Here is a 144179-nt window from a genome sequence, read left to right as displayed (position 1 = left end):
CTGTTTTTGATTCCCTCTCCCCTCTGTGCTCTGAAACTTACAAAGTGTGATTTTTCTTTTTTTTTGATGCAAAATGTTGCAAATGAACTGGAATTCATGGAATTCAAGGCAACAAGAAGCCTTAGAAGGTTTAATATGAGGTGATCACTTAACAGACTACTAAGTTTTACCCAGTCACCTCTGCTGTTGAGCCTAGTAATTTTGTTTTACCAGTTCGTCTTTCAAAAGATTACCTAATTTTGACTGAAATATCAAAAGATGGGACTCTTATTTTTCTTGGTGAACAGACCCCACTCCCATGATTAATCACTTGAAGATCTTGATTTACGTTTCTCTTTTTTCAGCTTCTGATTATTGCTTCTTGTTAGGCTATTCCTTTGGAATTAGGTAATTCTCTATTATTAGATTTTGTCCACATAAAGATACTTTGTATTACTCTGTGATGACTGAAGTCCAAACAGCTCCTCTGCGGCTGAGCTAGAGCAAAAAATAAGACACGCGTTTCAGTTGATCACTGATATCTGCAAAGCTAGAAATGCAAACCAGTATCAATATTTAGTTCCAAGGATTTCAGTATTTAATTCTATTCAAATATTGCCAGTCTATTTCTGGCAACTGTCTTATGTAATGTATTTCCTAATAAAAATGAAATGATGAATTTGGAAAAGATTAAGGAATTAATTCTGAATATTCATTTCTTTTAACTACTGCCCAAGAGAGTGAAACAGACAATTGTGGAAGGTGATAACGTATAGTCATGATTTGCTCTTTTAAAACAGTTATGTAGATGGGAAATTAAATATAGATTGAGTATTCTCTGAGTGTGTTGATCTTGATTTTTATTTGGGCCTTAACCTAGTTGCCAGTATTGAGAAGGAGTGTTTGTGTGTAGTTAAATACAAAGGTACCTATTTCATCATTCAGTTGAGTGTTCTAAGATCAAACCAATTTGGATCCTACCAGTTAATTTTTTTCTTTTTTCAGATGCAGTCTGCCAGCTGACATTGCTGAATGAAAATTAAGACCTGCTGGTTTCAGCCTTGTTTTATTTAGACATACAGCCATCTGAATTTTAAGAGAAAACTCTGTTATGGATGTTACCCAAACTAACAGCTGTTCAGAATTTCTCAGTTCACCTCTCATCAAGAAGGAGTAGGTCAAAGAAAAGGGAAAAAAAAAAAGATAAGCAGAAAAAAAGAAAAAGCTTTTTGGTTAATCTGCTCTGAGGGATAAAGGCCAAGAAATGATCAGTATTTCAAAGAGTATTTACAAGGGAGTGCTTTCTCTTGTTGTATCCCTCACGGCTATTGTAAGAAAAGAAAAGGCTGCTCTGCTGAATGTACATCAACTGTTAAATTTATTTCATTTTTGCTTTTTCCAGGAATCAGACTTTAGGGTCTTTTCTACGCCAAAATTCAGCATAGTCCTTTAGTGTTATTACTGCCCAGCAGTGTCTGGCTGTACCAAGGAAATAGTTTAGTCATGCTGTTTCAGGATGGATTTGCATTAACATTGAAGCAGGCTGCCCAGAGAACTTGGGCGGTCTCTGTCCCTGGAGGTTTTCAATATGTAAATGGATAAAGCCCTAAGGAATTTCATCTGATCTCAGAGCTGACCCTGCTTTGAGCAGGAAACTGCACCTAGAGACCTCCTTACATTTGTTCCACCTGAAAGCTGATCTTTGTGGGAGTGGTGTTAGTTGATTTGTCTTATATGATAGGGCTGTAACACTCAGCTGTATCTGTAAGTAAAGGGGTGCATCTTGAGATTGTTCCACCACTATGATCACACCTGAGTTAGCCTTATCATTTTCAACAGGGCAATAAGAGCTTGTAAGGGTTTGAAGGAGAGTGAATTGTGAATTGACCTAGAGGTGGTCACTGCAGAGCTGATGTTTTTGGTCAGCTAGTTCAATAGCTGATTGCTGCATGTCCTGAACTTTGTAGCTGAACAGTCAAATGTTGCCAGCTCAAAATTTTTCCCAAGTATTGCATTTAGCAAAATGAAAAAAGCAAAGGTGACTTGCCCTCTCTTTTATTTTTGAGCACATTACTTCCAAAGTGGAACAAAAGTATGGCATTTAATCCCTTCCCTTTTTGTAATTGTTATGTACAGGTTTGCTTAAAAATCCCACAGATTTATAACAAAAATAAATGTTTTCATATACCTTGAGTTATTACTTTTTTAATGGATGAAGATAAACAGCCAACTGTGGTAAGGTAAAATTGCTATTGCGATTGTGTTTTTAATTCATTTTTATCAAAGGTTATAAAGACTGTGATTATAGTGGGTATGTTATTGCTGAATTCTATAATCTCATAGGTGGTTATTTTATCATTTTTGGCATATTGTCTTTAAGGGGCTTAGTTATAATAGATTTGCCTTTATTACACCAAATAATGAATCAATTTAAGAAACTTGACGTTTAGCTCAGTCTTGTTTTTTCAATTAATCACAATATGGTAATCTTTTTCAGCTAAGTTTCTTCAATTATCATTAGAATGAAATAATTTTACATGCTGCTGAAGTCTGCTATTGAGAAATTCAAACTGTAAGCCTCAGATAATTTCCCAGTTGCAGCAAAGATCAGGATTGGAGGCATAGTTTGAGGATACAGTTACACTTCTTGACTGATATAATCTAACAGTTTGCTCTTGTGAGAATAAGTAAATTCTTCCTCAACTGTTCCTAGCTGCATGATCCCACCTTTTCCCTCACACCAGCTCTAGCACTTAACTGATTGTGTGATAAATTGATTCAAGTCTTTAAATCATAGACAAACTATTCACTCTCTTTTCTTTGTTAGATTAGTTTTCTTCTTGTTCAACAAGTTGAATTGACTCAGTGCAGGGTATGTGTGGGAGAGCCAGAACAAACAGAATGTGAAAGGAGAAAGAACAGTGTTTATAGTCAGAAGCAGGAGGAACAAGATCCCCCCCTTTTGGCAGTGACGAACTAGTAGATCAGTTCAAGACCTAATGTCTAACTTAATCCTGTGCTGTTATTTTTTGCAACAGCCCAACAGTTGCTTTCATTAAAAAAAAAAAAAAATTCTTAGTTATTAATTTTATTTCATTTCAAAGTTAAATACTGAATGCTCCTTTCTCCTGGACCAGTTCTGAGTAACACACTGATTTGAAAGCACCTGTCTGATCCCCTTTGCTAGCTCTGTCATGTTATAGAATTTGACAATAAAAATTCTCAGTATGAGCATGATTTCTACTTTCTACCCTTGCTTTGATTTCTGACCCTAGCAAATGGTTTATTAAAATGATAATTCAAAATGCACACTTTTCTATCACTTGAAGTCATCTCTTGCTTTAGATGTGACATTTAACTCAGTGGCTTACAAAACAGCATAACTTAGAATTGCTAGTGGTCCATCAACGTAGTTACTTTGACAATGATCCAGTGAATGCAAGAAGTCATAAATGTGCTCAACAGCGTAATCTGTGTATAATTAACAATGCCAAAATCTCCCTGATTTCAGAAGAAGCATTTTCTTCCAGTTTACTAGAGTGGTTAAAAATATGTATTTTGAATGTCTGACTGTAATATGGTAGAGTGTGTATTTATTAATAGTATCCAAATCTGAAGAGATTCCAGGAAGAATGGAAATCCACTTGTACGGAATATGATGCCTGAATTGCATTCTCTTCTTTCCAATTTACATAGTTAATATTATCAGAGGTTCATTTGCCTGATTGTATTGTTATAATGAGATTTATCTAGGACCAAAAAGCTGAAAATCTAAGAATGCAGCTCTCTAGGATTTTGGAGCTGATTAGTATTAAATGAGCTAGAACTGAGGTTGCTTCTGTACATGACAATAGGATTACCTTTGTGCTAAAGCATTACTTAATTTAAAAAATGTCAACATTCCACAGACTGTGTGCTTCACATATGTAGGCTAAACACTGCTAAAGTGATGCTGATGGGAACAGGTTCTTCAAGAAAGTGCATATATAATCTCTTCTGTGGCCTTGTTATTCACATCCCCATAACACAAACTTTAAAGCAGATCACATAGAGTTTGTTCAGCTGAGCTGAAGAAAGACTTGTCGAAAAGTTTTTCTGTGGCAGAAGTAGGGGAGATGCCAAGGAGAGACATCCAAAGAGTATAAAAACGTGCCCTAGAGGCCTGTAGCAGTACTTGGAGAAACATAAAGATCAACCTGTGAAGAAAAAGTTAATAGAGCTCACTGTGAGTGAACCCTCAGTGCTTGGTCTGTGATCCAGGCGCCTGTGATAAGATGTGGTGAAAGTCTGAAATGTTCCATGATAGAATTGTGTGGGAAGGCTTTTCATGTGCAGTTCAATTAGTAATTGAAACCAACTTTTAATATGGTTGACATCATAATGTCAAGTCTGAGATTCTTAGATACTGGTTTTGTTTTTTTGGGTTTGTATCTCTTTATGTTCAATGCATAAATTGATTTAAACTCAGGAGCCCTATGAATTGGATGACCATGCAAGGAAGTAAGATAATCTGTCAAAAAAAAAAACCCCAAATAACTTTAAATGCACATAACTACAGAAAATTGCTAAGTAGTTTAGTTTGCTACTTGGGAAGTAAAACCAGATGATTATAGAAACCATCTTTTCATATGAATCAAATTGTCAATTTGAGCTCTAGCAAATTCTTTACAAAGACTAATCTTGATTTAAAGATGCCAAATCACAGACAAATAATAAATGTTTCTAATAGGCAATTTACCTTCATGATTAAAATTGTGTGCCTTATTCTCGTTTGAACTTCAGCCTCCAGTAATATCTTAGGAGTCAGTTTTCACTCTTTAAGTGTTTTCTCACTTCATGGTCCCAAGTTGAGTAGGTAGGAGATTTGGAAAGCGAATACTTTTCAAAGAAAGATGGGACACTTTCTGTTCATTGAAAAGAGGAAGAGATTAGCTCCCTTGACCATATTTATTTTCATAATTTATATTAATATAAATAATTATGAATAATTTACTAACAACCACTGTAGTCATAAATAATATGGCCTGTTCAAGGGAAATTTGCCAGAAGAGAAGGAGCTGAATACATTATAAACTACTACTATGACTGAACAGTTTTCTTCTTAGGCAAGCATTTGGGTCTTCAAGAGCATGCTTATAGGGAAGACAGAAAAAATATTAACTTTCAAAACTGAATATATACATAATTGCATACCAGCATGGGGCATTACATTAGCAAGTAAATGAAGCATAGATTTTAGAATATGTCCTGCACCTTTCCAAATACATCTGATGCAATATAATTTCTAAATGCAAAATTTTGAAGATTGTCATTTATATCACTAGATGGCAGTAATAACCAAGTGAAATGAAATAGCTGTCTACAGCTTCTCAGGGTTTTATTTTGAATTTAATCTCTTAATATCGAATCTAGATATAAATGTTAGGCATGACATTATGCTATGTCAAAACCCAGATCAGATATAAATTATGACAATTCATAGGTCTGTTAACAGGATATAAAATACTACAAAAGGCCATTTGCAATGCTTTCTAGAGTTTTGAGGATCCTGTTAGAATCTCCAAATTGTTCTATCTGGTTGGTGGGGTTTTTTTCTAAAAAAAAAAATAGTAAACAGCCAGGAAGTTAGGTGCCCAATGTCCAGAGTGCCTGTTTCTGATGTAGTAAGACTCAGAGCCTAGAAGACAGGAAATGAACTAGTGAATATAAACTGTTATGAACAGGAGGCAGATGCTGTTCCAGAGTCTTACTGGATAATATGTAAATTGAAACATCTAAAATAGTGTCCATTTGTAGGATTCAAATAAGCTTAAAACAAGAAAATGTAGAAAAAGTTTTGATGACGTGTAGGAAACAAACACATTATGAAATCAAGATAATAATGTAAGTCATTAGCTGATTTAACAGCAAGTCTAGTTTTCTGTATATATTAATCAACAACTGTGACATGGCATGGATAGGCCATATAGCCACTGGAAAAGGAAATTAATCCATCACACATATGCCATATAGCTCCTTTGTGACACTGGAAACGGAGAAATAATTTGGCCACACCATCCTAACAAAGTTCCCCTGGGTTAGACAAACTACTGGTTGCATGTAGCTGCAGAAGCATAGCCAGTACCTCAAAGGAAGTGATTATCCCCCTCTACTCAGTAGACCACATCTAGAATATTGTGTCCAGTTTTTGGTCCCCTAGTACAAAAAAGACATTGATAAACTGGAGCAAGTTCAGTGGATGGCCACTAAGATGGTCAGAAATGCGTTGGAGCTCATTCCTTATGAGGACAGGCTGAGGGAACTCGGCTTCTTCACTTTGGAGAAGAGAAGGCTTCATGGGGACCTAACAGCCCTTCACGGTGGTCCAGGTAGGTGGATGAGAGACAACGGACATGAGTTGAAAGAAAAGAGGTTCTGACTTGATACAAGAAAAAAACTTTTGACTATGAGGACTGTTGAGCACTGTGAGAATGTGCAGCTTTATCCTTGCAGGTTTTAACAGCCCAACTGCATAAAGCCCTGAGTAACCTGGTCTGACAATGTCAGCTGTTCAAAGCTTACCTTGCTTTGAACCGGCAGCTGGTCTAGAGACCGCTTGAGAAGCTTTCCAGCCTAAATCACCCTATAATCTGATATTAACCAGACAGATGCATGAACATGGAATGAAACAAGGTAAGAGAAGGCACACTGCCACACTATGACAATAAGATGAATAGCAGTTGACATCGTAAAATAGGATATATAAAATAGTTTAACAGTTATTGGAACTTAATATTGTTCAAAATTTGCCATGTTTAATTTATTTATTTATTTCAAACTTTTAGTAAATTAAATGATATCCCATACACATTCTGGGTATCTTTTCTAATGTTTCTTAATCTCTTCTGCTCTCCTTTTGTTCTCACTTAAACACCCCTCAAAAAGCTTTCCTTATCTTCCCCACTTTGTTCACTACACTGATTTTTCTTCCAGTGAGAAGAGATGATATCACCTGTACAGGAAAATGGAAAAGCTACATATCTATTTGGAAAGGAAAAAAAATTCTAGATTATTTTAGCTGTTCTGAGGCAGCCGAGAAGATACTGAATCTAAATCAACATCCTGATTTGTAACAAACTTTTAATTGGATAGCCTACAGGCTTTGAGAGTTTTTAAGGCAAATGCTTAATTTCATTTCTTCATTTCCAGTCTCCTATAGAATAGGCTCAGCCACAGGCAACATCTCACTTTTTGTATTATTTGCAATGAATTATCACTGACATAGCACCTTTCTTCCCAGATCTCAGGTGCTATGCACTGTATCTCCCTGTGTGTGAGGGACAAAATAATTTTACCACTACCCTTTTCCTATATACTTTTATAGCAGTAAAGATTAGGTAAGACTCAGCTTTGGTCTCCCTTGCTTGTACCTGAAAAGTGCTTTCTTCCACAAGCAGAAGTTTGAAAGCAATTAATCAGCCTGAGTAGAGGTAGTAAAATCAGTCTCTGAATTTAAGCACATGACTCTTTGCTGCCTCCAATGACTGCACCAGGAGCAGATAAGTAAGAGCTGTTGTAACAGCCAAGCAGGGCAGGGCTGAGATTCAGTCCCAAGTAAACCTAGAATCAACAAAGACAAATTCGGGGCTTTCTTCTATGTCCTGTTAATGTGCAGAGAACTGAGGGATCTACTGGGTTTTGGTTTGGTGTGTGGGTGTTTTTTTTTTTCTTCCCCCCCTTCTTAAAAGAAGTCAGAAATACACTAACTAGTTCTGCTGAAAACATCCTACTGACATTAAACTAAATTTCAGATTGTTCTACTGTTGTTCTTTGCTTGAATAAATTTAGTGGGAGGATGCAAGAACTGTTCATAATTACATTTGTCAGTTTAGTTGTTCACATTCTGAGAATTTTGTAATCAAACCAGATATGTCTTTTGTATTTTATGTCCATATTTAAAGATCATTATGGACATGAAAGCCAAAGAACACATGCTTCCTGGCATATAGAGGAATCAATTTATTTAGACCATCTGAGTATCTGTCCCATTCAAATATTACAATATTTATGATTCAAAAGACAGCTTAATTGGATTTCCTCCTTAAACATGTTTTACATTAATGTTAGAGTCTACAAAGTTTTTCTGTTTACCATAGGGTCTTTAGAAAATTAAGCTGATTTTTTTAAAAATACTTCTGTTGTTAGATGTCTGCTTTATGTACATTCCCAGATCCAAACTGAACTTCTTGAGAAGAGCTGAACTCAGGCAATGAATCTGCTTTCGTACAAGCATAATGACATTAACAAAAATGAAAGTGCAGCAAAGCAAACCTTTGAGTGGACTTTTAACAGCAGAAAGGCATTCTGCCAAGTTTAGGTAAGAAAGCTCTATGCAGGCATTCCTTCCCTTCCCCTATAAAAAACAGTATGTAATTATCAGCACCGAATCTAGCAGCAGGAAGTAACATTTCACAGAGTTTCAAAATGCAACTTGATTAGCCTTTCAATGTTAAAATTAAAGCTGTGAGAGCTCAGGAAGATCTGCCAGCTCAGCAGACTCCTAGGATTGTTTGCTTAAAAAAAAGTTTTTGCTATTCTTTTTGCTATCATTAAGGTGAACTTGGTTAAAACAATGAAAAAATAGAACAAATTTGGGATAGCTTGAGGTCCCTATAAATTAGAGCATCAAGAGATTAGTGAGAATAAAAAACAGACTAGAGGGAGAGGTTCACTTGTTTTTAATATTTAGCATGTATAAACAAAACACTTCTTACACAAGAAGCTGGTTGTCTGAGCCCTAGAAACTGTACTGTAATCCTGATTTGCATTGACACTTCAATTTACTTTGAGGACAAGATAATTTTGTTTATATTTAAATATTATGAACGGTTTTTATGCTTAAATATTATAATCTTGCCATGCAGCTGTCACCATAGGGTCTTAATTTCTTTTGCTTTTTACCACAATCTTTGCTGTAAATTTTAAGGTTCACACTTAAAGATGAATGGTCTGTTTCATGTTTTAACTAATCTGAGCTATATGTTGCACTATCTTTTGCTTTCCCATGACAGGGGTATGAAGAGTTTTGCACTATTTATTCAACTGTTGCATTCCCCACTGGCATGGGTCTGATGCTGCAAACTGTAAGATGAAGCCATTCTGCATTACCTCTTATGCAGAAATTATCAGTGTAGATGTGCCTTAGTTCCAGAGAAGCTGTAGAAAAGATTATGACATGGCATATTTTCATGAATATTTGCACCATTAACACTGCCTGAGTGGTTCTAGTCCCTGACCTATTCCTATGATGAATTTGTATTTGTCTGAGAAGGACAGTGTATACACTGTCAGTGTATATTGTCCAGAGAGAGAGAAAGGAATATATTTTGTTATCTTTATGCTAGAGGCTACTTATATACAGTAGTAATTAGAAAAAATGAAAAAAGTATTGTTTTATTATAAGCACTGACTCTTAAACCTAAAGTAATAAACAAACCCAGTATCTAGCATATAGTCAGAAGAAATTTTTCATGTTGAGACTTGACTTTTTACATCCATTGATACAGGTTTTTTTGCAGCGCTCAAAGACCCAAAACCCTGAAGCAATGAACTTCAGGCTTCAAAAGACATGGGCTACTTAAGATTGGCTGGGTGCTGAATTTTAGAGTAGAAAACTCACCGTTTCCTCCAGAGGAGTTTCCTGGATACAGTCACACCTTTTACAGACATATAAAAGACAAACTAAAATAAACAAAAATGGCCATTCAAAATGTAAGTTACATTTGCAGTAAAATTAGACTGTACAATCTTTCCCGTAGCTCAGTCCTGTACAACATGTAATTGATGATGAATGATGGGGAAGAAGCAGAGAGATTGTAAAATCTCCCCATCCTTTGCCACTCAGCTGCAACCACAAACATACTTAACTGAGATATTAGTAGTTGTAATCATGCCATTTAATTTCCTTTTTTCTCCTCAGTCATTTCTGATATGTGTTCAACCAACCCAGTCATTTCTGATAGGTGTTCAACCAACCAATTCTCACTTATATTTTGGTCCAGTCAGCCTAGAAGACTGACCTTCATATTTTCATATAAATTCAGCTGTTTTCAAGTGTTGACATGGCACAATGCAGTACTGTGTACTTTCTTAGATCTCGAAAGGACTATAGCTTTAGAAGACCAAAGTTTTCTTAGGCTTGTTGCTTTGCTGATAAAGCAGAGTTCTGCCCAGGGCAGAACAATGCAGTAATTCATCTCTATCACATTTGGAACCTGAGTTACCATGAATATATCAGCACAGTCTTGCATTCTTCCATGTAGACTGACTCTCCTGATGTTGAAACAACTCCTGAAATTTTTCATATTATTCTGCCATGAATCAGTGAAATCCTGGCAACGAAGAAATCAATAGCTAAAATCCCTGGAGGTCATTGCTGTCAGGGTGTTGCCACTAGATGCCAATTTCATTTTGCTAGTGGGAAAGAATAAAGTGATGTTAGGTGCATGCCTTTGGAAGCAGAGGTAGGGTCAAAAGCACAGCTTTATGTTTTCTTTGCAGGGTAGCAAAAAGGAAATTAATGTTTGGGCATTATAGTCCAGGAAGCTTCTGTGTTTCTGCTTAGAAACTTGGTTTCTTAGTTTAGGGACCCAAAATAGGTGTTTCATGTTAGAGCATAAAATAACTCCTGTTAGTGTGGAAACTACAAACTAATTTTATGTCTGTTTAGCTTTTTCCTGGCCTGATGATTACACATACCAGCTATTTGTTATCTATTCTGTTTCTTTACACTGTCTTCTAGACTATGTAAAACGTTCTTTTCCCTTTATGAAAAGACCTTCACTTTTTCTGAGACTGAAATTTCTTCAAATCAATCTAGCTGAAGGATAGCCTTTTAGCTCTGGTTCAGCATCCTACAGGCTCTTCCTATAACTTTTAAATTTGAAGTCAAGTCCTTTATAACCCTGTTATCTTGGAATCTGCCTGCTGGGACTCATACTGTGCTTGCAGCAAATTTGCATGACAACTTTTTTCCTAGGGACTTTACCTTTTCTTTTGGTAATTTAAAGAAGGCCAAAAAAATTGAGAAGCCTTGTGCCAATTTTGTCCTCCCCCGAGAAAGCTTCCTTATTCCCTACAAATACTGGTGACTGGATGTTCCTGTAACACAGATTTCTTCTTGCTGTTATTTTCATCCATTGTTTGTGTACCTCACTTTCCTGGTCCAGGAAATGGGTTGCAGAAAGAAACCATTACACACTTGATGACAACCTCCTGCACTGCCTGTCACCTCACTGAGGTAATTGGGATGGACAGAACATAACCCACGGTGAAAATAAAGTAAGTTGAAACCCATGGTGAAAATAAAGTTGAGACTTTGCAAATGGGAGAGGGTAGGAGTTTGGCATGAGCTGAGCCTGGAGAAGGGGGAAAAAAGATGATTCCGTAAGTGTTTAAGTACCTATGCTTTTCCATACCTGAATCAGTGATTAGATGTTTGTGTTAATTGGCAATAAATAAATAAAAATAAATTTCGTGAATGTTAAGACTGCTTTGTCTGTGACAGTATTTAATTTCTTTAGATCTGGAGGCAAAGTCCACGAGGAAATGCGGGCTCACAAGTCCAGCTATACTTTGGTTTTGCTGCTTAGTTTGCCTAGGACTTCTCAGTGGTACAGAGTCGGAGACAGCTGGGAACAGCTATTTCTGGACACTCATCTGTGAATAACTCCTAGCTAGTTTACATCCCTGGGCTAAACCAAACCTCTGTCCTCTTGCTGGGTGACAGAACTGAGAGTTTTAAATAACTTCATGTGTACTTAGTTGTACTCTTAGGAGTTGCCTCATGTGAACTTTCATTCTGTAAGTGTATTATGAAATTCTAATCACCAGACAATAATTTTCTGCCTTGATTCCTAATTCTCTGTTGGTTTGCACCTCATGTATTAATTTGCACATATGCAGAGTGAAATTAGGTGTTAAATGAAACCAGTCCAGTTTGTTAACAAATTGCATACCTTTTGAACAGGTGTAAATTATTGTGATGAAATGTAAAGGAGTAGGGAATTGAACCCTTTGTGGCAAAATGACGTGATTTTGTCCAGTTGCTTTCCCATGATGTGGAAAATATAAAACTTTTGCCTGTCTTTGTAACTATTAAAACATCTATGTGTATCATCAGATGATACCAGCCAATGATCAATATTTAGGGTCTGAAATTGTCATCTTTCTTTTTCATAAGATATTAACAACCAGCACAGTAATATTTTTTCAAAGAATATATTTTCATTTAAATAATGACAGGTCAGTGTAGGCACCAAAATTTTTGTCAAAATAGACTTTTTTCTGAGATAACGACCATTGATTACTAAGTGGGAGTGGTATCCTGTGGCTTCCAAAACTAATATTGACTATATTCCAATGAGTAGACTGCACTAAACCCCAATTTTTATATGTACTATTTTTCATGTAACATTTAATATCAGTTTAGAAATCAATACTTAGTGAAAATAAGTATTCATAGAACCACAGAAATACTGGTTAGAAGAGACCAAGCTTAGATGGAGCTAAAGCTAGGTAAGGACATGACAAGTAGCCACAGGTGATGCTACAAGTATGCCAGTAATAAGAGGAAAATATAGGTCTGTCAATGAAAGGTCTAATTCTGCCTTATGCTATTTCTGAAGCTTTCCATTTGCCTACAGTTGACTAAGTAACAACATAAGCATTCTTGATGGCTAGATTCACAATGCAGGATTGCATTAATGAATCAAATACAACTACATTATTACATCTAGTTGTCTTACAACCTGTTTTTAATTTGCAGTATCAAGTGCTGTGTATGTCAGTAGGACCTGAAATGGTTCTTAAAAGTTTTTCTTTTCCCTCTTCCTCCTTTGTGACTAATTATACCTCAAGTTATAATTAGCACTCTGCATCAGAGAGGAAAAAGTAACTTGTTATCACTGTGGATGGTACTGCAGTTATAAAAGTTGCATGTTTCCTGTTGATAATATGCTATAGTTCATGAAACGTCAGCTGATTACAGCTAAGTCAGTGAAACTGTGAATTTCCATCAGGTAAGGATCTAACCCTCAAAAAAATAAACCTAAAACAAGCCTCAAGTTGCTATGTGATAATGCATTAATAGGTTTTTATTTAGACTTTTGGATATTTTCTCAGTAAAACAATCAAAAGAAAGTAATTCTGATGTTTACAAAGTACTTAGCATTCAATATTGCTTCAGTAACTTATTTTTTCTCCATTGTCTCAACTTCTCTAATGCATTTCTTCCTCTTCTCTCCCAGTAAAGGTCCTCCTTCCCCATCCTTAAAAAGAAAGGTAGCCAAACATCCTGTTTGGTACTCAGACCACAGTCCCAGTGTTTTCTGTGCCAAAAGAAAACAATGAAGCAAATTCTCAGGGAATTTGGAAAGAAAGCATCTCTTTCTGGCTTTATGCTGAATGCTGCATTACAATCCTTTTGTTCCTTTGCTCCTGTACTTGGAAAAGTTTGAATTTCCCAATGATGACAGTATTGGCAAACATGTTGAATTATTGTTCAAAAGGAACCCCAATAGAGATTCTTAAGTAGCTACAGTTTTTTGTTGTGAGATTGTTTCAATCATTACAGCTCAAGCCAATGGGAGATGTCTTTGAGCAGTTTTTGTGTGCACACGTGCTCTCGTGCTCTCTGTTCTTGTGCTTGCTCATGCTCTGTCTCTGACACACACTATTAGCTGTAATTTAGAGAAAAAACCTGAAAGCTTTAAAAAATAAATTATGGAAACTGGAACATGCATCTGACAACAGTAACAGGTTTCCTAATTGACTATATCCATCCTTTCTAAGAAATGATGTCCTGTCTATCTTTCAGGTTTCGTGGTGTGACTATTTAATGTTTATAGCTATTTATCAAATACTATTTGAAGTAATGTGTGTAAAGTGCTTTAGGTGAGTGCCCCATGTTTCCATTCTCCGACAGTGTTCTACAGCCAATGACTTACTGATGTCAGCTGGTTAGTGCTTAATTCTGTATTCTTTATTTTCAGTCTATGACTGAAATAGGGGCATGATTTCTTGTCTGTGCATCATGACAATCAAATATACTTTCAAAGCTTATAGTTCACTCTCTAGTTTGTCCTAGAAGTAAAATGCCAAAAATATTCTGAACAAAGAAAACCAAAGAAGTCATGAACGAACATCCTTTTGATCTTGCAGTGAGGAAAGAAAATTAATTGGTAGAGCTACCAAAGGTGATCATAAAAAGGGAATACCAGTAGAAAAAGCCAACTGAACTACTTCAGCTAAACACTTGGCCAGTTACTTGTAACACTAAGCTGCTAGCAATAGTTTGAAGTCATCAAAGGGATAATGGCCTGAACTTTACACATGCTTGAATTTGCAGTGTTTTACTATAAGGAAATATTTTTAAAATTAAAAAATAAAGTATTGAAAATGTTAGGACCACAAGTCTATTTCTGTTAAAACGCATGCATTTTGCTGTGACTTTCAGTGAAAACAGAATCAAGCATTTATGTTGCCTTTAGTGATTACTAAATTGCTAGTACCATAACACTGGTTAAATTAATCCTGATAATGCCTACAACGTTAGTGCTTATTTTGTTCTAAAACTACCTTCAATATGAATAAATGATTGGAGCAAAAAAAAATGCACAGATATTTAGATGTGTAGACATAATTTACTTTTAAAAATGTGTATTATACCCAGTACCATAAAATTACAGATCAAATGCAACAGGTTTTCTGTCTGTCATCTAAAAGAAGTTTTAGTTCCAGAGTCTGCCATGACTAAAAGCTGTCATTCCTCATCAAGTCCAGCTCTGAAACCCCAAAGCTCAGACAAGACAAGGTGGTTGTCTTGTTAGAAAAGTCCCTGAGGGCGTTTGGGAGATTATCAGACTCTGAAGGGCAGCCTAGTTCTTCTAGATGAGTAGCTTCCTTCAGGCCTGCTTTTCTAGGAATTAGCACAGATCTGCTTACTGTGGGCTTCATAGCAGATAAAAACATCTTTCCAAGAGTCAGTCCGAGTTTTTAAATACAAACATGACAACATAACTTAGAGAAACTCTTGGCAGAACCTGACAGCTTGGTGTCATTTGAGTATTTGAATAAAGCTATTAATTGTGCAAGCAGAGTAGAAACTGCTCCCGAGACAAGGTGTGGACAAAACTCCTGTAGGTATATTTTGCAAGACATCTTCAGATCGGTTAATATGTTCAAGTACATTTAGATTGGGGGAAAAAGAAAGAACAAAAGGAACGTGGAAGACTTAGCCTTCAATAAATTCATATAGGACATTGGGAGAGCAAGAGAAAGAATGGAAACAGACACCTTGAAAATTGGTATCTGTTTAGGCAATAATTAGCGGGCGGTTTGGGATTTGTTTTGGTTTGTTTTTTTTGTCCTAACTCCTTGAGGAAACGAGGCTTACTTGGTAATGCTGTCTCTCTTTGTTTCTCTCTATCTAGTCATTGCACCCATAATAATGTTTGAAATGATAGCTACTTTCAAACAAATTTGAAATCTACTTAAATCCCTATGAGATCTGTGGAAACCGACACTTAGATGCAGGAGATTTATTCAAAATAATGTCCCACTAAAGGAAAAGCAGGCAGAATACACCTGGTTCTTTGGAATAAGGTTGAGGTTCTTTTGATGAGTAAAGCTTGGCAGGGGGATCAAAGGATACAAATTCATAGGAAGATTCCATTACTCCTGATATTTATGAATTTTTTTTTTTTTTTTTCCTTTGGCAAGACTTCCTTAAATTCTGTGCAACAGCTAGGAAGGATATGTGTAAACTTTTAAGATCGCATTCTTCATGTTGGAAAGAGATTGTTTTATAAATACTCTTAGATATTTGGTGGTCTGCAAATTCAGTTTTGGACTATAATCCTTACTGCCAAGTTTGAGGATGGCCATTTCTTGGAATAAAATTTTGATAAATACAAACTGTAGTGAATCATATTATTAATAAAGAAGTCAAAAGGTGCTTAAAATGTTTGTCCATTAGCTAGTTCTAAACTGGTTATCATATTCTTATTGCCTTAATACAAGCTTATTAGAAGCTACAGATGTTATTTGTCTAGAATACAGAATCATAGAATAGCCCAGGTTTGAAGAGACCTTAAAAAAAGATCATCTGGTCCAACATTTCATGGGAAAGGGAGCGTAGATGAGACTATTTAGCACCCTGTCCAACCGCATATTGAAAACCTCCAGCGATGGGTAGTCTGCCATGTCACTGGGGAGGGTGTTCCAGTGAATGATTGCTCTCACTGTATTAAGCTGTGAAATTTCTTTCAATTATTAACAATCTGCCTTACACACCAAGAAGATCTTTCAAGGTATTAGATGAATTTCTTTCCCTCTAGTTAAAGTCTGACTACCTAAGTCTTATTACTCCAGTTACTACAAAGTTTAATAAACCTGTTAAATCCAAAGAAATTGTATTTCTGATTTTCTGAATTAGATGAAAAAGAGGTGTATTTCATGAGTTGGAAGGTTTCTAGGTTTATAATTTCTGGAGAGAGGCTTGAGGCAAGTATGGAGGACTTGAAATTAAGACATGCAAAAGCTGTATTTAAAATAGAGGCAGTTGTTGGTAATACAATTATGTTTACACAGTAGGAATAGCTTATTAAGGAGACTGTTCCTACCAAGTGTGGAGTAATTGGCCTGCGTAGCCACTTGATGTCATCCTGGTGCTACAAAATTTGTCTAAAAACCATTTAAAAACCTTTGATTCAAAGAGAATGATTGTTTCAGTGAACTTGGCTCATCTATATTCCTAAATTTTTTTTTACAGTTCTCTGCAAACCTTTGCTTCCCCCCACCCCGGTCATGCAGAATCAGTTTAAGAAGCTTTCTGACAGAATGCTTAGTCTCTTTTCTTTGACGTGAAATATGTCTTTGACTGCAAATTTTTCAAGAAAATGTGGCTCACACTTATCCCTCATGTAACGAGGTTGATAACGGTTACATTAATTTGGCCCAAATAGTTTATCAATACTATATGAAAAACGTGTAGGAAATCTTTCAAGAGTTTGAGTGATAGTTTTACTTCATTCAGCTGTGTTATGCCACCTCTGTCCTTTTTTCTGACCAACAATAAAACTTTACAAAGATGGTTAAATTTTTGTCCAGGGAAAGTTGTTCTTTAATGTTTTCTCCTTGGCATCCAACTTGTTATAAAGGAGTAAAAGGTCTCATTTGATCATTCTGCATTTCTCCGGCAGGGAGGAGAGAGGGTGGAAAGGATGTCTGTCTCTTAGACAAAATTCATAGGATTCAGAATAAAATTTTATATGGCCTTTCTGGGAATTAACTTTCTCTGACACTTTTGCCAGAGTAAAATATTCCTGATCTCTTGAAGTATCTTTCTTCTACCACTATTCCTCCTTCCAGTTTGGCAGTTTCCCTAGATCAACCAATTTTCTACTGTTTGTTTGTTTGTTTGGTTTTTTTTTTAATTTCCTACGACTTGTTCTTTTCTCTTAGCTCATTCTGTTCTTTACACTTGTTCTAAGTTCTGTGACTGTTAGGCCTGCATTTTCTGTCATACAATTAGCAGCATTTCGCCACAGTACTCCCCTGGAGTTGTAAAATATTTGCTTTGGCAGACAGCCACTTTGTTTTCATGACATTATCTTTACAAGAGATTACAAGTTTGTGTTGTCATTTAAAACCTTCACAAATTCCACCTCATATTGTGTAATCTAGAAGATCATTTACAGTATATAAACCAATACAGGAACATCTTGGTTTTTAAATTCAAGGAATGAACAAATAAGTGTGCAGGCTCACTGGTAATCTGAGAAACCTTATGTAAGAAACTGTTACTCGTATTTCTGTATGTTTGTGATCCCAGTGCTTTCTCTGACAGTTGCCTAAGAAAGATAAAGATGAGACTGAAAGAGTGCAAATAAGTGTTAAGAAAATACTTCTACAGGAACAAAGAGAGATTGAAAAGAACCAGGATAATTCAGTCTGAATAAGGTGAATAATAGGGATTTGATTGAGGTGAGAAGATTAGTAAGAAATGACTACTGTCTTTTTTTTAGCTCTATCTCAGAGTAACAAGTAAGGAGATAAAGTGAAATTAGAGGACAAAGAGACTTTTTTTTTTTCCTGGAGTATAAGCATTCATTGTCATTTGCGGTTTCAGGAGGTCATTGAGACAAGTCAGGACCTGATTGTAGCCGCCTTTTAAGGGTTCATTAACAGCAATTAAGTAGAAAATTTTTCCTTTGAGTACTTTGCATAACACTACTGAATAAATTAGATAAAGGTTCTAGAACAAGGACCTAGAGCACAACGACTTATAAAAAATAGGAGGTATATGAATTAAAGAGAATACCTCTACTTGAACTCCCACAATTTATGTCCACAACAGCTTTTTTGGTTTCCAAAGTGTGGATGAACATGGTTGTTTACATCCAGGTTTATAGAGAAACATTTTTCATTTGTTCTTCTCATTGACAGCAATTTGGGTAACATTCATCTGTTTGAACTTGAACACTTACGGTGTAAATATTTGCAAATGTTAACTCATTTGAAGATTTCAGTGATAGATACTAGAGATACTTTTAGGGCATAATTTGTATTATCTTGCATAGATGTCTAAAATAGGTCAGATTAACTGCATTCTAGAAGTGAATATTTCTTCCCCTGCTGCATAATACTTCTTATTGAACAAATCTAGACAATAAACTTACATGCAGGTAGCCTCAATGTAAGCATCTAAAGTTAGGTGAGATGAATCTTATAGTGATCATTGCCTACAGTTTCTCACAACTGTCTTTTATAGTTGCAGTATTGCAAAATGTTAAGAGAGATTATCTACAGCCTCTTCTGCTTCTACTTGGTGTCTCCATTCCACAAATTCTTCTATATTCAGTCCTGCAAAAATGCTATTACAAAATCATATAGCTTCTATTACCCTCGGTGATGGGTTTCATCAGATATTTATGGAATCAATCCTCTGTTTGTATTACAAAGTTTTAATATGGGACTATTTTGGATCTGCTAAAACCACTATGGACAAGAGTTGGCTTTTTTGTGTTCTTCAGAAGCCAGACAATAATATGTTTAACTGACACAAAGTCTTAGTGACTTTCCAGTTGCTGCTAATCCACATGGAGTTCTCATCTATCTAATGATAGTCTGCATACTGTAACTGAATTTTGTAAAATATACCTCTGCTCCTGCAGACAATATCTGGTGTCTTAAGACTGAATCTCATTTACGCAGTAGCTCCTTCTGTCACCCTAGCTATCAGGGGAAACTCAGAAAAGGTGTAGCTGCAATTTGATACTATGTATTTCTCCTGAATCTAAGTGCAGATGAGAACCTGGCTTCTAATGGAGGCAGATGGCCAGCTACTGAAAGCACTTTTAGTATCACTTTGATCATATTAGTTCAGACATGTGTGGTTACTCATCTGTCTACTTTCGGTTTTGTGTGCGCCTGATTGCCTTATAATCTTGAATGATTCATCTTCACTACGCTTCCATGAAATAGGAACACTGCATTTTCTAAGCAGGGGCAACCTGTAGCTGTTCTGTAGTGCCTTATGTACGCTGGAAGGAGAGTGATTTACTTAGGGCACTGTTCCATTCTTCTGATTGATGTCCTACAGGAAAGCTCTGGGATCCAGGGAGGCTTAAGCTACTTGTCCAAGGCCGCACAGAAAACAGAAGTTTTGCTCTATCAACACTGTTAATACTGTCACAGCTAAATGGTTCTTAGCTCTGTGTTAGATGGTTATTAACCATTATTAACGATTATTGCAAGATTTTGTCAGCACTGATGAGTCTTAAATTTAACGTTTTCTATACTTCAGTAGTTTAGAATATTTTTCCTCTATCAAGCAAAGAAAGTTTAAAAATTTGGCATGTGTAAACTTAGCTGATTTAAGCCTCTAGATGACTCCAAATAGTTAAAACTTGTATGTCCTGGATTAATAGAAATTTGAAATGAGATAAGATTTTCTTAGTTCATACAAAGGAGAATGAAAGCAGAGAAATGACAAATTGATGTATGAGAAGCAATATATAAGATGTGACTGATAAATTATCTTCTGATATGTTAATGAATTCCAGATAGAGAAGTTGGCAATATGATGATTTATTGAGATTTTAATAAAGTAAATTAAAAATTGAAAGGTGATCTGAGTGAAAGAATCCCCAGGAATCTTTTGAAAAAATAATTAGGAGTTTGAACATTTAAAGAGGCTTTTTATAGCCATAGACCCTGATTTTCACATATACACACATTTGCATTTTAAATAAATACATCTGAAAAATCTACTGAGCCTACAGCCAGCACCAGTTCCCCTTATATTTACATATAAATAACGAATTTAAAAATACTTATCTAGAAATATGTACTGCACCCTTGCATGCACTAAAAAACCCCATATTTAGTGCCAGACTCTTTTCGGCCACCTAGAAAATTCTGCATGCCTGTTTGACACTGATGAGTGAAGATAATACACAGACAGGCACAAGAATACTTGAACAAATTAGATATTTGTGACTAAAACTTAGCTCCAGTCAAAAGGAAACAATTAGGTAGGACTTCTTCAAGGAAAACTTAATTCTGAAGTGTTATTTCATTTCTGTTTTGCTTTCCCACAAGAAATACAAGCAACTAACTGTAGCAAAAATAAGAAACTATTGCTGTGGCAGGAAAAAAAGTAATTGTAGCTGTCAGCTCAGACTGCTAGTCATTCTAATTAACTGGGTGAAACTTACACAACTAAGATCTATCTTTAAAATTCAAGAACAGCCACCATGGCTTTAGTCTGTCTGAAAAATGTTCTCATTGGCTCAGCATCTGATTCAACATGTTTGATTGTTAATGTTCATAGTATCATTTTCTATCATTAGAAGCATGTTACATAAAATAAGTTTAATTGAGAGAGAATTTTTATAATACAGAATATTTCTAAACCCATCAGTATTCTAGTTACTCTACAGTGAGTATTCAAACAACATGGATTAATCTTGAGGAAAAAATAATCTGATATAGCTAAAAATAACAATGTAATGGATGAGACTCAACACACTCAAATGATGTTTACATAAAATATATGAAAAATGTTATTCCACTTAATTTTATCTAATATTCTTTTTATGATACATCATTTTTTCTTTACTGTTTAACTCGTTATTTCTTTTCTTTTATAATAAAGAACTATTTACATTTGTTGATTTTCCCCACCTCCCCCACCCCCAGCATCTAAGTAAATCTGCATCTTGCCACAATAAATTTTAACTTTTTCCACATGAAATATGGACACTGTTTTATATGACCCATGTATGACAGGAGTGTTTTTAATGTTGACTTCTACTGTGGGGTTTGAAATTCCTCTCAGTACAGGTCTGTTGAATATCTGCTTTTGGAGTAAATAAATGCATATCTTTTTATCTCTCCCTTCTCAGAGATTTCCATAGTCTGATGAATTCTTTTCCCCCTCCCTTTTATTGAAAGAGATGGATCCATTGCATTTAAGAATTTTGGAATAGAATTTATTGTCTGTCCCATTTTTCTTTGTCAAGGTTTATCAGTAGATCAGACTGATAAACCACCACTGATATACCACTACAGAGAACTGGCTACCTGTCCCAGGGGATGTTTTGCCCATAGCAGAGGTATAGGCACAGTATGTCTGTGTTGTCTGCACAGTTCAGGGAGCTGCTCAGGGAGTAATACAGTCTCTGTGACTTTGTATTGATTGGTGCAGAATTACGTACGTAAAGGATGCTAACAGTGGTTCACATCAATAGAGGCATTGTCTGCAAAGCGAGTGTGGCTTTTTAATTTTTATTTAAAATTCTGCAGCATCATGTAAAGAAATTGTCCCAACAGCACTTGCCTTTCCTTTTTGCAAAATTTTCCCTGGTAAAACACGCATCCAATTTAACTACTGCTGAAAGAAGTCACTGTAAGTTAACAGCTGGCTGGTATGCCTGGAGGTTTGAAGAGAAAACTGCTCCTTCCTCTTTACAAAAAGATTTGAAACAATTTAGTTTCTCTTCAGTTATTTGGTCACAGTGATTGAGGTATGGATAAACTGAAATAGATGTGAATTGGATGGAGGAGAGATTAGGATCTACCAGCATACACTGCTGTCTTCCAAAGAAGGAAATTTCATAAAGTGCCAGAGTATAGATATTTGGTTGAGGGTAAACTAAAAGATTAGTGTGAAATTGTTGCTTCCCAGCACTTTAAAAAAATTGATCTTTCATTCGTTAATGGGTTTATAAATGCAAACTCAATGTCATTCCCATCCATAACAGACTTGCTAACTTCGAGGTATTATCCATCAAGAAAACACAACTATGCTGGCTATCAAATCAGACAGTTACTAAATTATGTAATTTATACTTCATTCTCACAGACAGAGTGCTTGACAGTATTGGAGCATGAATATAGCTCTAATCTGATTTAACTCATTTCTTGCATAAACAAAGCTTCATGACTGAGTAATAGCAAAAGCTACATGAAATGTGGATAATCTAAATAATCTAAAGAACAATGTAGGGCAGAGACTGAAAATTTGAAGTTTCTGTTTAAAACATGTTGCACAGATCTTTTTAAAGAATATCATGTCTCATTATAAGGAAAAAAAGAATTTAAAGAATATGTATCACTTATTATCAACAAAAGAATATATCCCCTAGATTAAAGAAGTGGGTGTTCATAGAGTTTGATCTGAATGTTACAAGTTTCTACCATGAGTTCAATTCAGATTAAATTATACCATTTAGCATAAAATTAAATGAGGATTTGATGAGCAGAGGTTGGCCCCTGTGGTTTATAACTGTTTACCTTACCGCCTTTTTGCATTATGTCCTTTCTGATACTGCAGATCCAGATAGTTCTCCAGCTAATTAGAAAGAGGAAGTGTGTGATGAATCTCTCTCCAACTTTGCCAGCCTCCCATGTTTGAAGTTCAAGTGTCAAGGTAATTGGTCTTTTTTCCCCAAAAGTTTCAGCTATTGGAAATTTGGAAAATATTAGTGTAAGTATTTTGGCTTATTATTTTTTTAATTAAAGAAAATGCCTATGTTTTCTGCTTGTAGAGAAAGAAAAGCATGGATAAATGATGCTTAGAACATCCTGAAAACTTAAAAATGGAAGGTAAAATCAAACTGAAGAGTATAAAGAAACATGTGATTTCTTTTTTCAGTCTTGCATTCCTTTGGGACTGGCTTATTTTTCTAAACCACCTGGGACAGGAGATGGTGCCAGCATACTTTTGAACCTAGTTATTGTCTTGCCTTTTTTTTTGCCTAGCATTGTGTCTCACAAGGGTCTGGTTTGGTTCCTATACTTATGTGTAAAGCACAGTCTGACTTATCAGGAGTTTGAAAGCAAGATGATCTAAGTTATCATTAGCATAATCTATATCCAGTTGCAACTAAAGAAGACATGCAATTGTTTTCCATTTATATGACTGAAGTACGTGATAAAAAGATGAGATTAGCTAAAACAGAATCCCTGCAGATTTAATTTGTCATGATTGGTTCAGGCAGGAGGTCTGAAGAAACTGTTATTTCCCTAGGCCTTTTGAATTGTGATGAGGTACCGTTCCTGCAGGCCAGCAGGTTGTGCAGTCTACGTGCTGTTACTGACCAGAGGCTGCAATTCAAGGATCTGAAGCCACTGTTAACTTTACTGCGATGAAAATGAGATCAAGCTCTGTTTGAATTCCCTGATGATAATCACGGTGCATATCTTTGTGAAATGGCAGACAGATTAAAGAAATACATGCAGTACATTGGGCAACTTGCATAAATGATCTGTTGCCTGCAGCTGGTTCACTACATAGTTGTGTGTTATTGTTGCAAGGAGAGATTAGCAGAAGGAAGTGTGACTCTTCACAATGTTTTGCTATCTGTCTCAGCTGCCTGGTAGCTCAAGGTTTAACATTTTTCATGCTAATATTTAAAGCCCCAAGAGGATTGCATCCCAAGTGCATTTTTGAGCTTCTGATGCCCTGTATTCCATTTCAATCTTGATGGTTAGGAGAGAGAGATTTTGGGCCTGAGGGCTTTTTGAAATGGAATGAGAGTGTACAGTATCTTTCCCTGCAGAGTACTGGGTGTGCCGAATATTTTCCTTCCAGAGCTCAAATGTGTCACAAATTTAGTATATTTAAAAATATATTTTCTCCTATAAATGGAAAGCTTTGTGCAACAATAATTTTCCTTGTAACTACTCCACTGTTAGTAGTTATGGTTTAAAGTATCAGACTAAGGAGAAAAGACTGCGGGAATGTTCTAATCTTATTAAAGATCCATCACTCTTTGCCTTGGACATTGTGTATGAAAAATTATTAATTTGACTTTTTCAGCTTACTTCCGAGTATTTTTTTGAGAATCTTTGAGAGGCTGTTATGCTTGCTTATTTTAAATCATAAGATACTAAGTATATAAAGACAATAAGATTTTTACGCTCTTCACTTGTAAAATGCAGAAAGGACAAGCTACTAAACATGCTGATACTCTTTTGGTAAAGGTATTTTTATTACTCTATCTGTATTTCATCTGCCTGTCATGACTACAAGACAAGTCAATCCTAATTAATCCTCACATCCAATGAAATTCTGACAGGTTTACTTACCTTGACTAGGATATAACTGTATCTGAGGTACTACTAAAGACACAGGTAGTGTGAATAAAATACCAGAATACAGCACATTCAAACCAATGGTTCAGATCTGCAGCCTTAGTTCAAGTCTTATGTCTGATACAGGTAGGAGTTTCTTCTGGTCAAAGGCTACAGAATCAGTCTCCAATTTGTTTTATTTTTATTTTCCTAACAATAAGGTACTGTAAATACTAAAATGTTTATTCAAGCTTTTCTATTGCTTCTACTTTTGGCATTGTATTATACTATGTATAAATTGGTTAGATACGGTCTTAGAAAAATTTTCAACCAGTACTACACTTAAGTCAATTACATAAAGTTTGGGAGTTGTTCTTGCCCAGTCTATTACCACTTAAAAAATACTGCTGCACTGTCATTCTTTGATATTCAAAAATATCTAAATGATCATCAGTGAACAACAAAGAAATGGTCACTGAACACAACTCTGAATGAGCAGCAATAAAAAAAAACTTTTGCTAGTTCAGATAAAATGCTTTCTAAAGTAAAAAAAGCTATTTAAAATAATTTCTTTGTGCTACTATTAGCATTGAAAATACTATATTATATTTATTTTATGAACTGGTGGCTTAATCAGCACTGAAGGCATATTGTAAAGTGTTAGAATATATTCTGTCATTTGGCTTAGCTTTAGGCAATTATACATGTAAACATAATTACTATGGTACTCTTTTTTTAAACATATTGGTCTCAAGTTTGTGATGAATGAATCTGCAATGTGTTTTCCTGACACCTTTTTGAATTGAAGTAATCCAATATTAATTTATTTTAGATGTGCCAGAAGCATCATCCTATTACTAATAAGTTGAAATAGACAGCAGGAAATGCAGGTCCCTTCCTAGCATTGCCAGAATGCATCTCTGTGTGTATCCAGCAATCTGGGTGATATGTTGACAGAATGAGGCCAGTGATGCAAATAAAGGAATTTTTCCCCCTCTCTCCTCACGGTTTATTGCTTGTCTTTGACTAACTCACTGACTAGAATTTCTACAAAATCAAATTAAGAGAGAAATAGCTTCTATATTATCATTACTATCAAAAATTGTGATAAGAGTATTTATGTTTCAGAAAGTACAGTTATTTAATTTGGTTTATCAGCCACCTAAGACTGAAGTAGCATTCTCTACATGTATACATTTTGGGCTAGATCCTTAGCTACAAATTAGAGTAGTTTTACTGCAGTCACTGTAGCTGACTGAAGTCAGTGCCACTTTACATTAGTGGAGCACATGAATCTAAATGCTTCTGTTATATATCACATAAATATTTTTTAAAATGGAACCTGAATTGTTTTCCTATCCTTCAAAAAATATCCTCAGTCATTATGCTTGCTATGTGTGTTAGGATTAGCTATTTTGTCTTAATTGCTTGCAAGTTTGTAATCTGATTCCCTGACGTACTAACACAGCAGAGACAAAATTTGTTTTTGAAAGCCATAGAGTATGTTTCAGCTTCTACTTTTCTCAGCACATGAAATTTAAGATCAAAACTATTTATTCCATTAAAGAGAAAATCCAGAATTCATTAATAAATTAAAAAACCACAGAGTTTATAGATAGAGAAGAAAATCAAAGATAGTGGGTGACTGGCAGTGAAGTTGTGTTTGTGTGAAATAAACATTCTGGGCTTTAGTATTCAAGTGAGGTAACAATCCTGTTCTCTTTGATCATAATATACAGATGATCAGGATAAGGAGTCATACAAGCATATATAACTGGACCCACTACTTATTTGATAAAAAGGAGTCATGGACAAAGGACCCTAACAAGATAACAAGCTTCTGTATTTTCTGGCTCATTGTATCTAGTAGCTACAGAAAGCTGGATTAGTATATTTTATTCATACGTTTCTGGGTGGCTGTATTTGTCTAGAATAATTATCATCTGTGATGACTGGGTTTGGGGCAAAAATAATGGAGGACCCAGCACCTAGTAAAAGAAATTAAACAGGGCTTCCAAAGTTAGTTTGCTGTTACAAATGAAATACATACTACAATTTGGCAAAAATCTGTCCTACAGGTAATTTGAGGGGAAAAAAGGCACCTAACTACTCATTTCCACAGAAGCACCCTAAGAACTGGAAAAATGATTTTTCTAAGATTGAAGCCTGAATGTCTGATGAAAGGGGGAAACCACTCTTCCCAAACTCACAAAAGATGTTGCAAGCAGTCATGGATGACTGAAGTAGCTCTGAGGAGAACACAATTCAGCAGGTATCCATTTTAAGTGACCATAGTTTTATTTCATGTGCCATTTTTTCCACTCGTGGAAATGTAAGACTTACCTATCACCCTACTTAATCTTTGTATATTTAGTGCGGGTGATTAATATTGTGAAGTCTGTCCATATAATATTGAAATCAGCTGTCAAAAAGGGTATTTGCTATGAAAATATTTTTTCAAGGGAGAAGTGGGAGGGTGCGACATAAGGCATAGAAGAACTAAAAAGCAAGTGAATAGTTTTCTAATGCTACTAAAAATGAGGTAACTTTTGAATGGTAATTTCTTATTTAAGACACTGACACCAAAATATTTTTAACTTCTCAGATGAATTTGTATTTTAAAACTCCGAATTTGTTATTTAACAATGTAGAGGAGGCTTTCCCCTCTGCTAAATTAGAGGAAATGAAAACACACAGAAAGTTTGTTTTTGAGAAGTATGAAAGGCAGTTTACTTGAACCCTGTACTGCTGTGCTTACTGTAAACATAAACAGGCCCTAAGTATATGACCCATTAGCCATTTTTTTTCCAGTGAATCTGTTAATTTGTTTTATTCATTTTGTCCCATGTACACTTGACAAAGAACATAAACATAAACGTGGTTCATCTGGCAAACACATAATGGATGAAGCTTACTTTGAATCTGAGAATACAATGCCCATTGTCTGCAAGATGAAAATATTAAGAGCAGTATACGGTGCTAGTTTACAGAAGATGCCTAGTGCATAGCCTAAACAGACTTCAGTTCATTAATACAACAAATAATAAGTTACAGATAGCCCATACTGGAACTGTTGCCCCTGGTTCAGTATGCCTTCAACAGAATCACTTTTGTGCACAGTTGTAGATTCTGCTTGGTTTTGTTTTAAATTGAGTGTATTGCGCAAGCTGTGTATGATGCATGTGTGTGTAACTATAGCATATGTTGTTTATAAGCCTTTAATCTTTCTTCACTCAAGGCAGCAATGCACCCCCTGCAGTTTACAGTGTTCCATCTGCATCACTTGTCTTGAGTTGCAGATTTGTATCTTGGCAGAGTATAGAGAAGGTATCTTCAATCTTCTCATGACAGTTGCATAGCATTTTTCTAGGCTGACAGTCCTTGTCAAATCAACAACAAAACCACTGCATCTAGTGCAGCTAATTTTCCATAAGGAATTTAAAAATGCCCAACACTTAGTGCAGAGAAATGTCACTTCCCATCCAATCTGCCTTAGTAGCAATGCAGCATTTCACCCAGGGATAGAGATAATACATTCAGCCTGTTCTGCAGTATTGTAGTATTCTCTAAGATGAAATACAGTGTTTTGAAAATGTATATTCAGGTACGTCCCTAATAGCCTAATGTTCATAAAATTAATTCAGGCATGTAGAATACCTAGATAAATCACTGGAGTAGCATGTTACTTAGTCCTGTGCATTGTCTTATCAGGACAATCAATTTTCATTTGTAACTGTGCCATATTATATCAACAAATATTTAGCAGAAGAGGGCCTTCAGCTCAGGTTTTATTGCATTCTAGTTGCCCTTGCCTGATTTTTTCCAATTGCAAGTTTGGCTGATACATTCCTAATAGAAAGTTTACAATGGATCAAAATGTTCATGTCAAAAAGAGTTAAAAAAATAAGAAAATCTTAGCCAGTCTGAGTGGCAAAGGGAATGGATTCTTAATTACCTATGCTTCCCTTTTATTGCTGCCATCTGATTTAGATCTGTAAGTCAGTGCTTTAGAGCAGTAATGTAACAATTTAGAGTAACATTATTCAAAATAAGAAAAACTATAACATAGTTGTATTATCTAATGGAGAGAAAACACAAAAGAGATTGTTAAACTATTATCAGTCCCTATATAAAAATGTTCTTCACTGAGAACTGTAATAAACAGAAGTAATTGTCTTAATTCTGGTTTGATAACTATTTTTATTGTAGCGTGATTCAAACCACCTTTTTATCTCAGAGGAAATAATATAAAACCAGAGAAATGTCCTTTGAGAGAAAAACTGTACCATTGGTAAAGAGTTTACATTAAGATGTTTTTCTTTAAACACTTATGGAGAGATTTTTTTAATGGAACTAAAAAATAAACAACATAAAAGTGTAAGACCAGTTTGCATCAGAAAGTAGACTTCATAGTACTGGTTACATGGGCTAATACATCTATTTTACCAGGAAAGTATGATTTATGTCAGTCTGTTTTTAATCTGTTGTATTTTCCCTAAGTAGCAGATTCATGTTCAAATACTAATTTTTACTTTGCAGTTTTGTTAGTATCTCGGCTTCCAATAATTTTTCAGGAATTGTGGTAAGCTCATATCACTGTTAATTAACCTTAAAGACATGACAATTCCTCTATAATCACAGAATGATACTACAGAGTCTTTTTATCCACTGCTGGTTCTAACTTTTAAATTTGTTTTATAAAATAGCAGAACAATTTAGTAAGTCACATTGAAACTTGAAATAATTGAAGTGAAAATTATTTAGTCAGTAAGTAAATGTTGGCCATTAACTGCTGGTAATGATTAATATGCTGGGGAAATTATTACTGATTTTAATTCCAATGTGTCTGTTAATTTCTACAATAAAATTCAAGCTTTTGAAGGACATGAAGGATCAAATCCACAAGTATAGAAGATAATAACCTACAGGAGTATAATCTTAAATAATTTAAATGTTCCTTCCTCTGCAAGGAAATGTTACTGTGAATATTGTTATTTTGCAACTCTTACTATCAATCCAGGTATTGGGGGGTGTGTGTCTCTCTTTTTCTTTTGTTTATTAAACTGTGCTCCTATAAAGCAAAGTAATAACCCGTATTTATGTTTCTGACCACATAGATTAAACAAGAAATTATAGGGATTATGACAGTATTAAAAGTTTTGTCTGACTCATGAAAGCATCTGAATTGACAAAGGCAATAAGCAGTCAAACTTGCTGGAATCAACCTAATTTTTAAATTCTTTTTGATGCACTTCTGAAATGTGCATGAAGACTGAAGACTGAAAGTGCAGACGCACTTTCCTACGGTAGTCAATCTAATGTTTCTTCGATGCATTTTATAGGATTATCTACTGGCTTTGGATCAAAAGGATACTGAAGGAGTTGATGTGTAACAGCACAGAATGATTTGCACTAAGTGTATGCCCTCTGTAAAGTTCTCCACAATATTGCCTATGGACATTCCAAAAATGTCTTTGCTTTAACAGGTCTTTAAGAGAAACTGTAAATGCTCTATCACACCTAAGCTGTGAAAGAAAAGACCAGAAGTCAGACCAAGGCCTTTGAGCACCTAGAAACAGAGCACACAATGCAAAAATCCAACTCTCTTCCTGGTAAAATAATGGGGGTGAGTGCAACAGAGGAACCTCTTTGTTTTCTTCCTGTTAAGGAGCTTTTGGAGGCAAAAACCTAGCTCTTAAGTTTCCCAATACTTTTTCTTTATGTACTATAGGTAATATATATAGCCCATATAAAAAAAATACTAATATTAGACTCATCAAGGTGTTAAGTATGAGTGTGCTGCCTACTGTGGCAAAGGCTAAACTGATCCAGTTACAGCACCAGTTGCTTGATATTGCTAATTCTCAGTGATATTAGATCAAAGCAACTATAACTATGGCATTTTAACTAAAAAAGAAAAGGAACAGTATTTAAAGTGAAAGCTTAGTATTTGTGGAATGCAAAAAAAAGAGCTACTCAAATCATCATAAATTCAGCAGTAGTCTTACATATGTGACTATATCGTCTGTTTCAGATGGTTCCAGCAACCTTTGAAAAAAACTACATGATCTCTTTAAGCAACCTTCCCACATGAAATTTATTTCTGCAAACACCTCTTAAGTATCAGATAATGAGATGAAAGTCCTTTGATGATCAATTTTGAGAATAAAAGTTTATGGTTTTCTATCAATTGTGGAAATTCATAAGAGATATTTGTAATTTCTTGAATTGAGAACTGTCTTGTTAATAACTTCTTTGAACTGATTGTGAGTCTCCAGTTCTTTCCAAAATTTGGCTAGTTTTGAATTCCAAGTGGCAAAAACTGAGTACTTTTTATTTCAGTATTACTAAAGTATGGCTCAGTGGATCTTCTGTTAAGTTGATTTGATCCCCCTCCTCAGCATGACAGAAGGAGTGTTATCTCTTGAAGACGGTAAGAATGGAGAAGGTCAGGATGGCATGATATAATATTTTTCAGACCACAAAATGAGAAACCGATTGAAACAGTTTGTAATGTTATAGTCTACTATATTTATTGAATCCTGTTATGCAGAAGTTGCATCTTTGTAGACCATTTACCAAAGTAAAACTTCAGATTAGAATTTTGAATTACATAAAACCAAACCAAAACAACCAACCCCTCACCCAAATTATACTATGTATAATACATTTCTTCTGGTATTAGTAAACTCTAAAATGATAACTGAATTCATTCCATCAACTCTGTCCTTTCCAAAAATGCTGAGCAGGAATAAGAGTGCTAACAAATCAAGTAGATATACGCATCACTAATCCATACAGATCAGCTCTCCTTGAAATGTAAATTCCAGAAAGGGACCTGCACTTTCAAAGATGCATACAGCTTCTGCCAACTGGTGTTCCTGCATTCAATTCATTTAAATATTAGCTGTAAACTTCAGAGAAGAAAGAAAGACTTGATGCCTGCAAGCATAAATATAGAAAGACATTAGAATTTTTTTTTTCTTCTTGGAGTCCTATGAAATTGAATGTGACATACAGACATAGGAACTCTTCAATTACTGCTGGCAACTACCTGAAACCTTTGTTAAAGTGTAATTGTTTTCAAATTAGCTTCTTGTCAAAAAAAAAAAAAAAAAAAAAAGAAAACAACCTTATTCAATACTTTTAAATAGAACCATCATGGAAAAGAAACAAAACAAGAAGAATATGACAGTTTTGGAATGTATAAGAAACAAAGTAATGCTGAAAGAAAAACTACAATCTATGATAAACTGCTGGTACGTTGCTACCTTCAATACTGTATTTCTGAAATTAGTGGACTGGAATGAGTTTCCTTCATCAATGAGATTGCATTGGTCAGAAAGAACAGGCTATGTTAAACACTATAGGGAATCTGGACTGGGGGCTTCTGTTATCAGATAAAAATGTTGTGCCCACAAAATATAAAGTGTGGGTCCAATATAAAATCACCCTGCTTAATGCAGAGTTCAGAATTTTTCTGGGTTAACTTTACAAAGGTATTGTTAGACTACACAACTGTAATTATTGCAGTTGGCCTGTCCAATGTCCTTGTAAAGATGGTATAAGATCAGCATAAACATCCTGTTCTTTGGCTAATTTGAAAGAAATGAATTCATATTTCCACACCTGATTCAGATCAACTTTGTACTTCTGAGCAGTACCCAGTTCTGATCAATATTAATGATTAAGAAGCCACAATCTCAGAAAAGGTGGAAGAAGTAAATAACAATTTGGGCCATCTGTAGAAATTAGAGATGTAGTAAATAATCATACTTCAGAAAGAGAATTTCAGAGGTTAATTATATGCTAATGACAAATACAATTTTCTCTCATATATACACATGCAAGTAGCAGAAGATATAAAGAATAAGATTTATTATATGATTTTTTAACATTTTACATTTATTGAGGGAATATTTGATGAAGGTTATTTCCACGTAATCTGGCTGGGTCTGATTCTGTCCAGCTTCAGTGGAATACTGCTACCTGCCTAATATCCAAGTAGCCCCGTCATAAAGTATCAGAAGCCTACAAATTCGTGCTGCAATACATACCTTTTAGCCTGTGAAGTGGAAGACTGAATTCCATGTTGGGAACATATACTCCTATAGGCTGCACAGTGGCTTAGACAGCACACAGATTCTGGATCCTCACCAGGGTTCAGTGGAGTTTGATGCTGCGATGCTCGGAGTGGGCCCACACAACTACAGCTCACCAGTGTCCTGAGAAGCTTGAAGAAGAAAGTACCTAATGGATGCTTCTACTAGAGGGTGTGCCAGAGTTTCTGGATTGCAAGGTACAATTTCAAACACACATCTGCAGTTCTATCTGGCACCAGATTTAACATTTCAAGTTGATTTTCTTCTTTGGTATTGATATATAATCAAATGTTTATATGAAAAAGTAGAACAGACCAGCACAATAATGTCAAACAAAAAAATATTAAAAATAAAAATATTCCTAATGCAGGGGTATAAATGGATGTGGTTTTTATATATAATCTGAGTATGTCATACTTAGCATACTGAACACTGTGTCTGAGACATACAATATAACAAGATGTTATTTTAACTTTGAGAACATCCCATGATCTGCATTAGAAATTACAAAATGAAAATACTCCATGCTTTGGAAGGCAAACAAATAATTTTTTTTTTTTTAACAAGAATCAATGTGTCAATGGAGATATGTAAACTAAAGCCAGGAAAGCAAGAGAATAACTAGTCACAGAATACAAACATGATTAATATGGTAGTACTAATGAAAAGCTTTTCCATTCAAGAGCAAAGTGCTGTAGTTTATATAATCAAATATTTGTAGAGTTGCTGATTTTTTTTTTTTTTTTTGCATATGGAATAATAGTGTAAATTCATGTCTGGGATATTTTAATTTCTTTACATTCAGAACTCTCAGTTAAAGCTTCTTCAAACAGTTCATATTCCTACTTCAGTTTGAGATCTTTTTTTTTTTTGCAAACCTAAGATGGTAAGAGTATGGTTTAATACTAATGATATACAGACAGGGAGCTTCTAGTTCATGTATTCAATATCATAAGTGAAATAGATTCTTTTTATTATTAATTAAGAACTTCAGCATATTAACAGTATGAATTATGTATTGGAGCCACTATGTATACCCCTGTTTTAACACATGATTTAACTTATTGTATGAAAAATTCTAGAAATCAACACCACTATCATTGTGTGTGATATAAAAAATACTAACAACAAAATATACAGAACAGTTAGAATAATACCATTTCAAATATTTACATTTTTTACACTGTTAGAAGCAGTCATTTTTCCAAAACAGCACAAATCTTGTAACGGATACATATCTTAAATAAGTCCGCTGAAGTTAATGTATTTGCATGATCAGAGAAAGAAGATCAGAATATGACTCATGGTAATCATACAAATACATGAAACTTATTTTTCCCAACATAAAGGGTACCATTTCAATGAGTTAACAGATCTGTTATTCTAATGAAGCATATTTAAGTTCTCATAATACGAATCTCTACAGTTTAGAAAGATATAAAGAGTTTGTTTCAGGCCCTTTTTAAGAAATGTTGATTCCAAATGCATTAATGCCAGTCAAAGGAATGATTAACCATTTGGTAAAATTTTGCATTGTGCTCTCTGAAGTAAGAATACAGTTGCTCTAAAACAGTGTTGTTAACAAGAGGATGGGGGCGCCCTTTTGATTCATGTAAACATCTCTCCCTTCCATCACTTCTAATGCAGTAGAATCCCTTGGTTTGGTTAAAATAAAAATTAGAAGACATAATTCGTGAAGGAAGATTTAGAAATCTTTCAACTTTTTGTAACTCAGGAAGAGGGTCCTTGATTAAAGTATTGCCATCCACTATGTGAATCTGATCCAAACTGAAATGCTTAAGCCACTTTTCCATATGAACATCATATAGACTTCTTTGAATAGCTTTGTATTTGGTATTAAGTGCTCCATTCTTAATAACAATATCTTCAAAAAGCTGAACAGGCTTGTGGCTTTCAACTCTGTTGTAATATACTTGGGTATAGTCAGATATAACTCTCTCAGTAGGATCTCTTAGAATGAGCAGCAGTTTAATGGAGCTATTCATGTCATGAATTCTTTCTGGGGCCTGTGGTGATGTAAAATAGCCTGGTGTTTTCTCAATTGTAATTTGATTTCCGTAAGAAAATGGCATCAGACTTCTATACCAGTCTATTCCTTTCACATAGTTTTCATCCCAGTCAAAGAAGTGGACTTCTGTAGCTGCTACCACAATATTAGGATGAATATCCAACATTTCCAGCAAAGCCCTTGTCCCTCCTTTACGAACTCCTATGATGATTGTCTGAGGTATTTGTCGGCTTGTGCCAGGAGGTCTCACCTGTGCCGAATAGTGTTCACTTTTATTGCTGAATAATCCTACTTGTGACTTCAGTGTTTCCAACAGTGCCCCATTCTCAACAGGAGCACCCTGAGCATGAGTCAGCAGAAGATAAGCTGACACTAGTAGGAAGGCCATGTGGAGAGGAATAATTAGTTGAAGATAATGTTATGCTTGACTAATGAAAGAATAGGTAAGTCCCCTCTTGAGTTGGCTGGCAGAACCCGTGGTAAACACACAGCAAGTTTCTGAAGCATCTACAAAATAAAATAAGACAAATCAGTATTTCTAAGCTCATCACCAGCTGGAAATTCAACTCACAATTCACAAATCTACTCTGTGATCACAACAGAAAATTTATAACAAAGTTACTTCTTTTCTCTGACTTTATTTCAGAAGAACAAAAAAACCCCCATGAGGTTTTTTTTCCTTAATCATAGGTGACCAATGGTGGATACTGACACTTCAACAGCTTTTATTTCCTCTAAGTACCACATTAGAATTTTTTTTTCTTGATTTTAAATTCCTGACCATTACTTGCTTTCCTAGTTCCCTTCATATATGTCATATACTTCTCTTGCCATATATACCATACCCAATATGATATAATAATTCCAAAGCTTTTCTGAATGTCAATTCCTTTTCCCAAATTCCCTGCTAGAATAGTATATCCTAATCTAAATAACAGCACGGGATGGTGGTGCATCCTGTTGGCTTCCAGTGAGCTATGGATTATACCGAAAAAGTTCTGTTCACTTAGACAAAGAAAACAAAGTACAGATAAAGGCAAAATTTTGTAATCTGCGCCCTTTAGAGCAGAAAACTAATAGTGTGGCAAAGCAAGAGTGAAGTGTCTGAGTTGGATCAGTGTGGAAGAAATAAATGAGATGGGGTGGATTCTTTGCAACTATCCAGGTGTTATGAAGCATAGTCATTAAGTGTTGGGAAAATCTTGGCAAAATTAAATCTTCAGATAATACTCTGCAGTTCCTCCAAAGCTCTGTGTAATGGATACCTAGATGCTTTCTGGGCATCTAAAAACTTCTGCAAGGAATCAAGTCTGGTTGGAGCTGGATATCTTCATTTTCTTAATCCACACAGCATACAATCATATTAAGGGAGTGGTGAATGTTAAATCTCTTAAAAATTTGAAAAAAGATTTAGGCTTGCAGGTATGTGCATATGTAAGTGAAACAAAATGTCACTGTAACTGTGTTGTTAACATTTGAAATCTCTTGGGTAACTCTTGTATATATTATTTTAAACAGACGGGTAACAGATCTGCTATCACAATAAGAGTGATAAAAAAATTCAGCTCAATGTAACACCTGCACTGGAACCACTATGCTTGGATTGCCTGTTCTATGTCTGAAAATCTTACAGGACAAATCCTATTGAGAAGATTCTTGGACTTGCATCCGATTTCTGAGCAATTATATTTTAAGATTTGTAGGATAGATCTATGTCCTTAACTAGGCTTGTTTTCAATGTGGAGTGTGAAAACAAGCTATTTCATATAGTGAAGCAGCAATCATTTTAAAAACAATAACTGTTTTTAGAATCTATTTGAATTATGGTTCATATTTTAAAGTAGTCTCAGAAATACTAAAACTTCAGCTCCTTCTTCAGTTTCACTGTCAGTTAGTCTCTTTCTTTTTCTGAATATATTGGTCACAGTACTTTGCCTCCTAGAAACAACCTTAGAAAACACAGCCAATTCCCATTTGTCATGGCTCTGAGGAGCATTCAGTATTTCTATTTAAAAATTGTTTACTTTGTAAAGTAAACCTCAGACTTAAACATTTAACGTAAGAACATTTTTGATAGTAACAGTCTAGGCAACGTAGCAGATTCATTAAATCTATTTTCTAAATCTTGTTAAAACCCACTCCAGCTTCTTGGATATCTAGGGAATTACTCTTGTTAGCCTGAATGAGCTCTAAACTCACAGATAGATAGCAAATATTAACCCTAAAATTGTCATTTAAAAAATAAACTGGGACCTTTAGTGGGTAAATCTGTGGAGAGCATTCCCTGTTATGTCCAAGAAGGGCAACTACTTCTTCAAAAAGAGCAAGGAAAAGTCCAAGTACAAATTAGCTTTGTAATCAGAGAGACTGGAGAAAATACTGTTCTCCTTTAGAAACCTGAAAGGAAACTTCATTTCAAAGGTCACAAGCTTTTTACTAAGAACTTCACATGGAAGTCCTATTTAAAGCTCTCAAGAGCAGAGAATGCAAGCATTTCTATGGCAATTACAGGATGGCAGAACAGATATGTTTATACCAAAACCATTTCTAGTTATGTTTTTCAGAATGACTACTCTTTTGGATGGCAAGTCCGGGAAATGGTAAACATGCTGTTTAGTGCTGCTGAGGAATCCAAATCCATTCTGCTATAGTGGCAGCTAATGTTGGCTTTGAAAAGCTCTCCCAGAATGTACAACGCTGGCCACTCAATTTGAGGCATTGCACCCCAGATGACTCCTGAAATACTGGCCTTCAAATGTTAAGCATGTTTGTAAGCAGTGACTCTGCTTTAATAATTTCACGCCAAATTTCTGGTGATTCACAAGGTTCCTAAGCAGTCCACTCTGAGTAAGGATAGACCTATAAATAAGATGGTTTTGAAAACACTTCCTCTCTTCTCTGAAGTAGGAATATATGGCAGTACAGCTGCTTTCCAGAGTTGTGATGCCAGTAGGCTGGGATTTGGGAGGCGGGGCAAGGGACCAGTTAATCTTTCTTTTAACCTGTTCTGAAACCCTGATGTTAATTTACAATCTACTAATCTCCATTTTTAAATTAAAATTCTTTCAGGAAGCTTGAGAAATTGTTTTTGTAAATACCTTACAATTTTTTTCAATATACCTTTTTTGTATTGATACATACAGCACATTATACATTATAATGTGTATACACCTGTATACATTAGATTACAAACACTTTGAAACAGAGGCAAGACCAGCCAAGAAGAAATGCCTTGCAAATAACAAGGTGGAGACATTTAGTTCATTATCTAATTTAAATTCCAGAACTATCCCATCTTGAAACAGTTTTATGAACTGATTCTTGACAGATATTTTAGGAAACTTTATTTAACCAGAAAGAAAATTAGAGTTTTTGAGAAGAAGTATTTTTGATACTAACTAGGTTAATAACTTAAAGAAAAAAAAGAAGGGGAGAGAAGAAGGGAGGAATTTCTCTGAAATAAACTAAAAACAGTGTAAAAAAAGACACAAAAGTATTTGAGACTGGGGACTCTGCAGTAATATAGACAGAGGTGTGTTCTTCCTAGATCTGGTGACAGATTAAAAAATGTTCAAATTCACTTTTTAATTTTATTTAAAAACCCCAACACACTAATATTGTTTTATCCCTAATTAACTGATAGTTATCTGGTTTCAGGCACCTAAGAATCAGGTGCAAATACTGTCATTCAAAGAAGCCTGGAAGCTGAATAAGAAATTCATACTTAGAACTAAGGAAAGATTAGTTTTCCAAAATATTCTCAGGTTCACATGTGATGTGAGTGGGAGTCTTTAATTTACCATCTGAAATCAGCAGTTCTCTATAAAACACAGTTAGAAAGCAAGTAACAGAAGAGATTCCACATCTTCTGTGGCCCAAAGTATTAGTAACATTTTTGAAAACAATTATGTTAGTTTAACCAGTTTGCAATTAATTAGTTGTTTTATATAGTGGAAATTTCTTAGAGTCATTGGTAGAACAAAACCTTACCCAGGAAATACTACCAGAAATAATCGAATTCAGAATGTGCTGTAAAACTGGTGCCTAAATAGATCAAAATTGCCTTTGGGAGCAATTCCATCAGAAAAACATTCCAGCTTCAGCCTAAGGTATTTGACTGATTTTGATGAAGTTCTAAGATGTTAGATCCTGTGGTTAGGTTATAATTGCTACATAAATGTAAAGGTTTTAACGATGATTTATCAAATATAATTTGAATGTTATTTGAATAATTTTTCTGTTGCTTTTCTGCCTTTATGCAATTAAATGCACATTTTTAGAAGATATGAACTGCTTTTTATAATGAAAACAATATATTTTACATTGCTGCACTGCACACTCTTTGAATCTTGGAGTATTCCTAAGAAATTAACCCCATGATACATGACCAGAATTATAGTGTCTTATTACATGTTTTTTTTTCCTATTATTTGGTAGTGTTGGTGTTGCTTAGTAACATAACAACCATCAACAGATATGATACTTATTAAGCAGAAATGAAGTTCAGAAATAAATTCATACTGCAGAGAGGACTAATTAAGTAAATAATACCTTGGGCTTTTGTTTGCTTTACTTTTTTAAAATCTTAGACTAGACTGAAGAAGCTAATACACTGGCTGAAAAATTATTTTAATATTGCAGAAATGTTCTAAAGACCCTTAACTGCTGCACTCTATTGTAAAAAAACTTTTAAGCAGCTTATGATTTATCTTGCTTCAGGGTAAAGTACAACATCATGGGGTAAACCTAACTATATTATTATTACTGATTTATATTACTAATTCCTAATAATACTTTCCACTGGCTGTAATGCTTTTCATTGGAGAATTTCACAGCACTTTATGTTAAAGAGCTGTCTGCAGCCTATTAAGGCACCATTCTCACCTTACAGGAAATTGCAACTGACCAACTTATAGATCCAATTCAGGAGTGCAAATGCTTTGGAAAGTCAGGGTTAATGTGATCTGCTCAAGGTCATACAACAGGTTTATAGTGCAACCAAGAATAAAAACCCTAGGGCTTCCAGTTCCCCTTCCAATTCCAACTTTGTGCCATTTCATGGCAGCCACTCACATGTCTTATGGTAACTTATACTTGGGTTACATGCTGAACTAAAAAGCAAAGAGATTCCTCAGTGCTTCAGCATAAGAGTATTTTGTGGAATATGGCACTTTCTACTCACTTGGGCCCCCCCAAACTGAAACAAGTACAGACTCGGGATTTTGTTTGAAGATATTTGTGCAGAAATACTCCTGTTCACTACTGAAAACTATAACAAGGGGAGGTGGTCAGAACAAGTACAAAGCAGCACCAGTTTTTGTCTTGATTTTTAAAAATTTATTTGGATTAAAAAAGGTATACTGCTTTTCCTGTTTATTTCTATCAGACAACTCATCCCAACACAGAGATCAGCCACTGAGAAGAGTACAATTCAAACATTTTAAGGCTTACTGGCACAAAAATTTGTAACAGCTCGATATCTCTATAATTAAGAGCATCTCTAATGCTGACAATATAAAAAAGCTATAGCAGCCTAACTCTATTCACAACCAAAGGTCATATAAGGTGAACTGTTTCAGGAATTTTTAAAAACAAAATCATACTGTGACGACAGTTATGCCAGTGTAAAAGTATCCACATACAGACTGGCTTTATGTTATAAATAGTTCTAAATAACAACAACCACCATAATACAATTCCAAAAGTTTTCAAATATCTGAAATTAGGCTGGGTTTTTTCCTTTGGTAAAAGTAGGGCTAGTTACATAGCATAATAAATGCAAATCTGCTCTCAGTATGGCTTATACATTTTTGAAAAATACACAAATGAATAATCCAGTGCATATGGGATACACTGCTTAATACAATCCGATATCAATTTATTCAAATCCAATAAAGCAATGACTAATTCTAAGCACTGTTAGAAGTAATACAACCATCAAAAGTCCTCTTCGTAATACCTTAATTCTGCTTTATAGAATCGTTTGTGAAACAAAGCACATTTAAAAATACTTGGCACATGTCCAACGGTTGAGCAGAAATGTATCCTCTTTATTATGAAGTGAAAGGAAACAAAATTCAGCTACTTCTATCCACACAGGTCAGATATGCCTAGACTGAGTTCAGGAGAGACATAAGAGCACATTTCTGAGAGTGCAAAATGCTTAAAATCTTGAAGAAGTTTCCTATGTAGAAACAATTGTGAGTAGACCTTAATTTTATTACTTAATTGCAGTGCAATTACTTTAGGTTTATGTTAGAACGAGCTCAATTAGAAATAGGTGCAATTGAATATGTTTAGAGCTGTGTTCTAAAAGTTGCAGTGAAATCTGATTCAGAAGAATCCCAAATTGACTATTCCATGAAACTGAAGACTATGTGTGAAAGGACAGTTATCTTAGCACATGATAACCCTTCATCTTCAGATAGGGCATGAAACTATTCTGCTACACATTTACTCCATATGCCATTGTCAGATAAGTGTAATAACTAAGTAACATTCCCATGATGTTATTACTGGGCTTTATAAAAATCTGTGAGGAGAGGTTCGTTAGTCTCCATGAATTGGAGGTTGGACATGAAGAATACCTCCCACCTGTAATTGTGGAAAATGTCTGATGCAAAGTGGAGAAAGTGAGAAAGGTTGAGTGTGAGTAAAATATGACATAGGAGTTTTGTAACAAGCTTCAAATTGAGCTCCACTGGTCTCTGGTTATACAAGGAGTAGAGGACTAAGAAAGTAGAGAAAGGACCACAGATCCCCGAGTCAAACAAACATCGCAGCAGTTCATACTGCCAATAAAGAATGTTAACATTCTTCTATGCACTTAAGAATTTTGTTCACTTTCATTTTACTCAAACTATGGACATATTCTTAATAGGGAGATGTACTAAGAATTCTTAAATGAGGCGCTACCTAAAAAAACATGATCCCACAGACTGTCCCAAAATGCTGTCTTGCTGTCATAACAACTCTTCTGGAAATGAAAGAATCTAAAGACGTCTCTTTAAGTGTCAATATAAAAATATACGTTATCCCAAAGAAAGACAAAGACATTAACATTTTAAAGTCCTAATATCAGCAGTGAATTTATTTGGATGAATCTTTTCTAATGAGATTGTAGTTTTATAACAGCTAACAGTTACTACCTTACAGGAACAAAAAAAGAGGAATAAAAAAGAAAGTAGATATTTGGTGAGTAAAGATAGGAGCTGCAAAATAACAGCAATTGGCTGCAGGCTTCTCTTCTACCAGGTACACAGACTATAATGGATAAAAAGGAAAGCTAAGAAAGGTTAGCATAAACTATAAACACATTAAATCACTGGCAGGTGATATTAGCAGATAGGAGTTTTGAAAAAAGTTTGCTTCCCTAAGGCTAGCATTATATTTTCTAATTCTCTTTTCTGATAACTCAAGACAGAAAATTGCCTGATGATAATATGACTGCAAATATATAGAAATACCTTATATACGGTAATATATACAGTATAAATACACTAATGTATTTCTGAGTGACATAAACCTTCTACAGCTGTAGCCTACACATTTATATTTTATGGTATTTTTGAAAAAATATCATACTGAAACCATCCACATAAAAGTTAATGAATTACCATTTCATAAAGGCCCTTAATAATGTTTAGTCCAGAAAGCCAGGCACATTCTAAGCATAACTCTAAATAGACATAAAAAAAATTCTCTTCCTATTAAGATTTAAAGCATAGATAGTGGTCAGATTAATGCAGATGACAAGGCAAATTTTATATGTCTAATCAGCCTACATATCACATTAGCATATTTCAAATGGAATCGCATTATCATTTTGTTGAATTAAATTTACACCTCTTATTGTTAATTATGCATCAGAACCAATCTAAATTGATGTAACAAAGATGCCATGCCAGGTCTTCATCCAAATAAGCAGTAACTGTGTAATTATAAAGGTGTAAGATGTAACGATGTGTGGGTGATAACTAGCTTTTGTGTTTATTTCTACAGATCCTACTAAGGTAAAACTTCAACCTCTCTACCTCTGGTATAATGAATTGAATATTATTAATTTGCCCACACTCATTGTCACAAAGAACACCTTAATACTCACTGATGGTTAGGAATTAAAATCAGAATTTGCTGCAGAGGATTTATGGGAGATGTGTCTTTCAAAGAAAAACATTTCTTAGAGGGTCACAGGTGGCAACAGAAGCATTCAATAGGGACCAGGACAGGTTAGCTCTCTGTTGTATAAACCAGCAAATTCCTACAGGAATCCTTGTCAAACAGGTGACCCTAGAACCTCTTATGCTCTCTTGCAAAACACACAGCTTCCTGGCATTACAAAAACCCCAACCAAACATAAGCCCCTGCTAATCTAAACTGGTGGGGATTCTAAAGCATTACAACTTCAGGGACTCCAAAGAGGGAAGACTTTGTCTCACAGGAATGTTATTCTGGGCAGAACTTGTCAATATTATACCTTATGTTTGTCCACACCTTGAATGCTCTCCCACAGTTAAGCACTTCAATCAAGTCTGCTGAGCCAAGGTCAGTTTATAATACCTTTTTGGAGAACTTTTCCAAGGCTCTGGCATTAGTCTCTGGGAAGTAGTTGTATGATGCTGACTGATAAGAACTGCTGTATTGGGTCCTGTATAATTGCGGCATATACCCATTATACAAGGCATGAAATAAACTGATCCTTCCCTTGGTAATAAATCCTACTATCCAAGAATCAGCAGATTGGAGACCTTCTAATGTCAAATTCAGACACAAAGAAAGGAGCCAACTTCTTAGCTCAGGAATATACTGAGAAGCACAGGCATAAAGTGAGCTGAGAATTCATCCACAATAAAACAAAGCAGCTGAAAGGCCCATCAGAGTTGAAATGATCTGGCCTTGTAAAGGATGAGTGAACAAAGTTCAAGAAGTACTTAATTACTGCTTGCAACCAAAGGACATATTTATTTTTCTGAGTACAAGTACTTTTAAAGTACTTGATATTTTAAATAGTTTTTAGTTAACTCAGGATTGTGAAAAATACTGCAGAGAAAAATAAAAAACAACTCAGGAGCAATTATTTTTTTTTTAGAAGAGTGACTATAAAACAGAGGATGTGAGGGAATATAAAGAAGCTGAAAACATAAGTCATCTAGACAATTGATTTAAGGCTGAAAAATCTAATTTTGAAATTTTTGGTACTGGCATAGGCCCTGATAAGAGACAAGATCAAGATAAGGATCAGAGACAAAAGGTCTGAGTAAGCATGAACATTTGATGAAATAACAGGATTTGCAAAACTAAGAAACATACCCAGTCCACACTGAGTTTAGGTATGCTGAGAGACTTTGGGCATCAAAGAATCAAAAATTATACAAAAAAAGCCTCATAGTCTGCCTTTCCTCAAAGTAAATAAACATACAGAACTTGAACTCAAGAGACCACAGAAAGTAACTGCCTAGCAATTCTTAAAACTGATTAATACAGAAAGTAGTAAAAAGGCAAAACTCCATCTTACACTGGTAAGCAAATCCTCGCTAACAAAGAAGGTAAATATAATACCATAATACAGAACAGGCAAACACATTAGAAAAGAAACAAATAGATAATAGTCTCCTTGAATAAAAACTCAATTAATGCCTTCAACACATATCTATTATGAAGTTACGTGCATGTTCAACCCAGCAGGCAGCTGCAGACACAGAAATGAAAGCAACTGAAACATTCGAAAATGCCTAATAACCAGAGTACAACACCGAAAATAGCCTGGTGTGCCAAACTCATGCCTCTTTCACACTGCTCCTCAGGCTAAACAGAGAGTCAAAGATGACAGTCTGAAACCACAGAGTAAGTAAAAGTTTATATTCTGGCTATCATAGAAAAGCAGAAATCAGATTCTTTGCTCCTTACCAGACCTGCTCCCACTGTTGAAGTAATGTGTTAAAATACAGTAAAAGAATACTCACCACTCTGAAAAGCCTGAGAGCAGATAGCTAACACCAAACACTTCTCATGCTTATCTCCAGAATTTCTGAGATTTAGTAGGGGTCCTATCTGACTGTCTTTTGCGCTTCTTAGTTAGGAAAGACAGAACTTAGAAAAGCTTCTCTGCAGTCCTAATCTTTCAAACTCTGATGTACAACCTGAACCTGTAGGCATGTCAGTAGTCCAAACAAAGTCAAAGTATTAAAGACATACAAGCACATGTCAAAACCTCTTAAACTTCAGCGGAAGATAAAGCAACTCCCTCTCCTCTTTCCCCCAGCCCAGGCAATTATTATAACAATTTCCCTGCGTGAAATCAATCTCTGCATCTACAATTTTAAGCTCTCCCTACAAAAACACTTTCCATGGTTGTGCTCTAAACCTGAAAAGCCAGGGGAAAAATACCTGCAGTACCACTGCATCAAATAGCATGGTTAAGTCAGGCAGAACATGTTCCCCAGCATACAGCATCACTTCTCCCCCCCATAGCTCAGTGCTACTTTGCACCCACTGCACTTTGCCTTCTGCACTATTCATTTAATGCTGCTTCACTTCAAATCAGTTACAACTTCTCAGAAAGGCTCTTTGATGGCTGAGAGTGCCTACAGAAATTCTTTGAAGCTTTTAAGTTCTGTCTGTCAATTTTCACCCAGGTCTTTAAGGTAAAATCATATTTAGGAGCCATCACATTCATTCTGGATCTGGACTTGACTTCAAATTTGTAAGACTTGTGACAAATGGTAAGGGTTCATCACATTAGAAACTCTGACTAGGAGGAGCCACAATAGATGTGCTCAGAGACTGTATCGGAGCATGGTAAGATTCCCTCCCAGATTCAAATATTGTGTTTGCTGGACATGATGATAAAATTTATAATTGGTACTTTTTTATTTGAAATTGTAGTATCAATTTGGAACACATCTGTTGCACCTAGATATCTTATAACGACTTTTTAATATTTTTCTCCTTAAGTCTGAATGGTGTTATCAGTATGCCAGTAGTTAGCAAGGTGCTAGAAACCCCTGTAATAGAGGGGAAACAGGCAGAGGTAAGGCGTGGTTCTGGTATATTTTAATAATTAACTGCATATTGATTAGAGCGATAAAACATTAGAATGTTCAAAGTCATTGTCTTACCAGTGGGTAGGCTGTGCAGCACATGTACTTTAACTGATTGTAAAATCCCTGATTTTAGGTACTCAAAAAGATACAGTATGACAGCAGACTGGTCTTATATTGCCACAACAACTGGACATTTCCCCAAAGATCAAAATTTTAACATGGCATAAAGGCAAAAGGTACTCCCATTATCTTGCATGCTCCCCCTCTGTCTCCTTACCTCCCAAATAAGAGAGACAGAAAAACAGAGCACAAGCTTTGTTATTTCAGTTCCAGCCTGGCAAAAGATCTTTACTTTCTGTAGGAGGAGGTGATTGATTTTGTGATCTATCATTGCCATTGTCTAGACACAATTAAATTTTTTTTCTTACTATATAGCTTAAACCCACATATTCCATACTGTTCTAGCCCATTTAATTTTTCCTCAGGAAATTTAAAAAAGAAAAGTTGAGGATCAGCCCTCACTTCTCTTTTACGTGTTCTCCAGTACCACTGAAGCACTGGTATATAAAGCAAGGATGTAGGTGTTTGTATGTGACGGTTTTAAACATAAAATACACATCTTTTGCATTGTGATCCTTGTTTCTCTTGTCCCATAAGCACACTCAGCAGCCCCTATGCACAGTGCAATTTAAAAGAAAGTTAATTATCTCACTGTACATTTTACTTCTGATTATTTTATCCCTTTTCAATGCATTCTGAGTTTTTCCAGACTGTTAACAGAAGTATTTTCAGCAGTTTTTTTGTGGCATCCTTCATCAGTAGCTTAGCAGTTACTTTTTGAAGAACCTTTGAAGAACAAATGTCAACATCTGAATACCAGCTAATTTGAAAGTCCAGTGGGATTCCAAGAAAAAACAGAAAGTGAAGCACCAAACCAACACTTTCAAATCAAACTGTCTAAGAGCATACAAAATCAGAAAGACATTCTGCTGCCGTTACTCACAGTGAATAGTACTTTACTCCATTAACAGAATGAAGTTGGATAGTGCTGAATGTAAGACTAGAAAATCTTAATTCCCTAGGTAAATGGCGGTGTAATCTTTAAAGATGTTGAGCATCTGAAGCTTCTGTATCTCTAGGATGGCTGAGAACTCCACCGAAGGTCGCCTGTTCTCAGACACCGATACAACCATTTTCCAATTCTACAAGATGGAAGAAACACATTCAAGTATGTGTAACAACTTTCTGACAAACATTTGAAGACTACCTGTTTTCATCTGATGACATGTCCAAACCTTGCACCATTTCAAAGGAACTTCAATTTTTTTTAAAAAAACCTCACAAACACGCAGTAATATGTAAAGATTAACATGAACTTTAGTTAGCGAAAGAGGATCTCTGCTGAAATCCCAGAATTACTTATCACAACCTATCCGCCCTCCTGCTCTCAGCTTTTAGTATCTCACTGTTTGGTCATTGATACATAAAGTCGTTTGCAAAGCATAGTCATAATACTCTCTCCCCCCAGTCCAGTTGGTGAAGAACGTATACTTCCATTTAAAGTAACATCATGTTTAATTTTCTGGCAATAAAGGATTTTTTCTGCATTTTGATGATGAATGTTCAGTCTTCTTACCTTAAATATGTACCCACAGGGGAAAATAAATCTGGATTTTAAATTTAATTTGTAACTATAAAATACAGAATAGTTATTTCTGTTTATAGCATGCTAAAAAAGGTAATGCAAGTAAGCAGTGCAAGCTACCGGTTACTGATGCCAGCTCTGTTTTAAAGCAATGGTAATAGCTTTTCCTCTCAAGGGAGGACAGTATTTCTTCTAGAAACTATAAATTGTATATATTATTTTACATTTTTAATGCTGAATTTTCATCTTAGATTTGCAGTTTGACATTTCTTAACTAAAATATTTTCACACTCATATCCCACTTAGTCTTTATGGCATCTATCAATTTAAATAAGTTTCAAGCAAAAAGAACATTAATATTAAGAGCAGGTTAAATTTCTTCCAGAACCTTTCTGTCTGCTGGGGGAAAGTCTGACATGGATGTACTCAGAAAGCTGTCACACCCACTGATGCCTTAAAGAGAACTACAGTAAAAAGAAAATCACTTACTCTGAGTTTATAGATAATCAACAGTTCGGAGCAAATTTTTGAGATCAGAATCAAGATGTTACAATCAAGCAACAATGAAGTGTCAGTGTGTGAGAAATAAGAGGTTCAATTATTGAATGTGAAAAAGTCTTAATTCTTATACTATGGAGCTTACCAAAATCATATAATTAGTAGCACATCAAAAAATTTATGAAATGAAGCTATTTCCCCTGCATTTAAAGGGAATGACTGACATAATTGTCATTCACAGTCTGAGAATGTTTCAGAAACAAAATTTCAGTCAAATTTAAAAGTAGCAGGAGAAATAAATCATGAAGTCCAACCTAGTTCATAAAACATTATGGATCTGCTGTGTTCTTAAATATGCAAGAGAAATTGAAGTATTTTAAGTTACAACATGTAACCAACTTTGACTAAAAGCACCACAAAGCCAGTAGTGAAAGAGCAAAGGAGTGGAGAAAGCAATGGAAGTTACGAAAAGCAAAAAATTAAGCATCTGTAGGCAAAACCATGTTATTAATAATTTTAACAACCACAGTTAGGTTCTGTATTTGTGCAAATACACACAGACATATATAGCACACAGAGAAATAAAGAACAGGCAGTAATAGAAACTAATGTAGTCAGATTCATGAATTTAAATTACTTGGGTTCACAAGCAATGCAGCTGATGCTGATAAATGTAGATTATAAAAGTTTATTGCAAACAGATAGATGTGTATACACTGTAAACATGAACAGCTGTTCAAGCACAGAACTTAGCTTTGTTACAACATATCAAACCTTAGGAAAATTTAGATTCTACTATAGTGCAGGTATGTAGGAAGGCAAAAGTGGTAAGGATGGTATAACGGTTGTGATTGTAGTGGAGACTGAATCTGAGTTCAATTTCCACATTTTCCTGTGGAGGCTGGAGCAAACATGCCTTGGACAGTGATGCCATAACAAAGTGAGATGGAGTTTGAATTTACAGTTGATTACATGCTCTCCAAGTAGGGCAACCTCAAACTCTGGGATTATTCACATGGAGAGTTACAGCTCAGCTGCTAATGTGTATTAAAATTTATACCTCATCTTTCTTAATGTCCCCTTGAAGACAAGCCTTGAGGGTGAAATTTTTTAGAAGCATTTACACTGGTCTAATTTTAGTTCCACAGAAGTCAGTCATAGAATAATTTACTTAGTAGCAATGTTATGAAATTACAAAAGTTTTGAAATATTCTCCTCTCTTCCTCACCTTGTGCTCTTCAGAATTGTGTTACTCACCTTGCAGTGATATTACAAATGCAAATCCAAATACCTTGAATGGCCAGGTGATAGAAAGGTGGAAGCAAACATAAATTGGATTCCTTAAGATTGTAATGGTGAGTTGTGTTGCTACAGCTGAACAATAAAGAAAATGTTAAATTACCATGCACATTTAGAAATATATCCAGGTGTTCTGGAGGGATTTTAAATTACAGAGTTAAACTATCAAGCAGTATCAACCCACATGTTGAAAGATAACAAATTTAAAGCTATGAACAATACTAAAAAAAGTCACAGTCGTTGATATAAGTTGGGAGAAATTACATGGAAAAAATTAAGAAAATGGAAGGGAACCATGATATGCTAAAACTAAATCAATTTACTTAGATTACACCTTCCCCTCCTATATAATCCAACACAAATCCCTTTTTGCTGAGCAAAATTTTTACACGGCTTTTAGATTCCATTGACTATGCAAGCTAAATAGCATGGAGAAAAGAACAGGTTGACATAGTTTACTTGACCCTTCTGACGAAGTATTTCATTATTAGTTTCTGGGTAAAAAGCAAAGATTCAATGTGGATTAAAAAAATAGCTCTGAAACCAAAGTGCAGGAACTCACAGGAAATCTTCAGCATCCAGTTAATTCAGAACCTTGCACCATGCATCTCTTCAGAAAAAGATACAGGCTGAGAGTTTCAAAGGAGCCTAAGGGAGCTTCAGTTACTAATTCATTTGAAATTTCAATTTCAAATTAGAGGTGGACACTTAGATCCCTCAGACTTCCTGGAAAGCCCTACCTTTAGGATTCTTTGTGAAACACTAAAAAATCTCAGTGAAAACTTCAGCTTGATGCATAGTAGTGGACAAAGGCAAACACGCTATTAGTATGAAAAAGCAGTGAGAGAAAATGCCAGTACAATTATTTTGGTAAACTAATGGTTCAGAGTGACTAGGAACACTGCATTTCGTTCTGGTCAATCTCTCTCACAGAGGGAGTTCAGAGGTGGCTGTCAACTGAAGACTGCAAGCATAAATGATTTGTTAATACAGGGAGATAGTCAAAAGGTGTGTATTTTTCTTTCTCAGAAGTTTATACTTTGCTACATTAGATAAATGAACCAGGATAACCTTTGCTCATCCCCTTGCAAGTTCAGGAAAAACATCTTTCAGTGAAACAAAAAGGCAACAAAATTAAAACTGACAAAGTTACACACTCTGAACAATGTACAGCTAGGAATGTCATTGCCACTAAATATTACTGAAGACCTATGTAATGCAAATAAAAAATAAAGAACAGCCAACAAAGAAAAAGGACATTTTAAGCTATATTTCAAAATACAGTGTCTTAAATAAGCAATCTACTATGAAATATATTTTACAAGAGATCAGGGGGAAACAGAACTCAATTTGAGAAATCTGCACTTCTGGGATCATAATAACTAGGGGGTAGATCATATAAAATATATAACAACTTACTTATTTCAATATATTTTCCAAAGAAATTTAATATAAAGACTAAATAATTTTTAATAGGTTTGGATGCATTTGTTTACTTTATTGAGTTCTATGGAAAGAGTGGCAGTGAAAAATCTCCATTTCTGACTAAATGACCACTGTCATAACTCAAAGCAAAACTTTTCTTGTTTCACCAACTTTAGTGAAGACCAGGAACTTTACAATTAGAGCATACAGTTTGACGTCGATATTGACAGTAGAAGCAAAGTTGGATGACTTTTACACAAGACAAGAAAAAGGGCAGCAGCATGACAGACTAGAGTCACATGCCAGAGAAGAAGCTGTAAATACAAAAAATGAAACAAGCTAACAGAGAAAGTTAGGAACTCTACATATTATAGATGACAGGGTGCAAACTAACATGATTAAATGATGAATCCTAAACAGTTGTAACCGCTTTTAATGAATTTGAAGATGTTCTACTGTACAAAGAAAAACCTAAAAGGGTACATGGTAACAGTCACAGTTCATTTAATTTCAGCTTGTGAGTCATGTTTTCTAGACTTCTGACCATTCTCATCGATTTCTAGACAATTTCTGTTGCTTCATATCCACATCAGTCATGACACCGAATTCTAGGTCTCTCTCCTCAGATAAGAATTCCCTAACACAGAGAAAAACCAACCACTCCACTTGGCTTCCAGACTTTGGCACACATAAATAATCCTTACATTCTTCCTGCTTTTTTGTTTGGATAGCATTAATTCTGGGGCAATTTCTAATCCATCAAATCACATGAAATTCTTCTGTGTAGCATTCTTAGCTAGTCAATAACTTCACACCTGCTATTTGTACAATTAAACATTTCTGTTTATTTCTACTCATACTTGGCCCTATTAAGCTGCAGCCTATTTTATTCAAACCATTTCTTAAATATAGCAACATTTTGACACCCAGTCCTGTCCTCCAGTGTGCTTGCACCCTTCCTCGTTTAGTGTCCCCCTATGTCTCCTCCATCATCCAGGTCATTAATAAAAGATACTGCATACTGGTTTTCTTATGCTTAAAAATTGTGTAGTCCAATGTAGCTCTCTGCCAATAAACACTAAACTCTACAGCGCAACTCTCAGTCAAGATGTATTAAAAAGAAAATATAGGAATTAAATACAAGGCAACAGTTGATATGTGATTAAATGCAGAAAAAAAGATATGAATATATGCAGTGAGTAAATTAAAATATAATTAGCCATGAAAGGAACATACTTGCATGTAACAGTAACAACAAAGATGTAGAAATGCTATCCCATTCATCTTAATGGAGATGTTAATTTCAGATTAAGTCAAATTAAAACAAATACACAAAAGAAACAAAGTCAGCTCTCCATCTCTAAAGTTACATGCAAGTTGAAGCATGCTTGCATCCTGGCAGCAGTTTTAACTGAAACAGTTGTTAAATTTAACCTAAGAAAGGCTATATTTTGTTGGACCAAGCATTTCACTTGTCCTGTATCCCCTCTGGAGTAGTGGCCCATCATGGACATGTAAGGGAGTGTACAAAACCAAAGCAAACACACAGTGACTTTTCCAAGGATACTTTCCCAGCTCCAGTGATTCTGAGTTTCAGTGGCTCTCTGAGACGGAATTGTTAGCTTTGTAGTCCTTAACGGATAATATCAGTAACCAGTCTTATTGCTTTTCAAATCAATGTAAACTCAGCTTGTAGCAAGGAATTCTATGGCATAACTGTATGAAACATGAAAAAATACTTCCTTTGGTTTAACTTAAACATACCACCTACTAGTTTCCTGCAATGCCCAATGTTCTTGCAGTAGAAGAGTCAGTGAACAATCATTCATAATCTATTTACTTGCCACTCAGGAGTTGATAAACTTGTCATAGCCTCCTTCAATTTTCTTCTTCCCAGACTGAAAACTTGTTCCTTGTTTGAAAGATTTAATCATCCTTTACTCATCCTACTCATCCTCCTCTCTACAAGGTGCAGGTGCACCACTGTGACACTGCTTGTAACCATGATGTCTCTCCTTTGTTCTATTTCTTTCTAAAAATTTCTAATATTAAATTTGATTTTTTTGACTGATACTATTTTCATAGCTCACAGTGAATACACATCTCTCTCTGTGAATATATAATCTCACAGTGAAGTTCTTGAACAGTAATTATCAGTTTGAAGTCCATTCTTGGTCACAAAAAGACTTTTTTTTAACCCTTTGAGAACTACTTTACATTTATTTGCAATGAATTTCACTTGTCACTTTATCAGTCAGTATGACTGAGGTGCTTCTTTGCAGTTGGCTTTCATTCCTCCTGTTCTGAATAACTTAACATCACCCGCAAATTCTCCTGTATAGACAGGCTTCCTATTCCCTGTATGTTTGAAATAATGCTAGTTTTACATCTTTAAGAAACTGTTTTGGAAGCTCTTTTTTAGTATATCTTATTGTGGTTTTATGTTCTATTTATGGTTTTTATGTTTCTATTATCCTTGAATAACAGAATAACATGCATGTCTTCATTTCTTACATACTGATTTGCTGGTGCCTCCTTGTAAGAAGGTTTAGCCAAAATCTGAATTTTAGAACAAACTAAACATACACCTGTTAGAGGTGTAACAAAAGTAGCTGAATAAAGCCATTTAAGATATAGTTAAATGAATTAGAAAAATTCAATGGAACCTTTTTGCATTCTAGAGGATTTCTATTGGGTTACTTAAGTCCGAGACCAAAACCAAGCAGATGGTTCAAGATGACAATACACTGCTTTGGAAGTGGTCTAGATGAAAGCATTCTGCAGTTAACTTATTGAGATTTGATGATGTTTTTGCAGTAAACATCCTCTACAATAAGTATATGATACAAACCCCACCTGTCAGTAAGAATTATTTGCACTGAATTCAATAGTTTTTCATAAGGATGGGTTAAATAATGTTAATAAACCCATAATGTCTTTACTCTGACATTTTATTATTTGTTTAAGACTACGCAACTTCTCTGAAATCAAGCTATAGCTCTACGCACTGCTCATGCCAAAACAATTAAGTAGATACCTTTTTACTATAAAATGACATCTATCATCTACCTTTATCCAACTATTGTATGTTCTCCACAATCTTTCTCTCTCCTATTTAACTTGCTCTGCACTCTCAGCATTTACCTTCATGGCTTCACCTTTTTCCTTTTGTTCCTGCACTTTATTCCTCCCTCCTATTTCAGTTCTCTGCCTCTCTAGTCCCACCTATCTTTGCCATTTTAATTACTGTTAGAATGACTTACATCAATGCTGCTCAACACAGTTTATTAGCAAATCCAGGTTTCAGTTGCATGCAAATTTGCCAAAAAACTGACAGCTGAAATCCTCCACACTTGGGTGCTTGCCCAAGGTGATTTCTTTTTTTTTTCCTTGAAAATGGCAACCTACTGAGTTTGACAACTTAGAAGCTGAGCTGCTTCTAAGAATGGAGCTGGGGAAAATCACATTGTTTGTTCAGGTTATAAAAAAAAATATACAGCAACTTGCTCTTTGAGAGGCTTAGTGTTGTTTTGTTAAACAGGTCTTTGTAGTATGACAAAGAATTATCAGCATTTTACTGAGCCCATGAAAATTTCCCTCCAATTTGGCCAAGTTACAGAGTTTCTATTAATTTCTGTTTATACAGACAACTTTTTTGAAACCTGGTTGCCAAAACCCTCTGAATCACCCATTTAGAACAGCCTGGCTCCCATGGCTTTTTTTACCCCAAACCTGACCCACTGCTCTCCACAGCAGCTGCCAGGCCCACAGGAAACCACAGTACTCCCTGCCTGGCACCCAGGCTGTGTGACAGCAGCCACGCTCAAGTGCACTGCAATGAAAAATTGCATGGTACAAGGGAGCATAAAAGCCACGAGGGTGCAGAAGAAGCCAAAAGGAACAGACAGAAAGGGACCAGACACTTGGAAAGTAAGAACCTGATGTGCTTCAGTACTACTAGGACTGAAGAGGAGCTGGAGGTTTAGGTGTTTGTAACCACTAGCAGCCCATTCCCTACAGACTCCAAAAAGTAAACCCGAGAGGGAAACCCTTTCTACAACTAACAGAGGTTTCAAGCTTTCCAGTTTTAAGAGGTTACATCCATATTTTTCCCTGTTTTATTTTTAAACAATTCTTAGATATAGCTGAAATAGGTTCATTTTGAGAAACATTCAGCTTGAGCTAGATGATTTGCCTGGAAGTTTCCTCTAATAGCTGATAATTGGGGCATTATGATAAACTGAAAATATGATGCTATTAATGTGCGGTATGAAATACAGGCACCACTTCCAGCTTCCTCTCTATAGGACAGGCACTTGCATATAAACATTTACAGACCTGTCCATGCTAACACCTTGTTTGACCACTTTTCTGAGTTTCTATAGCTTTTGAGTGAATCTACCACCTTGACCAGTCCCCTGATGTTGGCAAATCCTGAATGAATAGCTTCCTCTGCTGTGCATGAAGAAAATGACCAGAGCATGAGCAGTAAGTCATATATACATCTAAATTCACTGTACACAGGATGCCTATATGCCACGTTGTTGGAAAATCCATAACAATAATACGTGAGCTTCTGAATTTTGCATTCCAAATACTGCCTGATGTATTGCTATTTAGAGGCATTATTAAGACACAGATGTCTAAATTGTATCCTGAATTTATTTTTGTCATCCTGAGTTTTTCTTCTTCTACCCCTACTTCCACTGCTTGCCTCAATCATGATGGCACTGTAGTTATATTTGACTGACAGCTTTGTGGCTGTATCATATTTAAAGCTTAAAAAAAAAAAAAATCAACCATACGCATGAAACAAATACTACTAAGCACAACAGAATACCTGAAAGAGAGCAAAAGGGCTAGTAGTCTGAGGTATTCCTATATCATTAAACAAAACAAAATAACAAATGACAAAATGCAATTTAGTCTTTCATTTCTGCTAACCAACTGTTTGAGATTTTAGCTTTAAGATCACACCCAAATTATAGGTAACTGCTGCATTTATGGTTTGAGCATTTCTTTAAATTATTGCATAGACAGCAGCATCCCCACATTCGCTTATCTACCTGTGTAAAAGTAATATATACGTATACAGGTTATTAGCAGTCTGTAGAAAAAAGTACGTTACTGTCCAAAAGAGTTCTGTTTTACAGAAGAATCATGAAAGGAAGAAAGCATGCTTCAGGGAATTAGTTAATATATGGCACAAGAACTCAACTGAAGGGTGGAGCATACCTACATGGAAGAGATATATACTCCCAACAATGGTGAAATAACTAACAAAATTCTTGTTTGTATCTGGCCATACAATATACTGCCCATGCAACAAAATTCATACTATATGAATTTAGAACATAAGTATATCCTAAAAAGAGAAAAGTTGAACTATTATTTCTTGGTGGTAGTCTTGTGTAGCAGGAGTAGTTCCAAGATCTGTCTTACCCAGAAGCTACTTCAAAGATATGACATCACTGAAACTCCATTTTAAACATAAAAAGTCTTTAGCTATCTCTTTAGGATCTTATGCCCACTGAACCTTCTCATTTTCCCACAGTCCTTTTGCAGTTGTGAAGAAAGAAGACATTTAATCCAGCTTTGAATATTCTTAAACCTGCTCAACTTTACTGCCATTTCTACCCTGAAATGGAAGCTTTCAACAATTTGTTTCTATTCCCATTCTAGCAAAAAGTGCCCAAACCAAATTTGTGTAAACTAATTCTTCTTTATTTTGCAAATGAAATTACACCTGCACTGAACCTTTCTTCCCCAAAGCCCCTGAAGCTTGTTTACCATAACTAAGGACTTTACTATTTCTTCTGCAATGTAACTTTTTTTTTTTTAAATCTAATTGGTGGTACACTGGTAATTTATTCCACTAGCAAACTTCACTGAATGCTCCAAATAAAGTATGTGAACTACAACAATCAGTGAAATAAGCTGTTCAGTATACTGGTCATAGGTAGAGTTTGCTTAAAATGGTCATGTATAAAATTTAAGTAGATTAATGCATACAGATTCAAGGTTCTTCAGAAAATAAGGAAGTAGTAAGAATCACTGACTTTGTTTTTCCTTTCCTACAATGGAAGGAAATAGTTTTTGATGCTATTAAAATGTTAGCAGTTTATGCCTTTGTCAAAGAGTACTGCAATTGTATTTAGGGTTCCATGATGTTTTAAAAAGTATTAACATAATATCTTATGATATTAAAAAAAGAGCGAGTGCTTACATGTTGACACATAACATTTTAGATGTGTACAGCTGTAACCCTTTTCAGCATGAGATCATAAACATAAAAAGTCTCTAATATAATGTGCATTTGAAGAACAATCCACAAAAGACTATTTGGTAATTCAGTTTATTTCTTGCAGATCAGTTGTCAGTATCTCTCAATAACTATGCCAAACAGCTAAGAACAGAGGCATATAAAATTAATAAGTACTTTTAAAAATATGTTACAGATTTTTCAAGGCAACGGAAAATATTTTCTTATATTATTTTCTTTGAAAGTGAGTATTTGCTTATATGCTTACCATTATCAGCATTTGTTATTTTAATATGTCTACTCAGAATAAGAAAGTTAACCATGCATGTAGATCTGAGGTAACAAACAGCTTATGTTAACTACATGTTACCAGTTTTTAATCTTACTGATGGAAAATGTATGTAGTTTGAGAAATAAAAGGAAATGCTTTAGTCCCATGCTGCAGGGACTTTCACTGACCTCTTAACTATTCCTATACTACATTGCTACTTCATTTTTAATGAGTGTTCTATAAATGGAGTCGTTTGTATTCTGAATCTGCAAATGTTGCAAAAACTTCTAAAAATGGGTCAGTTGCAAAAACCTAAATACTTTCAGTCCATTATTATGCAGTAGTATTTGAAGAGTATTCTCAAAAACTAATGTTTAATAGTAGACATGTATTTTAATGACAGAAATATTAAATAATAATATAGTATTAACTTAAAAAAATCAGAACTCGGTAATATTCATGGGGACTCCCATCATCCAAAATAATAGATGTCTTCAACTGACCAAAAATCCACAAACACTGACATGCATATGAACAGATATAAATTGTTACTAGGCTTGAAAGCTGACTTGTGGTTAAGTCACACTTCAAGAGTCAAGATACCAGAATTCTGTTCTACCAGTGAAACTTACTGCTGTAAGAGGTTTAACTTCAGTTAATTCTAGCAAGCTTAGCCTGGTTTGGATGAAAGAAGCCACAGTGTGTTTCTCATACCAACTAAGTTACATTAATTGTAGCTACATGTACAGTTCACTACTGCAAAGCCATATGAATTCCAGTTTTCAAGTTGATGTTCCTTGTGCAGAAAACCAAAACTGAAACATTTCGATGTTTAACAAAAATGGTATTTCACTAAAATATGTTTGATGGGCCTCGTTAGGACACTAATCTGGGCTCTGGGAGAACAGTCAAGTACCTGATTTGTCTGACTGAGAACTAATTTTCCATTATTAGACCATACCACTTCAGGAATAATGATTGTGTTTTCTTCTCCTTATCTGCCAGCTTTTCTATCCTTTTCTCAAAAGAGAAACAATTTACAGAACAGTATACTTTTTTCAACTCCAGCTTAATTACCACTTTGCTTGGGTTTTCAGTTTTTGAGCTTGGGAAATTGATAATAAATTGCAAGCATAGCTGCATAACCATAAACATTGTTGCTAACATCTGCTGCCATCTACAGTTTTGGAGTCCTAAAGGTAACATACCACTCATTCCATCAACAGGACAAGGCGTACAGTAAGAGGCTGCAAACATACATTTTTATAAACTTCACAGAAGAACAGTCTGAACAAGCATGTTATTTGTATCACCAATTAGTAAAGGATAACAACTCTGCCAAATATACCATAATTTCTGGAAGAAATAAAAGCAATATTCTTCAATAAACATTATTTCCTTGAAGCAGTCTGCCTTTTGAATTCTAGCTCCTTTATCCAGTTATAAATGCACAAATGGAAAATATGTGGCACAAGACGATCCCCTGTGTAAAGTAGTACTTGTTGTTGTAACTGTTTTACACTCCCTAAGATCATGCTGAACTTAATAGGAATTACGAATCCTCAGCACCTTTCATGGTTGGGACTCCACACTAAACTTGCCTCTCCACTGTCAGTTCTAACACTGAGTTTCCTCTCAGGCAATACCGGTCTTTCCTCCTCATAAACTTGTCATAAGAATACGTTGTCCTATCTTTACAGATGCATTCCATTTAAACCATATTTTCATAAGAAAGGTTGATTTACTAGACTTTCAAGTGTTGATCAACACTGCTTTGTTTTTATCTCTTCCTTGTACTGTTCTTTATCAGTCTCAAGGTACACCTTAAAATGCAGCATCCAATTAAATCATATTTCAAGTTTCCATAATTAATTAGGAACCATTCTCCTTTCCTTCCTACTTAAACACATTAATCCCCCAAGCTTAAGAAACAGGAGTGGGATAAAATAGTACAAAGAAACTTTTATAACTGAGTAACTTTTATATATGTATCTATAATATGTGGCATCACAATGCCACAGAATCTCAGAAAACTGAGGTGGAAGGGACCTCAGGAGGTCACTTAGTCTGCCTCTCTGCCCCAAGGCAAGATCAACTATATTGAAACCATTCTTGACAGATGTTTGTATAACCTGATCTTAAAAAATTTCCAGTGATGGAAATTCCACAGCTTCCTTAGGCAATCTTCAAAAATACTATTACAAATTGCACCAACTATTCGATGTAGCAAAAAGTTCTTACTGACAGGGGTCTGCAAGATTAAGTCTTTGCCAGTTTTAATCCACAATATAGCACTCTTGAATTCATAGAGGTAACAACAACACACACATATCTCTGTGACTAGGTGTACAAAATGTGTGTTGGTTTTCAGTTTTACAAAAAGAGAAATTCTGCATAACTGATCATAAGTGCTCCTAAATTAGTAAGTTACAGAGGACTTCATAATTAATCAAGGTACAAATACACTGCATTCTCCAATACTGTGTAATTTGTATGCTAAATAAATTTATGTATCTTACTTTCATATTATTTTTATACAGAAGGATTGAGATGCTTACATGTACACATATATATGTATATACACACATCCCCCATGGGTGAGCTGTGGTTTAATACAAATTTATAATGCAAAGTATTCCCAGAGGGCCTAGATCCGTTGAAGCCAAAGGATCTAATGATAAACGAATTAGCATCTTCACAAATGAGGATGCTATGGTCAAGCCAGCCGGCTCTTGACACTTGTCTGCATCCTGACTTGCACTGAAGAATCAATATAACAGTTTATTCGCAAGCATGATTTGGGAATCCCAGTTGTTTGTAATTACGATGTAGAATTAATTCTCTACTAACAACATAACAAATAGCAGTATTTTATTTGCAAAGCCATCAATTCTTCCAAAATTTAATACAGATTAACTAAGGCTTCTAATTTTTTCTTGTTTTGCTTTTTTTCTTCCCGCTTTATGAGAATAATTTTACTAGACAAATTAAAATTCTCATGGTGGTAGAGAGAGAAGAATCTTGCTGTTATGGGAAAAGGACTGCTTTAAGGCTTTAGTCCTGATGCCTGAAAAAGGTACCAAAAATAGATCAAAAACTATTTTGAAAAGTGGAAAAATGAACAATCCCTTTTTTGTTTTTATATCCCCTAGAAAAAAGTTTTGAATGTGCTGAGTTAAACATTGACAACACTCTACCAATAAGTGTGTGTGGGCTTTTTCAAACAGCTGGAACATTATCTATAGATTTTTGCAGGTTCACAATCCCTGTGCTCACTTTTTCAGTAAAAGCTGCTGTCCAATATACAAAGGTATATGCCCCAGGGACATTGAAGTGAACATATTTTTCTGCTGTTTTAAGCACACCAGCAGTCATTTGAACAGTTTACATGGCTTTCTTGTCAATACCTGCTGGTCACAGTTGGTGAAGAAGCACTTTCTCTTATGATCTGCTTGCTAATTAAGCATGGCAGTAGCCATTCAGAGTGAAATTTTCAACAACCTGACACACTAATGGAAAGAATTGGATGTATTCTCAGAAGGCTTCGATTTTTAAATCATTTGGATTCCATAGTTACTGCAACTTAAAGATAACAGAAAATATTATGCCAGATTAACATGCAACTTTTCTGATAAACTGTAACATACTGTATGTAGGATGGATGCTCTAACCCTAATGTTCCACAACATAATTCTTTAAAAGAAAAGTTAAAAGGATTTGAAGCTATCACAATATAGGCCAAAAGTCTGCATTGTCTTCTGCTTCTCCCCATTTTCTTCAGTGCTTCATAATCTACCCTCGTCTGTTGCCATCTTTCATTTATCATCATCCAACCGTACTTTATTTCTGTTGTCCATCTTCAGATGTCAAAGGCATTAGAACTACCAGAGGACTGAAAGGCCTCTTCCCACTCAGAGCAAAAACTCACTCTACAAGGAACAGTATCACATCCAAGCATGTTTTTGATCATTCACAAGCTATGCCCAAATTCTTTAAATAAAACACAATAAACATTTATTTATATCTAGCTTGTGGTTGCAACTTTTAAGTTCTTGTCCACCTATGCCTTATAGTTATCTTCTCTAAAAATGAACATTTGATATAATTGTAAAAATTTTACCTTTTGCAATTTTGGACAAGAAATACAGAAATAAAATATAATTTAAAAAAATATCCTAAGGACAAGAATGCAATAGAAGATGCTGCTTGTAAAGGCAACTGACATAAAAAGTTTAGAAGGTCTAGTACTTTAAAAATCTGAAAAGTGGAGGACTTTCCCACACTTCTGGTAATAGAGATTAGACCTGAAACAGTAAGCTTCTACTAGCTACTGAATTGCCTTACCTACCTTAGTGAGGTATTAAAAGAATCCACAGCTGCTATTGGCAACAATGGGTCATGTTCCAAAAGGAGAGTGTTACTGAGTGACAAGTCAATTCAGGCAGAGAAGACCTCAATCCACCACAGCAGACTGTTTTTAAGAAGTAACTGGGGTGCACACCTTCTCACTATTAATAGTCTTGATTTTAGTTTGGATACTGCAGGTGGTGAGGCAGCTCTCCTGCCCAGTCTAGTGCTATGAATGTCTACTCTGCTCAGCATAATTTCTATAATATACTTCTGCTGGGAAAAATATCTGATAGTGTTATTGTAAGCCTGCTTTTAAAGAAAATAATACTTTAAAAACTACATAGACTTTATTTTGAAGCATAAATATTTTTTTTTCCATTAGTGATAAACTAAAAATCCCCTGGACAAATAAGAGAATAAAAAGACTTCAGGAAAAAAAAAAAAAAAAAAAAAAAGATTTCATTTTAAAGACTGGTATTCTTTCCCTGTCCTTTGGCCATTTTTTTTAGTTTTTTAATAGTAAATGAGGTTGAGCTACTAAGCTGTCTGGACAGAATACATGGTAAAGTTAAATAAAGAATCAAAATCCAGTCACAGTGAAAAATACATTAAAAACTCTACCAAAACTTTTAAATTAAAGTTTTCCTAAGTGTTAGAAAGCCTTTAGATTTTAATTTGATGAAGTTGTACTGAAAGAGAGCTCCCCCGGTTCTGATAGTTTTATCTCACCTTTCCACTGTAAACAGGTTTTTAGCTTTTTTTTTTTTTTTTTTATAACTTGTTACTTCATTGTTACTTATTCTTTGAGATGCACCTCTTGAATTAGATTTTGTCTGCACCTATAACAAAATGTTTTCTGCTGTGGAATACTTGCAGCATGCTGCCAATAATCACCTATGCTGAGAGTCAATCTTCAGGTTTTCACCTGCTTGCAAGTAAAGTGACTTGAAACATCCACAGACAAGTTGCCTTGCTACTCCTTTTCCTCAAACATTTGCCACCTCAAAGGAAAAGACGAGCAGAGAAATAAATATTGGGGTAGGTGAGGAGGAGACTCAGGAATTGTCTTTTAAGATTAAAGAAATCAAATTCAAATAAACTGTCAGAGGGTAAATGGACCTTTAAGAGGCTTACTTGAGGAGCACTGCTGTTCAGAACCTGTCTAACACAAGTTAGTGTTAGAAGCCTGATATTCATCTCCATGAAATTCCTTCCTCTCTGTTTAAACCAGACTCTTATTAAACCCACTGAATAACACAGTAAAAGCAATAGCTTAATGAAATCTCTGAGACTTCCCTTACCCTGTAGCCCAGCTCTCAGAAATCAGGAGAAATTTATCTGGCCAGATGATAACAGCAAAGGCCATGGTCACTTTTAAGACATGTATCATTCATTTCCCCTTCTCCCATTGAGCATTTTCTCCTCTTGTGATCTTGGGATTTCACAGCAATTATCAAGAGATGAAGCTGAAGAAAACCTATTGCCTCCATGCACTTAATACAGTGACTCTCTGCCAGGACACGTGAGAGGGAAGGAACAACCTGCACAACAAAAGCAAGGTGGTATCAGCTTCAGTCCCCTTGTCTTTAAAGTGCTGTCTGCTGTTTGAATTGTACCAAGACTGCCACTAAGCCCTTATCAACTTGTAGTATTTATATTTGCATTTTTAATAAGTATATGTAATAAATGGAAAATGGTAAAGTTCACCTAAAAATTGCATTACACGAGTTCCTAGTATAATGTGATTTCTGTTTGATTATAAAGCTGGTACATATAGGACACATAGAACATCATGTCACATATGGTCAGTTAATTAGTTTCTGAAGTAAAGCATGATTAATCAACATCAAATGTCATGAAAAATTATAACTATGGCATTTGCTCTCCCAGAAGTATTTAGCTGACTTTATGCCACATTTTTGGCTTCCAGTGATTGCTTCTTAAATTAGCATACTTTGTTTGTAACTGCTGTCCTCTGTGAAATATATGTTGAAACAGGTAAACATAAAATGACACAAAAAAAAAAAATGGAACAAGCTAATTACCATAAACCAAAGTATTCTGGCTGCATCCTGCTGAAATGTCTAAAGATCCACCTAAACTACATCACAGAAAAAAGATAGGAAATGGTAGAGCAAGCAGTGCTGTCAAACAGTAGCCTCACACATGAAATCCTGTATCAGAGAACAAAGAACAAAAAGCCTTTGAGCTCCTTGCAAAAATCAACTGCCACTTATTAAATATCAGTATATTAGTAATCATGTTTTTAAAATATATTTTAATAAAAAAAGGTCACAAGAAAGCCACCAGTTAAATTTAAGGTGTTTTTTTTTCTTCTGTTTGAGACTGGTGTGAAAAGGAATGTTCTCCCTGTGCAAAAATCCAACATCTTTTTTTTAGGATATAGAAGCACACAGTGTTTTGCGTAAAGTTAGTTTTGCCCTGAGTAAGAACTTTCTGGCATAAAACTAAATTAAAAAGAACAGATGGTTGCAGGAACATAGGAAAAAAGAAAAAAAAAACCCACACAAACAGATATCAAAGCATCACCTTCTCTTTCCTTAAATTTTCCCCAAAAGAAGTAGAACAGGAAGCTTTAAGAAGTTCAGATCATCTAATCCCCATAAGATTCAATCCAAAAACTAATATACCAAACACTTTACTTATAAAGAAGTGCCAGATGCTCAACATGGACTAACTTGGACACTGCTACAGTTGTATTCAATTACTGAGGAACTGAATATAATTAAACATAAAAAGTCTTTACTGGAAGTTATTATTTAACATAGAATTCACCACACACAGTTAGGTTGTCTTACCTTGCTCTCTACCTGCCCTGAAGATATGGCATTGCTGGTATTTGTATACCTATGGAACATTTCCAGATCATTTCCGAAAAAATAAAAAACCCCACAACTGCTAGGTAAAAAAAAAAGAAGTATTAATAACATGCATAAAAGCAAATGTATTTTTTTAAAAATATAAAATTCCTCACTTCCAGTCATTCAGAAGTTGTTTTTGTATAGCTCTCAGACAGCATTATCTCTGGAGAGAGCATGGATTTATACTTCTAGCGTACATCTCGGCTTGTTGAAAATGACTTTTTTTTTTTTTTTAAGATAAAATTTATAAACAAAACAGCCCCCTACGAGCTAGTGTAAGAGCTATAATCATAGCAACATTAGCAGATATACATGAAGCTGCCATGTATGCTCACATCAAGCTGCAAAGTGCACCAGTAATAGCTTCAATGCATCCCACATTAGAACTGCTACACATGTGTGAACTTGTTAGTGCACGCACAGGAAGTCTCCTCCCTTGGGGGAGCAAACTGCATTTACATCTTTATAATCTATATAAGAGCTTAATGACTTCTATGGCCTACGTTTGGACACAGGGATTTACTTGATTTGACCTCAGTCCACGATGAGATGAAGTACACCTACTCATGGATACTGTGAATATTTCCCATTAAAACTGACACTTTTGTGAATATAGCATGGAAAAGTCATCAAATGTCAAGGCATCTGAGCAAAGAGATAAGCTTAAGGAAAGAAGTTGTAGATTCAAGTGTGAAGTTAAGTCTGGCTTGAATCTTTTATTTGTATTTAAATGTGTGCAGATTCTTTTCTGCAGTTTAGTAATGAGTTGTTTCATATGCACAGTCTGATCATGAAGGGTTATGCTTAGTATTCTTCAGTAAAACAAAATTTTAATTAAGTTATAAGAATATCAATTTCATTCTAGTCTTTGATGCTCTTAGAAACAATTATAAAGCAGCAAGAATTTCAGAAAACAACTGTTAGTATTAATTTTAATCAGAGATCAAAGTTATGAGAAGTGGTAAAAGCATCAGAAGTTTCTCAGAACAGATGAAAAACCTTTATGTCTGACTAATTAAAAGTAGAGTAATCTATAATTCTAACAATGTATAATATGGAGAATTCTAGTAATAATGACTATAATATATAATCTATTCTGTGGCACATCTTCAGAGCTTCAAAATAACAAACAAGAGTTACAGGTGCAACTTAGGATGCTATTAAAAATATCGACTCATGTTACTTTATAGAATCCATATAACAATCTTAAGAGCTCTATTTGCCACAGCAGTATCTGTACAGGTCACCATAGATGGGAGGAAATAAAAAAAAAAGAAAACTTGAAGACTGGATGGAAGAATGTGCAATTAAAGCATATTTGGTATCATTTGATGCCTAAAATATGTAATCTTCTAGCTAGCCCTGCACTGAGCCATTGCAAAATACTTCAGTCTGTAGTAAAAGTGATATATTCATCAAGCTTCATCAACTATATTTTAATTTGAAAGTTGGTAAGTGAATGTGTATATATAAATATAAATAAAAGATCATTGTGGAGTATCTAGAAGGTAGCCTTCTTTATTGAAACAATAAGCACTGTTCTTTACCACCGCTGATACTACTAAATCACTTTACCAGTAAAGTTTCTATTCAAAATTAGTTACTTGCCTGAAGTTATAAACTGTTGCCTTTGTGTATGTATCATGTTTCAAAACAGATCACTAAGTGAAGCAGCTCAGAATACTCTGATGTGCTTGTAAGACCTTTAATTTAGCTAATTTTTCTGAAGAACAGATTAAGGAAGAAAAAGCAAAATTTCAAAAACATCACATCATTTTTAATTTATATTTATCAGACAAGGAAAAAAGAGCCTAATTATATAACATTTTAATAAAAGGTGCATATCAGGAAGTTTATATATTTATTTACTTGTAGAACTGGTAGGGATCAGTGTCTGTCACAATTACAGCCACAGCACTTCATTCTCAACTGGACTTTACCAGTGTCTCTGTTAGCCCACAGCATGGACCGTGGGACTCACTGTTATCAAACTGATGAATCTCAATGTGCCATGTCAGTTTTAAGTACCACCAACTGCTCAAGCACATAAACATCAGCAACTAGCAGGTGCTCTCTAGTACTGTATGCTGTCCTTCATATTTGTGCCCTACACTGTTCTTCCTGATTTTCATTTTAAGAAATGCATTTTCAGTTTCATTGCTGTGTTACCAGTTCGCAAATGCTAAAAAGGTGGTACCTGAAGCTGTAACCAGTGTCCCAAAAGGATAATCTGAGGGAAAGAGGGGCAAACAAAAACCAAGTCAATATAAAATGTAAACAAGTATTTTTTACAATCTATTTGAAACAGAAGTCAATCTGGTAAAATTTTACACAGTGTCAATAGGAACCAGCATATATCTGTATTATTATTGTATATGTGTATTTTGCTTCAATTTTCCTGAAAACAAATCCTAAAATTTAAAAATTAAATTATGACATCTGGAGAGAGTTTAAATGTGTTATTTTTAAAGTGACAGATGAGGTAGAATAAAGCATTCTTTAAATCAGAGTTGCAGGTAAAAATAATAATAAATCAGGAAGGTAAGAGACAGGGAAAACTGAATTAATGATTTTTCAACTCAGGATTTTTTTGTTGTTTCTAAAAATATTTTTACAAAGCGAATTTGGAATAAGGATGTAAACAGTGCTTCTATGAGGGTGGCTTTAGGGGCGGAGACAGTCTATTTTTCTTCTCCCTGTGAAGAAACAATTAGAATAATCACATTTCAAAAAATATTTTAGAAACCACAAAATTCAAGTTTAGGTTAAGGACATTTCCTCAAGAACATCTGCCACTATAATACCTATCTCTAAACCTGAGTACATTGATTTGTATTTGCAGTTAATTTTCTGGGAAATGCATCAAAACCAAAAAGCCTGAATAAAACCTCATTTACATTTAATGCCCAGGAGATAAAAGCTTTAAAACTTAATAAGTGAAATGTTCAGCAAGTGATTTCCTAGCAAAGCTTATCAATACAGAAGAATACCTCACCCAACACAGAACCACCATAGATAAATAATAAGAGACCAACAATGAAAATTCACTTTCATCTAAAAAAATATGTTTCTAAAGTCCAAAGGCAATATTCTATCTCAGAGCATGATTATCTCTTTCATGGCTGAAAGAGGAAACTTGATAGTACTGGAAATGCTTCTGAGCCAGATTTGTTCTTGTTCAAAGGTTATTTATACTTTTTTTTTTTTTTTTTGCAAAAACACCTTTATTAAATCACTCCACTACAGATACAGATTCTGATGCCTCTTTAAGTGACTAAATCCCAAAAGTTTGACCCTTCTAACCATGAGTTTCATACCCGAAATAGAATCTAGGCTATTGATACATATAATATCTCATTTTTAGAAGTTCCAGTAAAACTGAGGAGTATTATTATAGAAATAGTTTCTCTAAGCAGTTGGCTTACTTTGTGCACAATTGCAGAAGAATTTAATTTTGGAAGCTGTCACTTACTCCCAGTCAAGTCAATGTGAAGTCCACCCAGATATCCTTGGGTGCTAAATATACACAGAAGTTCATCTCAAAAAAACCCCACAACAAAAAAACATAAAGAATATTATGGTTACTAAGAGGTTTTGAATCTATGTAAAAGATTTGGCAAAACAGCCTACTCCCATGGGAGCTCTCTTAACATTACTACTTTGGCAGGGGAGAGATATATGACAAGCATACTAAATTCTTTGGGTTTTGTTACCCAAGGAGAAAATGAAAACCAGAACAGAGATATAATTCTTAATAGTACCAGCGGATTAACTGTCAGTTTCCTAGCCAAGTAATCAAGGATTAGAGATTTAGCTTCTGAAAGAAAGTTTTTGTTTCTAGCTTTCGCTATTCCCACAAAAATAAAGTCCTCATAAAATCCAATCTACTGGAGACATATTTCCTAATGTAAAAGTAGAAGCCTGACAATCTTTGAGTGAAAACTTACATGGCAGACATGCTATGATAGGAAAATCTCACTGTAAGATTTTTCTCTCTGCTGACTCTGCATTTATATTGATTTGCTTAGTTTCTCTAGGACTAATTCACAGGTGGAGAAGTGATCTCCAGACAGAGAAAGGCTGGTCTAAAGGAATATTTCTTACACAGAGCTTTGCCTTAGGACATGTCACTAGTGACATGTCACTAGTGACATACAACATATTTTCTATATATATCAATTAGCCAGACAATAATATGGAATGGCTGCAGGTTAAAAAAAAAAAAAAAAAAAAAAGTAGGAGAAGAAAAAGTATTCACATAGATTCTATTTTGATCAGTTAAAACATTTTGGAATTATTAGATGATAAAAGCTAAGCATCTTTTTGGATGGCACAGGGTTGAAAAATTTTCAGTCTCACATTCAAAAGTTCTATCTAATAGGACAAGAGGCAGGAACACTTGACCTGTCTTCAACTAAGTCTCTGAGGGGGGAAAAAAAATTACATTAAAAACCCAAACAAACACCCAAACCAGAAAATTTATTGAAAACTGCTTTCCTTCCCAGTTTCTGGGAGGGCAGAGAGCTCCTTTGTAAGGAGGAGACAGGTATAGACAGAGATAGAAGGAATGTTCCCTTCTCCCTAGATCCATAAGGAGCTGGCTCGGGTGCTCACCAAGCCACTTTCCATCATTTACCAGCAGTCCTGACTGACCAGGGAGGTCCCAACAGATTGGAAATTGGGCAATGTGACGCCCATATATAAGAAGGTCGGAAGGATGATCCGGGAAATTACAGGCCTGTCAGCTTGACTTCAGTGCCTGGGAAGCTGATGGAGCAGATCATCCTGAGTACCATCACACAACACATGCAGGACAACCAGATGATCAGGCCCAGTCAGCATGGGTTTATGAAAGGCAGGTCCTGCTTGACAAACCTGATCTCCTTCTACGACAGGGCGACCCGCTTATTGGATGAGGGAAAGGCTGTGGATGTTGTTTACCTTGACTTTAGGAAGGCCTTTGACACCGTTTCCCACAGCATTCTCCTGGCGAAACTGGCTGCTCGCAGCTTGGATGGGCACAAGCTTTGCTGGGTAAAAAACTGGCTGGATGGCCAGGCCCAAAGAGTTGTGGTGAACGGAGTTAAATCCAGTTGGCAGCCGGTCACGAGTGGTGTCTCCCAGGGCTTGGTTTTGGGGCCACTCCTGTTTAACATCTTTATTGATGATCTAGACGAGGGGATCGAGTGCACCCTCAGTAAGTTTGCAGACGACACCAGGTTGGGTGGGAGTGTTGATCTGCTCGAGGGTAGGGAGGGTCTGCAGAGAGATCTGGACAGGCTGGAGCGATGGGCTAAGGCCAACTGTAGGAGTTTCAATAAGGCCAAATGCCAGGTGCTGCACTTTGGCCACAACAACCCCCAGCAGCGCTACAGGCTTGGGGAGGAGTAGCTGGAGAGCTGCCAGTCAGAGAGGGACCTGGGGGTGTTGATTGACAGCCGGCTGAACAGGAGCCAGCAGTGTGCCCAGGTGGCCAAGAAGGCCAATGGTATCCTGGCTTGTGTCAGAAATAGCATGGCCAGCAGGGACAGGGAAGTGATCTTACCCTTGTACTTGGCACTGGTGAGGCTGCACCTCGATTACTACAAAAAGGACATTGAATTACTCGAGCGTGTCCAGAGAAGGGCAACGAAGCTGGTGAAGGGTCTGGAGCACATGTCATACGAGGAGCGGCTGAGGGAACTGGGGTTGTTTAGTCTGGAGAAGAGGAGGCTGAGGGGAAACCTCATCACCCTCTACAGCTACCTGAAAGGAGGTTGCAGAGAGCTGGGGATGAGTCTCTTTAACCAAGTAACAAGTGACAGGACGAGAGGTAATGGCCTCAAGTTGCGTCAGGGAAGGTTTAGACTGGATATTAGGAAGTATTTCTTTACAGAAAGGGTTGTTAGGCATTGGAATGGGCTGCCCAGGGAGGTGGTGGAGTCCCCATCCCCGGAGGTGTTTAAGAGTCGGGTTGACATAGCGCTTAGGGACATGGTGTAGTTGGGAACTGTCAGGGTTAGGTTAATGGTTGGACTAGATGATCTTCAAGGTCTTTTCCAACCTTGATGATTCTGTAAGAACTGTATGGGAATAGGAAAAAGGGTCTTAAAGTAGAGTTAAGTAAGAGAAATAGATGTTAAATGCTAATTCTGTAACAAGTTTTAAGTACCCACACATACAGTCAGAGTCAAAATGGTGCAGGAAACAACACTTTTAGTAGACACATATCATTATCTTGCACATTACCTATGCTGTATATTACAGACTCTCATACTTCTAAGCCAGCCTAGAAAAAAACAACATCCTGTTGTGGTAGAATTAACCTCTTCCCAGTTTCAACATGACAGGGTTTTTTTTGACAATTCTAGTTCTTGTTACTGAGCAGTTGTGCAACAGGTCAGATGCAAGAGTCACATTCAGTCCTTTCCTCATCCAACACTTAAGCTGGCTTCTCTGACATTTCAATGGAAGCAGGTGCAAGTCTTTCAAAAGTGAGTTAGTGTGCACTGTGCAGATTTAATAACTGCTTCCCCAACAGACTAAAGTGCTCCTGGTGCTCTAAAATAATAAATGAGAAAACTTAAGTTCTCTAGAGATCCCTTGGGACAATTACTCAGATCAGAGATGGAATGCTTCAAAGCATGATGAACCTGTTTTTTCCATTCTTATCTTGATTATTTTAGCAGGAAAAGAGTTGGTTCTTGCTAAAGGTGGTATCACTCTACTACAGCTGACCTGAACAGCTACATAAAATCACAGTGTTCTCAAGGTTTCTTCTGATTAAGGAAAGAAACAGATGATGGAACTTGGTGTCTGAGGCAATCTTGCTTATTTACAGAGTGTTTAAGTTCCACTTTTCTTAGCACAACAAATCACAAGAAGGCAATTATTTTCTGTTCCTTACTACTCACCTTCATCTACCATTCCATCTAAAGAGCTCTCACAAAGCAGTGTCTGAATTTACACTTCAAGTAGTTTTTTACGCAAGGACATGAGCATCTGGCTCATTTTCACCTTTGCGTCATTTCCTCATTTCTCTTAAGAATTATTCAGCAAAACCTCTCAGCTACATGCACTGTTACTTTACTGAGTGACATATCTTTGTTTTGGTGCTTCTTAAATGAAAGGCGGTAGCTCACCAGCTTCAGTTAGCATTGCTACAAATAGAGTTTAAACTATTCTGTCACCCTACCTAAGTGAAAAATAGTGACCCCATGCTTTTTCAGGGAAGAATTCAAATTGTATGTACCCTTGAATACTAAAGTGCTTTTACTGTTTTCTTAATTGTCCACTTATGCAACTACTCTCAACTACTGTACTTGTAGTATCCAAGAATCACACTAAATGACTGGATCTATTTCTGCCTTTTATTCTAAAGGTGCAAGCAATGAAAACTATGACCACTCTTCTGTGACACTTCTGTTATATGGAATTGTTCCTTTGTTAACTTTCCAAAGAGATAATTTTTTCCTTCAGTGGGATCCTACTCTTACTGTCAACAAATTCAAACAAAACATACAATAAAGGAATAGGGGTCCTTTCTAGAGAGACAAGAACTAGCTAATACAATCCTGTGCTGTGCTATGCTAATACTCCACTCTCCCATTAATCTTTCTGACAAATAGAGGGGAAAGACAGCATATACATTGAGATGATATATAAAAACCTAAAAACAAAGGTTTCAATTTAAGATTTAGAATGGCAGGGTGACATTTAGGGCATGCAGGCTGTCTTCCAGGAAAAAACATTCACCATGCTTGGGAAAAGAAGAACCAACAAAAAGAGAGAGAGAGGGATAAAAGGGAACTGGCTACTTCACTCAAAAGCAAATAACAAGAATTTCAAGCTGAACAGGTATTTCCTTACACTAGCCTCAGAAATGACTGAACACAGAATTCATGTAAGATGACCACAAATGAAGAGCAGGGAAAAAGACAAGCATTAGCCACAGCCATCCCACCATCCCCCCCCCCCCATTTTCTAATGTTAAAGAACTGAGTACAGGGGGAAAGCAAGATTAATTTCACAAGGTTAATTTTGGGTGTCTCAGATTTTATAACACCAGAGTTAGAATTGTTCCTTTGCACGATGGACATTTTATAATTTCTTTTCTTCATCCTACACCATCCTCGAAGTAAGACAGTCAGGGTAGTCAGACAGCATATATTTAAACTAGAATTTGGCCAAGGTTCCGAGACTAAAACCCTGGCTTAAGGCTCTTTCCTTTCCCTTGACCTCTAATGCTGGTTCAACATCAGCACTATAGCATTACCACATTCTTACAGCATCTATGTTTTTCTCCAGGAATTGGCTATCGCTGCTAGAGACTGTTAATTTCTAATCTCAGCTATCTGTCAACACATGGCAGCAGATGGATTTCAGACACCAATTATATGGATGATAAAACACTAGCTTTCTACAACAAGGCTCTACAGTTGAGCCCTTCCACACACAGCTGCTGGCCAACTGTTGATTATTCACAGCAGAAAGCTCAGCTTTTTCACTGACAGCCAATCTGAGCCCCATCTTTTTGATTCACCAATAAAGTCAAGCCCAGTAGATGCAAAACAGACTCTCAGTTCTTGCATTTTCTGAACCAAATGCAGAATCTGATGGAGGGCAGAGAAGGCCATACTCAGCAATGGAGCACAATGTACAATCATTTTTTGTTCTATAAGAGAGGTGGTCAGGAGAATGGATGGCACTGGGCTCTGCAGGCAAAGACAGTCCTCTTATATTGGTGTCATACAGAGAAACTGTATTACACATAATAACAAGTCCAATGAGCACAGACTATGAGAGTAGGATAGAAACTAATTTATCACCAGATTAATCCCAGACATTCCTCTTACCTAGACTCCATTAAAACATGGACATCTACCTTTCCACTCTATTGTTCAACATGTTTCATACCCTTTGCTCCCCCCAGAAAGAACAGCATATCAAATTTTTTATTATAGTCTATTTACTCTCTACTATCCCCTTCAAAATAAGTTTCACATGCAGCAGGTTAAGTCTGCTATTTGGCAAGAAGGTACAACAGTATTTTAACCTGTCTGCATTTTTAGTGGGAGATAATGTGAACCTATGACTTTGACTTGAGCACATGAAGTAACTATTGTCAGACAAACACACACAGTACACCTTAATTTGCCAGATAGGATCTGAAGTCACATCAATATAAGAAAAATCAAGAATATTAAACCAAATTAAATCTAAAATATATTGATCCATGTGTACACATATTTCTAAAGAAATAAAATGGCCATTCAGTGAAATACACTGAATGGAGCCAAGGAAGAAATGTTATATAGCTACTGACTTAATATGATCTAAATAAAAAGGTTTAGTTAAGTTTAACTTTGAATGCTCCCATGTATATAACAAACTTCTATGGCTTCAACTTATTTATGTATATAACTCTCCCTTTTCTTTTTCCCCAGCTACAGTACAGTTGTACTGAAACAGTACACACCAGGTGTTCTTCTAACAGGTCCTTGTATCCCTCTGCTGGTCAGCAGACTCCAAGATTTTTCCATTCAGTAGATACCCTCCATTTTAATCTTGCCCCAGAGTAATATTACATATCTGCACTTAACTATATCTGCAGTTATTAGCCTGAATACTTAACTAATCTAAGTTCTTCTGTACAAAATGTGACTGTATTGTTTCTCCCAATTTAGCATAATTTGCAAAGTTGGAAGCCTTTCTTCCAATACCACAATCCAAATATCACCTAAAAGTAATTAAAAGTTTTCCCTATGCCAGCTCCTTAAAACATTCTTAAACTGAAAAAATAAATTTCAATACATTGCTTTTCTTCTGCTGAGGCCCTTTTCAAAATTTGATATGTCATGGTCTTTTATTAAAAAAATGTTTGTCTCCCTTAACTATTAATTGAATATATGGAATGTATTCCAATGTTAAGCAAAAACACCTCTCAGAAGTACTCAATGCAAGCTCAATTTAACCAACTGTAACATCAACTACATACAGCTCTATGGATTTCAGCAGAACTAATGTTGTGTTTGCAAGTACTCATGCTAAAGTACCTGGTGAAATCTGACAATTAAAAACTAGTGTTTCAATTACTAATGTAAAGCAGGTCTATCACCTGCCTTCAGTGAAAAACAAGAGGAAAAACATCATTCGAGTAAATCAATTTATTCTGTTTACTTATAAGCAAGTCTATGAAAAAGCATTGTGAACATATATTACAGTACATGAATATATAGGACTATATTCTTTAAGCATGAAGCCAGAATCTGAACAATCGGCTCCTTTAAAATCAATCTATCTTTCAGAAATGTTAAGTATCAGTTCTCTGTAAATAATTTTTACAAAATACACCATTTGGTAGCACAAAACTGAGAGCATCTAAAGTCACTAGCCAGTTCTGAGACTGTGCCGGTAGAGAGGCACTACTGGACATTCAAATCTCTACTTCTTTACTTCACCCAAGTGTACTCTACTAAAAACACAGTTTTGATGCACCTAAATACTTCCCAGGTCTTTTCCCAAAATAGTGCATTACAGAAAATCAGGTGATTTCCAGCTCTCCCATTGCAATCCCATTTGTTCAAGGAACTCATGGGAACCAGACACAACACAGCCTTCTCTCTCAGATGCTTTTGGCACATACTAGCACAGTTCTCCTTCCTTTTTGGGTAATGCCAATGTCCCCACTCTTCTCCAACTGTCAGAGGAGGCACTCAGGAGACAGTGGGAAACCAAGAACAACTGTATTGCCTGGAGGGATCTGAACAGAAACCTTCATTATACCTGCCCATCCATTTTCAGATGCTAGAGGAAAAAAATCAGCTAAACAAGGTCCATTCCTCACTCATTTTGTGACTCTGTTTCACTTTGCAGGCATTAACTAACTAAGCCAAGATCAAAAGTGACATTGTCTCTGAGCAACTGTCCTTAAAGACAGCAAGATTTGAGGTGCAGTCCACTTGTTCAGGGAAGGGATGTAGGCACTATGGCTGTATTCTCTATCTCATTAATATTTAAAATAAAACAGTTTCAGTGTAAAGGTCCAAATCAACATTCTACCACAAAACATTCTATGAACTAACAGTGTGGACACTCTCCCAGCAGGTAGAAGATATGAATTCAAAAGCATATAGGAGACAACCCAGGTTTCAAATGCTGAATGAGTCCTATGCTTGCATATGATGTGCTACTAAATTATATACTCACTGTCATAGGCAGTAGCTACTTCACAGAAGTGAATGATAATACACTGAAGATCCCTTCAGAAAAAATTAACTACAGGCATTCATATCTTTTGGCACCCACTTACTTCCAAAATTTTTTACTTTAAGATGTGACAAGGATGTCCCAAATCCAAAGTTCATTTACATCTAAAGCTGGTCAGCCAAAGATTTTTTCACTAAGAAATATGACGCTATACTCTACAGACAGTTTCTGCTGCATCATCATAAAGACAAGTTTCTCAACATTAAATAATAAAATATATTTATATATTTACCCAGTGCAATGTATAAGCAAAATGTGGCAAGACAAAGCCCTAATTCTGCCGAATTTACTGCAATCCAAATATCAGGTGAGCACTCAAACCACTGAATTATTGATTTTGTCAAAATATAGGTGAACAGGTAGAGTTTTGACAAACTGGTGTCACCTACTGAGAAACATTTCAGAAGAAAATTCCATCCCAAGCAGCACTAATCAAAACCCTCAGTTCAACAGGGTTTGAGACTTCATTTCAGAACTCATAAAACCAGATCTGGGAGACTGGAAGATGGTGAAGAATGACATGTAGAGAGCAAAAACAGAAGTGGAAAGCAAGTGTGAGGAAAATAAAATAAAATTTAAAAAACCAAAAAAAAACCCCCTAAAACCCCACCAAAAAACCCTAGAGAAGCCAGAAAAATAAAGCATAAACACATGTCAAGGAAACCACAGACTTACAGGAAAAAAATCTGAAAAAATAGATGGCATAAAAAGAAGTCTGCACTAGATATTGATTATACTTAATGACAGACAACAGGAAACAGACAAATGAATAAGACGTCAGAACTCATATGAAATGTAAAAACTGTAACTAAAAAGAAAACGTGACTAAATTACACTGAATGTTCCTCCCTCTTCAACACAGAATAAAGCATCTTCTAAAAAAATAGCTGCATTATATATTAAAATGAAGAAGAAAAACCTTAGCATCAGCAAAGAGATGGGTGGGACCTTCTGCCATACCTGTGTGAATAATGCTGAATGGGCCTTAGAAAGGATTGTCTAGTTATTTTGCGGGAAAACCACTTATAGCCCTTCCCATCTCAATCAGCCTTCCTGAACTCATTCCCTTGACATTAAATAAAAAGGAGGCAATTTATAAAACTTCAAATAGGCAAAATATTTTCCTTATGACCTTACAAATTAGATTGCAGTATTCAATATTCACTTTTCAGAGCCATCCCACATTAAACAGGAATGTATTAACGTTAAGTAGGTATTTACTCAGCATGAAAATTAGAGTAAGTTAGACATTAAGAGGTCAAGATGGAGGTATTCTATACTTGGATACTTAGCTAACTGGAAGGTAGAATTCTTGTTCTGAGGAGTTCTGAAGCTTCAGTAGTACAAGAAATTATTCCACTTAAGAAGCAAAATTTCATAGATAATTTGGAGAAGGGGGAAGTTTTCCCCAAGCTCTTTGTTAAAAGAAAAAGATTTTCCATTAAGTTAGGTGATGCAAACTCCCCTAGCTACACAGATTTCCTACTGCCAGTGTAGTAAGCTCTGCCTTACAGGTGGGATTCCTGGGACCTATAGTTCCCTTAAAGTCAGTCAGGAATGAGAAAGACAGTAATTCTATTAGACAGAAATATTTTCTCATGAAATATTATGCTGAAGTAGTGTGTCAACAGATACATTCCCTCCAAAAGTTTCTGAACAACCCTACACCGATACCTAAAATTCCTTTATGGCTTATGTAAGTACATTTTTAATTGGTAAAAACAAGCTCACCTCAACTACACACTGCAGTAGATTTAAACCATTGTACATGAGGCATACTATTCAGTGAAGACCCATATTGAACATCTCTCATTCAATAGCTACAAACCCAAAACTTAATTATGAGTCTTACCCAAAGCTTCCTATAAAACAATTCACTGTGTATGCTTTGGTTGTTCCCTCTGTTTAAAAAAAAATATTATATTAAGATTGTAAAATAAACATAGTTATAATCTTATTATCCCCCTTAAAATCTACAAATGAAAAATTAGAAAGTATCTGTTGCTATTATTAATTGTGCACAATGAACACATTTTATGGGACCAGGATCAACAGCACATGACTTCACAGGCAGAGACTGTGTCAAAATACTAACGCACATATAATAAGCTATATGCAGAGACAATTGGTATTTTTAGATTCATAATTTTTAAAAATTACTCTGCAATTCTTTTTTCTCTGAACATTTTTAGCAAGGAATCTTTTACAGATAAATGGAAAATCAGTTCCCTCAAAACAAATGCTTGCAATTTAAGACCTAGACAGTTATTTCCTTCCTCACATATATATACACAAATGATTATTTCCATTTAACAAATGAGAATACCCTAGGATCACAAAAAGTAAATTAGAAAGAGCAGAGAAACCCGTATTTCTTTATCTACAGTGTAAAGTAATATGATCAGCTTGTACAGGAATAACATGTTAAAACACATATAGTATTATTCTACAATTGGACAGTTATTGCCTTAATTGGTATATACAATATTATCAGGTTTTTTTTAAATGGAAATTTTATACACTGAATATTAGAGATTTTACAGAAACAAAACAAAACGCTTCAACAGCATCTCCTTGTAGTGCAAGCTAGCACAAATTTAAATATCTCCCAGCAGGCAACATAGAGCAATGTTCAATGCTTGAGTATTTGTATTGGCCTCCATTTGATTAAAGGAAACTGCTTCATTACAGAAGCAAAGTAGAACAATTCCTTGGAGTATTAAAGCACAATATTCTGTGCATATGACCACACAAGGATTCAAAAGAAATGACACAGTACTCTTTTCTGAATACCTGATTACTTGATTTTGAGGAACAACTCTTTAGTGAAGATTTAAACTATTTCCATTTTCTAAAACTCCATATGTAATTATCATAACAGTCCTCTTTTCAAGATAAATTTAGTTTTGAAATTTCTGGTTTCCGTCACCGGTACTGTTTATGCTATCAGGATACAAGAGCTAAAGTATAAGCATAAAAAGAGAGCCATCGAACATCTAAATAAATGTCTTAAACTTCTATAATTTTGCTGAGGGGAGATTAAAAAAAAGAGTGAAAACAGCAAAAACATTCAGCTCTCTAACCTGCTAAAGAGGCCTAATCTCTCAGGATTTTTTGCAGTGTACAGGCATGGATCTTACTTTAGGATCCAGAAACTTGAAGCTAACAGAATGCAGTAGAGTATGAAAATAACAAGCCTTTTCTTTTTCTTCATTCTCCAGTGCACATGTCAGATTTTGAATTTAGAAAACCCTAGAAGCACAAAGATGTCTACACATTGTAAGGATATTTCATTAATCTACTTTAGGAGGGGAGGGAAAATCATCACAGCTAGAAAATCAGTGATGCAAGGTTACCAAAACTACTGGAAGACTCAACATTTAATAGTACAGAACAAAATCAAAGCCGTAAAATGAAATTCTGTAAATTAAGTAAGCAGATTAAAAAAAACGCAACAAAACACCATCTAACTAGATTGAGCTATTTATTTACAGAATAAACTAAAGGTAGTATGTGGTACAAAGGAAACAGAGTCAAATCCTTCCAAGACTGACAGAAACTAATGTTTGAGGATAAGGTCTAAAAGATATCCAACTATTGCAACCTAGAAAAAAATCTTAAATGCTTATTTTCATACTGCAATTTAGGAATCTATCACTAGAAAGTGTCAAAATGGACAATGGCAAATGATTTTCCATCTTAAACTTGAGAGTACTTTCCTTTATAAATGGTACAATGGGAAACATGACAGTGTGGGCATTAACATGAGGCAAGCTTAGAAGATGCTTGAGAATCTGGCTGTTACAAGACATGAACTTTTTTACTCTGAGAATTATCTATGTTTCCTTCATATATGACAAGGCCACAAGATAAAGTATTTCATTACAATATCTGTGTAAGGCCTATTTTAAAGAATTAGTTTATCTAGAAACAATAAATAGCAAATTCTGAAGTTCCAATCAAAATTTAATGTTTTGTATTTTGTGTTACAAACTCTTGTTTGCAAGGCTTGACCACCTTTCACTTAATGAGGTCTGCTTACTGTATAAAATGCACAGAACAGCTTAGTTGAGTAATACGGCATTTTTATGGCTATGATTTTAACTAGTTAAGCCAAGGAAATAGATGACAGCTACTTTCTTTTTAATCTTACTGTTGAAGTAAAGCTGTAAACCTTTTCCTTCCAGAAATAATCCTCAAACTGATTGCTGTCAACTGATTGCTGGAGGGAAAGTCTGTCAATGAAGGAGGGTGGAGACAGGACAGACAAGCTCCCTCTTTCCATGTGTAACCACCTTTCCACAAAAATGGAAGCTAAATCTGACATAATCTTTGTATAAAAGATCTATTCCATATGAACCTTTAAAAAATTGTTCTGTATAGTAGGCAACACATTAATTCAGGAAAAACTACATCTGTCGACACTCCATTATCAAAGAGACATGATGTTATTCAAGTGTTCAGAATGAAACCCTGTATCTTTGTTCCTTAAAAATGAAAGCATATCTTGTAAGAGCTGATTTTGGATACTAGGGGATACAGTCTGCCCTTTATACACTTCAAACAAATTTGTATCAAAATTCAAACTCCTATCAGATTTCTAGATCTAAAATATATTGGCCCCATACTGTTCATTTGTAGATGATCACCTACCTGCCTCAGAGGGTGTAACAAAGATAATTAATATCTATAGAGAGTTTTGTACCTAGTAAGCACTATATAAATGCTAAATTATGACAAGGACAGAAGTAGCCCACTTTCTCTCCATCCAGAAACTAAAAAGTTACGTTCAGTATTTGGATTACTTTATTCACTCGTGTCTATAAAACAGTATCTCACTAACTGATATTGTGCCATTTATCAACACAATCTATCTCCCTATTATCTTGCTTCAGGGTTTTTTTAGATATCTACTAAGATCCCATTGTAAATAACTACAATCTTAGAACACATTTTCTATGCTTGATCCCTACAAAAAAAGGAAAGTCTTCTGTTTGCAGTTTATACAAAGTTTAATTAGGCATCTTTTTTTCTCTTTAAACACTTTTTAAGATGACAAAAAGGTAAGAGTTTACTTGCAGAGACTTAAATGTAATATACAAAATGGTTGGTTAGCACTCTGAAGAATCATAGTAGAGAAAAAAATATTAAATAATTTTCTCCATTGTTCTGCAGGTAATTGTAACATTTTACCTAATAACTATATCTGCACCTTTTATAACACCAGTTGAAAAGGATTTGCTCTGCCTTTCCAAGTTAAGCAGATGTACAGCATTAACAGGAAAATTTAGACAACAACAAAAAGAAGAAAAAACAAAAGCAATTATTTTTCTGAAATTCAGATGATGAGCATATGCATTTATATTGATTTTGAAAATAAAGGTAAAGACTAGAGCTGTGCACAGGTGCCTATCAACACTTTCTTGATCCCTATGTGTTCACTGCAGCTTAGATGCCAAGCACCATTTCTCTCCAAATTCTGAAGGCATCCTGAGATGCCTCAGCATCACACAGAGAAGTAAAATTTTTCCATTTTAATAATGGAGTTCCTACAGGATGTGAATTCAGAATCAAACTGCAAAGGCTAGATTGCTTCTCAAAATCAGTGTCAAGGTATTAAGTTGAAAGTATAGTTAGCTCATCACTGTGTCCCTAGGACATCATATCTGCATTTCAAGGAGGAGAAAAAGGAGAATCAGCAGTTTCAGTATTTTAAGTAATACCTTTTGCAGTATTCTGTAAATGGAGAGCCTTCATTTGATGAAAAGGTCCCTTTTCCTCACTCTTCTACACGCACACATATGAAGAAAATACAGCTTTTTAGCTAAAAGCAAATGCACCAGTGACCTGATCAGTCAAGAGGAAACTCCCTTCTGTTCAAGCAATATTGAATAAATTTTCCTGAGACAAAACAGCTTGATCCTAGACCAAGCTTAAGCAGAGCACTGAAATCTTAAGCTTTGCTTACAATGAGGGTAGTCCAGTGTCTCTTCTACTTGCTGCTGTTGGCAAAGCAGGTGAGCGTGGCATAGCAAGAGGAAATGTGGAATACAGATGCAAATTTTCTCAGGTTTTTTTTTGCTGTCTAAAGCAAGCATATATTTAAAAGCCCTTGAAATTTTCTAACATAAGATACACAATTTCTTCAGCTGAATAAAAGGCCATTTAGGCTTCATGAACTTCAGCCATATCCTGATTAATTCACTCCCATTTCACAAACAATTTCAAGACTACAAACTTTCAAAATCTCCATAACTGTATCAAGCCCAGAGGGTCCTTCTCCCTTAAAAATGAGGAGGGGAAATAAATGTAATGCAATAAAATGCAGTGTCTGCGTAACACATAAAATAATACTATTTTCCCTGTGTCAAACACGTTATGGGTAATTCACACTCATACACTACAACACAGACAAAAGGACAACTGTCAATTAGTGTGTGTGTACACACATGTGCCAGTACTATTAAATCAGAACAAGGAAGGAGGGTGAAAAGACATTTTTATCTGTTAATTATCCTGGCCACACAGCACTAGTAATCTACATTATTACTGACGAGGTATGGAAGTGAGGAGAAATGAAAACCAGTGGAATTGCTGGGCTCAGAGGATTATGATTCAAAATTCACACAAAATTCAGCTGGAGGCAAGTTACTAATGGTGCACCCCAAAGGGCTGATATTGGGGCCAATGCTGTTTAACATTTTCATTAATGACCCGAATAATGGGACTAAGTGCACCCTCAGCAAGTTGGCAGACCATTCAAAATCGGGAGTAGTTGTGCTGCCATTCAGAAGGACCTCTACAGACTGGAGAAATGAAGTTCAGCAAAAGGAAATGCACATTCCTGTAGTAAATAGCTAAGGACCAAACAGATAGAAAGCAACTTGGCAGAAAAGATGTGGGGGGGCTCTGGGGAACAAGAAGTTGAGCATGAGCCAGCAGAGTGTTCTTGTGGCAATGAAGGCCAACACCCTCTTGAGCTGCATTAGATAAAAGCACTGCCAGCAGGCTCAGAGCAGTGATCCTTTCCCTCAGATCAGTGAGGTCACATCTGCAGTACTGTGTCCAATTCTGGGCTCCCCAGTACATGAAGGACATGGACATACTGGTTTGCATACATTAAAGGGCCACAGAGATGATAGGGGGATTGGAGTATGTGTCATACGAAGAGAGTCTGAAAGAGCTGGGGTTGTTTAGTCTGGAGAAGGTTCAGGAGTGATCTTATCAATATGTATAAATACCTGATGGGATGGATAATAGAAGACACAGGCAGACTCTTCTCAGTAGCCACCAGTAAAAGGACAAGAAGCAGAAGGCATAAACACATATACAAAAAATTCCACTTGAACACAAGAAAACACATTTTTCGTGTGAGGGTTGTCCAACACTGAAACAGGTTGCCTAACGAGGCTGTAAAGTATCCATCCTTGGAGATACTCAAACCCCAACTGCAGCTAGCCCTTGGCAACATGCTCTAGGTAACTCTGTTTTGAGCAGGGGGACTGGACTAGATGATCTGCAAAGGTCTCCTCCACCTTCTTCAGTTCTGCGGTTCTGTCATTATATATCTACTTGATCTTTTGTGTAAGCAGTTCCATGACATAAAGGCAAACCACTGTTATTTAGCGTGTTAACATCCTATCCTGAATTTTTAGTTTATCACTTACATGACATATTCTGCTTTCATATCTACAATTCAAAATTTTAAGTATGAAGTAAGAGTAATACTACACCATCATATTTCCAAGGAAATCTTGTTACATTTTGGGGATTAAGCAAAATAAACACTAGTGAGAGGTTTAAAAAAGAAGTTGCAATGTCAAAATTCAATAACATTAATTCAAAATACTATTTATATTTTAAACATTAAAAAAGCATTAAAAAATAGTTGTTTCAAAACCACACTTTAACTTAATTAATGAAACGTACCCATACTATTCCAGCTCAAGTTATTCAAGCCACTGCAGCACATATGCCCCTTTAGTAGCTTTTCCACTTCACATTCAGTTAGAAATATTTATTTCATTAATACAAAGGGCTTACCTTTCTTCTCTAGGCTTAACAACTTTGTAATCTATTTGCTAGTTTTAGCCAAGGGGGCTTAAGTGCATATTTTACCCTATAGAAATTTCTTCAACAGTTGAACAGAATAGATTCTTACATTAATAATTAGAAAAGCTAAACTTCTAAATATGCATGAAAGAGTAATGGCTTTTTGAGGCTACAAATGGAGGTGCAATCCTGCAGCAACATTAGCAAGAGATTCTGGTCAATTCCACAGTTTCCATTCAAAACTCTGTAGGCAGCAGGAAGACCAATAAAGCTCTGGTAACTGTCACTTGTTTCACAGATACCAGTAGAAATAAGGACTGCGTTGAAAATAGGAACCTGATTTAATAGACAAGAAAGGACTACAAAAGAAAGAAAGACACTCCAGCAAAAAACAGAATCCTGGAGAGATTCTTCACTTTTGAGGTCAAGGAAACTTGGACATAAAACTAAGGAAAGGGCTTCAAAGCCCTTTCAGCAGCACGACATAATTTTCTTCTGTGAAGACACATGAACTAGCTGTCTTCCTAAAGTGGTATCTAGATAATTACAGTATCTTTAAATCATTTCAACAAATTTACTCATCACAAACATAGGTCAGTCTGTTATCTAATAGAATAATGTAAGTAAATTTTAAGTAATGCAGTCACAATTACTACTTTCCAGTTCTACAGGACATTTTCAGTAGTAATTAAATTTAAGTGTTGCCTATGCCATCATGAATATCCCACTGTATTCCACCTCTATCCCATTTTTTGTTAATTCTTAAGAGAACACCATCTGAGCAGCTGAATAGAATGGACAGTAATTGTAAGGTGGGGAATGGGGAAAGAAAGAAGCAGTAGGGACACAAAGCTAACCTAGGAAATTAAACCAAGTATTGTGTTTGGATCAGCCCCCTGTTCTTAACGACTAAGGCACAAAGGCTTTTGAGCTATTAAATTACACTTCTTCCCTGGATTATTAATGGATTGGCCACAGGGTAGGGAATTTATAAAGGACCTAGTATCATCATCAGAAATCTGTACGGTACAAGTCCTTTTAAACAGTGAGTAGCAAAAAAAAAGCTAAACCAAAGTGGAGAGTATACTTGAGAGTAGACAATGTGGTGCTTAGGCGTAAGAAGAGAGAAGCAAGTGACCTAGGCAATTGTTATCCTGACTTCAATATATGAAAAGTTGGGGTTTTCTTTTTTTAAATTAAAAAGTAATTGACAATAAGAAGTAAAAAACCAGGGTAATTTCAACATAACTTTAAAAAGACATATTAGTCTGGAACAAGTAAGTTAACTTTTAAAAGCAAATATCAAGGCAAAGGAATCCAATCTCTCCAGATTTCAGTAAAGAATTTGATATGGTATCACCCAGCAATTATTTACTGAGTTGAAAAAGGGTGTAACACAAAAATAAAGTGGATATAAAACTGACTAACAGTGACATATTGAATGGACTTACTTAAAATCCTTCAAACTCATCTTATTTCATGTCTGTGAACCTGGCAAAAAATAGTGGTGTTTTGATAAAAATTGGTTCCAGGAAGCACTCTTGATACAAGGGAGACTCTTGCTAACTTAGAGAAGAAATTGGAGGACCACTGGGATAGGCATATTAGAAACGGGAAAACATTTAGCAACTCTTCAAAGCCACATGATTACAAATAGCAGAATTTCTGTGATTACATGGTGTCTTACCATTTGAGTGAAACAGGAAAAGAGAAATCACACACCCATGTCTAGTTTACTGCAAGAAGATTAAGCCAACCTGGCATACCTGTAAACCAAACTTGATCACCAATATGTGATAAAGTATTTGATCACCAATATGTGATAAAGTATTTTAAGTAGACCAAATGGACCATTAGCACTATTATTCAAGACTTTGAGGAAACACTTCAGGTACAAGGTATTTGATGCAGGTGAGGTACGTTCACAGTTCAGGACAATCAAGTTACTAGGCTCTGTATCTTCCCATTTATTCTGTTTTACTAGACAGACTAAAAGGTGCTTGCTCTGCTTGTTTGATCCTAGCACATAAAAGCTGAGGAAAGCATGTGATCAATGTTTATAATTTATTGAGGGCTACACACCAAGGAAGAAGTTGTTTTAAAATAACAATATTGAGATATTAAAAATTAGGAATCAAAGAATATATTTAGGCTGGAATTTCAAAGCAAATTTGAAGCATTAGGAGAGAGGCTTTGAAACATCTTTTCACAAAGAGCAACAGGGCAAAGTACTTAACTGGCTTTAAGGTAGACTGTGGTGACTTTATGACTGGGATTAGACAAGATTGTTGCCTAACTCAGGCCTTTTCTTCAGCCCTGAATCACTACAGTGAAGAACTGCTCCCTGTTCTGTTCCCTACCTTCCCAGTCTTTTTGTTCCCACTATTCCCAATAAAGTTCAACTGAGGTAATGAGAGACTACATACAATTTTTTACCTTTGAGAAAAAACAGTCTTAAGAATTAAACCCCTACCCCTCTAGGTTACATGTTTTAATAGAATATTGCATCAAAGCAGATGACTAGAAACTCTCCTTGAGATCAAAAGATTTAATCAGCAACTAAACGGAGCAGTGCATTGCAAACATACTGAAATTATATTGCCTCTTTAGGTCTTCATTAAATATTTGTTCTCTTTGCCAGTTTAATGGATTCCTGATTACTATATAAATAGCCAAAAAAGGAATTTGATTGTACTCTATGCATGTACGCCTCAAATACTGGCACTCTCCTTTCTATATTGATGTTGCTATCCAAAAACTGCACATAAGCTTCTGTTAGCACATACAGTTACGTACACCCCTCGTAACTTACTACTTTTATGTTAATCATTGAACAACGCATTCAAAAGTTTTCTTAGGGCAGTGTGTAATTCAAAAACAGCTACAGAAAACAGAGAGGGCATAGTCACATGACTACAGATACGGACCAGTTACCACATACTTAGCTGTATAGCATTAGGAGAACATTAAGCAATGTTGCAAACACCTAACTCTTCTCCATTCAGCTCCTTTCAAAGCTACATTCATCAAGAAACACGCAGCACTATGGTTTCACGATACAAAAAGCATGCTCAACCTGTTGCAAATAATGTTGAAAAGGTAGGTGGGTCTGTTCACTGAAGTCACCATGTTCCCAGTCCATTGTATCAAACACAGTCAAGTCATTATTGTACGCACAATAAAGTCTGGTGACTGTAAACACATTTCCCTACATCCTTCTGGCTGACAAACAATTCTTTCATTTTAGATTAGGAAAGAAGCAAATGCTTTTCCAGTGTAACTTGATCCACTCTTTAGCAGCCAAACATAAATTTCACTTAGAAATGTACACTGGACTGAAACTTAAGCAATGACAGAAATTGTTCAAACCCCTAATTTTTCAGAACCTCCCTGTTATCCATGTATGATCTATATAGCCAAAGCACTGACCAGAACAGTGCTGGTTACACAGAAAAAGTATTTCTACTACAGTGCTATCTCAGACCAATAAAAGTCCACCACTTAATATACTTCGGCCACTCTAGGGACTGTTGTTCATGACAGCATTTCCAGTTAGAGACAAGAATCAGAGAAGAAAACAAATTGCTCTCCTGTTCCAAGTTCAAAGACAAAGCTAACAAACTCCACCTTTATTGACTGTCGTTTGACCTCTACCATCTCTTTTTCTGTGATAAACCAAATCCTCAGCAACAGAATCTCTTTTAATTGGTTTGTTATAGACCAGACTAAGGCTTCCACCTTAAATGTCATAAAATGCTGTATATGTGAGGATGATTTAGTTCAACAATGACATGCAGTCTTGGATTTGACAGAAAGACTCCATTTCAAAATCTTCCCCTCTGACTAGTCTCATTTTAAAATTTTTTACTTTATTTCCAGCTTGTGCTTATTTTTGGCTCCTTTATTTTGTTGCTGTAGAACAGTGATACGAAAACTACTGCATATACGCTTGTTTTCAAAGAAATGTATTGAGTGGCTAGCCTAGCTCATATGTTCCTGCTTACCTCACAGATTTCTGGGTTATTATAAGTTTATTTTACTAGTATAGCCCTCTTTTGCCACACACATACACACACTCTTAGAATAAGCTCACAACTTACAAAACTTGCACATCACATGTGCTGTTGAAGAACACAAGCTCCTTAATTCCCTCATTCTGATGACATGAGTTAATGCAATGTACAGTCTCCATCTATAACACACATCTTTTTCATCAGAAAGCAATATTTTTACATAATTGGAACAAAAGACCTTAATAATATTTGCCACTTACAGTATTATCAAAAATGTTAGGCTACTAAAGCAATTAACCCCAATCTAAATTAGTTCCATCTGAAATAACCTCAGTCTAGTTTTGCCAGCAACAAAACTAGTCAAATATATGAAAATTCACTGATGTCATAAAACTCAAATATTAATATTTTCTGCAGTATGAAACCATGATCTTATGAGCCTAAAGCCCCTATTGCCTAGTTTATGGAGAAATACCTGCCACAGGAATAAATAGCCCTAAACACAAACATCTTACTGAACAGTAGTTCTCCCCAGTTTCAGCTCATTTAACAGGCAAGTGTCAAGAACTATTGCAGTATTGCCTCAGAGGCAGTAACTGAAATTCCTGGAAGTAGCTTATCACATTTTTAAAGTTTTTTTCAAAGCATGGAATAATCAAAGCAGACATCACACAGATTTTAGTTGCTGTAGTTGAGAGAGTCAACCTTTTCAGCTGAAGTTGTGGTCTCCCTAGTCTAAGTTTTCTGTATCTCAGAAAATACGGTTTTGTACAGAGTAAAAACTGAAAGTAAAATTTAACAGCCTGGTTATTCTCAGTCTTTCCATGTGTAGCAAAAATAAGAAGACATATGTGATTCTAAAGCATCATTCTTATACTGTCAACCACTTCCAACTCTGCAAGAGATTTCAGGCTCTAATGTGTAAATCATTACTACATGCTCTAACAGTACTTTCTATTTAATCAGGAGAGGAGAAAAACCCCCTCTAGAATTACAACAAATAACTACAGTTTAGTTTTAAATGAAATGATGCAGTTTATATCTGACCTGAGTTTCAGTCTTTTCCTAGTGGGAAATATAAATTCACCATTTGGATACATAATCCTACAGCTCTCAGAAGCCGGCTCCACCGCGAACACTTTACATGATTTATAGCTCTCCTCCAGATTCAGACGACAAGTCTCGGCGGAGCAGGTGCAATAGGGTATTTTTTCCCTTCCTTCAGAGATCGTTCCCTCGTATGTAAATTAATTAGCAGGTCTTCCTCACTCTCGCGTAAGCGGGGAAGATGAAGCTAATGAATTATCAGCGTTTAATTTCTCACACGGAGCGGGTGACCCGGCAGCCCGGCGGAGGGAGGGGGCTCGCTGTTGTTACCGCTGAAGCCACAACGGTTTTGACAGCGTCAGCGGCGATAAAAGTGAGCCTGGCTCCTGCACAGTTATGTCAAGAGAGGAATTTTTAAGCCACAGGCAGGATTTGGAGGGAACCTCGAGGATGCGAGGCGAACCCCCCCTCCCACGCCAACATATTTCTCTCCCCCTTGCCCGCAAGTTAAAACTGCCCTGCCAGCGCGCCGTGCCCCTCCCCACCCCCGCCTGCCCTGCTCTCTTCCCTGGCTGCCGGGGAAGCGGGGAGCGAGTCCCGACTCCCATTACCTCCTCCGGAGCCATGGAGAGCGGTGCGGCCGCAGCCTCGGCTCCGCGCAGCTGGCGGCGGCGGCGGCTCCGCGCCGGAGCGGAGCGGAGCGGGGGGGGCCGGCGCTCTCCTCACTCCCTCACCCCCGCCGCGCTACGCCTCGAGCCGGTGGCACAGCCCGCTCCACATAAATGCACTAACAGCAGCCACATCATGATTAATTCATCAGTCCCAGTGACCAGAGGAGGAGGCACGCGGAGGGGAGCGGGGGCTGGGGGGAGGCAGGGCGCACGGCAGCATCCCTTCTCCTGGAGTTCACCCCCCGGCGCAGGGCTCCGCCGGCGCGGAGGGAGGGAGGGAGGGACAGGAGGGGAGGGGAGAGAGGCTGCTCCGAGCGCCCGGCGCGCCGCGGCTGCCCGTGCCCCGCCAGGTGAGGGAGGGGGAGTCCTCTGGGCAGGTGACCCGGCGATACCGCCCCCCCCGGCTCCTCGAGCCGCCCCACGCGCCTCCCGCGCGGGGAACAGTTGGGGCTGCGCGGGCGCGGTACGCGCGCCGTCAGCCCGCGGGCAGCGGGACCTCGCCCCAGACCCGGGCGGGCCGCGGTCGGGGAAGGGTGAAGTAACCGTGGGAAGTTGCAAAGGCTCCACGGCACGAAGGGGATTTCAGTCACCGCTCACAGCTGAACGCCGGGGGCATTCCCCAGTTCAGCGGGAAACGGGGCCCTCGCTTGTGTTCCCGCTGCCGGTGGCCCTCCAGGTGCCTTGGCCCTGGAGAAGGGCCGCAGAGCCCCCAGCTGCCACGCACGGCGGGGATGGATGAGCCGGGCAGTGCGGGAATCCCTGACGGCAGAAAGGCCACTGAGCATCCGTGTGGCCGTGACCACATTCGCAGGGAGGGCTCATCTGCACAAAAGTATCTAAACCCCCCGCGCTCCCCCCCCCCGCCTCAGCCTTGGTAAAAACAACTGTTCGGCCACTTGCCAGTTGCTAGAGCCAGGTTTCTCCGTGCAACACACCGCTGGTGTGCGTGTGAGCTTGCTTTGGTCTGCTGAAGCAGCAACACTGACTCCTTCCCCAGTCCTCCGGCGCCGGCTTTACTGCCCTCTCTTCTGAGGGGCAGTGCTGATTTCTTCAAATACCATTTGTTTAAACTTACGGTATGCTGGACTTGGAATTTCTTCACAGCAGGAGTAAGCAACCACTCAGATTTTAAGGGTTTCAGAACAGCTGTTAAAGGCAGGAGCCCCTTTGCATTTCTGCCTTTATTTTCCATTCCAAATACAGGTAGAAGTCCTGCAAGTCCACCATCCCCCTCCGATACTTACTACTAGATGTAATAAATCTACAACACCAAGCAAGAGACACTTGCTCTTACAGCCATGTTATCTTCTTAGTCAGATAACTCCCTGATGAAGGGATATTACCTGACTAAGGTATCAGGTGATGAAATTTGTGTACAACAAACGATTTATCACCTATTTATTACCTCCTCACCTCATCTATAAAACCATGTTTGCCTACCTGGTAGCATCATCATGCTTCAAGGGACTGTATTTGAATAGGATATTATCAAGGTTTAACAATTCTCTATTGATCGTGTGCCAGGAGCAAAAATTTCTCCTGTCACCTCTTGTGGATTTTAGATTAGCAAAGAATTTTCAACCTGACACAGCTATATATAGAGCTTCCCAAGTATCAAACAGAATTCATACATAGAGAGATCCCCCAAATTGTCACCAGGCCTTAGTTAGCTAATCATAGGCAGTGAAGTTTAAAGCTGTGTAAGAAGAAAATAAAATTAAAAGGTAGAGCGCTTTTGTGGGAAAATTTAATTTACATGACACTTTATTGTTATTTTTCATTTGGCATTATGCTGTACATTTTGTGTTACTTGTATACAAAATAGTAATTACTTGTAACTCCACAGCTGAGGTTACATTGTGGTTTGCACTTATATCAGGACTGAAATTTCTCCATTTAATATGTGAATGCTTGCATTTAGACTACACATTTGGCACAGTAGCGCTTGAGAATTACAGATAGATTTTCTTGTTTAAACAGTATTTATTTGCCTTCTGCAGAGAAAAATGTAATTGTTCTCTTTTTCAAAATCTTCACATTTTCTTCACATTTGTGAATCCATGTGTATTGCAAGCCATTCTTATTGTAGGATAAGAACACAGGTAAAGCTGATTTTGAACTTTTAAATATTTGTGACAGTCCAATTAAATTTGACAGAGATTTGTCAGAGAGCTGTTTCCGATTTTGTTTTTAGAAGTGCATGTCCTAGATTAATATTCTGATGAAATGATGTTTTCTTTCAATTATGGAGTCTGATATTCTGATTTTCTTCATTGTTTTTTTGACTGCTTCTGGCTATATCCACTGTATTACGTCACTGCACTTAGTGCTGGTGTTCCAACATAATTACATAATATTAGATGCAATTGTTCTACCTAGTGTTTATTGAAAAAATCAGTTTGTCAGAATCAAAAGTTTCAGATGAGTGCATCAGTTTTAGCAGGAAAAAGTAAAAAACTTGAGTAAAACCTCTGAATCACCAATCCAAAACTCTTTGCTTTTCAATAGACTGTATCACCTAATATCTTCTGTAATCCAGTGGTTCATCTTAAAATCAGTTCATTTCACTTCTACTGAAAGCAGTGCCTGAACATCACTCCTCTGATTAGACAGTCTCATTTGTTTCTCTCTCAACAATGTTCTTAAGTGTTAATCGCTTCTGTTCACCGTTTGATGTATCTATATACAACACTCTGATCCTCTTTTAATCTCTTTTCATAAAACAAGTTCTGTATTTCCCTGATGATGTCTATGACCTACTACAGTTTGAATTAGTCTGTCTTAAACACTGATGGACAGAGCTTTATACATGGCATTCTGCTAAACTCTTACTAGTAATGTGCATAATAGCATTGTCTTTCCATCTCCATTTAAACACTGATAAAGATGAGGTTGGCCTTACCTTCATTGATGACTTCCCTATATTGATAGCTTATAGCTTGTCCTGTGCTCAGTACTAACAACCAATTTTTCTCATGCTGTACAACTTTTGACTCCCAAACTACCAGATTATACCAAAAGTTTTTCTTAGTCTCTAATGCATAATCTTGAATTTTGTTGTCCTATAACACCATTTCTTGGCTCTAATATCTTGTGTGTGGTGTTGACAAGTTGGGAGTCAACAGTAAATCTCACATTTTTGTTTTTTCTAAGATTACTAGTGAAATTATTAAGAGATACTGAAATAATAAGACTGATTCTTCATGAATATAGCAAATTCCATGTTATGCATTGATCTCTTTTCTACCTAAGCCCTCTTCCTTCTGCAGGTCCTCACCTGCTTCACAATTTTTGTACTAGTTTTCATCTCTTCCATTTAAATAGTTGCCCATATACAGATGCCTGCTTCCTGGTGGCTAGCATTAAACTCTGGAAAAAACAAAGGTGTTAAATGAGATGGTGGATGAGGTGTCATATGTTTGTGATAGAGGGATAAAGCTACAGTGTAATTAAAAGCATAGAGGAGAAAACCACGTATGGCTAGCCTGGTGAAAGTCCAGTCTACCTGTGGTGCAAGATTTCCTACTTGCAAACGACCTAAGGACTATGACTCCATTCACCATGGCTAGACAGGTGGGAGAAAGGACCTATTTTCAATGCTTTTCACTTGTTTCTTCTATTTTTGGAAATTCTTCCAATTCCTTATCACAGAACTCAATTATATAGTCATGAGTCATCTCAATGACTTTTGTAAAGCTATGTACCTTTAAAAGTATTCAGAATTTCAAAGCCAGGATTTCTTATATTATTTCTATTGATTGAAGTACAACTTTATGTTTCTACTAAATGGCTGACATCTTTGTTGATGCCTTATTGGTATTAAAAGATAGACGGATTTATTACATATGGATGCATAGTTCTACTACCGCAACATCTGAATCTATATGGACACAGATTCATTGGAAATATTTCAAGTAATTTGTGTGTTCATATTGTGGATCACTTCAAGTTTCAGTGCTGTCACACCTAGACATTTAATCTTGGTGCATCTCTATCAAAGACTTTGGATGAACTCTTGATCACACAAAAATCAGAGAAAATCTGTTAGTTCCTTTGTCAAGACTAGGATTTCATTCACTGAATTTTCTCTGAGGGTTTATTGTATTTGACATGAAATTCCTAATTACAGTAGCTTATATAAAAATATAGAAGTTTTCTAGATTTTTTTTCTAGAAAATTAATTACATTGAAGGAAAGAATATTTTATGATAGGATCAATCCTGATTTAGTAAAACTAAAAGCAACTGATAGTAGTGCAGCTATGTGAAATATCCCTGGCCTGAAGACCATATGACATTTGCTTGATTGAAGGCTTAATACTCAAAGTTTGGTCACAATTATTCATCCACTAAGGTTCATGAAGTTGGTCTGATTTACGACTAATTCTGGCCACTACACAGAAACTGTGGTTTCAGTTGAATTATGATTATTTGTTTCAGTCTGAAGCACAGACTAAAACTCAAGGCATAAAGGGTGTGTTTTGCCTTGATTTTCCATTAATCTTTAAGTGAACTAAAAATCTGACAAATAATGGGGCAGATCTACTTTCCTGTACTCAAATCACTAGAGTTCATTAAGACTGAATTTGACTCAACATTTCCTCATTCTCCAGAGATCTTTTCTTCACAGTTTTATAACAAAAGTGAGATTACCTAGACAAATGTGGATTTCAATCTGCATAAAATTTACAGGAACTTTATCATATGAAACCTCAGGGCATAGAATAGGCAGCATCTGGTATCAACCTTTGAAATTCTCCAGAGAAGTGCATCTTTCTCTCATGTTTATTTAGTAACTGAATATTGTAATTCATGACATTTTAATTATTATTAAATGACGTTTTCTCACTGAAGTCATAAAGACTGTTAGAAATCCTTATTAACAATAAAGCAATAGCCACAAGCTACTGAGAGGACATCAATGGTGTTGAAAGATCACAAGTTTATTTTCCAAAAATGGGCCAATTCTGTCATTCCTGAAAGGTTACTGAGGGTATTTCAAACATTTTTGAAGCTGAAACACTTTGCCATATAACTCTATTTCTGATTTTTAAAATTGCCCTTGATTTTAAATAGCTTCACTCATATGTCCATTGCACTGCTCTAAATTGTGTCACCAGAGGCAGTGGACTGAAGAAAGAGAGAAAATAGGAAGGCTGAATGAACAGTCACAGCAAGGAATAAGATGATCCAAAAAAAGACATTACTCCGAATTGCTAGTTCAGCTGAGTTGTACCTTCTGCAGACTCAGAGCAGACTGTAACTTGAAAGTAAAATTGCTTTTGTAGTTCTCTCACCCTGAAAACAGTCCAAAATTATCTATACACAGCTAGGGTAAGTTGCAGGCAGGGCTGGTGTCTACAGTACACTGTCTCTGAACATCCTCCTGAAGCTTTGCAATTAGCCAAAGAGTAAAGCATGTTGCAGACTTGCCCTTCAGAATCTCGATGCATTTCCTGCTTCTGGAGGAAGAGACATGAGATCGCTGGAAGAAAAACTCACTACACCACAGTGCTGAACCAAAACCTTTATTGTTTTGCTAGCCCTGAAGTTTCAGCTGAAATGTGGTTTATAATGCTGTAAAATTATAGGTCAGGTAAACCTCACTGCAGCTCTTGGGTATAGCTGTCCCTCTTCATTTAAGATAGATGTAAGAAGTCATTATGCTCCTTTGCAGAAACAAGTAGCTGGAATGGCTGTAGTCTCTAAACCCCAGACACAATTACATGTCTCTGTACAAAACAAAAGCTTGAAAGAGCCAGCTCAGAATGTGAATGAAGTGGGTGGAGTGGTTTTGTTGTTTTAAGCAGGAAATAAATATAAATGAAACAAATAGGGGCTATATATGTAGGACATATGTAAACATGCAGAAACAGCCAATATGTAGAAAGAGCTGATGTCAAATTACTGCCGAAGAACAGGTACTGAGGAGAAAACCTAGACAGGTTTTGGGCTGCTGACACAGACTGACATGGGCTGAATCTCTGAAAAAAAGAAGCTTTTTCAATATGTGTAATTTTTCCTATGCTCAAGGAAACAGGATTTTTTTTTTAATGTTGCTTTTTAGAAACAGGACTGCACTGAAAAAAGATCGATCTCTATTAACAGTTCTTCCTTCTAGTGGGAATAATATACAAACCCCAAAATTTTGACCTGCCGTTAGGCACAACAACAAAGCTGTGTGACAGAGTGATGAATCTCAGATGTAAATAGGCGTACTGTTATTAAAGTGATAAATCTCAGCTATAAATATACATATCATTATTAACTGATTTACAGAATTCCCACCTCACATTTTCAGAGGTACACCTTCCTTTAAGGTGTTCATAAGAATTCTTTATGCTTTGGGAGCTGAAACTGGTGTATCTAGCTATCATTCAAATATCCCAAAGGCCTGCTAAATCAAAATGACATTCCTATACAGGAGAAAAAGTTTTTAATTCTCAACTTTTCTGTGAAGATTTAGGTGTCTGTAACCTCCCCAACACACCTACTCCCCTCTCCAGCAAGTCTAGGTAAAAATAAGAGAGAATGTAGGCAGGTATCTTCTGGATTTGCTCCCTGGAGCCTTTTAGAAAGCATAGAAAAGGAGGGAGCCTTTGGGGTAGTGGGACAACAGTGGCTTGGAGCAAGCAGTGAAGGAATACTTCATTGCCTTGTTCAGGGAAACAGGATTTTGTAGCTTCTTGTAAACAAACAGGATCAGCTCAAAGAAGCAGCCATACAAGAGAACAACCCATCAAGCTTTGACCCACTCTTCAACTCACTGAGTACATTCCTGACTTACACAGACCAGGAAACTGTTACCTCAAATTATCTTTCCCAAAGCAAACCTTGAGGATAATCCAGACAGTGCAAATGATTAATTTTCTCAGTGCACATAAAACAGCTAACTTCATTATTAATCAGTGGGGTTTTTTCCTACACCTGTAAATAAGTGAAACAAGTTATGTGGAAGATGCAACACATTCATGAATGAAACATTCCCAGTGTGGAAGAACAAAACATAAATATTTAAAATAGACACCTCTGAGCTTTCTAAATCTCACAGTATCAGTAAGGACTCCCAAACTCTTAAGGTTAACACCCAAGTATGGAATGAATTTTTTTTAACTTTGTTACATAAATGTACAGCACATTGTATAATGGTCACATTAGGGCAGTTGGTCATTGCTGTAAATAAGGTAAGTATACATGTCTAAAATAAACACACACATACATATTTTATTCACAGTAAAAAGAACCGTTTTGAAGAAGCCAACAGTGATTGCTCAAGTGCTCAATACATGAAAAAATTTTGGCTCTTAAAAAAGCATCTGAATGCCATGCTGGAACTGATCAAAGGTGCAGTACTCTCTCTCCAATGTATAGTTCATCCACTTTCCTACCCTTGGCCACTAGCAGCTGGTTAAAGACTAGGAAGAGCATGTATACTAAGTCGTCCCTTCAGAACATCCTCCTACTTTCTGGCAGTAAACAGTGAAAAAGTTTTCTGAAACAGAGGTTCTGTGCAGACTTGTTATGTTTAATAGCCACTGATGGACTGAATGAAGAAAGAACAATATCACCAATGATTTAACACTTACTGAAAAGGAACAGTGGCAGGTACTGAATCTTCAGTGCCATGACAAAACCCTGGGTTTTTCTCAGAGGCCTCCTATCTAATTACTCACAAAGTTCAACCTGCTTAGCTTGTGAGATCTGACAAAATCACAACCTGAGGTGAAGCAGATGGGATTTAACTTTTATTTATAAAACTTAATTAGGAGATTTTTTCTTTCTTTCCATTTTTTTCAGCTCTTCACTGTTAAAATCACATAACACCCTACATATGCACATACAAACACATAAAACAAAGAGTAAAAGCAAACCACAACAGTTAGTGAAGTTACTTGCTATAGAAATAGCAGTGCTGGCATTAGCACTTCAAAGGGAAAAGCTATTTTAAAATTTAACTGCCTGGCAGATGCAGCAGATATAGAACAGGAACCAAAGAGAGGTAAGGAGGGAGGGAGGGTAGGAAGAGGAGAAAACGAGTGGGGAGGGATAGGAAAGCAGATGAACTGTACATTAATTCAAGGTAAAAATAGCCAAACTCTGTGTACTGGCAGTGAAATGTTGGCAATGTGGAACCCAGTAGCAAAATTCCCATTGACTTCAAGGAAATCTATCTTTGATTCTGCATCAATAGTTTTACTCTTATGTACTACAGTGTGTCAACACAATTCTCAATGTATTTATTTCCTTTTAGTTTATGGTTGCCAATCATTTATTCTACAGAAATTATACAAATATTGTTAAGTCAAGAAGGAAACTGACCCTCACTACTCTTTTCAGTACTAGATAGGAAAATCAGGATAGAAACCTGTCAGTTTTTATGGCATAAATTGCTATTCACACTGATGGTATTATACAAACCATAAATAGCCATTCATTATATATTAAACTCCTGTATTTTGAAGCAACTGGTATAGAGTTTCACCCCCATGATTCCTGGGATTTGTTATCATCTACCACACTGCTGAACTCCAGACACAATAATGATTTCAAAGGGAGGGATTTAAAACAGTATGTTTAGTCTGTAATGCAACATATATGGAATGTTTAGTCAGCCTACATCGATGCATAACAGATTATTCTTCAGGCTGAAAAAATATTCATGGAAAAGTATTTTATATACAGTCATTCTGATTGCTGTGGTAACACTGAATAACCTTAGCTGGCTCATTAAATCCATCTATGATAGAATTTTTTCTTTTTCTGTTCTTTGCCAATAGTAGTAATAATCATGTAGATAAATCATTAGACTATTAAAACTTTGTCATTTACTCTTAGATCTGTTCTGAACAGAGTTCAGATAGCATGGTTAAAAAGTTACTATCGTTGCCACTGTTGTTCCAGAAGATTGTTCAGGTAAAGTGCGTTACAGCCAGTATGAAGAAATATACCTATGTCAAAATAATTTACAGGACAACCTTTACCTTGATATCAGCAGTCACTTTTGTAAGCACTGCATGAGATCATTTCACATGAAGCTCTGAAGGAAAGAAGATGTATTCTTCTCAGTGCTCCTAAAACAACTATGGCAGATGCATACACTTCTACAACGGGGAATCAAACTCCATGAATCAGGTAAAGATTTCTGAGTGGCATATGGGAAGTGGATACAAGCTCGTAACTCCAAATGTATCTACCTTGTGGAGAAGCTCCGAATGCAGGAAAAGGCAGAGGGTAACCCATGAGCTTAAGGGATCATAGTTGAAGGACTGTACTTGGCCCTTTATAAGGACTGTAAAAAGATGACACAACTTTGCAACTTAACTGAAGAGGGCACAATTCCAGTTTAGGCTTTTTTTGAAAATTATCTTTTTCATAAGCAGGAAAATGAGAACAAAGTTGTCTGTTAAGAAATAAGAAATACCTTACCAATTTTATTTGTTTCTTTGTTTTTATTCCTGAAAGTTGCATTTAAACTTAGATTTGTTTGTGTAGGTGTGCAGAAAATGTTAGATGGGGATTTTATTTATCCAGACATTATGGCATGGTCATTATCCTCTTATCAGGATAAAAACTTACTGTGATTTAAGAGATGACAGTAAAAGATACAGAAGAGACTAATGCAAAGAACAGGGTGAATCCACTGTTTTCAAAGGAAAATGTGAAGTCTTACCAATCAGCCAAGTGAAACAGAGACTGATAGATGATTATGTTAACAATAATCATATCCCATATCTTTATCTTATTCACTCTATCTTTTACATGTTTCCTCCTGCTTACTTCTCCATGTCTGTAAAGTTCAGGACATTTAAAGTTCCTTTATCTGTATGGTTGGGTTGACAGTTATTTAATTAAATTTAAAAAAATCAGCGGTTTTGCTCCATGGCCTCAAATGTTGAAGTTCTTGGCTGAAAAAAGGCTTGGTAGCAGATAACTCTCAAGGAAAAAAACATTTAAAAGGAAATGCGCAGCATTAAAAATAAAGAAATATATCTAAAATGAAAATTATTTAATTCAATGTATAAAATCATTTGGCCTTCATTTTCATGTATGTAGCTGTAATCATTCTGGCTTAAATGAATCTGAGGAAATATGGAAGGTTGCAAACATAAAATTAGGAAAAAATAATACTTGTAATACTTCTAAGTGAGCTAGTTACACTTTGTTCAGCTCCCAAACTGCTTTATAGGCTGACTCCATTTTATAGTAGCCTGGAGACCGAATTTGCTACAGCTCCCTTAATACATTGAAGATTTCAGAGTTAAGAGTTCTCAGCTCCTTGAAGTCCTGCCTTCCCGTTGAAAATATTTTCAAGTTTTTTACACATGTATCATGAAATGGACCTCTCACATCTGTGCCTACATTTGTAGATGTCAACTAAGACTTTGCCATTGACCCATGACAGAGGAAGTTGAAAACATTTGACTGAAGTGTTTAAGATTTGCATCACAAAATCAAGATCGATATCTCTTTGTTTGAGACAAATTGTCCTTGCTTGAAACAGCCTAACTACTAAATATCAGAAAATAGGTGAACAAGGAAAAACACACTTTTCATAGGTGGGCAGTTGAGGAAATGACAGTAATTAAAACAAAAAAGGGTGGCCCTTGACTTAATTTAGTTTTTGATATTTGGTCTCTTTGCAATAGTTTTTGATATTTCAGATTTTTTTCTTGGTAAGTATATACATTAATTGGGTCATTTTAACACATCAGAGCACCATGGGATATTTTAATTAAATAGAATCCACTTCTCTTGGACTCTAACCCATCAAAGAAGCTTAGTAGTGATTTTAGTCTTTCAAAGAACAGGTTGACATTAAAAGAATGACTTACTATGCTTGTCAAAAAAAGAAATCACCTAAAACAAGAAGATAATGGTATCTGTATTCTTCTGATGTTAATTATCTCTTTTGTTGTGGATTCTACGCTCAAATAATAAACCTAATCTTCTATTGAGCAACGTTGCCTTCAGTTTGGGATACATAACTCATGTCACAGTCAATTCTTTCACAGCTGTGCCTGTAACAGTGGAGACCTGCTTAATTAGACCTCCCTCCCGAAAAAACAAAGAATAATTGTATTCCTGTGGTTTTAGGTACCACATAATATTCTAAAAACAAAACAAAATGCATATGAGCAAAATAAGCCCCCCACTATTAAGACATAACGCTTCATAGGCAAAGGCTACTGTGGAGGTTAACACAGAAAATAATGGATGTTTGCATCAGAAAATTTTGTAGATAGACTAAATTGCTAATTAACTCTACAGGTAGAGATAATTACAAAGATTTAAAAACATGCCTTCAATTTTGATATGTCCAATCTATGTAAAACTGGGGCCCTATTTTTCAGAGTGGTTTGTGCTTTCAAAACCCAGCTGATGTTGATGTGGTAACTGCAGGTACTCATCCCCTAAAAATATTCTAAGTATATACTAAATATAATAACTAAATATAATATTCTTATACTAAGTATTTAGTATTTAAGATATCAAAACCAGAGGCACCTTTTCAAAATTTTTTTGGTACAGCAAACCTCTTTTTGTGAACTCTCTTTACATAATCTGAGTCTTCTGGTGCCATTATACAAGCAAGATATAACAAGCACAAAAAAACCCCAACCCTCATAAAAAATGTCTTCAGTCATTCCCTAGCTCAATTTTGCTGGTTTTAAATAAAATGTTCTTTTTAACTTGGTTGAGTTCGCTTCCAAGAAATGGTTCCCACCCTCTTACTCAGATCAATACTCCATAGAAAGCATTCTGGAGATTCCAAAATGCAAGTGCAATCAGTTGTCACTGGGGTTCAAAGCTGGTTTGGGGAGCAGAATAGTGGTGTATCCTCTGGAACTTGTGTGAAGCTTTATGCCATAGCATTCTTTTAAACAGTAACTGATCTAAAATAATTTGAGAGCAAGCCAAGAAAATTCTACAGGTGTTCTATACTGTATAATTTATTCATCAGATCTGCCACTAATGGCAATGATAGCTTTGCATGTACATCATTCATTAACCATTTGTTAATATAGATGTTTTAACTATCTTAAACATACTTAAAACCCATAAATGTAAGAAGTAAAGTTTTAATTTTAGTGGGTTTTTTTTCCCCTGGATGCTTGAGAGTATTGGATATGTGGGGTTGTCCTATGCATCCAGAGTCCTCTACATGAAAAATCCACAAGGGAAGTAGAAAACTTCTGATTAGAACTAAAAGACTGACTCCAGGCCTACTGAATCACGCACTAAATCAAATGATGTTAACAGGATATAGCTACACTGTATTTTACCACCAGATGCAACTTCAGCCTGCCTACGTTTTGAGTTGACTAGAGGAAATGATCTTCAAAACAGAAGCCATGGATTGCTGTGATACAGGGTGTTGTAGCTATGCTTAGTGTTGTGCTACTGAAGCTATATAGCTGCTAAATGGCTCATATTTAGTGAGAACTGGCTCATGTTGCTTCAGAGAATGGGCAGGCAGAAATCACGTTCGCCTTTAAAAGCTCATATAAATACACTTAACAGTGGAAGAAGAACTAGCTTCAGAATTTTTGCTGGTTTTTTGAATTATTATTGTGTACCTTGTTTTTCTATCTGCTGTGGAAGCAGGCATCAAAGCTGAAAGTAAATATATTCACATGGCATTTGGGTCATTTTGCTCAATTTATTCACAGATGTTAATTTCATGATGTATGCAAAGCCATGATCTAAAGCAACACTCAGATACTTAAAATAGAAATTTTTAAAAGTAGATTTTCCCCCCCCCCCAAATTAGCAAAGGATAAAGTGATATTTTTCTTTGATATGATATATAATTTATGATGCCAAGCACATATGCCATCTGTTGACTGTTGACAATGACTAGAAATATGACATTTTCAGGAACATAATAGCAATTACAGTATTACAAAAATGCATTGAATACAATGGGCAATTATGGTAATTATGTAGATAATCACAGAAAACAAGGTATACTGAAGATGTACTGGTTATTTGATTTATGTCTTTAAAATCTGCATAACTTGCAAGAACTCTTTTGTCTATTTAGAGAATGTGAAGGAACATTTTATCACTGTGATTCTCAATGCATATTTTATAAAATGTGTTTGAGCATGAAGGAAAAAGGGAGGTACTTCCAAATATCTGCACCCAGGTCTTTCTTACAAATGAATGTCTGTAAGTTTTTGTGGCTTTCTCATAAGTGCAATATTTTTCAATAGCACAGAATATGATCCATGGGACTGCAGTTCACGTACATAAAAAGGGAACCAAGACACAGGATGCTGGAGTGGAGCATCTATGCTACAAGGCCACTGATGTCATGACAAAATTTCTTGTTAGTGGAAGCACTGTGGCTACTTCCGGACCAAGTGGCCTATCAATAGTAGATTAATGGTCTTGAGTTTCCACATCCTATCTGTATTATATAGCATGCTTGAATTCTCAAGAAAACAAGATCTGATTCTGGGTAGAATTACTGTGTGGGTGTAAAGATGTTTGGATCCAAGGTATTAGGGCAGGTACATAACTAACAAGGATGTATCTCAAACCCTGAACAATCAGCGAAGTTCTACGCTGGAAAACTTTTCATTTCTTTTCAAAGATTAACGCATTAATAACATTTGTGGGGAACTGAATGGCTGAAATCCTATTTTCATTTCAGAGAAAGATAAAACTCCCCTTGACTATGCTAGGAAACACTGGGTACATGTACCAGGTTGTACATTCTGCTAAAGAATACTGACACCTCATACCTGTTGTTAAGGCTTTGAGTGTTTTTTATTGAGTAAACAACTGAAGTGACTCAACATCTATAGAAGACAGAGCATGTGAACAAGGTTTATTTCTTACTCTGGCTAGAAAGCCATGTGGTCTTACAAAAGACATTTATTCTAGCTGGCCCTCACTTTTTCATCTATAATCCCTAAATAAAATTTTCTTCATCGCTCTTGTCTACCTAAAGTGTCAGCTCTTCATGGCATGCAACATCTCCTACTATGCAATTGCAGAATCTCCAGCACAATAGAAACAGCGTTAGACAGGCCTCCCAGACACTGAGGTCTTGAAAATTTACATTCAGCTTTAAGCATGAAGAGGTATGGATTAAAAAAAATAATTAAAATGTAGGCTTTAAACAGTTATGCACAGGTACTCCATATATTTTTCATAGCATTGTTGCTTTCTAAATTTGTAATAACCTTACAATAACTCCCTCTTATTCATATTTGATGTGAAACAATACCTCTAATAAAATAGTTGAAATGAGCTGTGGTAAATCCCTTTTAGGTATTTTTCCATTTTCCAGAGACCAGAAGTTGCAAACTACAGATTAGGTTAATTAAAATGAGAAGAGTTTACATCTCGAGGCAAAAATAAACAGTCCTAAAGTTTAGGAGAAAGAAGGAGAGATTTTTAAATTTATTTATTTCCATGTCTATCTTTGTGGTACAGTGAACTAAAGCATTCAAGTTCCAAGGCTGAACTTTAAGCTGGAGGGTTTTTTTAAGACTCCTGGGATCTCTGGGAGGGATCTCCACAAAGACCTTGCTGATTCTTCAAGGACAGCTTCAAGAAGCCAGAGTTCTCAAATATTGGCCACACTATTCTGTGGTCAAGAAACACAAGGAAAATCCTGTTTATGAGCCAAGTTCTTCTTTTTGATGGTCTATGCTTGTAGCAAGACCTCATTGTCAGCCCCCTTCTCTGGAACAGCTGGTGTCAGGAAACACTTTCCCTGTCTTCCCTTTTTTCCTGGCTTGAGTATCTTGTCAAACTCTAGTTTTTACAGCTAGGTTGGCAAGGTAGCACCTTGGGCCTGATGATGATGAAGGAAGAGAGAGAAAGGTTCATGAAGAAGCCCAAGAAAATCCCAAATAACTTTTATAATGTATCATATCAAAACTCTGTTCATACAATTCAGGAATCTGTCACAAAGCCCTCAACCTCAGCAGGCTTTGATGTACCTTCAGACATTGACCTGCCACAAAAGCTTAGAGTGAAATAGAACTTCCTTGCAGCAATTATTTTCTACTTTGTAGAAACAACACCTCAAAAAGACTCCTGAGAGTGAGCTGATGATTGTGTGGCCTTTTTCTTGTTAAAGTCAGAGTCTTAACATTTGAAAGTTTTTAATAAGGATTTTAGTATAGTTTGCTAGCATGGAAGCCGCTCATTATGAGCTAATTGTTTCAAAGAGTTGCTGAAAGTGCTTGAATGTTAAATACATGCTACTGTAAGCAAATATTCACAAGTCTTTCAAAACAGATGTTTGAGAAATGGTAGGCTGTCTGCTCATGGTAACAGTACACAAATGACATGAAGAAGTGCGATTTAATAATAAATATGCTCACAACTACATGGATGTTAATCCACAATGTTTCTTTTTTTTAATTTTCAATTAAATGCATAAGGCAGCAATAACCTTATTAGTTTTTGTAAGGCCAAGTTCACTGCAGACACCAGTAATTTCTGGCTTTCCTCTGTTCTCCCATTCACCTCCCTCTGCAGCTTTCCTACCCACTGTCTCATCCTGGGCAGGGTCCTCCCAATCCTGACACCCACTCACACCCCTTGTTTTCTTCTGTCAGTTAGGACTCTGAGTATTTTCAGTCTTTGTACACACACCCCCCCCTTTTTTTTTTTTTTTCCCTTTCTGTTATTTGTTTGGGAGATAATAATTTTGGTGTCAAGATATCTTAAACTCTATCAGGCAGAGTAGCAAGGTTGGATAGGAAGGCATTAAGGGTGCCATCTGTTACAGACAACTGCAGAAATACTAAAGCTGAGATGCTGCCAAACACAGGGGGAAAGTTTCATTGTCCCCTCTTTTGCCATTTGTTGTTGCTGTTCCTGATACATCCCCAAATCAATAGCATTCTGTTGATTGATTCCTAGAATATTCCCTGGTATTGACTGGCTAGGACACTCAGCAGATATGGCATTACAAACAGACAGACAGATGTTATTACATTGTTAATCTGACTTTACAAACTTTAAGAACTGGTATTTTTTACTTTCCTATTTTTACTTTTTAATCCTTGTGGTTTTTTGTGCTACCTTGTTTACAGCCAATTTTTTTTGGCAGTCTGGTATCTGAATACCATATGGTTTTATTTATGGTGGATAAGTTTGCTAGTATTTAAATATGTAGCATATCAAGAAGGATTACAGAGCCCTGTGAGCAGCACGTAGTTTTTTCATCAATCCTCCTGGTTAAAAGGAAGGGGGCTGAAAGGGTCAGAAGAATTTGGTGAATCAGCAAATGGTTACGGGATGGGTGGCACAGCTGGGGGTTTGGCTACTTGGACCATGGGACTCGCTCTGAGAAACCTGGTCTACTGGAGGCTGATCTGTCAGAGAAGCGGAAGAGCATCTTTGGTCATAGGCTGGCCAAGCTGGTGAAGAGGACTTTAAACTGAAGTTGCCAGGGGAGGGGAACCTCAATCTATCCCACTCCTACCAGCTTGATGCCAGTGCCAGCAATAGATGCCCAGCGCCTGGAAAGGGGTTCCAGGTCAGCAGGAGAGCACCTGAAGAGCCGCACAAAGGAATTCCAGCCAGTAAGTCAGCTTCATCGGGGGCCCAAATTAAATGCCTCTAGGCAAATGCACGTAGCACGGGGAATAAACAAGAAGAGCTAGAGATGTGCACATGCCTGCAGGGCTATGATCTTATTGGCATCACGGAGACGTGGTGGGATGACTTCTATGAGTGGAGTGTTGGAATGGAAGAATACGGGCTCTTTAGGAAGGACAGGCAGGGGAGACAAGGAGGGTCTGTCGCCCTCTATGTCAAGGACCAGCTGGAGTGCGTGGAGCTCTGCCTGGGGATGGATGAGGAGCTGACCAAGAGTTTATGGGTCAGGATTAAAGGGAGGGCAAGGACAGGTCATGTTACAGTGGGGGTCTGCTACAGGCCACCCGACCAGGAAGACCAAGCAGACGAGGCCCTTTATAGACAGATAGGAGCAGCCTCACATTCACAAGCCCTGGTCCTCATGGGCAACTTCAACCACCCCAGTATCTGTTGGAGGGACAACACAACAGGCCATAAGCAATCCAGGAGGTTCCTGGAACATGCTGGTAACTTCCTTCTCAGGGTGATAGAGGAGTCAGTAAGGAAAGGTGCTGTGCTGAACCTTGTTCACACCAACAAGGAGGGGCTGGTGGGGAGTGTGAAGCTCAAGGGCAACCTTGGCTGCAGTGACCATGAAATGGAGGCGTTCAAGATCCTTGGGGCAGTGAGGAGAGCGCACAGCAAGCTCAATACCCTGAACTTCAGGAGAGCGGACTTTGGCTTCTTCAGGGATCTGCTTCATAGAGTACCATTGGATAAAGCCCTGGATGGAAGAGGAGCCAAGAAAGCTAGCTAATATTCAAGGATCATCTCCTCCAGCATAGGAGCAATCATCCCAACAAAAAGGAAGTCAGGCAAAAATGCCAGGATGCCTGCATGGATGAACAAGGAGCTCCTGGACAAGCTCAAACATAAAAAGGAAGCCTACAGAGGGTGAATTCAGGGACAGGTAGCCTGGGAGGAATACAGAGAAACTGTCTGAGCCACCAGGGATCAGGTTGAGAAAGCCAAAACCCTGATAGAATTAAATCTGGCCAGGGACATCAAGGGCAACAAAAAAAGCTTCTATAGGTACGTTGATGATAAAAGAAAAACTAGGGAAAATGTGGGCCCTCTCCAGAAGGAAACGGGAGACCAGGTTACCCAGGATATGGAGAAGGCTGAGGTACTCAATGACTTTTTTGCCTCAGTCTTCACCAGCAAGTGCTCCAGCCACACCACCCAAGTGCAGAAGACAAAGGCAGGGATTAGGAGATTGAAGAACTGCCTGCTGTAGGAGAAGATCAGGTTTGAGACCATCTAAGGAACCTGAAGGTGCACAAGTCCATGGGACCTGATGAGATGCATCCACAGGTCCTGAGGGAACTGGCAGATGGCTAAACCACTATCCATCATATTTGGGAAGTCGTGGCAGTCCAGTGAAGTTCCCACTGACTGGAAAAGGGGAAACATAACCCCCGTTTTTAAAAAGGGAAATAGAGAAGGCCCGAAGGACTACAGGCCAGTCAGTCTCACCTCTGTGCCTGGCAAGATCATGGAAAGGATCCTCCTGGAAACTATTTTAGGGCATATGGAAAAGGAGGAGGTGATTGGTGACAGCCAGCATGGTTTCGCTAAGGGCAAATTGTGCCTGACAAATTTGGTGGCCTTCTACAATGGGGTTACAGTGTTGGTGGATAAGAGAAGAGCAACTCACGTCATCTCTCTGGACTTGTGCAAAGCATTTGACACTGTCCCGCATGACATCCTTGTCTTTAAATTGGACAGACATGGATTTGACGGATGGACCACTTGGTGGATAAGGAATTGGCTGGATGGTCGCACTCAAAGAGTTGCAGTCAACAGCTCAATGTCCAAGTGGAGACCAGCGATGAGTGGTGTTCCTCAGGGGTCGGTGTTGGGACTGGTGCTGTTTAACATCTTTGTTGGTGCCATGGACAGTGGGATTGAGTGCACCCTCAGCAAGTTTGCCGATGACACCAAGCTGTGTGGTGCGGTCAACACACCGGAGGGAAGGCGTGTGCCATCCAGAGGGACCTAGACAGGCTTGAGAGGTGGGCCTGTGCAAACCTCATGGACTTCAACAAGGCCAAGTGGAAGGTCCTGCACTTGGGTTGAGGCAATGCCAAGCACAAATACAGGCTGGGCGAAGAGTGGATTGAGAGCAGCCCTACGGGGGAGGACTTTGATGAAAAACTGACTATGAGTCAGGAATGTGTGCTCAGAGCCCAGAAAGCCAACCGTATCCTGGACTGCATTCAGAGAAGTGTGGTCAGCAGGTCAAGTGAGGTGATTCTTCCCCTCTATTCTGCTCTTGTGAGACCCCACCTGGAGTATTGCATCCAGCTCTGGGGCCTCCAGAATGAGAGAGATTGATCTGCTCGAGCAGGTCCAGAGGAGGCCACAAAGATAATTGGTGGTCTGGAGCACACCCCTTATGAGGACAGGCTGAGAGAGTTGGGGTTGTTCAGCCTGGAGAAGAGAAGGCTCTGGGGAGACCTTATAGCAGCCTCCCAGTACTTAGCGGGGGCTACAGGAAAGATGGGGAGGAACTCTTTATCAGGGAGTGTAGGGATAGGATGAGGGGTAACGGTTTCAAACTGAAAGAGGGTAGATTTAGATTAGACTTAAGGAAGAAGTTTTTTTAATGTGAGGGTGATGAGACACTCGACCAGGTTGTCCAGAGCAGTTGTGGCTGCCCCCTCCCTGGCAGTGTTCAAGGCCAGGTTGGACGGGGCTTGGAGCAACCTGTTCTAGTGGAAGGTGTCCCTGCCCATGGCAGGGGGGTTGGAACGACGTGATCTTTAAGGTCCCTTCTAACCCAAACCATTCTATGATGATTCTGTGATAGTACTTTGTCATCATTAAGGCATCTGGGGGAGAGATCTCTGCACTACTGAGCTCAAAACCTAGCTAACAGACAGACCCTTATGGCTGTACATATTACCATTACAGCAAAAACAATCAACTGCTGGATTAGTGTCACATTTTTCTCATTAAAATAAATAGATGGGATTTCTGATCTTAAAGCACTGAACACAAGATTGAAACAGTACTAATTTCTGTAATTCAAATCTACTGTTAATTTATATCACAAAGTTCCAAGATAATAAATACATTACTACAGCATTATACTTAGCCTGAGCTTATTTTTCTACTTGCTGAATCTGGAGTAGTTTTTTGGAATTTTTACAGATGATTTCTTATCCATCTCTCTTCCCTCAGAAAGTCTCTCAGCCTTTTATTATACTGAATTGGAACTAAAAAGGCCCTTCTGATCTGGTTCCAAGAGTGAATTAGAAGAGCAGCTCTGCACAGACAAGCAAAATCTGACATCCAGCCTCCCTTAGCTACGTTTTTCTGTACTTCTACATTTTAACCATTATCACTCATTTATTGTAACCTCCTGTGGCTTTTGATATACCCAGAGCTTTTTAGCTTGTCTCCACAAATTTCTCATGACCCTTTACTTCTGTTCACAACTGTGCCCCTCCTTTCTTTCTATTATTATACCTTTTCTTTTCATGGTGAGCCACCCACAAACTATGTCAGAAGCTCAAAATAAGAAACGGAGTTTGCTGAATCAGCAAGTGCCTTGAAAATTATAATTGAAAAATACTTGGCTGCTAGGGCAACAAAGAAGGAAAAAGTTTCTTCCTTGCCCAATTGTCCAAATTACTCTCCTTAGGCTCCTTGTAATATGAGCATATACATGCACTCGTTTTCTCTGTTTAACATTTGTATTGAAGTACACCTTGATTAAATATCTCTTCAGTTAACTCTCTCTGGTACCTCTAGAAAGTGGGACAGAACTGTTATGGCTTATTCTTGTATTTGATGATTTGTCTGCTGTAAACAGGGTATGTCAGGATATTTACAATGACAAACCAGCTTGGACAGTCTCAGTAGAGAAGTTGCAGAATGTCTGAGCAAGCTTTTGCAAGCAGAACTTTACCCATCACCATGGCACAGGGACTCCTCTTTTTTTTGTTTGAGAATACCTGTGTTCAAAGCAAAGTTTGAATGGGTTTGAATGGCAGAGATGAATCAGAAAGGCCAGTCATTTTCTCCCCATGGGCCTTGCTTCATTAGGAAACTATGAGAGTAGGCAAAGATTTCAGTGCCTGCAGAACTGAACCCTTAAAACTTTTTATCATTTTGTAGAAACACTGTTGAAGTTAAAGAAAATATTCTCTAATCGTTAGCTTACTTCACCAACCTGATCTGCCACAAGAGGGCAGAGGCTTATGTCACTCAGCTTCATCTACTGTCATGTAAGAATGTCAGGGATCTTTAATGGGGAAATTTATCATGGTTTAAATACCAGGGTGAAAAATGAAATTCCATTAACTATTTTTAAATGGCTTTAGGCTAAAAAGCCAAACGCAGCAACACAACTCTGTCATGTCTGCTGCAATGAATACAGCTCCTGTAGTTTGTTTATAAGGTGTTAATTACTATGCAATTATGCAAAATGAAGGCTATATAGAAAAATAATATGCATGGAGCAAGGCTTTGTTAGTTTTAAATACGTGTCAAGCCAAGATACTGAAACTTTTATGTAAATAGGGTCAATTGTTTCATTGCAAAAAATGGGTAGATTTTGGTGTGGGAAGGTGCTAAGAATCCAAAACTATTACGCTAATTTTACAGCAAGTTACACTTTGGGTGTAAACTACTTCATGGCCCCTTTCTCTTTGTTTTATTTTTTATTTTTTTTTTAAATGTAAAGATAGATTTAGCATAGTTTAAATTATCTGCATTTGATTAGCAAATGCCTCACAGTGAAATACACTTTATTAAGACATTTAGCAAGCTGTACTCAGTACCTTCACACATGTATGCTCCCCTTAATTATCCCTTGCACTTTATTGGAAAACGAAGAATGACTGGAGTTTGTATCCCTAAATAAGCAAAATAGATGAGAAGACATTTATCCAAAACTTGATCTAGTCTTAAATGATGTTCCAGAGTTTTTGTCAGTAAGGAGTTTGAAAAATGCTAGTTTAACAATAGTTTAGCTGGCAAAAATGAGTGAATCTGCTGCTATAGGCATAAATAGGCCTTCTTTTAGAAGAGACAGTATTAGAAACAGTGGATACATGATGCTTTTGACCTGCTGTCATTACAACACACTGCTGGCTTGTGGCTGATTGGGTAGCAGAGTAACTAAAATCAATACAATAACAGGTTATACTTATATTCTGCATTGGTACATTGGAACAATGGTTTTGATGAAAAATGAGGAAATGAAAAAAATCAAGCTCACTGTTTTCACACTGGGGCAATTTCCATTGCATACACTGACTTTCATTGCATCAAAACTTGTTATAAATGGAAGTTGACGGAATATGACTTAATGATTTATGGGTTTAAATTCCCCCTCTCCCCCTGTTTTCTACTGTTGCTTCATGAAAGAACAAAATAACACAGAATTCTCAACATAGCAGCTTGTATACCTTGCTTATTTTATATTCAGATTTAAAAACTAAAAAATTTCCATAGTTTATCAGCTGATTTAACTACTGAAATGGAACCTTCAATACCTGTGAGGCATTTGTCATTAAAACACATTGCTTAAAAAGAGCAGGAATTTTCCTTTCCTCTTACAGATATTGCAGCTGTAAACCAAGAGCAGTTCTTGCCTGTCTCAGTTTTTCACTAAGCATCAGCTTAATGAAAGACTATGCTACAGAAGCAAGCAAGAGAGGAAAAGTTAATGCTCTTTGAAATTTAGTTAAAGCATATTCTAACAAAGTACAGATTTCTGTATAGTGAGATTGCTAACACATCCTTTCTCCAATGCCTTCTTAAAGTTACCGTTAGACACAATTGGTGGGAGGAGATACAGCACAAATCCCTGCACATTCACAAGCTCACAAAACTGATGGTGTTGATTGTAATTATCAAGGACAGCATGGAGGAGGTAGTTATAAAATTCTGTTAAGATAACTGAGTAAGCATATTGCTCTGTCAAAAATTAAAATCTACCCATAAAAGGGGGAAAAAACCCCAAGCTTTTCTCTACTTAAAGAATTTGGAAAAAAACCAGAAAACCCCCACATTTTTCTTCTTAGGTAAGCAGATTTCATATTCCAGAAGCTGGAATATATCAATTTCAAAAGATTTTAGGTGAGAATTCTGTTGCACAATTCCATGGCCACTTACTATTCACCATAGCCTTTAGATTACACTTTGAAATCTCTTGTTCTAGACCTTTGATAAAATGGCTCCCAAAAACAGCTACTGGGGACTTTAAAAGGTGGGAGTTTGTGTTTTTATGATTGGAAAACAGACTGGTCTGCCATCTGGGAATCTGGATAACCCACAGCCCCTGGCTCCCCCACACAGTCCCTGGCGCTGCAATTGCCCATGGGTTACCAAGGAGCCAGTGAGATCAGGTGAGCTGTTGGGAAACTAAACAGGATTTTATCAGAAACTTGCCTGGTTTCATTCAGAAGATTGATCACAATTACCACATTTCCATTTTTTTCCTGACAAACCAATACTGCCTGATGGAAATGTTCCATCAGCAATTTTCCAACCAGGCCTAGTCTCTGTTATAAATTAACTTGTGACAGCATTGACATGGTTAATGTGGCAAGGACAACAATCAAAGGACTGATTCCAGCTTATTCTCCCATTCTTAGATCAAGCCTTGGACAACTGTTACTACCACATCAGCTGTGATTATCACAATTGATCTGACTTATTTCCAGCACTTGCAAGAATACCTAAAGAACCGTTTTTTGGGAAACAACAAATGTTGTAATAAATAGTGACCAAACAGCTTCCTTAAAGCGAGGGTATTAACTTAGGATGGAAAGAAAGGCACAAAGTATTTCCAACTTAGGCAGCAGCAAAAACTTAGGTGGCTGATTGTAAGAGGATGATCCAGGGAGTCACAATTAGGTACCCACATTCCCCACAGTAGTAAATAAAGATAGACAAGAAACTCAGTAGGCTGGCCCACAAAAGCCCTTCTGTGAGTTGGGGGGGGGATACCCAGTTCCAGCCAATAAAGCACTGTCAGCATAGCAATGAGCCTAGAACCCCACCAAACGTACCCATGACAGTGTGGCGTATTGAGGACCTCCATGCATACGGGCTTTATAGACTGGAATAATTTTCTGAAGACAGGAACTTAATTAGTCGGGACTCACTTTTTCTGGAACTTAGCTGGCTGATGATAGCTGCCTTTTTCAAAACAACTCACTGATAGGCTAATTTGTTCAAAAGCATCAAAACTGTGGTTTTGTTCTCCTTAGCCTGTGCAAATTCAAATCTACACCTCCCACTTCCCAAGTGCACATTGTAGCCACCAGAGTGTGGGAAAGCTACTTATAGCAATCACGAAAATCAGGCCCAGTATGTGTTAGTTTTGGATTAGAATACATCAGGAACTCTATTTGCATAGTTTCCAAAAATAGAACTGTACAATAGACACCTTAAGCTCTTCAGTTAGTCTTTTTCTGATGTCAGGAGATGGCACATTTTGCTGAGTTAAAATCAATTGTAAATTCCCACAGATTTCAACTGAGACAGGTTATCACTGCAAAACAGTAATACCAAAGGCAAAGAAATTATATCATGTATTTTCCTTTTATAACTGGATTAATTTGTAATTATTCATAGTTTTAAATGTCATTTTTATATCCAGAAGGTCAGCTATCATTCTTGTACCCTGTGAATAAGACAGCTGTGAAGGGGACTGATTTAAGAAAGCTGTCATTTTAATGAAGTTTCCATTCTCGATTGGTTTTCTCCAAGAATCTTGCACATGCATAATACCTTACAGCCAGGCCTGACTCCTAGCCATTAGTTCTGCCAAGTGTAGAAGACATCTTTCTCCTAAATAAAGTCTGCCAGTTTTATTAATCTTTTGGCCACTTAATATGCCTTTATATTAGACATCTACTCCTTACACTGCTCTCTTCAGACTTCCTAATTTCTTTGGGCCATTTTCAAAAACCTAAACTGGAATATTCCTTCCCCAAAGATTTAATATCAGTGAAGCTGTAAACAGCAAAGAAGGATCTGAAAGGACTCACTTGTTGCAAATTTAGGACAGTACCACAACAATTAGAACATCGCAGTGAATTATCAAAGTAAGTGCTGAAAAAAAATTAAAGTGTTCTGAAGCAATGATTTAAATGAGAGTTAAATGATGAAGTTGGCCAAAATAATTTTGGGAAAGGAGAAAAATGTGATTAGTAGAGGTGCATCTGTGATTACCCTACATTCACATTTTCAAAAATATTTAAATGACATTGGCAATTAATGTTATGATAAGAAAATCACAAGTGGTCTGGTTAAAGAAACTAACGAAGCTATTACCCCTTCTCAGGTGAGATGCAGGAAATAACAGTGAGACTGCTCTTCATTGGTTTCACTGCAAAGTGAAATGGGTTCACTTAAAATTTAAGCAAACCTGTTGAAATTTTCTTTGAAGGGATATGGAAAACACACACTTCATTGGTGAATGGCTGAGCCACCAATAATTCCCAGCAAAGGGACTGAGAAGTTCTAAAACTGCAATACTTGTACCATTTCTAATCATCAAGCAATACCCTAAACTCCTGTTTAAAAAAAGACCTTGACATGTCTGTATCACACAATGAAAAATTGTGTAGAGACTCCTGAAGTAGCCCTTAACAGTTCACTTCTTTACTGTAATCTGCATGTTACCACAGCGCCCTGCTGGCTATGGTCATACAGTTGCATTGATCTTCCATGACATGTAGGCTTTGAAATCTCATAGATAACCTGTGTCTACAATGGCTGTGATCCTCCTTTTGCAGATCTACAATTGACCAATATGAGCTAAAGACTGGTCAGAGTTGACTGAGGCTGGAAATGTCCAAGAACATTCTCCTACCGTACTTCTGGACAGCTCTCTCCATTGCTGCTTCTGCAGTCCTAGACTGCAATACAAAAATCCTTCCCTTTAGGATCCAACTCAAAAAAACTAAACATGCAGACACAAGTTACACACTGTGTAAGTGTGCCACAGGTTTTGGACATATAGTTTTCATCCTTTCTTGTCATGCTGTTAGTTCCACTGAGAGGACCATACATTTACTCTTCTGTGTTGGATGAATTTTAACAAAGAATTTCAGGGTTGTCTTAACTCATTCATGGCTTCATAACACAAATATTTCACCCTGTTGTATTTAAAAAAAAAAATTTATCTGAAGCACTGAACTATTTCAATAATTGCTCCTCTGCAAGGCACAATGAAAACTATGTATTAATTAGCACAGCTCATACATTTCACAAAGGACATTGTTTTTTCCATTTGTGGTATGATGATCAATGTCCTCAAGGAAACAACGTTTAAATGTAGGATAATATCAAGGCAAAATAAACTATTTCATATCATAGAATCATATCATAGAATGGTTTAGGTTAGAAGGGACCTTAAAGATCACGTCATTCCAACCCCCCTGCCATGGGCAGGGACACCTTCCACTAGAAAAGGTTGCTCCAAGCCCTGTCCAACCTGGCCTTGAACACTTCCAAGGAGGGGGCAGCCACAACTGCTCTGGACAACCCTCAGAGTAAAAAACTTCTTCCCTAAGTCTAACCTAAATCTACCCTCTTTCAGTTTGAAACCGTTACCCCTCATCTTATCCCTACACTCCCTGATAAAGAGTTCCTCCCCATCTTTCCTGTAGCCCCCGCTAAGTACTGGGAGGCTGCTATAAGGTATCCCCAGAGCCTTCTCTTCTCCAGGCTGAACAACCCCAACTCTCTCAGCCTGTCCTCATAAGGGAGGTGCTCCAGCTCCCTGATCATCTTCATGGCCTCCTCTGGACCTGCTTGAGCAGGTCCATGTCTTTCTTATACTGATACTGGAGGCCCCAGAGCTGGATGCAATACTCCAGGTGGGGTCTCACAAGAGCAGAATAGAGGGGAAGAATCACCTCACTTGACCTGCTGACCACACTTCTCTGAATGCAGTCCAGGATACGGTTGGCTTTCTGGGCTCTGAGCACACATTCCTGACTCATAGTCAGTTTTTCATCAAAGTCCTCCCCCGTAGGGCTGCTCTCAATCCACTCTTCGCCCAGCCTGTATTTGTGCTTGGCATTGCCTCAACCCAAGTGCAGGACCTTCCACTTGGCCTTGTTGAAGTCCATGAGGTTTGCACAGGCCCACCTCTCAAGCCTGTCTAGGTCCCTCTGGATGGCACACGCCTTCCCTCCAGTGTGTTGACCGCACCACACAGCTTGGTGTCATCGGCAAACTTGCTGAGGGTGCACTCAATCCCACGGTCCATGGCACCAACAAAGATGTTAAACAGCACCAGTCCCAACACCGACCCCTGAGGAACACCACTCATCACTGGTCTCCACTTGGACATTGAGCTGTTGACTGCAACTCTTTGAGTGCGACCATCCAGCCAATTCCTTATCCACCAAGTGGTCCATCCGTCAAATCCATGTCTGTCCAATTTAGAGACAAGGATGTCATGCGGGACAGTGTCAAATGCTTTGCACAAGTCCAGAGAGATGACGTGAGTTGCTCTTCTCTTATCCACCAACACTGTAACCCCATTGTAGAAGGCCACCAAATTTGTCAGGCACAATTTGCCCTTAGCGAAGCCATGCTGGCTGTCACCAATCACCTCCTCCTTTTCCATATGCCCTAAAATAGTTTCCAGGAGGATCCTTTCCATGATCTTGCCAGGCACAGAGGTGAGACTGACTGGCCTGTAGTCCTTCGGGCCTTCTCTATTTCCCTTTTTAAAAACGGGGGTTATGTTTCCCCTTTTCCAGTCAGTGGGAACTTCACTGGACTGCCACGACTTCCCAAATATGATGGATAGTGGTTTAGCCATCTGCCAGTTCCCTCAGGACCTGTGGATGCATCTCATCAGGTCCCATGGACTTGTGCACCTTCAGGTTCCTTAGATGGTCTCAAACCTGATCTTCTCCTACAGCAGGCAGTTCTTCAATCTCCTAATCCCTGCCTTTGTCTTCTGCACTTGGGTGGTGTGGCTGGAGCACTTGCTGGTGAAGACTGAGGCAAAAAAGTCATTGAGTACCTCAGCCTTCTCCATATCCTGGGTAACCTGGTCTCCCGTTTCCTTCTGGAGAGGGCCCACATTTTCCCTAGTTTTTCTTTTATCATCAACGTACCTATAGAAGCTTTTTTTGTTGCCCTTGATGTCCCTGGCCAGATTTAATTCTATCAGGGTTTTGGCTTTCTCAACCTGATCCCTGGTGGCTCAGACAGTTTCTCTGTATTCCTCCCAGGCTACCTGTCCCTGAATTCACCCTCTGTAGGCTTCCTTTCTGTGCTTGAACTTGTCCAGCTCAATCCATATGGTTCTGTGTAATAGCATAGAAACCTATACAACTAGAACAATCATTGAGAAACCTTTTTAAGATTTTTCAGTCTTGATCTTACCTAACTTATGGGAACAGTTTCAAAGGAAAATATATCTAATGTGTTAAACTAAATTCAGTACAGGCAAAAGAATTTACTTTTTGTAGCTCGAATATACTTCATTTCAAAAGATAAAATTAGAAATAACACAACAATGAGGTATCAGTGGCTCGCACACTGGGGATTTTAGAGAGCACCGAAAGTATTCCATGTAGTTTCCACTTTCAATAATTTCTAGAACTAAAAATTAATGAGAAATATTATTTGATCAATATTCTTCAAATTATCATAGACAAAATTTCTTTCCTGAGAATAATAAAAAATAGTTTATGTTCAGAATACTACTCTTTTTAAACATCTGATCAAGGGAGCAATTTGAGATTGCAATACAACTCCAGTTTATAAATCCTTAATTTACACGACTTCCCCTTGAAAACCTTGGAAATGCTGATCAAGTACAGCTTTGAGTTTTGGGCATTAGAAGTCTGTGCTGCAATACTGTGATCTAATTTTTTTAAAGAATCAATCATAATGCTATAGACCAACAGTGAAAATAATTTTATCGAGAACAGAAGATAGTTGGGAGATCCTATGAAATATTAAAAGATTATAATTGTGTGGCAAATGTTACAAAGAGACAATAAAAGCAAGACATAAGAGATTTCACCCATCACTGAATTAATTAAAAAACCCCACAAAACCAGTGAATCATTACTACAACTTCTATGCAGTACAGTTCAGAGGAGCATGTTTCAGCAGCATGTACACTTGTCACCCTCATTATAAATGTGCGTGTAAGGATATGGCCCTCATTTAAGGTTACTATACTTGTGTTCCTAATTACAGAAATTCACATTTTCATTTAGAGTATAATATGAGCTTTTAGCTTTCTAGATGTTATGCCAAGCAAAGAGAAAAATTTGGTGATTGTCCCTGAACTCTGATGGTAGTTGAGGTCACAGTATCCCTAATTTTACAAATAAAGATATACAGGAGTGATTTTGTCAAAGCAAAATTCACCATGAATGAATAAACTGGGACCAAATCTATATTGTCCTGCAAGATTTAAGAAAAATTCACTTCTGTGCAAAGTCAGTGTAATGCACCATCAAAAGACATGTTTTAATATTCCACAGGGCATCTGTGATTTTATGGCTGACAGTAGAAACTCAGGCTCAGTGAACTTGGTTACTGCATTTAGAATATACTTAAGTATACACATAGTACCCTGTGTTTTAAAAACAGCATAATCATAATTGTGTGCTGCTTTACTCAGCATACTTAGCTTGGCTGAGGACAGTGTATTATAATGCTGACTTCTTCCTGGAATATAAATGATACTTAAGGGACTTCTACTACCTATGATTACTGGTTCAGAACAAGCACAGATATATTTACGTAGCCTTGCATTGTGTTGTGTGGCTCATCCAAAATTCATCTATACACTGCCAAGAAAGAAGCTTTCAACTGACCACCAGAAACCCCACTGTGGAATTCTGCTTTACAGAATTAAAATAAAATATAATTGAATAGAAACCATTACAACCCCTATTTGCATTTCCCCACTTTACCCAAAGCATTTACAATCAGAAATTCTAGTTTTCTTCTCATCTTGTTTAGGCTTCTTCTATAATTATAATTGTATAGATGAAGGTAAACTTTCAGTGTGAAAACATTTTTACATCACTTACATCATTGCATTCATTAGAAACAAAGGTTCATATTAGAAAATAAAATCAAAATAAATTTATTTGCATTTTCCTTATGGAAAAGCAAGTGTTTATCAGTTTCCATAATAAAATTCTTGTAGTTTTCTCAGTTGAGTTAGATACCTAATTGTGATTCCTACCTTTGAAAATCTTCCTGTAGATCCTTAAGTAATCTGCCTAGAGACAAGGTATCCTATGTAAACAGGTGGAGGAAGTCATTCAGTTACCATCTCTGTCTCTGTATGAAAAGCAAAGCACATTGGCATCTCCAGAGAAAGAAAGAAAATAAGGACATTGGAATCAAATTTGGCTTAGTTTCCTTTGTGGACACATGCTTCATAAAATATAAACAGGTCTCTGGAAAAAATAAATGCCTGCTTTTGTAGGAATTTAATGTAACAAAACTCAGCATAAAGCCTGATGGAAGGGGAAGGTGATATTTATTTTAAACAAAACTGATTCTAGTTATTCAGACTGATTCTCTTGGATTTCACTAACTCACATTCTTGAATTTTCATATTCACAAGCACTAAGTGTGTATCTCTGGTCTGGCCAAGATCTCTGTGGTCTGGTCAAGATCCCTTGTATGAGCATGGAGAACAAGTCATGGCTGGTATCAAGACATTGCTACATCTCCCAGGTTTCTCTTGATTGCTGACAGTGAACTGGTTTTTGGACTTGCTTTTTAACCCTTTTGCAAGTTAAACAATTACAGCAGTCTTTTGCGTCAGAATCTTGCTTACTTCAACATCTATCATTCTGAGACCAGGTTATGGTCCACTGTCACTGTTTCTTCATTTTGGGTATCTGTATGGGCACAGTCTGTCTTCCTGTTGGGGTAACAATGGGCTATAACTATGTTGCCATCTTTCTGTTCTCAGAGTAAAGGTTACCTGCCAACAGCTCATCTGTGCTGTGACCCTACTGAAACATAACCCTTCTAGTCTTGTGGCAGAAAAACAGATTCCTCAGTGTTTACTGGTTTTAATGCTATCAGTCAGCTCCTTGTTTATTGGCACAGGCCTTTTTCTTTTTCAACCTTTAAACTGTTTCTTGTGATGCTTTCAAACATTTTAATTCATACTAAATGCTTAAGTCCTAATATTTTTGTTACAAATCTTTCTACCTGGCTGCTTTAACTAAACAGGTGATAATAATTTTCAAAAACTTGAATCTTATTCTATGTAGCTTTCAAACACAGATAAGTATTTACATGAAAAAGGAGTAATCTTACTCTTAACAGACACCTTCACAGCATGTGTGTAGTAGTTACCCAAACCTGACTGCCTTTAGAATCAAATAGACCAGAAGACACATCTCTCTGACTCAACCTCATGAAATCACATTAAACATCACATGGTTCCCTCATGCCTCTTCTCAGAACGTGGAAGGAAAAAGCAAACAAGAGAAAAAGATCAGCATACAGAATAACTCTCTGGGACAGAATGACAGAATATTCTACCCTGTAAAATTTGAACTGCTGCTAACTGATAAGAGAGAAGCATTCTCCTACTGAAACTCCTAATGAACTTAGTTAAAGATATGATCAACCATCTTCCTGACATAAAAGCCCAACACTTTAGATATTTGGCTAGTGCTGTGGACAAAGCTTCGGTGATTTCAATAGTCTAGTGGGCCTAAATAATTCAGAATCTGAAACACAATATTGCTTAATACCTACATACTGCCCCCCTTTATAACAGTGTCCAGGGCCAAGCTAATGGAACAACATAGGTATGACTATTGTTTTATTAACTATTTCAATTTTAAAATTTAGATTTCTCCAAACTCATTCACTATGGTAGAATAGAACTCTTTGTCTTTGATGTATCATTCAGGAATCTTGGGACTGATGTTAAATTTCTTCTACCTGTATCAATTGTCCATATGCATGTTTGATTGATTATACAAAGAAAAAACATTAAAAGTCAGCATATCAGGTCAAACACTGTGTATGAATCTATAACAAGGTATTAGCCAGTGATTACTTATTGGGGATTTCTTGTTCGCTACCACAGAACAAATGAAATGGAAACCAATATTTCTCACATTTCATGAAAGACTATATATGCACACATACTATATATATGCACACCTATCTATCTTGTGCAAAGAAAATCTCAGTAATGAAATAACCAAACAGCAACATTATGTGGATCATGTGGTCCTGCACCTACGTTCCCCTTTGGAAGGGAGCTTGGGGAGAAAGGAATGAGGCACGAATGGTTTCTCTTAATTTCCTGTTGCTGTAAGGTCTAATACACAGTGCTGTGGATGTCAGGGATTGCTGCAGGGTGCTTAATTCTTTATGTTGCTTATGCTTTTTCATAATTCTCAAGGATGCCTAGGGCTCAGCATAGGCACCTCTTCATCTATTTGTATGAATCTAAATAAATACATAGATCTCACAAGTCTGTGACTTTGCACTCTCCTGAGACTTTCTCCTATTGTTCTTTATGAAATGTGTATTATGGTAAGCTGTAATTCAGAATTATTTTTGCCTGTGTGCATTTGTTTGCATTCTGCAGCAGTATGTCAATTTAGCTTAGTTCTGAAGATGTCTCCATGTTAAAGAACATGGGATATTACAAAGAGTAATATTTACACAATGTCTCCATGGCCTATTTTGGCCTATATCCTCTGAGGTAAATGGAGAATCTGTGAGGGACATTAAATAGAATGGAATGAGAAGATAATGCCTCTGGTTTTCTCTGTATACATTTCATTTCCTATGGGGAAACTACTGAAAACAGGTTCCTCCAAAGCTTCTTATGCCCCTACAGAAGTGCAGAAAACCCAAGGATATGATATTTTCCTGAGAAAAACACATCTTTTTAATTTAGATCTATTTTAAAGTAGACATACAGATATTCAGATTATAAAAAGTATCCCAACAACTTGATGTGCAGTGCTCAGAGAAGCAAAGTCCTGTTGAAAAGCATATTTGATCACAGCTCAGAAGATAATTCACTATCCTATGAACCTATCCAATATGACAGGGTAAACAAAACTCTGAAGTGAACATTGTAGGAGGCGGCTACCTCTGCTACCACCAGGAATTATACTTTACTCAAAGAAGCTGAAGGGTTGGTCAGGGGAGAAAATAGGAGATACACCATTCTTTAGTACTCCTGTGGACACTGTGTTTCTGCTGGGTCAGCAGCACAGATTGCCTCCTCTGAGTTAACTGCATTGAAACAAGGCCTTGCACCCAGAAGACTTAATGGTGGCTCAGTGTTGAAAGAGTGGTTGGGAAATTTGCACACATTTCCTTCTTTTTCATTGACATTTCATTTTTATTCAAATATCAGTCTCCCACAAGCCCTATTGGTACATTTAGTTGTTCCAAAGTTTCAGACTAGTTTAGTGCAATGAATTTAGTGCATGATTTGTTAGTTAGTTGCACATCTAACATGTTTATAGAAAAGGAAAATAATACATAACAGACCCCCTATCAAGACAGTAAACACTGAATGAAGTGTCAGAACAAATCACTTTCTCTAGATGTATACAGGAATGAGAAAAACTTAAATGTAACTCACGTCATCTCTCTGGACTTGTGCAAAGCATTTGACACTGTCCCGCATGACATCCTTGTCTCTAAATTGGACAGACATGGATTTGACGGATGGACCACTTGGTGGATAAGGAATTGGCTGGATGGTCGCACTCAAAGAGTTGCAGTCAACAGCTCAATGTCCAAGTGGAGACCAGTGATGAGTGGTGTTCCTCAGGGGTCGGTGTTGGGACTGGTGCTGTTTAACATCTTTGTTGGTGCCATGGACAGTGGGATTGAGTGCACCCTCAGCAAGTTGCCGATGACACCAAGCTGTGTGGTGCGGTCAACACACTGGAGGGAAGGGATGTTCCATCGAGAGGGACCTGGACAGGCTTGAGAGGTGGGCCTGTGCAAACCTCATGGACTTCAACAAGCCAAGTGGAAGGTCCTGCACTTGGGTTGAGGCAATGCCAAGCACAAATACAGGCTGGGCGAAGAGTGGATTGAGAGCAGCACTGCAGGGGAGGACTTTGGTGTACTGGTAGATGAAAAACTGACTAGAAGCCAGGAATGTGTGCTCAGAGCCCAGAAAGTCAGCCTTATCCTGGACTGCATTCAGAGAAGTGTGGTCAGCAGGTCAAGTGAGGTGATTCTTCCCCTCTATTCTGCTCTTGTGAGACCCCACCTGGAGTATTGCATCCAGCTCTGGGGCCTCCAGTATCAGTATAAGAAGGACATGGACCTGCTCAAGCAGGTCCAGAGGAGGCCATGAAGATGATCAGGGAGCTGGAGCACCTCCCTTATGAGGACAGGCTGAGAGAGTTGGGGTTGTTCAGCCTGGAGAAGAGAAGACTCCAGGGAGACCTTATAGCAGCCTCCCAGTACTTAAAGGGGGCTACAGGAAAGATCGGGAGGAACTCTTTATCAAGAAGTGTAGGGATAGGATGAGGGGTAATGGTTTCAAACTGAAAGTATTTTTACTGTGAGGATGATGAGACACTCAACCAGGTTGTCCAGAGCAGTTGTGGCTGCCCCCTCCCTGGAAGTGTTCAAGGCCAGGTTGGACAGGGCTTTGAGCAACCTGGTCTAGTCAAAGGTCTTCCTGCCTGTGGCAGGGGGGTTAGAATGAGGTGATCTTTACCATCCCTTCTGATCCAAACCATTCTATGAATAAGTATAAAAAGCTTAGGACATCATTCAATAGAAATCAATATGTACTATCAGCTTAGATAATGAAATTTTGTTTCTGTTCAATTTTAATATAGGTCAAGTAAATGAGCTAGAAAAGAAAACTAAATAGTGTGGCAATAGTTTTTTCCTTTTTAAAGGAGAAAAAAATCAACAAAAATTAAAATTCAGGCAGCCTGTGGTTTTGAAGTGGAGTAGTTCAAAATGATTGCCTTTCTTTTGGGGGCATATGCCCATGAGTATCACCCTAGTGTTGCACAGTAAGGCCTAGAGCAATAAATGAAAAGAAAAATCATTGTAGGAGGAGACTGCAGCTAATAAATATTTGATCAGATACACAAATTCACAGAGTTTGATAACGCCTTGGGGAATTTGCCATCATTTATTAACTCCTGCAATGTAAACCTATGGTATTACGTTTCTTAAGAAACAGCAAGTCATTGAAGAGGTATTAATCCTTTCAATCAATTATTTTCCAGAAGTATATACATCTGAAATACTATTGGACTTATATTTGTGTAAATAAAAGAAAAATAATACAGAGATGTGCTCCTGGAGTATAGAAGCTGTAGAGTTGTTCATGTTTTTCTGAAGAATTACACAGTTTTAACACAGTTTTAATATGGGAATAAAAGATATTTTTAGCAATTAAATTACTTTGGAAAAAAATCAGCCCTAAAGTAGAAAATATCAGTCGTCTATAATAGAAACACCTCTAGACACTGTCATCTCGATTGTTTAGATGTTAAATTCTATTTCAACAAAACACACATGGGATAGCACCCATTGAACTTAGGAAAAGCTAGAATAGTAACACCACTCAGAATCAGACTGTACATGACAAAATATGTTTTTCATAGTTATATTTACTGTGGAGTATTAAGATATTACTGCGGCAACAGAATCTTTTTACAGTTTCTGTGTTACTGTAGGTCAGATAGTACTCCTGCATATCTTACCTTGCTGCAAGGTAGTGATCACACTGAAATGTATGGGCCTGCTAAGAGACAAAACTACTACTTAGATTGGATTTAAGAGAAAGAACAACTCAGTGTCTGTGATACAGCACACGTCATTACAGTGCTATGGAAAGATGGTGAAAAAACTGCAGGTGTTAGTCAGCAAGATGAGCTTAAAGAAAGAATTTTCTATTACTGTTTTATTGGAAGTGGAAAGAAAAGAATTTACTTGTCCATTAGTTCTTAGGATGGATTAGAAATTCAGACATCTCATTACAACAATTGGTGAAATCTAGGGAGTCTTGATCTTTAGTGTTGAATTTTCTGTATGCTTTTAAAGATGTTCAGTAGTCACACATACAGTAATATTTATTATCTATACCATGTAACCCTTTACCCTTGTAGTTATTCCTTTATGGGGTGCTCTAAAAAGATAAGATCTTTCTTTTCAGTCATTCTAAAAATATAATAATGAACCTAAATGCATTCCAGTCTAAATAAACTCACCTCAAAATGACCATGAACAGCACAGAAACGTCCAGCATCTTCACATTTCTGAACAGTACACTTTTCTGCCTATGAATCCTGATTAGTCCACGTCTTCAGGAAGCAACATGGCAAATGCTCCACTTCTGCAAAACTAAAATTGCTGTGCATGGCTGGACTTCTCCTTACAAACCAGATAACACTGGGAAATCATAAATGCTGTTAGGAAGAGCTTACTGTATGAATTGGTGTATGTACTAGAGAGTTTTCATACATTTCAAATTATAGTTTGTGCTATTCAATCCTAGTTAACCACATGACATTTTTTAGGAAAAAGAATGGTTAACATTATCTCCACAGTGTCTTAGTTACTGAAGCTGTCAGATGGAGTATTGTAGTTTGTTAATTTATAGTCTACAAAATTACATTAATACATTGAGTCCCACAGTGAATTACATGCATATTTTTCTCCAACTTGCACCTCTGTCAGAACAGGTATTAGCACAGGGGATCTTAAAGTTATTTTGTGTCATTGTATGGAAGACAAGTATTTTAGGGATTAATATTGATAAAATCAAACTGCAAACACTTTGAAATATTTCTACTCCTGTTAAACTTGCACTAAAAAAAAATAATCTGTCTACCCATGACAGAATAAAAAAAATCCACAAATCTGGTTCTATTGATTGTCGTGCACAAAGGTAAGGAAGAATTAATGTAGATGAAACATTCTTACTTTAGCTGTGCAAGCTTCTGAAACTCTAATTCTCACAGATTCCTGCAGATATTTATGTTGTTACCTGCACCCCAAACAGACCAAATGATGCATTCAAAACCATTTTTCCTTTGTTTTAAATACAAAGTCTTCATATTGTGTCTGGGATCAAAATTTTTGCAATCATGTATCATGTAAACTTTGGTTGGCTTCATGAATTTTGAGTCCACAAAAATTGATAGACAAGTTTTATGTTAAGGAATCTGTCTTGATCTGTAACGTCAAGTATGAAGAGGAATGACTCGATGTCTGAAATGTACAGCAATTTTAGTTTTGCAGAAGCTGGGCAAAAAGGGAGTCAATTTAAGCTCATTAGAAAAACACAGTCTTTTATCAACTCCCTGTGAATATTTTACACAAATAAAATATATATGCACATTTAATTTTCCTAGAAGTATAGACTGCAGTAGTAAATACCTTGTCACATGTTGAAGTTTAATTCCTAAATTTCTCAAAAGCACAGGAAAGATACTGGCAGAGACTTTTACAGATAATTCTGTGAGTGAAGAACTCAGCTGCCACTGAAATTCAATATCTACTATGTACTCCTTTTAATCCCCGGGAAGATTCCTTCAGAACTAAATGTGTATTTCAGCACTTTTTACACAGAGACAAAATCAATATGATAGTTTGAATACCCATGCAAAACATGGTCTTACAAGTTAATATTTAGCAGTACAAGAGTACAAGAAACCACTGAGGCCATGCAAGAGAATCTTTTAAGGAAATAGAACATGAAGGGGCTAATAGCTTTGAACTTCATGTAAAAGATGGCATTGTAATTAAGCCATAGGTGTGCCTTGTATGAGCCATAACAGTGGGATTGTTTAGAGAGGAGATCCTTTCACCTGAATATGGATGGTGCAAATTTTTCTGTGCTTATACACAAAGAAATCAGTTGAATTGTAGGTTTTTTTTTTTTTAATTCAACAGTCATACAAGACAAAAATTAAAGAGGTGATAGGAGGTGGCACAACAAATGGATTGAGCACTTTTTAAAGGTTAGTAGCAGTCTTGGGGCCTAAAAATACTCTTTAAAAGTCACTATACACGATGTGCAATTAGATGGATGAGATTCTGCATAATTTGGCATATGTCAGAGATACGATTCCCTGCAGAGCTGCTTTGACTGCAGAATATAATAGATGTGACCTTTTAGGGTCGTAAAGACAGTTAAAAATCATACATTTCCAAGAATTTCAAAAAAGCTCTAAACACTTCAAAATACAAAAATGTATTGTCCCAATAGCCAATCAAGTTTAGTCCAGAATAAAAAACAGAACTAAACTCACCTTGGTGAGCTTGGTCTTGCAAGGTCCCTAGGGACCTGGATCTAGCTTTTAAATAGGACAGGGCAAAGACAGTCCAATACTTTTCTTGCGACTGAGCTTTATTTCAAGAACATCTTTCATTGTGGCTTGCAAAAAAAGCAACAGATAATATAAGAAAGGAGTAATCGCTATCCTGCAAAATTCTTTATCTCTTCTCTGCACTTGAGCAAAGGGCACCAATAACATGGCTTTAAATTAACATAAACTATTGGACAAATATTAAGCTAACTCACTGCTTTTCTTTGCCTGTCTGGTAAACTGGTAGGTCGTCAGAGTGAAAATATTTTTTTGATTGAGAATACCCAGTACCAACTAGTCAAATAAGGTTTTGTAGAATCTGATCACAGACATTTCTCTGGTTTGTTTCCAAGGAATTTCTTTGTATTAGTAACAACAGTGCTTACGTAACTTGATGAAAAATCTGTAGTGACAGGAGAGACTGGCTATGGATGATGAAAACCCACTGAAGCTGATTACAGTCCTTTCACTGAGTTTAACAGGCTTTGGATCAGACATCTAGGGAGGGAAAAACATGATGGCACTGACTGCAAATACCATAGTGAACATGGACTGCCTTAGAACTGGACACTGCAGACAATGCAAGAGCAATTGCAGCCGAGACTCTCTACCTGAAGATAAGCTATAAGACTTACTTTGTAAGGCTGGAGGGTTGATAGGAAGAATACTGAAGTTTTCAGAACTATGTAGCACTAAAGAAATAGTTACATGAGTGGAGATTATCAAGTTCTGTTTGAAATCAGTTTTCATTTGCTATCCTGTATGGTCTTAATTGCAAGTAAACAGAACGTATCACAAGTGATTTGCATTGTTTCACTTATTCTTGGCATCAGAGCAGGTTGGTGATCATTTGAACAACACAAACAAATAAAATTCATTGCCTTTCCCACCTTACTAATGAGATGTGAATGAACAGCAAAAAGGATTGTCATGAGATGGACACATTGATCATCTGTCTACCCAATATGGCACTCAATAAATGTAGTGGAAAGCATAGGGTAAACTACAGGATCTGAGTAGCTTTGAAAAATGTATTAACAACTTCTTTGCTGCAGCTTCTATAAAGGTATCATTCTCTCAAAAAGCACATTAAAACAAAAGAAGCGTCAAGACATGGAAGGTATGTTTGTCCAGAGGGCAAGTGCCATCTGGCACTCGTGTTCAGAATGAACGTGAAACAGAGCTTTGGAATTGAATGTTGTAACAGGAAAAATTGTGATGCATTTTGAGAGAAATTCTAAGAGTGAGAGACTTTAGGGTTTTTTTTGTTTTAAACACTGTGTACATTTTTTAAAAGGTTAGTGCATGATTTTTCAAATATCACTGCACATCTGTGCACCAGTGCATTATTCCATAACCCCTGGTTTCTTTCACTGTTTTAGTGACCTATCTTTGCTGTGAATCTCCTTCATCTTCAGAGGTTTCTGAACTGATCTGAACTATCAATAACTGAAATGTCTTTGAAGAAGACATGATGGGGAGAGGGTATGTGTTCCACATTGTGCAGGTTGCCTAGCAGTGAAAATACGTAAACTTTACTGTTTATAGTGGAACTGGTATGAAGCAGAAAGCTTAAATTTGTGGGTCACATTCTTGTGAGATATACAAACAGCTGGAGACTGGTTCAAGCAGCTGGCAGGGCACTAAATAATCAATGCTGTGAAGTAAGGAGGCAGAATACAATCCCGATTTCAGGTAAGCTCTCAAATAACATCCAAGTCTATTAGCCTAAACTGAATTTTATGCTGTTGCTACTTGACAGTTTCTGATACCTAAACTAGCTCATTTACAAGTAGCTTGGTTATCACTGTACTTGATTTAAATCTGCACCCTCATGAATAAACTGAACTGATATGACAAAAAAATACAAAGAAAAAGAGGACATTTTTCAGTTGCTTATGTACAAGTCCTATGAGACTCCATAACAACCAAAAGGAATTGGAAATTTTCATTGTGGAAAAGGAACTGGACATAACTGGCATTCCTGAGACTTGACGGGATGATTCATGACCTGAATGCTAACATAACTGGTTATTGCATATTCAAAAAAGGTAGACTGTGTGAAAGAAGAGTAGATAGGAGAAACATTGTACATATTCAGCATTCTACATCTATCTCTTTTAGAATTACCAGTAAATCAGAAATATAGGTTTCAAATGCATCTAAAGGAATATGATAGCAATGCCATGGTAGAAATTTATTACAGACTATCAGATCAGAAAGTGAAATGAGTTCCTTTCAAAATGCCTGTCAGTAATGTGTGCAAATAAAAAAAGAAACCTTTTTTTACATAAACTGGGAGCTACACATTGAAAGGTTTGTGTATATGATGGTAAAGAAATATTTATTGAATGAAAAACCCAAACTTTACCCAACTCAAAATAACTATTTAGGCACTCAAAATAATGGATTAAAATGCATTACTCTCAAGATAGGAGGTTGGTGGTTGCCTGGGAAACAGTGATCATCACCTGATTTCTTTAAAAGCAAGACAAAGAACAGGATGCAGTTTCTCCCTCATCATGTGACAGAGAAACCATGCTGTGTTGGGCAGGGTATAGGAAAGGAGGCTGCCTGGTCCATGCTTTTACATCCTTGGTCTTTACCGGTGGCTACTTTCCTAAGCTGCTGGAAATTATGCATGAAGTGACTGCAAAAAAAAAAGTCACTGAAAAATTATTCAACTATAAGATCCATAAAATGATATAGTGGAAGGCCAAAATAATCAGTACAACAAAAAAAGTAGTTTAACTATGACTTCAACTTTGATGAAAGTCCATCCTGGCTGAAGGCAGCAATTTTTAATACAAGTCAATATATCAAAAATAGAAAAAGAAAACTATCAAATAGCAGTAGAAACCAATTTGGAGTTTACTGATAAGACATGAGGAAAACATATGGCTGACAACTTAAACGGAAAATAAGGAGGGTCTTTTAAACTGTATTAGGAGAAAAAAACCCCACCTTTTCGGACAGAAACTGTGGAATTGTTAGAAAGGAGGTAGAAAATGTACAAACATTCAGTAAACATGTTTGTACTGTGTTTTGGAAGAAGTCTGATGATATGCTCAAATCATCCAAGCAGGATGTAGGAAGAGATGTTAGATAACATTTACTTAGAACTGATATTTTATGATCAAGATGCCTAGAGTATCCCTGCCCAAAGGACTTACTAAAAAATACAAAAGATCACTATGTTCCTAGTGCTACCAGAAAATTTTAGATGCCTGGAAGAGTGCTAATGCTGTATTAGTATGGAGAAAAACAAACAAAAAAAAAAAAATTAGAGGCGATGACAATAGGTTTTTTTTTCAGGCTGGTTAGCCTGGCTTGAATCCCATAGAAAAATATAGAAACACTAATATGGAAGTCAACTGACAAAAATTACAGGTAGAAAACAATGTCAGTCCACATTTACAAAAATGGCAGGATTGAATTTACACATATTCTGTCTTGTCAAACTACCTGATTTCATTCTTCAACAAAATTTCTGACTTAGTAGATAAAAGTAACTGAACAGATGCAATAACTATTGTACAGCATTTGAATCAGTACCGTAAATTAATCTGATAGTAAATTGGTACAATACAATATCTATGGATCTTACACTAAATAGAACAAAAACTTACTAATTGAAGGACTAGAAAACATTTCTGCTGGAGTTCTTCAGATATCAGTATAAATCCTGAAACTATTCAGTACTTTCACCAATGAGGTAAAAGTGAATAAAAAAACTTCTAATAAAATCTGTGGATGAAGGAAAGGCTAGAGAAAGTAACTAATGATAAAGGCATGGCAGTCATACATACCAATGCCCAAATATTCTGTATATGATAACACTATAACCTCCAAAGCTGAGCTCGTCACATAAATGCATAAGACTGGGACTATGTAGATATAACAAATCAATTTACTATCGGTTTTTGAAAAAAATGATGAAAATTTTTGCATTTTTATCCTGCCCCAAGAGTGCTCTTTTCACAGACAAAAGTGTCTGTTTCATTTTGATATGCATAGCATTTCAAATACTCAGCTATTTTGATTTTACATGGCTTTGTTGAATTAAAAATTCAAAATATAAAATGCAACAGTGTGGATATAAAATCTGAAGTATTTTGAAGGGGAACAAGCCAGTGCTACATTTTTTTAAAACCTTAGTTATAGAACAGCTGTATTTTCCACAAAATGCTCTAGGTTTTCCCAATGCTGTGCAGTTAAGAAACTGCAAATCCGAGTTCAATATTCTTACTTACAGCATTTCTATTTCACACAAGATTATTTGAGGACTATTACTGCTGCCTGGAATTTTTATCTTCTTTTGCTATTCATTAGTTGCCAGCAAACACCCTTCTCGCACTGGTTGCTGCTTAGCAGCATATCTATACTGTTAGACATGTTGACTTCATTTAGTTGACTTCAGAGTGAAGGATGGAAGCTCAAGCAAATGTGAGACTTTGAAGTTTCTAACATCTTTTCCACTGGGGGCAGAAGCATCATTTATCTTTAAATTTATGTGCATAACATACAAATCAGCTTTCCCATCCAATACATCTCTCAAAAACTACAAACATCTTGTATTTTGATAGTGCTCATGGATAACTATACTAAACCTTATCCTAGATGTGGCATCCAGAGGTACCACATTTCCACTCTCCTCTTTCAGCTTCTAGGAACTGTGAAACAGAAAAGATGCAGGAGTCCCTTACTTACTGGAGAGAAGCAAGTGCCTTTCTGATTCTAGTTACCTGCTGACTTCCTAGTAAACTGTGAGGATACCTGAGAAAGCTACAAACAATATCTACTTGCGTTCCCAACTTTTGTGGCCTGTACCCTTGTTCTTGGAATGCATCATATCTATCTCTGTGGTATGATATAAAGGCATACCTGGTAAGGAAATACTTCCTTCTGAGATTCTTCATCTGAGTTCACATCATCTGAAGTATTCTACAACCTGGAGCTGTGAATCAGTAGAATGATACAGAACTTACTCATTCTTTTTTTTTCCTTCTACACATATTTTTCTTTGTTACTGCATATAAAGATACACTGACAAAATAGTCATCCTTAAGCAAAGTGAATTTTGTACTTCCGAGCATGAGAATAAGCATGTCTTGCACTTGTATTTTATATGAGGCAGAGAGTTCAGGAGGACTGAGATTAACTATTTTTAAAAAAATTCACAAAAACCTTAAGCAGAGAGGATTACCTGTGCGCAAGGACTGATGCAGAAACAAACATTTTTCTCTTCTGTTAACAAGAGCTATCAGAATTGTATTCCTAAAGACACTCACAAAACCTTGAAAATTACTTTGATATCCTGACAGCTTCTTTCTATTACTTTGGTCTTATTTTTCCAGAAATCTGCTGGGAAAATCCCTCATCTACCATGCCTCTTCAGATTCTCTGCCTCATCTCCCCTTTAATATCCTGGGTCCTGCTGTGTGATCACAAAAATGCAGTGAAGGTGCTAGTAATCTGCCTAATGGTCCCTGCTACCAAAAGTTGACTGACAGCTTTGGAACAGAAAAATAAATTAAAGTGACCATATGTGTTTGTTCCTGGGTAGAAGAAAAATCCTAAGGGAATAATAAGTAAAACCCTTTGGTCTCAGGAAATGTTTGGGTCCAATTTTCATCATCATTTTCTGTAGAAAACGATTAAGAAGTGGTTTTCTTAGTCTTTTAAATCAGTATGACTCCTAATACCATTGTTTAGATTAATTTAAATGAATATGAACTGTTGATGCCCCAATTGCCTTGCAAATTAATTGTCCTTGGTTTAAATCGTCCAAGTAAAAACCAATGTTAACTGTCTAAGTACTATCAGTGTTTCTAGCTGCTCCCTGGTCAACAGCTTACTCTTTAAGGATGCCCTATTTATTTTTGCTCATCACGCAATAATTTACAATTAGTTACATATAACAGATACTATTTAAATTTTTTTTATATATATGTATATATGGGTGCAAAACATCCACATAATGTCTTTGGCTTATATTTTGTTCATTTATGGCATCATGCTTTCAAAATCCCACTTCCTTGTGACATTGCCTTCCAGGTTTTAAAGGTTAAAAAACCCCTCAACAGTTTATGAAAAATTCCTCATAGTGGTGAAATACCCAACCCTCAAAGACTTGGTTGCTTGCCAATTACTTTATAGCCAAAAGCAACAGAAATTGCTCAGTACTGCAGATTCAGCACCTGAAATACAACACCTGCAGGAAAGGGCAGGAACAAGCCTAACTAACCATGGAGTTTGCTACCTGGTGCAAAATGACATTTTTCACTCTCTTTTTGACAGATCAAAGGTCGAAGTGAGGAATCATATGTCCCTCTCTCTGTATTTTGCAGTGTACAGGTCTCTGTACAAGTCCATAAATGAACTGTAAAAAAAAATAATTACATAATGTGGCCAACAAACCACCAGATAACCTTTCACATTAATGAATAAAGTCTTACATTGTATGAGATCTTATAATTTTATCAGCCTGTACAGAATTCTGACCTATGTTGCATTCTTCCTTGACCTTCTACATTTCTGTACTCAGTCCTTCTTTTATCCAGCTATATGGAAAACACTGGAAATAAAAAAAATATACATTGATTATTTTTGAAACAAAGTCCTGAATATTTATTATGTATTTGTAGATATTGGCCTGTCCATGGCTGAGCATGACAATACTGGCATGCTCTACTTGAATACTTAGAAGTAATTTCACAGGGAATAATAGCCAGTCTGAGAGTTAGCAGTGGGTGGTACCTATGAGCCCTACTGCACTAATAGCTACTAATGGCCACTGTTAACCCTTGTCAAAGTGAGTTACACAGGATAAAAGACCTACTAAAGGGCAACCAACTTGAAGTCCAAACAATAAGAATGCAATCTATACGACAAGCATAATCTCCTTTAATTTTCTGACATTGAGCTAAATTATGCTTTCACTTTATACCAGTGCAGCCTGAGTTGACCAGTATTAAGTGAGAGGAGAACTTGGCTGATTAAATTACTTTAAGGTGATTCATATGGTGCTAATAGCATAGGCATCAACAACAAATGATGGTGAATAATGAAATGGAAAGAGACAAATATTCAGCTGAGGCTAATTTTGCTAGCAAGTGCTGAATACAGGCTATAGCTATTACAGTGCTGAATGAAATGCATATAGTAAATGCCTCTAATGCTGTAAGTTACAGTCTGCTTATTACTTAAATTGTATGCAGGTATCCTGTATTCTGAGATGTCAGCAGCAACCTAATTGCTATCCATTTGCTCTAATAATGTTTACTTTGAGAGATGTTTCTGAAAAAAAAAAAAGCAGAAGGAATTATGCTTGGATGCACAACAGAGAGGTCGGAGGTATTTGGGAGTATTTAACATCTGTTAATTTTCATTTCCATCTGTGTGTCTTATTGGTATTAAAATTCTTGAACCACCATGATCAGATTGATGTAACTAATACTGCTATAAAATCATGATGTCATCTGATGGTAGCTAAACTCTACACATGACTGACTGGTATTTTGACTTAGTATATGCAGGACTAGCTCAGTCTCTGAGAATACAGGGTTTGAACCCTCTCAGACAGAAAAGGACCTTGATTTTAAGTCTTAAACATTCTAAGTAGTGTTCTGACTTCTAGACATCATATTTACAGAAGTAATTAGGTACACAATTCTCCTGTGTTTCAATGGGAGTTAAGTTCCCCAAAGATAACTGAAGAATTGGACCAAAGCTTGTGACATAAAAGGGGCACTGTCACTACCATGTTGTCTTCTTTTTGCTCTGCTTCAACAGTTAAATTTTAAACACAGAGTAAACCTACCTGAAATTTTCAAAATAAAGATTAAATGGCTATATACTGGAGAGGGATGCTGGTTGTTGGTCCTTACTGGACAGTTATGAAAGGTTAGAAATTATATTCACCTGCTCAGCATTTCCTTCTTGGATGATTTACTCATTACATTGGGATTCCAGTTGGAGGCTCATAGCTTACCTTTTAACTCTTGCAGATATCCATGGCATTTCAATTACGTTTCCAGATTCCACTCTGGAGTCCAGGCATCTAAATGCCTGCATTGAATTTGCAACTATATGCATATACAGTTTTTGTCGTACTGAGTCTGTGATTTGTTAAGAGTGAGACTGTTTACAATAAATGGATCTTTTTTTAACCTTATTTTCTTTCTTTCTTCTTATTATCTTCTGTTCTTTGTCTGATAGAAAGAAAAATATTTTCCCTTGTCTTATGGATGTAATGCCAAATGTTGATTATGCTACTCAAACACCAACAAATTTGCTTAAACTCCATGGCTATTACATGATCATATTTCATAGGATTATTACTGAGTTAATACACAAATACATAGGCATTTTATTTTTTATTTGTAGCTATTAAATTTCTGTCTTATAAATAATTGTGATATTTTCTATGGAGGCCAGTTCTCAACATTCTGTATATTTTATGATGCCAATATTATTTTGAAAGATTTTGGGTAATAACACCAGTACACTATGGATGGTGGCAGCAAAGTTTATCAATTATGAATTCACCATTTCAGCTATCATGGGTAATCCAGTGAAAAAAATTCACTGCTTTAAAGGCAATTTTGTATTCTCATTGCAATTAATTGAAAACTAGGTCAATAGCCACTCCAGACAGACAGTGATATTAAATGGGGGAAAATGTTATACAGAAATAATTAAGCACTTGCTATATGAAATCGTGATAACATTCCTTCAAAACTGTACATATCAACATATAAATTTGAAAGCAAATTCTTTTGCTTCATGTTACGTCCAGTTTCAGGAATGCAACACAATAAAAACATCACTTTTCTTTGGAGCGTTAGTAATCGTGATAAACATGCAGGCATACTGCATGATAATGAGTGGACTTATATATAGAAACTAGTAATTAAATTTTTCTTTTTTTTTTTAAACTACCTTAATTGGTAGTTAATTTATGCACCTGATTTTTCAGGTGCTTGTACATACTCATTAAAAATGACCTCCAAGAAAAGCAGGAATGCTGAAAAAGGAGGCAGAATGACAGGTTGGCTGCTACTAAGTTTAGCCTTTTTCTGTGCTGGGAAATTCTTTTGTAAGTACTGTTATTATATATGATGGAAACTTTCAGAAACTTTTCATATTCAACAGTATTACAATGCTAGTAACAGACCTGTCAGTATTTCTTTTCCAAATCCCTGTTTATCACTTTATTACAAAGTTCACTATAGACAGAAATCTGGTGTATACCATATTAGCATGGAAAAAAAACCATTTTATATAGTTTTGTTATATAAAATATGCCCTTTTTCTGTCAGAATATTAAGGAATTGTTTATTATATTCTAATCTGAAGAAGGAAGCAAGGAAATGAAAGGGTAAATTTGTTTTAGTCAATGCAGAATAAGTGGACTAAAAATTTGGTTTTAACATAGAACTGTGAGGCTACGTAAAATTAGTTGTGACACACGTAGTGATGTCAACTCATTACTTTAATACAAGTGTCCTTAAAGCTTCACACAGACTGGCAAGTTATGAAGCATTGACTGCTTCCTTCAACTGATAAATACTTTACAGTGGGGAGCAGTGCATAAATGTAGATCTTCATTTTATGCAACCAATTCATTGATAATTGAGATTTAAAAATACCAAAGTACGTAGCAGCCACAATGGTTTTAGAGACATGGGAATCCAAAGGGTACATTTGTAGTCTTCTGGGAATAAGTCTGCCTCACAATACTTTCACAGACACATTAAAAATTTCATGCGTATCTGGTGTCAGGGACAACCACTTTCCTCACTAAACCCCACTACAGTTACATAAATGCACTAATAGACCTCTCACCTGCACCCTTTGGTCAAGCCAAAATGCGTACAGGATTTTCAAAGTTTTAAATGACCTTTTCCAATCATTGATCCACTCTTGCTTTGCCTCTTAGACACTTTGGAATATGCTTTTCGTGTCAAGGACATCTATGGCGGCAGATTCTGCACTTGGTAAAGAGGCAAACACACCCAGTAGTTTTTTAGCTTTCATCTAGCTGTGACTGAATTCCTTGCTGATAAAGTAATGAGCTGAATTCTGCAGAATCTTATGAAGACAATATTTGTAAGCTATGTAAAAGTCCAAGACTCTATTGTGCAATGTCAAAGGTCTTTAGAACAGCTTAAAAACATTAATTCCAATAGAATGATTTCTTAGGTATCCTCCTATATGAATCAGTATGAGAATGCCAAGATGGTGAAGTGTTCTCAATCTCTGAATGTTCAGGGGTAACATATGAAGAACAAATAATAACCAGGCCACTCTACTGTGTTTTACCAGTCTATTTCTAAGAGTACCAAAGCTTCATAATTCCAACAGAGATGCTGAAATTTACATTAGGGGCCACATTTTCCTAAGTACTTGCACGGTAGCTAATACAGTGGACCATAATCAAGGCTTTATTGAAAACTAAATATTAAATAGCAATAGCAATTCAAATAATACTACCATCTCTCTAGAGCACACTACATTGATTGCCTTGTACTTTTCATAGGATAATTTTAAAAGCAAAATAAAATGTGGATTGATTGTACATCAAATATGGAATGACATTTTGTATAGTACAAGCATGGCAAAATGTTCTCTAAAGGAAAATGCATCCCAATACCTAAAGCCCACTCTGTTCTGCTTCCTTATTCATTATAGCTGATGTTTCATTTTAACGTATACATTTGAAACTCACTTTGTGTTTTAATGGAATGCTCTGGGCCAAATTGATCCCTAGTGTAATGCTGCATATGCATGTCAGACAATTATTACAGTTTTTAATGGCATGAGTTTGGGGTGGCTGCATTATTCATGTGGGGCATATTGATGAGAAGGTCATACAGGTCACTGTAAGCTATGAGCCACTGTAAAATATTTCTGCAGTTCAGACATGTACTTTTTACATACATACTTTTAAAATGCATGCTTACTGGTTTTGCTTTTCTAATTGATGAGTACTAATATTACTTATTTCACTCTCTGTCTATAAGGTCAAATTTCATTAGCTACTATTTGCAGGCTCAGAATGAAATGAAGACTACAACAAGATTTAAATTAGAAAATCCCAAAACAAAATTCCAGTGTTGTAGCAGATTCTCACTCTCTTAGAAGATTAATGGAGCAAACTTGTAGAACATTTTCTGTATCCTGTGGCTATTCATTTAACATATTCATTATGCTGGACATCATGTTATGTTCAAGCATTTGAAGAACCTGCTCTATTTTTTAGCAACAAAGCTCCTGAATTTTCTTTATTATGAAAATGTTGTTCAGTTCTGCAGGGCTGTCTATAAGAAATACTTGAAAGAGTTCATTATATTTCCAACATCATTATAACAATATCCTGGAGGTATGTTTTATCTGTTGTGGTGACTCTATGCCCTTTCTTCTTGCAGCTCCTGCAATAGGGGATGCAGCCAGGGAAAAATAGCATCATACCTATATTGCCTATGTGTTATTCCTGTTTCCCTTAGAGCTATGGTTTGCAGCTGTGAACTGAGGAACCAAATAGGTCTTGTAACTTAGATCATGGACTAGACCATCCACAGGCAGCTCCAGTATTTGGGATGGAGAAACATGATATAGAAAACCACCCAGAGTTTCATAAACTGCTATCTGACAGGAATAAATGCTTACTTCGAGTGGAGGTATATAGAAAATATCCTTCATTTGACATGGTACCATCATTCCTTTGCCTTGACTGAGGGCTGAGTGACTGAGTATAATAAGCCACGGCCAGGAGAACGCTGCAAACAAGGCCTAAACATAATGAGCCATGGCTGACACGCAAAGAGGATCTGAGCCTTGGTGTTAGCCGTGGATCAACAACTGAAAGAATTGTATCTGAAACTGCTGGAAGGGTTTAACTGTGATCCGATTGGCAGCTTGTGTCAACATCTGGCTATAAAGACACGTAGCAGTAGAGACTGGGGTTGTGGCAGGGAACACTGCTATGTAGACACCCAACACAGTGTGGAAGCAGAGTGCCTGAGGTAAAACTGCTGTGCTGGTGCTGAGCATCTGCCCAAGAGCTTGACACAGACGGATCAGAGGGAGTGTCACATTCCCCTGGGCTTCACTGTGCTGGGAATTGGGGTGAGGTTCAGTTAATCATGGGTATGTGTGTGAAAAGCTTTTTATGACACAGCCTATTTGTTGCTTGGTCTACTTGTGAACTTAGCAGTGTCACAATGTTTAGTGTTCCATTTCCCTTGGTGACATCATTCCATTATTTTTTGCAGTATTTGAGGATAGAACATATAATTTAGGTTTCAATCACTTTTTAGAAGCATTGAGCATCACTTGCCTTCAATCTTTCAAATCCCATTTAAGAAAAACACCATGGCCTTTAGAGAGTAGGTACAAACACCCCAAGAAGAGCTGGAGAAGCCCAAGTGGTTTCTCTGTGTTGGGAGCATTTTGTGACATTTACATACAACAGTGTTTGGAAAATATAATACCAGTCAGAAGTGAAGTTTTGAAAAATCCTAGTAACAGATATGAGGCTATTGTTTAGAGGACTGGAGCAATTAGTATTAAAACTGTATTGCCAAAGAGCAAACGTCACTTAGATTCTACTTTGAAAATTCTCCTTGTTTTGTGAGTATCCAGAGGTAGCTAACCAAATCCTTTGCAATCAGGAAAAAAAGCCCCTGCTGATCTTGCTTTTCAAGAAATTATCCTGTGTAAATTATTGAAAAGATGAGTCACTATTTCCACAATTTCCTGTAAACACACACATATTTCATGAGATCCTGTGGGAGAGGAATATTTTAGAAGCATAAAACCATAAACTTATAATTAACTTCTGTACTTTGGAAGTGTCTGACACACATGGGCCAAACATTAATTTTTTAAATCAAGATTTATTCTCACTAGAAAGATCAACTAATTTTTTAATTTCATAGCATTGTGTTTTAACCATCATTTTAGCGGTGCCCCCTGTCATCAGATTAGTGTATGCTTGCAAACAGAATAGGGTATACAGAGATCAATCTGTTAATCAAATCCGTTCTCACTCCTTTACTTTTTCCTCTTATGATCCATGCATGTGGTTGTTATTAATCATGAAAAAATTTAAGAGTCGTTCTTGTTAAAAATGTAACTCAAGAATTCAGTATGACCTTTTACATCTAGACCCTGATTTAAGAGCCAACACAGCTAAAAGCATAAGATAGTATGCTGCTGTAGCACATTAAAAGGTCAAATTTAAATGAGTTCAGGTTGAGATACTGTTCTTTATCTTAGGGAGGAATCAATTATGAAGTACAGTTAAATATATAACTCTCATGACTTTTCTTCAAATGGCATATATTGATGAATTTAAGCCATAATTATGCTAGTGTTAACAAATACTTAACATCTGACTCCTAATCAGTCATCCCAGAATCAAACAGTATATAATGTTTGCAAAATTAAGTATATGTATTGGTGTTTAGAGGACTGATGTCTTCTACAGTAAAGATCTGATATGTGTGCAACAGTATTTCACAAACTATTTACTCCAAAGGGAGATTCGTGTCCTCAGCAAACAGAGTAACTTTTATGTTACACTGATCACTTATGATGTTTTTAACAGTTAAGATACTGAAGGAAGGACTGGTAATTACCTTCAATGATTCTATTGCGGACAAGGTCTGACTCCAAATGACAGGTTCAGAAACTCTTTTCTCCATTTCTTCATACGAAGTATCTGTGTTAGCTGTGAGGTGGACAGAGTAGAGGAGTCAGGTGGAGTCTTTTCAAGAGCTTTTTTTTCCCACTGTTGCTAAGATCATTCATCTGTTCTGTTCACACTTTGTAATGGGATTCATTTTTCCTGTGCAGGTTCCCGGCAAGGTCAGCGTGTCTCTCTAGAAGTGGCTCTTTATAAAGGAATGAGTTCCATATACCTAAAGTCCCAAATTAGAAAACATATCTTACTCATCTACAAACCACCACCTTTGTGTGTGTACATATATCTATATCCATGTGCATGTATATAAGTATGTATATAGATCACACTAAGTAAGACAAAATGTAAATAATATGGATAGGGGCTCTAATCATTGTTTCAACTTGTTTATTCTGAACAGCTACATCATTCTTCAGTGGAATCTGTTGAACTTTTGCCATTGACTTCAAAGGAATCAGATTCAGGCCACTAAAAAAGCAAATTTTTGAAACCGATAATATTTAAAAAGCAAGGCTTTGAAAGTCATGATATGAAGCTCAGAGTTTACTCTCCCCTACGTAGAAATAACCTGTAGGGGGGAGAATGGGACCTTTAGATAATTAACTATTCAGTAAGTCTTAAGCAGCTCAATAGTGCTTTTTATCTTCAAAGTGCTTTTTAAACATTAACTAAGTAATCCTCTCAATCCTCTGAAGTAAATAATTTGGTATTTATTATCCTGGTGAAGAACTGCTATAAATTAAAAGTAAATGCTGAAAACAGTACTTCATTTACATTTTTTTAAATAGGAAAAGGAAAAAAATGCAAAAAACTCAGACTGTGAATCTGCATTCCCTTGGTACTTTACTACATTTCAGGAGTTACTGCTCCAAAAGAAAAATACAATCTGATTGACTGCCCACTGCCAGAGATGGAAAACCTACTGCAGAAAGTAGCTGCCTCCGAACTCTACTTCTGTCCCAGACAATTGTATTCTTAATTGACCCTTTCTGGCACATGCTTCAGATAGCCTTCGCTGTCAGGAATTGCCCCGATTTGTGGAAGGATGATTTCACTGCAAACTCTCACAGTGGACAAAATTTAGTATAGATAAGTGTAAAGTAGTGCACCCTAGAAAAAAAACCCCGAAGGATAGCTAGAAGAATAATGTTATCAAACAGGAGTAAGATCTTGTGGTTGTGGCACATATTTCTATAAAAACATCAGCTTGATACTCAACATAATTAAAAAAAAAAAATCTAAGCATTGTTAGGAAATGTTCAGTGGGGTTTCCTTTTAAGTATATATTTCAGTGGATAATCTTATCATTCCTGTATATTTACAATTACATACACAAATGGACTGGAGAATAAGTGTCTTATATAGAATTTCAGGTTTTGGTGTTATTTCTTAGTGGTGGAATTAAGCACATTTCCCACAATGCCTTTCAAGCAAACAGTGTTTCTCTAACAATTATTTGACAGAGTACCACACACACTCGAGCCTCTCAGATTCACAACTCTATTAAAAAGACTGAGAAACAAGTTAAGCCTAGATCACATCATCCAACAGGTATGTTGCATCGCTTTAAACTCTCCTACAAAATGCTGAATGCACAATACCAAAATGCTAGCTATTGAATTTATGATTGGTATTAGTGGTCATGTTAGCATTGCTATACACCCATATGTATAGTAGAAAAAAGGCAGGCACTTCATCTTTTTCCATTATAATCTTTTATTCTTGCAAAATCCTACCCTTCCACATCTGTACTGAAATTGGAAAAAAAAAAAAAAAATTACTCAGGAGAACTTCTTTTCTGATGTTGAGTTTGCAATTGTCTTTATGGGTGAGCTGAGCATCAGGTTTATGCTTCTGTTCCATGACCTTACCTATCTTCCTGAATGATGAAAATAACACAATAGAATCTTAGGATGAGGAAATGAAAGTCTGAATGAGATACTAGAAACACATCTGATAATCACATCAGGAAAAATATGAATTTACTTCATTCCAGGAATCACATTTTAACATGGTGGAAGTTATGTTAATTCTGATAAGAAGATGGTTTGTTTTTACCTTCTGCTGATTACTGAAGAAAAATATGTCAAAGAATACCTTTTCCCATGAAAATATGACTGTGATTATCTAGTTCAGGATTCTTCCCTGTTTTGAAAAAAATAGCATCTTGATCAGAAATAATCTAAAAGAAAGTGGATGGATAGGAATGCCATGGTCTCAACCCAATCCCTGCTCTTCAGGGACTCGGAATCCTTCCAATCTTTGTTTTACCATATTTCAGTAAGAGCTTCAGGCAGCAGTAGAATCTATACTCTAGGATAGTGATGATAGTCCTGCTTTGTCCTAAATGTCCATGATGAATGTGCCATAAGGATGGCTATAGAAACATTCTACACAAAGTAGAACAGTGTCATGTAATATAATAACGTGAAGCATCCTCACAAGCAGATCCAGCCCCTATGTAACTTGGGGATGCCCTTCACTTTGTGTTTATGTTGTTGGGGTAGCATTCCCTGCATACTCATAACTCTCAACTCCCTACTTGAGATAACATTTGGACAAGTATCAGTACTGATTCTGTTTGAGTTCTTGAGATGCTCTAGGCATTACTGTCAAATCTTTTTTTTAATCTAAGGATAATATAAAACTTCAAAAAGATCTAAGAATTATATAATTTTTAAAAAATTTTAATTTTTTTTTCATGGATTATAATGGTTCTTGTTTATGAACTTATATAAAAAGGTTAACTTCAAATATTTCAAACCTGTAATTTTTCTTTCTATTACCTCTACATATTCAAGGGTTTTCAGGGTCTACATTCCAACACTTCCCCCCCCCCCCCCCCCCCCCCCGAAAATTAGTTAAAATTGGCCATGTTTCCAGTATCTTGTTATGTATGCAGTTTTCCTTAACATTGTCATTTTTAATTCAATATTTATTGCTATTTCCACAAAGACTTTTTCACCAAAACCCATTTCCCACAGCATTTTAGTAAATTAAGTTATTTTGATTAAAATGTCCAAAGCCTGTAGACATTTTAGTAAAAATGAAGAGCACCCCACTATCTAAAATCCTGCAAAATGAAAGCAGTTTAAATTTTAAT

At 36.6% G+C, this 144179-nt stretch overlaps 1 protein-coding gene across 4 annotated transcripts; it reads right to left on the bottom strand.

Moving 5' to 3' along the window:
* Window positions 1-30678: 30678 nt before the first annotated feature.
* LOC141945645 (heparan sulfate glucosamine 3-O-sulfotransferase 1-like) lies at window positions 30679-90111 on the bottom strand. Of its 4 annotated transcripts, none has more exons than XR_012629571.1 (3): window positions 90033-90111; window positions 32658-35238; window positions 30679-31542 (listed from the first exon to the last, which is right to left on the bottom strand). XR_012629571.1 is itself a non-coding variant. In XM_074874023.1 (2 exons), the coding sequence occupies exon 2, from the start codon at window positions 35117-35119 to the stop codon at window positions 34190-34192; it is 930 nt and encodes a 309-aa protein (XP_074730124.1). In that variant the 5' UTR covers window positions 35120-35238; window positions 89376-89678; the 3' UTR covers window positions 30679-34189. The 4 variants fall into 4 exon arrangements, 1 of the variants encoding a protein (XP_074730124.1); XR_012629569.1 differs by lacking the exon at window positions 90033-90111 and adding an exon at window positions 89376-89678; XR_012629570.1 differs by lacking the exon at window positions 90033-90111 and adding an exon at window positions 88765-88903.
* Between the last annotated feature and the right edge of the window lie 54068 nt (window positions 90112-144179).

The sequence above is a fragment of the Strix uralensis genome, chromosome 7 (assembly GCF_047716275.1).
Source record: "Strix uralensis isolate ZFMK-TIS-50842 chromosome 7, bStrUra1, whole genome shotgun sequence".
Classification (NCBI taxonomy): Eukaryota; Metazoa; Chordata; class Aves; order Strigiformes; family Strigidae; genus Strix; species Strix uralensis.
The sequence above is the reverse complement of the archived record's forward strand: the minus strand, read 5'-3'. Positions and strand labels throughout refer to the sequence as shown.

What these genes read in the sequence shown, in the direction of transcription:
- LOC141945645 (XM_074874023.1), bottom strand. Translation starts at nt 35,119, where the DNA reads ATGGCCTTCCTACTAGTGTCAGCTTATCTTCTGCTGACTCATGCTCAG.